Raw genomic sequence first — 144,179 nt, forward strand, 5'->3', positions numbered from 1 at the left:
TAAAGGATATATATATATCTATTAACCGTCATTAATTTTTTCCATATGCTTGGGCTATTCCAGTTAAAGATCAAGTATGTAACTATGTAGATGATACTTCTGAAAGAATATTTAGAAAGCAATCACCAAGAAAAAAATGATATAGAAGTTCATAATAAAGAATTTCAAGAATTAATGAAAAAATATAATATTAATCATTATTCTACATTTTGTGAATTACAAGCATCTGTTGTTGAAAGATTTAATAGAATATTCTAAGGAAAGAACATAAAAAACATTACTTACATGAAATTGTAAATGGGTTGATTTAGTTAAAACTCTTCTTGACAATTACAATAACGCAAAACATTCAACAATAAAAAAAGGAATCATCAGATCTAAGGAAAGAAAATGTAAAATCTGAGTTAAGATTGTTTATGTAACAAATTTGTTTGATACTGATGCTACATATAAAATAGGTGATAAAGTAAGAATCAATAAATTAAACAGAATTTTCGAAAAAGAATGTACAGCAGATTGGTGGGAATTGGTGGGAATTGAAGATGTTGTTCACTCAAATCCAATTACATGTAAAATAAAGGATTTAACTGATGAAGAAATAAAAGAAATTTTTCATGAACAAGAATTACTGAAAACGAATTATTCCTGATATTTATTTTCTTCAAAATGTTTTTAATAAGAAAGGAGCTAATGTATACATTAAATTGTAACTTTTGATAATTCACATAACAGTAGGAAAAATAAAGATAATATTGATTTATAAATACTAAATAAAATTTTTTATATATAAATATTTCAAATAGTACAAAGGAGACAATTAGCCCTTCCATATTTTCTATCTGTATGTTATCCTGCTGATGGAAATGTATCTACATTAACGGATCAAATATTTGATGAAAATGTAAATTATTTAAACAATCTCAATGGAGAAAAATTCGTATTGTTCATGAATACTCTAAAAAGAGATTTGGAGTGAATTATAATTTTTAATCATTTAATTAATGTCCCTTTACTCCATCTACTTTTCCAGGTAAAATCTTTTGATTTCCTTAAGTGATATTAACTGGGGTTATCATAATTTTTTAAATTTTTGTTTATAAATATTTTTACATAAATGGAGTTAATTATTGAAATTTAATCATGTTTGGTATTGAATGCAAAATTCATTACATTCATTGTTTTATTAAAGAAGGTTTAGTATGTTTTGATATTAAAATAAAATTTAATTAAGGTGACCTTATGTCAAAATTATTTTAGAATTTTAAATTCTGTTAAATAACTTTATTGAATTAGGTAAATAATAAATACTCTACAATTCATCAGAATCTGGATGTCTATCTCTTTTAACATTTCTTTGGGAAGATTTTTGAATTGATTTCAAATAACATAGTAATCATTCATGTAATCATTTAATTTCAAAATATCAAAACAATGTTTTATATTTTCATCAGTTAATTAAGGAAGGACATCTGGTAATAAACTAGTTAATTGGTCATTTCTTGCTCATAAGATTTCTATAATTCTGTCACATATTCCATTTGAACTTTTCATATAATTGTGCTTAATTTTATTTTTTAATTCTATCTTTTAAATAATGTGTTTGACCTTCATAGAGGTTTTCTTACATTAAGTATTAATGTATAATCACTGTGTTTACAAATAGATGGTGAAACTCTTTCATAAACAAAATATTGAAAATTTTGTGCAAAAGGCATTTTGGATTTCGTAAGTAAATAACATAATCCTGCTTTGTTTATAAAATTTATATCTGAATGCAAGGGTAACTGCTGGTTAGATTTAATTCTTTACATTTTTTTCATTTTGTCATTATCATCTAAAGCTTTTGTAGAATTCAATTATTCCAAAATATCACAAATATCTTTTGTATTGAAGCATGGATTATTTTTTCATCAGTGATCATTAACAATTTTGTCGTTATATATGTTTGTTAGTTTGGTATCTAAAAATGAATACATTTATATTTAATAAAATTCATTAAATATTAATTTCTTAACTTATTAAATTTTTTCTTTGTAAATGGGAAGTGAAAATAAAGGAATTTGTCCATAGTGTATTCAAGAAAAGGAAATTCATAAAGAAATAGATATTATTATAAAGAATTCACCCTCAAAAATGCATTGTGATGATTGTATAAAAAATAATATTTGAAATAAAATGTAAATATCGTTTGTAGGTATACACAAAACCGATCTTGGAGAACGTATTTATAAAGAAAAAATTGATTAGATTTTATATTTTTTTAGATGGATATTTCTTTCATAGGTGTGGATAAATTTTTAACAGGTGTATGCATCAAAGCTAAAATCTTGTTTTCTATCAGGAAATTTTTATAAAATATGCTCTTTGCCTCAGGACTCTCATACATGTCCTACTCATGTGGACTTGCGTATTAGAGTCAGCAAGCACAGGATACAATCATATGATGAAGTGAAGGATCTGCACCCATTACTCCTGGTTTTTTAAAGAGGAGTTTGCTGTCCAGGATGAACCCCAAGTATTTGATATGGTCAGTTCATTCCAGTTCTCTGCAGTGAAGGGTGAGTCTGTCACTCAGGTCATGGCGCCAATGTGTAAACATTACTGTGTGGGTCTTGGCAGTGCTGAGGTGTTGGCATTGGTTGCAGCCAACCATTCGGTGGCAATGAGGATTTACTGAAGGTGCCTAATAGCGACAGTCATTTGATGACTTCTCATCAGCAACATAGTAAAATATTGAATTGGGCCAATACCAACCATGGCAGAGTTAAGAAGTCATTGACATACATGGCTAATAGAAAGGTTGTCAGTACTGATTCCTGGAGGATACCATCCATTAGGTATTTCAAGTTGGAGTGATGGCCTTTGATCTTAATTAAGAGTTGTCTATGCTGGAGGAATCTAACAATGAGACAGAGGCAGTAGGGTGGAAATGTTCCAAAGTTATGAATTCTGACCAGTCCTCCATACACGATCATAATCCTTTTCCACATCAAGAAAAACAGCAGGTGTGTGGTTTGATACATTAAGGCTGTAGGTGATGTATTCTGTCACTCGTAGAAGCAATAATTTGGTGGACAGTTTCAGCTGGCAGACATACTGTTCGGGTCTGATGATGCCGTTGTCGAGAACTGGTTGGTTCAGTCAGACAAATATGAGCTTTTAGATAAGTTTTGATAATTTGAATAGCAAGCTGAATAGTCTGTAGTTGTTCAGTTATATAAGACATCCATTAGACTTTGGTAGCAGGACTGCATGGGCAATCCTCCAAAGAGATGGGAAATATCCCAGTAGCAGGCACAGGTTGGAGATCTGGGTGAGAAATACAAATGGCTTTCTTGGCAGGTGTTTCGTTTGCATGTCATTCACCCCATCTGGGCCGGGGCCTGAATGTTTTCCCACCCTACAGATGACAGATTTGATTTTAGCAGGGGTTGTCAGCTCTGGAAGAATTGGAAGAACTGTGTCACTGACCTCCTGTGCCGGTTGTGCTCGTGCCACGTCTTCATCGCCACAATTACGATCTATTGTGTTTTAGGCTTCAAATGTTGTGGTAAAGGTTTCAGCTTTGGTTTGAGAATTGTAAATCTGGTTTGCTGGGCCATGGGTGGCCAGTTTCAGAGGTCATGGGTGTCGTAGGGATCATATGAGGCCCCACTCACTCATAGATCGCAGGGTGAGACGGGCTATCTTGTCCTCCCATACTTCTATCTGGTGTTCAGTGGCTCAGAAATGAAGCTGCCATTGTCGTCTCTTTATCTCCCTATGGTCAGCAGGGTTTCGAACTGTTGCCATCGATATCAGGCCCAGCTCTTGAGCGTCTCGAGGTCTTGCAGTAAGGGAGAGAAAGTTTCAAGGTGCATAGGTTAGTATGTGGTGGGAACTGACACTTGTCAAAAGGCTTGTTTGATTTTCCCTGTTAGAGCTGAGATGATCTCATCAGTCCTCACAGTTGTGGAGACGTCTGCCATTGAGTGGACGTTGTTGTTGAGCCATACGGCACACTGATCCCAGTTTGTGAACATGCATGTGGCAGTCACATTTGGCCCAGGGGTTTCCTGACTGTACCAGTTACCAGGTAGTGGTTTGAGGCGAGGTCCTATGGCCGTGAGTTGGAGGCCGAGGTGGAGGTTCTTTAGCATCACCACATCGAGAACATCAGGACTGTGGGTCCTTTTGTGTGGAACATATGTCGTATCGTCAGGGCTGATAGTTATTGCCCACAGCCGTTCTTGAGGGGCGTGGAGTTGTTCTCCCCTTGGGTTGTTGTGCAGAGAGTTTCACCCATAATGCTTCACATTTATTTGGCTGCATAGAAGGAACTGATGGCAGTGATCAAAAATTGTTGTGAAGTCTCGTTAGTCGAATTATCTCTGAGGACTCAGGTAGGCTGCTATCATTGTCACAACGCCATGGACCGTGTTGATGGTGATAGCCATCGCCTCCAAGGTGGTAAGTTGAGGAAGGCTAACTCGTGTATGCTTGACGGCTTTGTTAATGACTGTCGCCATGCCACCATGGCCTCCAGCATGATCAGTATGGTAATCAGTCATATTCCCGAACTTGAAGGAGTGTGTGGGCTGGTCAAATTCAGAACATCGACATTGCGTCAGAGGATGAAGCCTTTTGTTCAATTTTTTTGTGAAGTACTCCACTGGCATTGTAGATACAAATTAGAAGTTTTGCGTTCTTCGAGGTCTACAAGCCATTGTTGGGACAAAGATCTTCACAGTACCAACGAAGAAGATGAGAAGTTTTGATACTGTCTATGGTGCACCGCTGGACTTTTCAAAAGTTTTCTTTAGGACTAAGGAGATGTTCTCCTGGTGGGGTGTGGACACAAATTCAGAGAAGCTGGATAACATGTCACAGTTATTCTGAAGTCTGTTCCAGCTGTTGCATGGACAGCCTGTGAAAGTTGATGGCGCCGCCTTTGGTTGCAGTGATGGTAGATCCTTTTGTGTGTCCATTGGTGGAGCCAGTGGGGTTGAGGTTCCCTGGTGCTGGCAGGCTAGTGCTGCTAGGCCCTGGGCCATTTTCAGTGTCTGCTGAAACGTTGGACATCACCTCCAGGTAGTAGGATGCTCGTCTGAACAGTTGACACACTTTGATTTCTTGGCAGCAGTCTTGGTATCTTCCTTGGATGGGTGATTGCCAGTGCACTTGACACAACGAGATGGTAGTGAGCGATAGTTTGCCATGTGGAGAACCTCTGACAGCGTTCGCACTGTGGTGGTCCGTCCTTTTGGTGGTAAGTCTCAGTTCGTGCCTTGGTGTTCAATACCAGTCACACATCATAGACTGACCGTATTGCAGGACCTGCTGGTAGTGTAACATAGTAGACTGGTTGAGGCACGATTTTATTCGTCTCTTTAAATTTGAGATGATGAACCTAGGCCTGTAGAAATTCCAGGAATTGAAGTCCTTTTTCAACAGCTTATGCAATGTTCTCTGCGATCGATTCGAAATGATATTTGATGGTGTCATATTTGTCGATGGCTTTTATTGTCCAAGGACGTTTTTCTTCAGTTCTGCGTTTAGAGAGAGGAACTGCCCTGTATAACCAATTATGATAGTTGGAATTTTTGTCATTGGCGTGGGAGCTTGAGCAGACGGTCCCACAGTAGGTTGAATAGTTGTTCCTAAAGTCGTCAAATGTGCTGTGACATCCATATCTTCCGCCTCCGTCTGAAGAGGCTTCAATTTGTTTGACATCGTAACAGGTAAGTTCAAATATGGTTCAAATGGCTCTGAGCACTATGGAACTTAACTTCTGAGGTCATCAATCCCCTAGAACTTAGAACTACTAACCTAAGGACATCACACACATCCATGCCCGAGGCAGGATTCGAACCTGCGACCGGAGCGACTGTAGCGCCCAGAACCGCTCGGCCACCCCGGCCGGCGAACAGGTAAGTAACGTTTGTAGATGTCGTCGATGTTTCTCCTTTTGCGTCCAGTCTTCTTCAGCCTCAAAACTCGGAAATTGCCATCAGCATCGATGTCAACCATGATTAGGCCGTCGGTGTCGATATCGGGCGCGGGCTGATGTGTGTGGTCTTCGTCGCACTGTGTATACATGTCATCATTTGATGTTAACTGGCTTGTTGGTCTCTTCTTTTCCGGTCTTCTTTAGTGATCGATTGGCTTGTGTCTTCAGGTTGCGACCCTATAGGAATTGTAATGGGATCGTAGGTTTCCAGAGCAACAATCCTGCCCGTGGAGCTATGTCTGGTGCCAGAACGCCAACTTCGTCGTGGAAGACGCGGGCTGACCGGCCGTGGCCGGGGCCTGGACCCACCGTTGTTGTCGTCCGTAGTTCCGCCATAGCGTATCGTTTCCGAAGCCGAAGTCATAAACCATTTTCCGTCCGCCGTAGCCTGCGGCATCGTAAGCGGGGCGGCCGATGGACCCGGCGGCGGCGCAAGCACCGTCGAACGGGGATCGGCCGGTCCCTGCGAGGCAGAGGCGGCTGCCTCGGTAACGCGCTCGAATCGATCCGCTCGCTTTTGCATCGCGTGCTCGACTGCTGCTGGTATTTATACCTACGTTCTTCCCTCTACATTGTCGGTTGCGGGCTTTCTGTCTGCAGTCCACTCCCGCTAGCAACGTTCTTTGGCGTTCCCTATGTGTTCCAGAGCGCCTGTCTGTGGGCTGACGTTCCGTTTTCGGTCCATCCGGTTTCAGGAGTTACGTCTGCGGCCCACTGCCACTAGAAACATTCAAAGGCGCTCTCTCTTCTCTCCGCTGGCCAGTCCGAACGCTGTTGTTTCGTGTTCGGACCCTTGCGCCTATCTGCGCACGGGTGTTCCGTTTTCGGTCCACAGCGATTCCTGGCGTTCCCTTGCCGTCCACTCCTGCCGGAAGCGCCCTACGACGTTCCATCATCAATCCAGTGCACCTTGTGCTCTGTCTGATTTTCGTTTCAGATGTCCACACCCTCTGTTTTTCCTTTTGTTGACCTCTTCTGCTGACCCCGAAACGTTTTCCAGGCTCTAGTGAGTTGGTACCCAGCGTCACGATCCATCAAGTTATTCGTGAGCTTTATCTCTCTAGACTCTCTTATAACACTGTTTCTGTATCTGGGGCTCTGCGACAGAACCCTTGTTTCATCATAGTTCATTGAATGATTGAGTTCTAAGCAGTTCCCGGCAATGGCTGATTAGTTGCCTGTCTTAGTCTGGTGTGCTTCTGATTTTCTTTGCATCTGATGTCCACTGTTCTAGGTGCCACATTAGCAAGGTATTATTTCCTGGTTTTCGTTGTCTAAGGTCACCTTTCATGCTTCCCAGTAGCCGTATTACTTTGGTTGGTGAACAGAACCCGAACTTGATGCTGGTCTTCATGAGAATCCTGTTGATTTTGGCAGAAATAAATCCAGCATAGAGCTAGTACACCGCAGTTTTTGTCTCATCTTGCTCTTGTTCTAAATAATGCAGTGGAGTGGCTGGTTGAAGTACCTTATGAGTCTTTGGCTGTGTATCCATTCTCGCAGTACACTGATTTATTTATTTATTTGTTTATTTATTTATTTACACGTCAAGTTTCGTAGGACTAAATTGAGGAGAAAATCTCCAAGGTGTTGGAACGTGTCAGTACATGAAATTACAACATAAAAGTAATAACAGATAAAAATAAATGTTTATGAACTCGAAAAATATCAGTCCATGAGCTTAAGTAAACGCAATTAACAATACAACAAGAATGAGTTTAATATTTCAAGAAACTCCTCGACAGAATAGAAGGAGTGACCCATGAGGAAACTCTTAAATTTCGATTTTAAAGCCCGTGGATTACTGCTAAAAGTTTTGAATTCGAGCGGTAGCTTATCGAAAACGGATACAGCAGTATACTGCACACCTTTCTGCATAAGAGTTAAGGAAGTCCCGTCCAAATTCAGGTTCGATTTCCGTCGAGTATGAACTGAGTGAGAACTGCTTATTCTTGTGAATAAGCTAATATTTTTTACAAGAAATTACAGTAAGGAATATATATACTGAGAGGCCAGTGTCAAAATATCCAGACTCGTGAACAAGGGTCGACAAGAGGTTCGCGAACTTACACCACTTATTGCCCGAACCGCACGTTTCTGAGCCAAAAATATCCTCTTAGAATGGGAAGAGTTACCCCAAAATATAATACCATACGATATAAGCGGATGAAAATAAGCAAAGTAGAGTCTTTGAATAAGATCCTGAACGCGGGCTTTCCACGACAGCTTACTATCTATCTGAACACCTAGAAATTTGAACTGTTCAGTTTCACTAATCATATGCCCATTCGATGAAATTCAAGCGTCAGGTATTGCAGAATTGTGTGTTGGAAACTGTAAAAACTGAGTCTTACTGTGATTTAGCGTAGGTGGTGTATTTCTACTGCCAGACTATAAGGGCCTGACAGGCGGCGTGCTCTATGAACCAGTGTCTTGAGAGTACAGTTCTGCGCTGGGTTGCAACAGCTGTTGGACTGCAGATATAAATTAGTGTGTGTAGGTTTGCGGTACACAGCGTGGTGAAACGAGCCATCTGCTCTCCTTTTGAAAAGTACATCGAGAAATGGCAACTGGTCATCTTATTTCTATTGCATGATAAATGTAATGTTTGTGTGGCATGAGTTCAGAAGCTCCAGAAAGTCATTGAGCTTTCGAAGGTATTCTGCAAGAGCCTCAGCTTTGTTACAGCTTCTTAAAATGTGCCGCATTTCAAGTTTAATGTGTTCAGTGGAACAAATAGCAAACACACTTCCACCAAATGTAGCAGAGGAAAAGAGCCATGAAACGTTCAGGGCGCTCACCAGGACAACGTCTCCAAACTCAAACATCCTGTAAGAGGCTACTGGAAGATAGCAGCATTGTGGTGCTGCCAGTAGACAAAGGAAACTTTATAGTCATATTACAGCAGGTTGATAATGAAGAGGAAGTGCGTCAGCTTCTAGAGTACCCTGCACACCGACGTTTGGAATGTGACCCTGTGGACAACGTGGGCAACAATCGTGGAGCTCTCTTGAAAGGTATCAGTATGCCTGACAGGGTCACTAAACAACTGCAAACGAGAGTGACGGTTCCACCCAAACTACATGGCTGCCGAAAGTACGAAAACAAAGTATGCTATAGCACCTAATTTGCAGCAGCATTGGTACATCAACTTACCCAACAGCGAAGTATATAAAGAGATATCTGTTCTCAATTGTGGCGAAGTGTATTTACAACATCCACAACTCGGGGAACTTCTTGCAATGTCTAAAGCAAATACATCAATTTGATATACGGGACAGTTTTGATGTGGTGTCCCTGTTTATCAGGATGCCACTGAGAATGATCTACATCTACGTTGCTACTCTGCAATTCACACTTAAGTGTCTCGCACAGGGTTCATCGAACCATTTTAATACTACTTCTCTACCATTCCACTCTTGAATGGCAGGTGGGAAATAGCAACACCTAAATCTTTCCGTTCGAGCTCTGATTTCTCTTAATTTAATATGATGATCATTTGCCCCTACATAGGTGGGTGTCAACAAAATATTTTCGCATTCGGAAGAGAAAGTTGGTGATTGAAATTTCGTAAATAGATCTCGCCGCAAAGAAAACCTCCTTTGTTTCAGTGTCTGCCACCGCAACTTGCGTATCATATCAGCGACACTCTCACCATATTGCGAGGTAACACGAAACGAGCTGCCCTTCTTTGCACTTTTTCGATATCCTCCGTCAATCCTACCTGGTAAGGATCCCATACCGCGCAGCAATATTCCAGCAGAGGACGGACAAGTGTAATGTAGGCTGTCTCTTTAGTGGGTCTGTCGCATCTTCTAAGTGTTCAGCCAACAGAGCGCAGTCTTTGTTTATCCTTCCCACAATATTATCTATGTGGTCTTTCCAATTTAAGTTGCTCGTAAATGTAATTCCCAGGTAATTAGTCGAATTGACATCCCTTAGATTTGTGCGATTTATCGTATAGCCTAAATTTATCGGGTTTTTTTTAGTACTCATGTGGATGACCTCGCACTTTTCTTTGTTCAGTGCCAATTGCCACTTTTCGCACCATACAAAAATTATCTCTAGATCATTCTGTAACTGAAATTGATCGTCTGATGAATTTACTAGACGGTAAATTACAGCGTGAACTGCAAATAATCTAAGGGGGCTGCTCAGATTATTATGTAGATCATTTATGGCTCTGAGCACTATGGGACTCAACTGCTGAGGTCATTAGTCCCCTAGAACTTAGAACTAGTTAAACCTAACTAACCTAAGGACATCCCAAACATCCACGCCCGAGGCCGGATTCGAACCTGCGACCGTAGCGGTCTTGCGGTTCCAGACTGCAGCGCCTTTAACCGTAGATCATTTATGTAAATCAGGAACAACAGAGGGCCTATGACACTATCTTGCGGAACGCCAGATATCACTTTTGTTCTACACGATGATTTACCGTCAATTACTACGAACTGTGAGGAAACTGAGAGGAAATCACGAATCCAGTCGCACAACTAAGACTATAATCCATATGAAAGCAATTTGATTAATAGTCGCTTGTGAGGAACGGTATCAAAAGCCTTCTGGAAATCTAGGAATATGGAATCGATCTGAGATCCCTTGTCGACAGCACTCATTACTTCATGGGAATAAAGAGCTAGCTTTGTTGCACAAGAACGATATTTTCTGAATCGGTGTTGGTTATGTATCAATAAGTCATTTTCTTCAAGGTGATTCATAATGTTCAAGTACAGTATATGCTCCAAAATCCTACTGCAAATCGAGGTCAGTGATATCTGTCTGTAATTCAGTCAGTTACTCCTATTTTCTTTCTTGAATATTGGTGTGACCTGTGCACCTTTCCAGTCTTTAGGAACAGACCTTTCGTCAAGTGAGCGGTTGTATATGATTGCTAAAAAAGGCGCTATTGTGTCTGCATACCCTGAAAGGAGCCTGATTGGTATACCATCTGGACCAGAAGACTTGCCTTTCTTAAGTGATTTGAGCTGTTTCGCAACAACGAAGATATTTACTATTATGTCCCTCATGCTAACAGCTGTTCTGGTTTCGAATTCTGGAATATGTACTTCGTCTTCTTTCGTGAAGGAATTACGGAAAACTGTATTTAGTAATTCCGCTTTAGTGTCACCATCATCGGTAACGTTTCCATCGCTATCATGCAGTGACGGTATTAACGTTTTTTTATTTTTATTTTTTTTTTATTTTTTTGCTACTGGTGCACTTTACATACGACCAGAATCTCTTTGGGTTTTCTACCATTTCTTGAGACAATGTTTCATGGTGGAAACTATTAAAAGCATCTCTTATTGACGTCCGCACTAAATTTCGAGCTTCCGTGAGACTTAGACAGTCTTGGGGATTTTGCGTTCTTCTGAATTTGGCATGCTTTTATCGTTGCTTCTGCAACAGTCTTCTCACGTGTTTTGTGTCCTATGGTTGATCAGTTCCGTCTCTTATTAATTTATGCGGTATGAATCTATCTATTGCTGCCGATACTGCATCTTTGAATTTGAGCCATATCTGGTCTACACTTACATAATTAGCTTGGAAGTAATGGAGTCCCTCTCTTAGGAAGGCATCGAGGGAATTTTTATCTGCTGTTTTAAATAGATATATTTTGCGTTTATTTTTGGGGTTTTGTTTGATATGGTTTTAAGCCTCGCTACAGTGACCTTGTGTTCACTAATACCTGCATCCGTCATGACGCATTCTATTAGATCTGGATTATTTGTGGCTAAGATGTCAAGTGTGTTTTCGCAACCATTTACAATTCGTGTCGGCTCATGAACTAATTGTTCAAAGTAATTCTCAGAGAAAGCATTTAGTACAATTTCGAAAGATGTCTTCTGTCTTCCACCGGCTTTCAACATGTATTTTCGCCAACAAACCGATGGTAGATTGAAGTCTCCACCAATTATAACTGTATCTATGGGGTACTTATTTGTAATGAGATTCAAGTTTTCTTTGAACCGTTCAGCCATTATATCATCTGAGTCGGGGGGGCTTTAGAAGGACCCAATAATTATTTTGGTACAGCTGTTGAGTATAACCTCTACCCATAGTAATTCGCAGGAAGTATCTATTACAATTTCACTACAAGATAAACTACTACCAACAGACATAAACACACCACCATCTACTTTATTTAACCTATCCTTTCTGAACACGGTTTGCGCCTCTGTAAAAATTTCTTCAGAATTTATCTCCAGCTGTAGCCAGCTTTCTGCTCCTATAACGATTTCATCTTCAGTGCTTTCTATCAGCGCTTGAAGCTCTACTACTTTTCCAACGCAGCTGCGACAATTTACAAGTGCAATACCAACTGTTGCATGGTCGATTCTCGCCGTTTCTTTGCCCTGTACCCTTTGAGACTGGAACCCTTTTTGATCTTTCCCGAGACTGTCTAACCTACCAATCTCGTTGGAACTGATAATTTAGAGAGATCCACTGCTGTTGTGCTAATAATTTATTCGGATCAAATTTCGAAATTTTAAAATCCCATCTTCAGGTGTATGAAATTTTAACATACAAATGAGAACAGGGAAGAAATGTAATGCAACGAATGTGCAAAATCCAAAGGAGCAGACTACTGAAGGCCGGCCGCGGTGGACGAGTGGTTCTAGGGGCTTCAGTGCGGAACCGCGAGACTGCTGCGGTCGCAGGTTCGAATCCTGCCTCGGGCATGGATGTGTGTGATGTCCTTAGGTTAGTTAGGTTTAAGTAGTTCTAAGTTCTAGGGGACTCATGACCGCAGATGTTAAGTCCCATAGAGCTCAGAGCCATTTGATTTAGACCACCGAAACAAGGCGACTTACTTATTTTATTTGGTTATACACAACATGCGGTCGGACCAGACAGTGCAAGAGCTCCAGTCACTGCATACTGGTAGAACTGAAAAAAAAGGGGAGGGCCTAACAATCAAACTAACCTAAAAACGTAGCGTCCAGGCGAGAGGACGAGTGGGATGAAGGAAACAGAAACCGAGAACAAAGCCGGCGCGGTGGTCTAGCGGTTCTAGGCGCTCAGTGCGGAACCGCGAGACTGCTACGGTCGCAGGTTCGAATCCTGCCTCGGGCATGGATGTGTGTGATGTCCTTAGGTTAGTTAGGTTTAAGTTGTTCTAAGTTCTATGGGACTGATGACCACAGATGTTAAGTCCCATAGTGCTCAGAGCCATTTGAACCGAGAACAAACATTTTACACACTCTGTCCGCGTCAAGCAGCCGCATTGTAGAAGTGCCAACCACGCCGGAGGTCTGGAAGCGTGGTGCGATGGAGGCACTAATAGTGTAACAATAAGTAAATTGATATTATCAGCGAAGATACCGAAAATCTGGACTGATTAATCAGAGCGCTTACAGTATTTCTTTTAAGAACACAATAGACTATGAACGAGCCGTGGTATACCGACACGCTACATAACTCTTAAAAAAGTGACAGTATGCGATTTTTTTATGCAACAAAGCAGTAGTACATAGGTAAATTGAATGAACAAGGGATATGAACCATAACGACAGTGATGAAAATTAGTGGCACTCGAACCAGTAACGGAATACTTGCGACGACGAATTTCTTAGCATGGTCTATACCACGCTAAGAAATTTGTCGTCACAAGTATTCCGTTACTGGTTCGAGTGACGAAAAATGAAAGACATTAAAACCATCACAAATCTAAAATGTGGGTGTAGTAATGTAAGCAGCGGAGTAACGAACATAAGTGAACACGTTTGCTTTGTTGCCTGTTACGACACATATTTCTACTACCCTGTGAGGTTCAGGCTAATTTTTTTTCTCCCATTCGCTTAGTTGCTTCCCCTCTTGGCCATCTTCCCATGTCATGATTGCTTTGTATAATATATTGCGTCCACCCTGTTCATTTTTTTTTCTTATTCTGATGCTTGCACTACCACACCTACATTTTAGATTTGTGATGGTTTTCATTCATTATATTCTTCGTCACTCGAGCCCATAAATGTGACGATTTGCTTAGCATGGTTCATATTACCATTAGTTTTTGTCATTGTAACGGTATTTATCCCTTGTTCATTCATTCCATCTATGTAACATTGCCTTGTTGTCTAAAAACGTCACATATTGTCGCTTACCTGAGAGTTATTTAGCCTCTTGCTATACAACAGCTTTTTCAGTTCCATAATGTTCTTAAATGAAGTACTGCAAGCACTCGGAATGGTCACTCCAGATTTTCTGTATCTCTGCTGATAACGTCAGTTTACTTGCTTGTACCGGGTGATCAAAAGTCAATATAAATTTGAAAACTTAATAAACCACGGAATAATGTAGATAGAGAGGTAAAAATTGACACAGATGCTTGGAATGACATGGGGTTTTATTAGAACCAAAAAAAATAAAACAAAGTATTGCTAGACGCGTGAAAGGTCTCTTCCACGCGTCGTTTGGTGATGATCATGTGCTCAGCCGCCACTTCCGTCATGCTTGACCTCAGTCCGTGCGATTATTGGCTTTGTGGTTACCTGACGTCGCAATTGTATCGTGATCGACCGACATCTCTAGGGATGCTGAAAGACAACATCCGACGCCAATGCCTCACCATAACTCCGGACATGCTTTACAGTGCTGTTCGCAACATTATTCCTCGGCTACAGCTATTGTTGAGGAATGGTGGTCTACATATTGAGCATTTCCTGCAAAGAACATCATCTTTCCTTTGTCTTACATTGTTATGCTAATTATTCCTATTCTGATCAGATGAGGCGCCATCTGTCGGACATTTTTTTAACGTTTCTATTTTTTTGGTTCTAATAAAGCCCCATGTCATTCCAAGCATGTGTGTCAATTTGTACGTCTCTATTTACACTATTCCGTGATTTATTCAGTTTTCAAATTTATACTGACTTTTTGATCACCCGGTACATCGTTGACGCCAGCGGTGCACCACTCAATCAGACTTCCGTGATGGCATTCCTATCGTGTGGTTACCCGATGGCGGACAGTGTGAGTAAAATGCTTGTTCTCGGTGACTGTTTCCTTTGTCCCATGCGCCCAGACGTTACATTTTTAGCTCGGTTTGATTACTAGGCCCTCTCCTTTTATCTATTTCCGCCAACGTGCAGTGAATGGGACTCTTGCGCTGACTGGCCTGACAGCGTGTTTCGTGTTATCAAAGATAATAAGTAAGTCTTCTTTTTCGGCAGTCTGCTCTTTTTGTTTTTACCCTTATGTGGTATTATTATACAGTTTTAAACTCCTGAAAACGGAATTTTAAAATCCCGAAACCGGTCGTGGTTAGAATAAATAATTAGTACAACTGACACAGATGTCTCTAAATCAATTATTATGTCTCACCGTTGTTGGTGTACTATATACAAAAGCATTGGAACTGATTGTAGAGAAATTTGTCGATGCTCTGCTGGACTTGTACCTCAACTTCTGTATGGGGGCCAATATTATGAACAGACGGAAGGTCTAGACATAGCAGTCCTCTGTCCCCAGTGGTTTCCAGCATATTCATGGAGTGATCTGAAGACAAGGCATTAGAGACAGCTAGATACAAACCCAGATGGTTCTTCAGATATGTGGATGACTCCTTTGCGATCTGTCGTCATGGTAGGGATAGGCTCAATGAGTTTCTGGAACATCTGAACCCATGTCACCAAAAAAGTTGAGTTCGCCCTGGAACTGGTACAGGATAGTAAGTTGACATTTACAGATGTACTTGTCAAAAGGACAGCAGGTGACTCGTGTCGCCACAGTGAGTATCGCAAATCTACATACACTTATTTATACCTGCAATTCAATAGCTGTCACCACTCAGTGCAGAAGAACTGAATTCTGAAGGCATTGGTCCGTAGAGCACACACCTTTTCAGACCCACATAGTTTGGCGGTAGAAATAAAGCATCTACGATCAGTATCCAGCAAGAATGGATACACGGTCAAACAAATTTAGATGGCCCTTCAACCCGCCACTCCACTGCATTAACTAGAAGAAGAGCAAGATGTAGCAAAGACTGTGGTGTACTTCCACTATAGAGGTTTTATTTCTGACAAAATCGACAGGATTCTGAGAAATAAAAACATCAAGTTCGGGTTCTGTCCACCGACCATAATAAGACGGCTACTGGGAAATATGATAGACAACCTGAGACTGCGAAAACAAGGAAATTATAATACATCTTGCCAAGGTGGCATGTCATACATTGGTCAGACAACTAGGCTAGTGGATATCAGATGCAAAGAACATCAGAAGCACACCTGACTGAGACAGACAACTAAATCAGCCATTGCCGAATACTGCCGAGGACTCAATCATTCAATGAACTATGATAAAACCAGGGTTCTGGCGCAGATACACAGAAACAGTGTTAGAGGCTATGAAGACAAAGGTGACAAATAACCTGCTGGATCTTGAAACTGGGTACTAACTCAGTGCAGCCTAGAATGCTGCACTGGAGTTGCTGAAAACGTAATGGGAGCAGCAGCAAAACTCCACAAAAGGAGAAACTAAGGGCTTAGACTTTGTAACCCCTCCTTTGAATGACGAAACATTCCTTGGCTCGAGGTGCTTGCAGATCACGATCATTAGGAATGACTCCTGCTGGTTCTTCTGTTGGTCAGAATTTGATGACCTACCGTTGATGAACTGCTGTGATGTTTTCCTGAAACGAAAAGAAAATGACATGCTAATCCAGCTAACGATGGTAAGAATGATGTAATGCATATGATGATGGATGAGAGTGTCTTATTTTTGTTTACTGAAGACAAATCTATTCTCGCAGTAGATCAGACCAGCTTATCGTCAGCCAGTGGTGGTGTTGCTGGCCCATGGCCTGGATGAGCCGATTTCGGATTTGTCTCGACTTCGCGTACAGATCATGTGAAATTTGCCAGAATCTGTCCCCCAAAAGCGAGATACCCATGACTTCAGGCAACAAAGGAGTTGGATACAGACCTGGGAAGCGCAGAGTGAGTATAAGAGCTCGGTTCTGCATCCGATGTGTGAGTCAAATGCATATCCCCAAACCACGGCTGCGTACTCCAGCACTAGTCGGATCAGAGAAAGATACAGCGATATGTCAAGTTTTGGAAACAGCAACGACTGTGGATTCAGTCAGGTATATAGGGTTCGAAGTCGCCCTATTGCCCCACATTTGACGTGACGTGACGAACATATGTTTTCCAAGCGAGTCGATGGTCAATGCTAAACCCTTGGCGCTTCTCCGTCGTTTTCCATGGGATGGGGCGACGTTGACTTGCGGCTGGTCTGGCGGCAGCCACCTTCGGGTGAAGATTATTGCCTGGCTCTTTTCTGTGTTGAGCTTCAATCTACATCTACATCTACATCTACATCTACATCTACATCCATACTCCGCAAGCCACCTCACCGTGTGTGGCGGAAGGTACCTTGAATACCTCTATCGGTTCTCCCTTCTATTCCAGTCTACTATTGTTTGTGGAAAGAAAGATTGTCGGTATGCCTCTGTGTGGGCTCTAATCTCTCTGACTTTATCCTCATGGTCTCTTCGCGAGATATATTTAGGAGGGAGCAATATACTGCTTGACTCCTCGGTGAAGGTATGTTCTCGAAACTTCAACAAAATCCCGTACCGAGCTACTGAGCGTCTCTCCTGCAGAGTCTTCCACTGGAGTTTATCTATCATCTCCGTAACGCTTTCGTGATTACTAAATGATCCTGTAACGAAGCGCGGTGCTCTCCGTTGTATCTGCTCTATCTCTTCTATCACCCCTATCTGGTACGGATCCCACACTGGTGAGCAATATTCAAGCAGTGGGCGAACAAGTGTACTGTAACCTACTTCCTTTGTTTTCGGATTGCATTTTCTTAGGATACTTCCAATGAATCTCAGTCTGGCATCTGCTTTACCGACGATCAACTTTATACACTCCTGGAAATAGAAAAAAGAACACATTGACACCGGTGTGTCAGAACCACCATACTTGCTCCGGACACTGCGAGAGGGCTGTACAAGCAATGATCACACGCACGGCACAGCGGACACACCAGGAACCGCGGTGTTGGCCGTCGAATGGCGCTAGCTGCGCAGCATTTGTGCACCGCCGCCGTCAGTGTCAGCCAGTTTGCCGTGGCATACGGAGCTCCATCGCAGTCTTTAACACTGGTAGCATGCCGCGACAGCGTGGACGTGAACCGTATGTGCAGTTGACGGACTTTGAGCGAGGGCGTATAGTGGGCATGCGGGAGGCCGGGTGGACGTACCGCCGAATTGCTCAACACGTGGGGCGTGAGGTCTCCACAGTACATCGATGTTGTCGCCAGTGGTCGGCGGAAGGTGCACGTGCCCGTCGACCTGGGACCGGACCGCAGCGACGCACGGATGCACGCCAAGACCGTAGGATCCTACGCAGTGCCGTAGGGGACCGCACCGCCACTTCCCAGCAAATTAGGGACACTGTTGCTCCTGGGGTATCGGCGAGGACCATTCGCAACCGTCTCCATGAAGCTGGGCTACGGTCCCGCACACCGTTAGGCCGTCTTCCGCTCACGCCCCAACATCGTGCAGCCCGCCTCCAGTGTGTCGCGACAGGCGTGAATGGAGGGACGAATGGAGACGTGTCGTCTTCAGCGATGAGAGTCGCTTCTGCCTTGGTGCCAGTGATGGTCGTATGCGTGTTTGGCGCCGTGCAGGTGAGCGCCACAATCAGGACTGCATACGACCGAGGCACACAGGGCCAACACCCGGCATCATGGTGTGGGGAGCGATCTGCTACACTGGCCGTACACCACTGGTGATCGTCGAGGGGACACTGAATAGTGCACGGTACATCCAAACCGTCATCGAACCCATCGTTCTACCATTCCTAGACCGGCAAGGGAACTTGCTGTTCCAACAGGACAATGCACGTCCGCATGTATCCCGTGCCACCCAACGTGCTCTAGAAGGTGTCAGTCAACTACCCTGGCCAGCAAGATCTCCGGATCTGTCCCCCATTGAGCATGTTTGGGACTGGATGAAGCGTCGTCTCACGCGGTCTGCACGTCCAGCACGAACGCTGGTCCAACTGAGGCGCCAGGTGGAAATGGCAGGGCAAGCCGTTCCACAGGACTACATCCAGCATCTCTACGATCGTCTCCATGGGAGAATAGCAGCCTGGATTGCTGCGAAAGGTGGATACACACTGTACTAGTGCCGACATTGTGCATGCTCTGTTGCCTGTGTCTATGTGCCTGTGGTTCTGTCAGTGTGATCATGTGATGTATCTGACCCCAGGAATGTGTCAATAAAGTTTCCCCTTCCTGGGACAATGAATTCACGGTGTTCTTATTTCAATTTCCAGGAGTGTATAATCATTCCAATTTAAATGACTCCTAATGCCTACTCGCAGATAATTTATGGAATTAACTACTTCCAGTTGTTGACCTGCTATATTGTAGATAAATGGTAAAGGATCTTTCTTTCTATGTATTCTCAGCGCATTACACTTGTCTACATTGAGATTAAATTGCCATTCGCTGCACCATGCGTCAATTCGTTGCAGATCCTCCTGCACTTCAGTACAATTTTCCGTTGTTACAACCACTCGATATACTACGGCATCATCCGCAAAAAGCCTCAGTGAACTTCCGATATTATCCACAAGGTCATTTATGTATATTGTGAATAGCAACGGTCCTACGACACTCCCCTGCGGCACACCTGAAATCACTCTTACTTCGGAAGACTTCTCTCCATTGAGAATGACATGCTGCGTTCTGTTATCTAGGAACTCTTCAATCCAATCACGCAATTGGTCTGATAGTCCATATGCTCTTACTTTGTTCATTAAACGACTGTGGGGAACTGTATCAAACGCCTTGCGAAACTCAAGAAACACGGCATCTATCTGGGACCCCGTGTCGATGGCCCTCTGAGTCTCGTGGACGAATAGCGCGAGCTGGGTTTCACACGATAGTCTTTTTCGAAACCCATGCTGATTCTTACAATCGCCACTTCGTCGACCATGCTCCCAGTGCGTTGCACGTGAGCTGGAGAAAGCTTCTTATAGCATCAGCATGCATTCTACAGGTGAACAGTGCTGCATCGTCGGCATGAAGCGCTAGCTCTATATTCCCCACCCGTGGAGCATCGGCTGTGTACAAGTACAGCAATGGGCTGAGTATGCCCCGTGCAGCACCCCTGCGCATATTTGCCGATCTGTGGACGTTCCGTCGCCTGCCCTGACTTGGAAGGTGTGGAAGGTCCTCCCTTCTAGGTAAGACCGCAGAAGGACTACGTGTGACGATGGTATCCAACGCTCAAGGAGCTTGTGCACAAGGCCCTCGTACCACACGAATTCTAACGCCTTAGACACGTCGAAAAACAACACCCCAAGGTGTTATCTTGTTTTCAGTGCTCTCAGGGCCCGTCCCACCACCATCAGCAGCTGGTGAGTAGGGAGTGTCCACCCTGGAATCCAGACTGCTGGTTTCGTATGACGTTCTCCTTGGTGATATGTGGTTTCAGCCTTTTCGCATACAACCTTTAGAAGACTACCGACAGGGACGGGGCTATGCATATGGGCCGGTAGCCTGCCTCCTGTCTAGAGACCTTGTTGGCCTTCCGAATGGTCACCACCTCCATGTGTTTCCACTCAGTGGGGTAGATCCATAAGAGCAGAATCTGATTAAAGATATCAGCGAATTGCCGGTGGACCGATGGTGGCAGGTTTTTCAGCAGTTGGTTATTGATGCTGTCACTGCCTCCTGCCCGTTTGCAGTCCAGGTACCAGAGCTGTGCTGTGACTTCTTCCTTAGTAACCTATTGAATGATGTCCTCATCTGATCTCGCTGCCAGGAAGATGGTCAGCTGCTCTTCGACCTGATGAACGTGGTCTTCGTCCACCACGCCGGTCACAGGCGCAAAATCTGCTGCAAAGGTAGCAGCAACTATTCATTCCTTAGCATCCGCCGTCCTGCAGCAGCGAGGTGCCTTGTCAGTGATGGAGGAGGTTCTTGAAAACTCTCCAGATACTGATGTCATCCGAGTTTAATGAGTTCACTAGAGCCGGCCGTTGTGGCCGAGCGGTTCTAGGCGCTTCAGTCGGGAAATGCGCTGCTGCTACTGTCGCAGGTTCGAATCTTGCCTCGGGCTGGATATGTGTGATGTTCTTAGGTTAGTTAGGTTTTAGTAGTTCTAAGTCTAGGGGACTGATGACCTCAGATGTTAAGTCCCATAGTGCTCAGAGCCATTTGAACCATTTAAGTTCACCAGATTGCCCCATTATTGCGTGGTCCATGTGCTCCTCGACGACTGCCTTGACGTCTCTGCTCATGCAGTGACATGCGGTGAACATGGTAAACGAACACCAAATAGAACATCAGGCGCACTGGGCCGCAGATGGAACGTCGCAGGACCCTTCTAGCGAGAGCGGACCGCAAAGGAAACCCTGGAATCGCACCGGAAATAACACGTAACTCCAGCATGCAGACAAATGCATGGACAAAACAGCAGATCGCTAATTGGCGCAGCGGACGAAGAGGGAGCGCCGAATAATGCTTCTTGCTGGAGTTCGTGCTCGTGCTTTTCTCAAGAATTCTGACCTCGGTTTGATGTAGTGGGAGAGGATCGCAGAGAGAACGCCTAGGGCAGCAGCGGACCGAAAACGGAACGCCAGCCCACAGCCAAGCGCTCTGGACTAGAGAGGTACCGCCTAAGAACACTATCAGCGGCAGCAAACCTCAGACGGAACACCTGGAACCGGCGATGGAGGGGAAGAGTGTGGGTATAAGTGCTGGACGTGCTCCACTCGACGACCTGTCTCAGGCAGCACGTGATGAAGATAACGAGTCACGTTGACGAAGTATCGTGCAAGAACCACACTTATATATGGCAGAACACCTGAAAAGTCAAGATGTCTACACATCACCGAAAAAGTCCTTATGTTCTCGTTCATTTTAATCCTACTTAACCTGTTGTCTTTGGTGTAGGTACATCTTCTTATGGTATTGTAGTTATGTTCTCCCATAGAAATGGTTCCTCAAATCGGCCCACTGTTTTTGCCTAAAAAACCGACGAAGTGCCGTGCAATTATAGTCAACTTCAATAAGAGTTGCTCGTCATTATATATGGTATGGTGAAGTTCCACCAGTATTTGTATGCCCGTAAATTAGATTGCAGATCATGGGCCTTCAACTGCTTTGTTCAATTCTTCCAAGCTTATCCCTAGATGGTCAGCACAAAAAATGTAACGTTGGTCTCTATTGTTGTCTAATTATCAACAAAAGTTGTTGTACAGGTCCTCTGCACAAAATTCGAACAGTGACTGGTTGTATTGGTTAATAGTTAGTACTGACACAGCATTTGATTTGTCTGAGGAATGATATTATCAAACAGATACTCATGATATTGACATTCTACAGAATTTTCCTCTCAGTTTTCGGTGTATTGCTGCAGCAAAAGATTCTGACCCACTTCTTTGGAAAATTTAGCAATACGTGCGCCACAAATGGCCATGTAGTTTGAAGGAAATTCCCCACCCTACGGTGAGTTGCTTCTTCTCGGATTATTATACGCCATACATGCAGTCAGGTGTTCTGCTCATGCACACACTGCATGTTTCTTCACTTCCTCCAGCCGGAAGTCTTGCCATTGCTGCGTCTAGGTCACTGAGATGTAGTTGTCACAAAGCAACTAGCCATACGTCATTTTACTTGGCAGGGCATGGGAAATCAGTTTCAGCAAATGAGCTTTGATGGTACCGTTTCTGCAGAGCATCAATCTGCGCTGCCACAACAATTGTTTCAGTGTGAAACGTTGCAATGTGCTATGTACGAATGACCACGCTTCAGATAAGCAATACCTTTAAGAACTTCATGTGATACCCAAGAATATGAGGTGGTTTCAGAAAGCAACCCGGTTGTTGTATGGGCAATGAAACTAAAGTTCTAGCCTTTTTAATAAAGTGAGCGCCGATGAGAATGCAGCGGGATGGCAGGCAGATGGACAGCCAGAGCGGAGGTAACGTACCGAAGGGTTACGCTAAGAGCAGAGTCGGGCGCGGTAGGCCAGCACGGTGACTTGCAAGAACGCGAAGGCGGAAGGAAACAAAAAAGCCAGGGGTAGCTTCTAAATACGACGCAGCAACCCCTTTGGGGATGGAGAAGGTGGACTGGTCCGACCAGAGGCTGCCGAAGGGTAAAAAAGGTGTTCGTTTGAAAAAACTTTAAATTAGAGCAGAGGGACAGAGTAAAATTTGCAGAAGAGTATAAATCAGAAGTGTATTTTCGCATATTCAGAAGGATGTAGGTTGCAGTAGGTACTGGGAGATGAAGAAGCTTGCACAGGATAGAGTAGCATGGAGAGCTGCATCAAACCAGTCTCAGGACTGAAGACCACAACAACAACATTTTCGCATAAAGCAACAGGGAAAGTATAAGGTAAAATTTGTCTGTTTTGAGGGCAGAGATGGTGGCTGACGTCACAAGCGGTTTATGGTGGAGAAGGAACGCGCAGCTCGCCATCGTTGAGGACTAGCGGTTAGACCGGAGAGCTGTACGGATGGCCGGCAGTTGCGCTCCCGCAAGATTACCAACTAATTACTTAGCTACGCTTTTTGGCTAAATCTGCATTACACCGTGACTGAGTAACGTTCGCGTAGGTGGTGAAGTTATTTTGACTGTGAATGAATGTATAGCTTAATATGTAACAATTACTGAGGTATAGACGCAAATAGTTAATTGAGCAAAGCTTAGTGCATGCAACAACATAACAGTCATTGAACACGGTAAGTCAGCTGCTGTGCTCGCTCCTGCTGTTCCGATTCTGTTTTTTGTTTTCTGCCAATGATCATTATGACCAATTGATTATGAGCGTGCTTATTTTTACGTGGGGTATCAAGTGTAAGTAAAGACTGAGTTCTGTGGCATCCGGTAATACAAGATCTTGGCCTCGTGCACTAAAAGACCCTGGGCCATCGTAATCTGCCCTCGGTCAAACTCAGATAGATTCCCAATTCTACACCCGGAGAGCACGCTCACTGATACCACAAACACCATGCGAGTGTCTGACTAGCAGTCATTCCTCGCCAAGTGACGCATCTATCGCCTGGGCGTGTTTATATCGACATTGTTGATAATGTTCTGGCTGATCAGTGTATAACTGCTCTAGACTGAGGAGCGAGATATTTTACCACTGGCAGTCCACCCTCTGCTCATAAGGGCGAGAGGGATGATAAAACAATAAAGAAAAAAACCGGATTTTTTAAGTTTACGTTGTAATGTGGGTGCCTACCAATCACACTTCTGTTTCGTTTTTTTTACGAATAAAAACTCCTGGAGAACGGTCCAATCTTTCCGATTAAATCAGACTGGCTATAAAACTGAAGACAGCGTGGTCTCAAGAACCCAATAAAGAGCGCGAGGCGAGACTTCGTGCAGCTCGAGAACATCAGGCGTTCACTTGCTCTTTGGTAACTCCTACCGAAAGCGAGGGGAACATGCGTTATCTCCCTACACGAAGCCCTTCAATGACAGAGGCTTAAGGTTCCTTCTCTCCAACGTAACATCATAGAAGCGGTAATTTTGACGAGAAGTGGCGCAGGAGAGCGAGTTTTTATACCCCAAATCCCGCTTATTCCTAGCACCTTACAATTTATCTTTCACGTGCACAATTCCCGTTGAGCCTATGTTAATGCTATGACCATAAACAAAGCACAAGGTCAGACGCTATGTATAGCGGATGTGGACCGTAGTGCCAGTTGCTTATCGCATGGCCAGCTCTAAGTGGCTCTTACCCGTATTAGTGAAGCAAACAATATCTTCATTCATGTCCCCAAACACACTAATTCAAACGTTGTATAGAAAGAAGCATAATAAGTGAAAAGGAAATTCCATGCGTATGAAGTCTCAGGCACAGCTATAAATAAATATCCGAATAAGTACTGTCGATTTGAAGAAGGTCATCCTGTGACTTGGTGTGGGCAAAAGTTGCAATAGGTACATAGAGCTGCTCGTTGTTCTGAGGGATGCGTCGAACAAGATGAAGTAAGAGATGCAGGTGATTGGTGATAGAAAAGCTACCGCAGCATTGCACTGTCGCTTCTAATAATTATTTATGAAATATATGTCTTACAATTACTAGGTTTGGTAATTGCTGCGTCTGTGTGATTATGAATGACGAGTAAGTGTCCTGCTTCATTGTTATCATCATTACTATTTCGTGTAACTGGTTCCCAAATCGATATGATTTTTTAAGCTTTGTTGCGATAAGCGACGTTGTAACAAGTGTTGACATTAACATTAAATGTGTTGTGCACCCTTGCACTTGAAAATTGTAGTTGAACTACCCTTAGTGTTTCGGTATACTTTTGTGGGGGATCTAAGTTTACACACACACAGATTAAGTCACTTAACATTGGTTGCAGCGTATTCGATTAATCCTAAATGTGTGTGTGAAATATTATGGTACTGAACTGCTAAGCTCATCAGTCCCTAAGCTTACACACTACTTAGCCTAACTTATCCTAAGGACAAACACACACACTCATGCCCGAGGGAGGACTCGAACCTCCGCTGGGACCAGCCGCACAGTCCATGACTGCAGCGCCATAGACCGCTCGGCTAATCCCGCGTGGCGATTAATCCTACATAAGACCGGTCCAACAGTCCATCATCAAATATTTTAGGTCTTTTAGTGATAGGACTAATATATTATTTGGAGATGCTCCTCATGGGCCTATTGTAGTACTATTTCACGTCATAATTTTACAATTGCTTTTCATATTACGTGTACTGTGAATATGCTATAACTGACAGATGACATTAAGACTTGTGAATTCAGTTACGTGCCTCGCGAAGAAAAAGCCGTTCCATGGCGCCCTTGGCGTTCAAATACTGGTGATAGAAATTTCTTCCACCGTTAGGGTTAGAACCCGGTAGCTCTGAGTCAAGAGTGCGTTGGTTACCTCAGCTGAGGAAGCGAAATGGTCTTTCCATCTCTTTATGGATAAATAAGAACCTCGAACTCACGTCCCTTCGCATACTATCAACTGTCAGGTGGGACACTATGCATATTGCCCTAAAGAATAGGGAGTAGTCCCACGAACCGTGAGGCTCGGCACCCAGTAGCCGCTGCCGCCTCATTTGCAGCTCTTTTGTTGCAGCGCCAGCACTGATCTCCACAACTGCCGACGTTTGTTTCCTATTAAAACTGGAAATATTTCCCGGTTGTGCAATAAGGAAGTAATTTTCCTCATCGCCGGGCCCTTGATGCTCTTTAATTACCGCGCCCAGATACGCTTTCATAATCGCCGCTGTAGTGACAAAGCGTTGTTTTCACGAGAAGTAGTCGCAGTCTAGTTAATTAAAAGACCGTGCTCTGTGCGCTTCCAGCCGCCTCCCCAGCTGCCTGCTGTCGCCTTTCTCTTACCGCGCACTTCTGTCTCTTTCTGTTCATTTACACCGGCCTTCGGACCCACCGCCAGCGCAGTGGATAGCAGCCTGGCTGCACAACAAGCAAATGAACACGCACCTGGCAGCTGCCACGGTTTCAGTCAGATTCACGGTGTGAAGCTAATGTCGAGTCTCAGAGAGTGGGAATGAAGTCTGGTAACGCTGACGGGCAGGACTGAAGCGTAACATTACAAAAACGAACTTAAATATACGGTATGGACATGAAATCCTCCGACGAAATTTCTGAGGGTGTTCGGAGACATTTTGTGAGTGTTGAAGCGTAAGGGACTCGTGAATTACGGTGGCTCTTCACAGAGTAATAACGTAATTATGGTTTATTCGGTTTGTTATCTCCATTTCTCTGAAAATACCTTCACAAAAGTGAAAAAACCGATAATATGCTATCACTAAAACGAACAGCACTGGTAGAATGTAAACCAGAAACGTCACAGTTAATAAAATGTTCATGGCTATTATGCCGTGGTAAAATGGATTTCACATTTAAACCCAGCGTTTCGTCCCCATCTGCGGAAGACATTTTCAAGCATCATAGTAACTTCTTTGAGCGTCGATTCACTCCCTGTTTCTCTGATGAGTGCTGCAAACTTCCGTTTACGCGTGCGTCCGCGCAGTGACGACACATGTATTGAATACCGAGCGTAATTGGCCGTTGACGATTGCCGTCGTACGGTACTGCTATCGCCCAATGGTGCAAGATTGGTACACATCTTCTTCAACACCGGGATCTAAATTTCATTCAAACTGTGTGGAGGAGGATGGTGGCAGAAGATAATTTTTTTTGATGTGTTGGTTTTCAAGAAAGAAGATAGTAGCTTAGGCTACACAGTTTACCGAAAATCCAAGCACACAGACCGTAATCTACACCGGATTATTCGTACTACCACCCAGAACAAAAGGAAGGCATCATGAAAACTTTGTCGAATAGAGCAGGAAATATCTGCGAATCAAAGTTTCTTTACGTCGAATTAAAACAGCTAACCACTGCATTGCTCAAGAATGGTTATGCATTCGCTGAAGTAAAAAGAGCGTTAATATCACCGTGCAGAAGTCATAGCGATTCACAAGCGCCAGTAAAATCTGAAGTTTTCCTCCCTTTCACTAAGAAAGCTACTGAAAAAAGTCTTGAAAAAAATGGAACATCGCGATAATCTACAAACCCACGGGGAAGATATAAGATCACCTAAAATTGGCCAAGGACGATCGCAAACCCTTGGCAAAAGCAGAAATTTATAGGATTCTGTGTAGTTAAGGAGAAAGGAGTGAACATCCACCACGGGATGATAGCGACAGTAGACGAAGGCAATCGACAACGGCAAATTGTACTGGGACATTCAAAACATGTGAGGTCACGCCACTACGTGGAAGTACTTGTAAACGGAGCTTTGCTGCAGTCAGGATCGAGCACGAGTATGAATAGGACACTCAAGGAAGTTAGATCCCCCTAGGAAATGTCCTCTGCAGATATGGAAGAAAAGATGGGTTTAAATGGAAATCCATTCAGCCACGGCATAATAGCCCTTAACATTTTATTAATTGTGGCTGGTCTATCTACAGGTGCAAAAGTGCTTTAATGTGGTTGCTGTCGCTACAGCTCAGCATAGCATAGCATAGCTGTGCCGCTATTCCATTGCGTCGAGTGAGTCAATTCACGAGATGCATATCGGACAACTCTCCACCTGTAATTTCATCCATATTGCTATGTATTACTGTTAAAATGTAAGTAACGTTGACGGTAAAACAAAGGCTAGAGGAGTGATGAATGCAAGCTAGAGGACGAAGAGTGTTTTGAGAAGAGTGAAATGGGTACTACTGTTGTCAACATCAAGTACTATGACAGAATGGAACAAGTTTGTTTCCAAACAAGACACAACGTATACTGTCAACATCAGCACTGTTGTACGGGTATTTTCAGTGCAGTAGAGATACAAAGATAAATGGAGTAAGAAATCAAACGGTATACAATCAGTCTGTAACCAATGATAATAAAGTGCTCAGAAAATATCTCTAAATATCCTCCGAGATTTTGTCGCATGAGTTTAATTATATTGGGTGAGTCACTAACTATTGCAACCAAGAATAACTCCGAAATTACGATATGTTTCCGAAGCGTTAAAGATCCAGTTGTTCTCAGTTTATCATGCACATATTTTAATGTAACACATCTAGGGTGGGTACGTTGAGGATATTTTTCAGCGTATAAGTCTCTAACTCTCACTGCATTTCTTTGGCATTCTCCGTAAATAAGAAGAATATCGACTCGTTCTTAAAAGGAATATATCATTCACATTCGCTTGATTCTACGATACTAGTCTTACCGTTCCTATTAGTGTTGTATTGCGAAACCGTCGAATGGTGTTTACATATCAATGGCACGTTAGATAAATACTCCGTTAGCTGGACGTTGTGGCCGAGCTGTTCTAGGTGCTTCAGTCTGGAACCACGCTGCTGCTACGGTCGCAGGTTCGAATCCTGCCTCAGGCATGGATGTGTGTGCTGTCCTTAGGTTAGTTAGGTTTAAGTACTTCTAAGTCTAGGGGACTGATGACCTCAGATGTTAAGTCCCATAGTGCTTAGAGCCATTTGAACCATTTGATACGCCGTATTCGGCGAATATTTACTGTTTGCACGATATACGAGAGAGAATTGTCAGAGAATGTTCTTCAATAAGTACCGATGTGATAGGGAATACCACTCAATCCATGATAAGAAGACCGCAGAATTATACTGATACCAATGGTCATCACTTCGAACATCTTCTGTGATGGACGTTCATGCCATTTTTGTAAACTTCGTTTACCTCCAAAGACCTCACTGCTACGCATTATTGGATCCATCTCGATAGCCGCTATCAGAAAATAAGAACCAAACAATAGCATCTCATTTAAAAAAACGAAGTTGACAATATCTCTGACGCGACCCCACCTAGCAACAAAATATCAACGTCATATTATAGCCCCCCCTTGTCCCACATATCATACTTTCGGAGTTATTCTAGGTGGCAATAGTTAGTGACTCACCATATATATTTCTTTGTGTATGTGTGTCGGTGAGAGGGCGGGGGAGTAGGGGAGTGTGGGCAGAATAGTTCTTCTGTCATCAGTACGCAGCAGACACACGGAGAAAGTCAAAGGAAACACCAAATGGGCTAACTGGGCGTCTTTCAAACCCTGAAGGAGGTGATCAGATGATTAACTTTCCGTCCGTATGTGCTTTAGATGGAGAGAAACTGGATCTTTTACCATCCAAGAAACGTCAAACGAAGAGACGGATTGTGTTGGGGCAGTGTCTGTTCGTGGTATGGTTGGAGTTACGGACCTCCCCGCTATGCAAAGTAGAAATGTGATTCACCTGGCCAGTTGTACATCGATTTGACTGCCCGATTGGTGACCATTTGATCTAAAGGTGTCATTTCATATACGCACAGTATACGACTTTGTGTATTTCTGAACTGCAAATACACTACTGGCCATTAAAATTGCTACACCACGAAGATGGCGTGCTACTGACACGAAATTTAACCGACAGGAAGAAGGTGCTGTGATACGCAAATGATTAGCTTTTCAGAGCATCCACACAAGGCTGGCACCGGTGGCGACACCTACAACGTGCTGACATGAGGAAAGTTTCCAACTGATTTCTCATACACAATATCAGCAGTTGACTGGCGTTGCCTGGAGAAACATTGTTGTGATGGCTCGTGTAAGGAGGAGAAATGCGTACCATCACGTTTCCGACTTTGACAAAGGTCGGATTGTAGCCTATCGCGATTGCGGTTCATCGTAGCGCGACAGTGCTGCTCGCGTTGGTCGAGATCCAATGACTGTTAGCAGAATATGGAATCAGTGGGTTCAGGAGGGTAATACGGAATGCCGTGCTGGATCCCAACGGCCTCGTATCACTAGCAGTCGAGATGACAGGCATCTTATTCGCATGGCTGTAACGGATCGTGCTGCCACGTCTCGATCCCTGAGTCAACAGATGGGGACGTTTGCAAGACAACAACCATCTGCACGAACAGTTCGACGACGTTTGCAGCAGCATGTACTATGAGCTCGGAGACCGTGGCTGCGCTTACCCTTGACGCTGCATCGCAGACAGGAGCGCCTGTGATGGTGTACTCAACGACGAACCTGGGTGCACGAATGGCAAAACGTCGTTTTTTCGGATGAATCCAGGTTTTGTTTACAGCATCATTATGGTCGCATCCGTGTTTGGCGACATCGCGGTGAACGCACATTGGAAGTGTGTATTCGTCATCGCCATAGTGTCGTATCACCCGGCGTGATGGTATGGGGTGCCATTGGTTACACGTCTCGGTCACCCCTTGTTCGCATTGACGGCACTTTTGAACAGTGGACGTTACATTTCAGATGTGTTACGACCCGTGGCTCTACCCTTCATTCGATCCTTGCGAAATCCTACATTTCAGCAGGATAATGCACGACCGCATGTTACAGGGCCTTTCTGGATACAGAAAAGGTTCGACTGCTGCCCTGGCCGGCACATTCTCCGGATCTCTCACCAACTGAAAACGTCTGGTCAATGGCGGCCGAGCAACTGGCTCGTCACAATACGCCAGTCATTACTCTTGATGAACTGTGGTATCGTGTTGAAGCTGCATGGGCAGCTGTACCTGTACACGCCATCCAAGCTCAGTTTGACTCAATGCCCAGGCGTATCAAGGCCGTTATTAAGGCCATAGGTGGTTGTTCTGGGTACTGATTTCTCAGGATCTATGCATCCAAATTGCTTGAAAATGTAATCACATGTCAGTTCTAGTATAATATATTTGTCCAATGAATAGCCGTTTATCATCTGCATTTCTTTTTGGTGTAGCAATTTTAATGGCCAGTAGTGTATATAAATAGAGGGCTGCTTCTTTGTTTGTGAATTTCTCATTCAAGCGTTACCTGCGAAATTCGTGGCAGCTTCTCAATATAATTTTCGTATTTCGCTTGCAGCTGCCAGTTTCCATCTACACATACCAGTAATGTATTTGTGACGTGACAAATTCTGAAAAAGTCTATAAACTCGTCATTGTTTAAAAGACTTGAAAACGTGTCTGTTTACAAGAAGATTTTTAGAATTTCATTACAAGAAATAAAGTGACAATGACAGTCTTGATATATCAACCGCCACGCTGAGTGGCCGCGCGGTTAGAGGCGCCTCCCGCTGGAGGTTCGAGTCCTCCCTCGGGCATGGGTGTGAGTGTTGTCCTTAGCGTTAAGTTAGTTTAAGTAGTGTGTAAGTCCAGGGACCGATAACCCAGCAGTTTGGTCCCTTAGGAATTCACACACATTTGAATATTTTAAACATTTGATATTTCAACCAATATTTAGACAGAATAGTGGTGACATTCAGGTGCTATTCCGGTGAGCGTAACTACGAAACGTAATTATTTACCCGTGGTCGTCAAGTTTAGAGATTACAAAACTTTGATTGCCTCCCACTCCACAAATGGAACAAATACTGCGGATTCATTGTGAGTGAAGATTCAAAATCATGCTATGACTTGATGTGAGTACGAGAGATTGAGTTGAGCCACTGCAAAATTTATATGAAATATAAAAAAATTTAGAATAATTCTACGCTTAAACTACGCTCGTGTGCTTTGAGAGGTAATACTTATGCAAGTAGATAGAAATCGAGGGTAGCTTTGTAGATGAGTGATGTCTGCGAAAAGAAGACATATTTGAGGAACTCGAAGGTAATGGAGTAGTGACAGCCTTAAACAATTGATTTGAACAACACATCATTAGAATAATTCGGGTCAAACGAAGCGTACGGTACCAGTTCTTGGCTTTGACTCGTGTAACGCTGTTGTGTTATGTGCCGTCACGACTGGACGGCATGTTTGAAGAGGGCGTTTGGTAATGGTGGTGGTGCTCACTAGTGTTGAATGTCGTTATTTCGAAATTTGTTCGTCGTGTTGTTATTACTGAGTAGTTCTAATCAAAGGTAGACAGCGACGAATGCTTTGCTTTTTAAGGTTTCGAATTGTTAGTAGGTTTTGTGAATATGTCAGAGAAATTAAACGATTGTTCGTTGAATGTCGCTGTGGTCGATTATATGACCATTAAGTTTTTGTAGTGTATGGCTTGCTGTCCGAATTTTTAGGGCGCACACGTCTGGTAAATACATGAAATTGATTAAAGTTACTTCTTCATTTTGTTTTATTATTGTTTATTTCGAAGGAGTGTATGATTTAATTTGTGGCAATTCGATTTTCATTTCTATTTTGTGTTGTGACTGGCGTTAGTTCCTAGGTATTGTATTGTATTGTATGTTAACCGGGGAACTAGAAACGACGGAGAGGCTCCGTCCCCGCCGCAGCCGCAGTGGTCCACAATCCTAGGACGACTACCGCAGTCCACTTCACCCCTCCGACGCCCCACACCGAACCCAGGGTTATTGCGTGGTTCGGCCCCCGCTGGACCCCCCAGGGAACGTCTCACACGAGACGAGTGTAACCCCTATGTTTGTGTGTTAGAGTAATGGTGATGTACGTGTGCGTGGAGAACTTGTTTGCGCAGCAATCGCCGACATAGTGTAACTGAGGCGGAATAAGGGAAACCAGCCCGCATTCGCCGAGGCAGATGGAAAACCTCCTAAAAACCATCCACAGACTGGCCGGTCACCGGACCGCGCCACAAATCCGCCGGGCCGATTCGTGCCGGGGACCGGCGTTCATTCCCGCTCGGAAAGCCGTGCGTTAGACCGCACGGCCAGCCGGACGGGCCTAGTTCCTAGGTTGTTCGTGGTTTAAGGGCGATATTTTTTTTGTTTTCGATGACTTGTTTGTTGATGAATGGTGATTTTTTTGCCTAAACTTAAGTATTAGTCTGGACCAAATGAACGCTAGCAACGCTAACTGGGAACTCTAATAACATCTCTTGCGAATTACGTACGAACTAATGTCACAAACTGAAATAGTGCCTCTTTCGGTAAATGTACGAACTAGCACAGAATAATAGAGGAACTTCTGACGAAATGATCTATGTCGAAGCCCGATATCTGAGTTAGGTTAGAATATTTACAGGTTGGTTACGAGTTAGCGAAGTCAAAGAACGTGAATGTAAGGAAACTGGCTGTGGTTACTCACGGACCTGTAGCTTAGTCTGGAGTCTAGGTTGGTAGTATGTAGTAGTAGGGACAGAGAATCATGTGAAATTGTTTTAAGTGTCTTACACGAAAAGTACCTTGAGCAGTTAATCAGAGGACCGACTCGTGATGGTACGTTTTAGACATGCTAGTGACAAACAGAACCGCACTTTTCGACTTGGGATTACATTGTAAATGACAAACAGAAAACATAGAAAGTAAGCCGTGTGGTGTATCTCCACGCATTTTATTAACATTACATTAGTGTACATTGGTGTGAAATAGTAATAAGTTTTTTCTAGCCTCATGTAACTTGCGGAAGAACATTATATTGTACCCGGGAAAGGTAGATATTTCAAAATGTGTGCACAGAAGACGAACAGGGAATCTAAAGAAATATGAGAGACTAGCCATTTTCAAGGAGTCAAGCAAAGTTTGCAACATGCTACTTATTCCGTAACTCTGTTTGTTCATTAAGTATACCACCAGGAAATCTCATCATATAAGCAATTATTTTAGTTTATTCTAGAATATTTAAGAACGTACCTTTATCGTAACCTATAAGACTGATATACATGTGGACAAATCTGAAGTACGTACTTTCTGTTTAAGATGTCACTGAAGATTCAGGAAATGAAAGATAAATAAAAGATAAATAACATAAAACTAATATGAGGAGCTTTTGTCTACACTTGCGTGTCAAAAATTACCTTCATTCTTTACATCAAAATTGCACAGCATTCCAAACTGTTCTAGGATGAAGGTCGATAATCCCATAAACAATTCGCATATCTTCTATGAGATACTGTTAAGTCATGATATTTGTACTTTGGTCCTAGAACCTCCCGTTCTTCACACTTCAGGAGAGCACATCACTTGTACAGTTGGCAGTTGCACAATACTGAAACCATTTATCTAACTCATTCCTTCACAGTCTGAGAAACCTGCCAAATTACAGTTATTTGTTTCACAGTTCGCTTCAGAAAGACTGTGCGAGATATCACAGGTAATTATATGCCTGGATGCGTAGAGTGTAGACTACACAGGTAACAATTTTTTTCAGAATAAAATAACAGTCCCGATTATGTAATTATTTTATGTCAACGACGCGTTTCACCATTTTAGGGCATCAGATTGTCTATAAAATGAATAGCCCAATCAGTTAGTAACAAACAGAAGAATGGGCATGGTCTTATCTTGCACGATAACGCAGGTGAAACAAACTAAAAATAATAGAAACTTACGTAAAAGTAGCAGGATATCAAACCCATATGTCATATAGCAATATAAATTGGAAAATAGACCCAACAGCAACTGCATATGCTATCTATCCTTCATAAAAGCATATAAAATACAAGGAGGTCCTAATTAAAATAAAACCAATAGGACATCAAGAATAAGGTACAGAAAGGTGGGGGAAGAATTTCAACAACTATCGCATGTTACCTTGAACACACCAGGTGACACCGCCAAGTAGTACAAAATAGACGCGGAATGAGTCGCATGCAGCAGAGTGTCCCTTTGGTGTGTGCACAAATGCTACTGTGACACATCAAGATGCAAACGCAGCATTTAGTGCGGCAAAAAGTGCCCAGGTGGCGCGCATGTCCGACGTAAGGCACATTAACGAAGTGTAAAACTACCTAAACCTAATGGGTTGGGTTGATTTGGGGGAGGAGACCAAAACGCGGGGTCATCGGTCTCATGTCCAAGTAATTAAGCGTCCTATCATGGCCTACCTTCTTCCCGTGCAAAGCATTAAATTCCTATGAGGAATTTTACATGCATAATCGTGGGAGATAAGACCATGCCCGTTCTTCTATTTATCCTTAATTGATTGGTTTCTTGTTCTTATAGACAATCTGATGATGCTCCAAAAAGATGAAACGCGTCATTGTCATTAACTCGAAACTGGTTGCAGTAGCACTTTGCCACAATTGAATGGAGTAATTTCAAAAGCCTTTCCGTGTCAGACGAAAAGCATGCGCTTTCCACGCCTCATAAAAACGACTTAAAATACAGCAGTGTGTCTGTTCCCTGGGTGCTGATGCCCGGAACACTCTTAGGTCGTGCATACGTAATGTTGAGTATGGCCCGCCTCAACCCATCGACTTCAAATTTCGTATGAGCGTCGTGGGATCCAGCCCAACAACAGTATCAAAATCATGGAACGATAATCCTCTGTCTCGGCAGGATATGGTCCTGCAGCTCTCAAATTGTGCACACAGGCTGGTAGTAATTTCCCCTTTTCGCACGAAGCATAGCACCATCTTCTCACAGACATACAAAACTGAAATATCATTTCTGCCGTGTAATCATTCCATATATACAAAACATAGATGACGCTACCCCTAGCTAAGTTGTGTGGTTGTGCAGAAATGCTATGGATTTCCATATCCAAGCATGTAGTATACATCATGCCGATTCGACATTTATTGCGTGCATCCATCATTGTGTTGTAATTTTAACGGCAGACGGTGTAGATACTCAACATATTAATACTAGCAGTAAACGAGAAATCGCATAGCAGTTTAGGCCAGGCTAACACGAATCCAGTAGTGCATGTTACTGTCTAATTCAACAGCAGAAAGTTTCCAGGCTACGTGGCAACTTAATGTTCTGAAGACGTGAGCTGCAGCCCAGCGGACGCTGGGGAAATCCAGTTTCCCTCAGGCGCCATCCTACCACCGGAGAGTTCCTTTCGTTAGTAACCGACCATTGATTTCCCTGGTCGCTATGTTCTCCACGGCTGTGTAACATTTATACCCACTTCACTACTTCGTAACCGTAGAAGACTATATTTTTTACTTTTGTCCTCCAAATCACGTTTACATTTCTCAGCTCTTCCAGCTCTCCTTACCAATCCATTCACGGGTGGTGCACTGCAACAAATGGTTCTATGTCACGCTTGAACGTATATTCTAATTTCTCTTTCTTTCTTGGCATAGTCCATACATGAGATATATTTTCCTTTACTAGACTCCCAGAACATATTTAGCAAAACATATGAATTTTCCTAGTATTGATCTAAAGGTTCCTAAAGAAACTTTAAAACAAACTCGTAGTTCCCTGTCCTACAATTTTTAACTGAAATTCTGATTTGCCAAGGATCTACATCTACATTGATACTCCGCAAGCCACCCAACGGTGTGTGGCGGAGGGCACTGTACGTGCCACTGTCATTACCTCCCTTTCCTGTTCCAGTCGCGTATGGTTCGCGGGAAGAACGACTGTCTGAAAGCCTCCGTGCGCGCTCTAATCTCTCTAATTTTACATTCGTGATCTCCTCGGGAAGTATGAGTAGGGGGAAGCAATATATTCGATACCTCATCCAGAAACGCACCCTCTCGAAACCTGGCGAGCAAGCTACACCGCGATGCAGAGCGCCTCTCTTGCAGAGTCTGCCACTTGAGTTTATTAAACATCTCCGTAACGCTATCACGGTTACCAAATAACCCAGTGACGAAACGCGCCGCTCTTCTTTGGATCTTCTCTATCTCCTCCGTCAACCCGACCTGGTACGGATCCCACACTGATGAGCAATACTCAAGTATAGGTCGAACGAGTGTTTTGTAAGCCACCTCCTTTGTTGATGGACTACATTTTCTAAGCACTCTCCCAATGAATCTCAACCTGGTACCCGCCTTACCAACAATTAGTTTTATATGATCATTCCACTTCAAATCGTTCCGTACGCATACTCCCAGATATTTTACAGAAGTAACTGCTAACAGTGTTTGTATCTAAATTTTACTCAGAATTTTATAGGTGACCTATTCGGCAGATAAGTTTCGATTCTCTTAGAATTCTTCCAATAAACAGTAAGGTGGCACTTTTGTCCTCTTCTTTAAGATTCTGTCTTTCGCGTCATCTAATATTTAATAATGATTCAGTCAAGCAACGCCTGTTCTGCTTGCATAGTATAGGTTTCATTGCGAGTCACTGAAAGAAGGGTTCATATTTCATGCCTGTTCCCGAAGTTCTCAGTCATTCCTTCCAGATGTCATTTATGGGAAATAATTCTTACATAATTCATTATGTTATAGATGCATAATATGAAAAATAATGAGTCATTTACTTTCTTACATCTCAGAGTTACCCCTTCTATTAACTCTGTTTTCGACGTTTGTCTTTGCATTTAAAACTACTTACTGAGTTCAACTCTTATATGAATCCTCATTCCTTACACATATCTGGTCGATTCTTCCGTAATCATGTATTATTTTAAAAAAACCTACTGAGTCAGAAACCGTTCCAATGTTTTTCGGAAGTTAACAATCAGGGGATCAACATATAGATCACTTATCTACTTTCTTCTGAGCGTCGTTATGGGGGAAAGCAAATTACATTTCAGATGTTCGCCGTTTACAAATTTGTAGCTTATTTGTATGGAAAGTTATCCAAGCTCTGCAGGAGTCATCGTATTCCACTACGAAATTTATCTATGGTTCTATATTAAACTGAGACGTCTTTTTAATTTTCTGCTCTTCTGCCAGGTTCCCCGAAGCCATATGGCATTTCCAACTAAGTGTTAAGAAGCTGGAGAAATTTGTGACCAAAACAGGTGATAAATTGTCTACTGGAAATTCCATGTGTGTTCTTTTTAACCGTTCAAGTCGTGTTTTCAATGTCCCAGGAATTAAAGTGGCATACACCAAATTTTAAAAATTCGGAAAGATTCCAGGGCATCAATGTGTTACACCATCAAAGACCAGTCCATTTTTATGAAAAATTGTGGATATGTTCGTTGCGTGATAGGTATTAAATTATAAAATTTTCATTCCAGTCAAAACTGATGTCCATCATCAACATCTGTGTTAGTTTTGGCACGCACAAGCATGAATACACTCATATGCTAGTTGTGACACAAAATCAAACAGTCTCCGAATGCCATCTTGAAAAATTTCTTGCTATGCATATAAAAATGCTGTGGGAGTTCATGAAGATTATGTCCTGAAGACTGGTATGAAATTATATGTTTTCCCACCATCTATAAAACATCCTTTGTGGGGTGACAAATAAGTGGTCCGGACTCTCCAGTGAAGGATCCTTACATTCCTTAAGGGGTTTATGGTGTACAATGCCATGTGTGATCTTTCATCATCTTAACAGAAAAGGCCGTTTGATACCATTGTCATGAAGGTCATAACAACAGAGTTTACCATTCTTGCCACATACTGATCAGTCGTTCATGGTGTAGCGCTTTTCATTTCCGTCAGCTGCACTATCTGAAAGCACAGGCTCACAAAGCGATCAATATTTTAAAATCTATAAGCCAGAAGACACGGTGCTTTGATGGAATACATTTGCTTTATTTTTATAGAGTCTTTGTACGAATCCAACTCGATCGGTTTTGTACTGTGAAAGGACCTACTCGACTGTCGGTCTTAGATCCTCGCAGCGGTTTACCAGTTCACCACAGTGCCACAGGCTAGAGAAAGCGTATTAGAACTTAAAGTGGGATGCAAGTCAGTCTGTAATTTCCGTGTGGTTAGGAGCAAATGCGGCAAGAAAAACTTCCAGTGATGGCAGGTGACAGCTTCTACATCTACATCTACATCTACATCCATACTCCGCAAGCCACCTGACGGTGTGTGGCGGAGGGTACCTTGAGTACCTCTATCGGTTCTCCCTTCTATTCCATTCTCGTATTGTTCGTGGAAACAAGGATTGTCGGTATGCCTCTGTGTGGGCTCTAATCTCTCTGATTTTATCCTCATGGTCTCTTCGCGAGGTATACGTAGGAGGGAGCAATATACTGCTTGACTCTTCGGTGAAGGTATGTTCTCGAAACTTTGACAAAAGCCCGTACCGAGCTACTGAGCGTCTCTCCTGCAGAGTCTTCCACTGGAGTTTATCTATCATCTCCGTAACGCTTTCGCGATTACTAAATGATCCTGTAACGAAGCGCGCTGCTCTCCGTTGGATCTTCTCTATATCTTCTATCAACCCTATCTGGTACGGATCCCACACTGCTGAGCAGTATTCAAGCAGTGGGCGAACAAGCGTACTGTAACCTACTTCCGTTGTTTTCGGATTGCATTTCCTTAGGATTCTTCCAATGAATCTCAGTCTGGCATCTGCTTTACCGACGATCAACATTATATGATCATTCCATTTTAAATCACTCCTAATGCGTACTCCCACATAATTTATGGTATTAACTGCTTCCAGTTGCTGACCTGCTATTTTGTAGCTAAATGATAAAGGATCTATCTTTCTGTGTATTCGCAGCACATTACACTTGTCTACATTGAGATTCAATTGCCATTCCCTGCACCATGCGTCAATTCGCTGCAGATCCTCCTGCATTTCAGTACAATTTTCCATTGTTACAACCTCTCGATACACCACAGCATCATCCGCAAAAAGCCTCAGTGAACTTCCGATGTCATCCACAAGGTCATTTATGTATATTGTGAATAGCAACGGTCCTATGACACTCCCCTGCGGCACACCTGAAATCACTCTTACTTCGGAAGACTTGTCTCCATTGAGAATGACAAGCTGCGTCCTGTTATCTAGGAACTCCTCAATCCAATCACACAATTGGTCTGATAGTCCATATGCTCTTACTTTGTTCATTAAACGACTGTGGGGAACTGTATCGAACGCCTTGCGGAAGTCAAGAAACACGGCATCTACCTGTGAACCCGTATCTATGGCCCTCTGAGTCTCGTGGACGAATAGCGCGAGCTGGGTTTCACATGACCGTCTTTTTCGAAACCCATGCTGATTCCTACAGAGTAGATTTCTAGTCTCCAGAAAAGTCATTATACTCGAACACAATACGTGTTCCAAAATTCTACAACTGATCGACGTTAGAGATATAGATCTATAGTTCTGCACATCTGCTCGACGTCCCTTCTTGAAAACGGGGATGACCTGTGCCCTTTTCCAATCGTTTGGAACGCTACGCTCTTCTAGAAACCTACGGTACACCGCTGCAAGAAGGGGGGCAAGTTCCTTCGCGTACTCTGTGTAAAATTGAACTGGTATCCCATCAGGTCCAGAGGCCTTTCCTCTTTTGAGCGATTTTAATTGTTTCTCTATCCCTCTGTCGTCTATTTCGATATCTACCATTTTTTCATCTGTGCGACAATCTGGAGAAGGAACTACAGTGCAATCTTCCTCTGTGAAACAACTTTGGAAAAAGACATTTAGCATTTCGGCCTTTAGTCTGTCATCCTCTGTTTCAGTACCATTTTGGTCACAGAGTGTCTGGACATTTTGTTTTGATCCACCTACCGCTTTGACATAAGACCAAAATTTCTTAGGATTTTCTGCCAAGTCAGTACATAGAACTTTACTTTCGATTTCATTGAACGCCTCTCGCATAGCCCTCCTCACACTACATTTCGCTTCGCGTAATTTTTTTTTGTCTGCAAGGCTTTGGCTATGTTTATGTTTGCTGTGAAGTTCCCTTTGCTTCCACAGCAGTTTTCTAACTCGGTTGTTGTACCACGGTGGCTCTTTTCCATCTCTTACGATCTTGCTTGGCACATACTCATCTAACGCATATTGTACGATTGCTCTGAACTTTGTCCACTGATCCTCAACACTATCTGTACTTGAGACAAAACTTTTGTGTTGAGCCTACAGGTACTCTGAAATCTGATTTTTGTCACTTTTTCTAAACAGAAAAATCTTCCTACCCTTTTTAATATTCCTATTTACGGCTGAAATCATCGATGCCGTAACCGCTTTATGATCGCTGATTCCCTGTTCTGCGTTAACTTTTTCAAATAGTTCGGGTCTGTTTGTCACCAGAAGGTCTAATATGTTATCGCCACGAGTCGGTTCTCTGTTTAACTGCTCAAGGTAGTTTTCAGATAAAGCACTTAAAAAAATTTCACTGGATTCTTTGTCCCTGCCACCCGTTATGAACGTTTTAGTCTCCCAGTCTATATCCGGCAAATTAAAATCTCCACCCAGAACTATAACATGGTGGGGAAATCTACTCGAAATATTTTCCAAATTATCCTTCAGGTGCTCAGCCACAACAGCTGCTGAGCCAGGGGGCCTATAGAGACATCCAATTACCATGTCCGAGCCTGCTTTAACCGTGACCTTCACCCAAATCATTTCACATTTCGGATCTCCGTCAATTTCCTTCGATACTATTGCACTTCTTATCGCTATAAACACGCCTCCCCCTTCACTGTCCAGCCTGTCTCTGCGGTATACATTCCAATCTGAGTTTAGGATTTCATTACTATTTACATCTGGTTTCAGCCAATTTTCTGTCCCTAGTACTATATGGGCGTTGTGACCGTTTATTAATGAGAGCAGTTCTGGGCCTTTCTGTAGACGCTCCTGCAGTTTACTATTAGCACATTAATATTGTTATTCCCTGTTGCATTTTACCTAATCCTACCTTGCTGCGTCTCAGGAGGCGTCTTGTCGGGCCTAGGGAGGGGATTCTCTAACCTAGAAAACCCCCATCTGCACTCCACACGTACTCCGCTACCCTTGTAGCCGCTTCCGGCGTGTAGTGCACGCCTGACCTACTCAGGGGGACCCTACATTTCTCCACCCGATAGCGCAGGTCGAGAAATTTGCACCCCAGATCTCCGCAGAATCGTTTGAGCCTCTGGTTTAACCTTCCACTCGGCTCCAAACCAGAGGACCGCGATCGGTTCTGGGAACGATACTACAAATAGTTAGCTCTGATTTCACCCCGCGAACGAGGCTTTCCGCCTTCACCAATTCCGCCAACCGCCTGTACGAACTGAGGATGACCTCTGAACCCAGACGGCAGGAGTCATTGGTGCCGACATGAGCAACAATTTGCAGTCGGGTGCACCCAGTGCTCTCTATCGCCGCCGGCAGAGCCTCCTCCACATTTCGGATGAGACCCCCTGGCAGCTTGGTTCAGAGTCAAACAATGTCACAGAGCGCCAACGAGAGGTTCGGATTTAGAGTCTCGAAAAGAATGCTTGTAGGAGACTCAAGAAATTCAAGGGTCTGAATAATATATAAGACGTTTATGAGTATTGTATGGCTCTGAGCACTATGGGACTCAACTGCTGAGGTCATTAGTCCCCTAGAACTTAGAACTAGTTAAACCTAACTAACCTAAGGACATCACAAACATCCATGCCCGAGGCAGGATTCGAACCCGCGACCGTAGCGGTCTTGCGGTTCCAGACTGCAGCGCTTTTAACCGCACGGCCACTTCGGCCGGCCGTGTATTGTATCCTCGGCTGAGGGTCGCCTTTGGTACCTGTCAGGATTATTGTGGACATTTGGTCAATAAGTTACAGAAATACGCGTACTACGAGTTTTGCCCGTCCTACCACGAACAAATACGAATTTGTCAATATACCACTGTGAGTCGAAAAAGACATAATTTCGCATCGGAAACACGGGCGTTGGAAACAGTTCTTCCCGTGTAGGTGGCCTCCGACGCAATGTGACTGCTGTGTGTGAGGCGCTCTGCGGCCGGCCTATACTGACACCGCAGTTCGTCAGTATTACATTATAACGCCAGCTCTCACTCGTACCCGCACGTGGCGTCTGTGTCCAGGCCTGTGACCTTTACAGCCCCCGTCCACCTCAAAGGAGATAAGCTACCGAATGTGGCTCAAGATGATCCCCTGTGCGTCATGAACCTGTTTCGCCAGTTACTGCATCAGAAGGCATTGCAACGCTTATCTCAGTTGCAGACGCAGTGACGACTGGTACTGAAGAGCGGGCTTTCAAAGTCACTACTTGGTACATGACATACGTTGTGGACACACCTACGAGGGTTGGAACTTTAATACTGGCAACTACTTATTTACAGCTCGTACAAAATAGATACGTGTTTCAAAGTTTTACTGACCTTCAAAGTAGTCATCAGCATTGTGTATAACCCGTTGCCAGCGATGTGGAAGTCGTAGGATACTCTTAGCAGTGCCAGTTGTGTTGACAGTTCGAGCGGCGCGGTCTATTGCCCGACGAATTTGTAGCAGTTCTGAAGCGAATGCCGTGAAGTGTTTCCTTAAGTTTAGAAATCGAGTTGAACCTACGAGGGCTTAAGTCAGGGGAGTGCAGTAGGTGGTATAGCACTTAGCAGCCCCATCAGTCAAACATATCAGTAACAGCTTGCACTGTACGTTCTTGAGCATTGTCCTGCAAAATTATGGTCATGTCCGCAGAAAGTATCATCACTTCTGTCTCTATGCTGTTCATTTTTGGAACACAACCTACGACTAGCTTAGAGACAGAAGTGATGACACTGTCTGCAGGACCTGACCAACATTTTGCAGGACAATGCTCAAGAACATTATCCTTGGGAAAACTGGACAGGTAATGATTTGTATATGATAGTATGTATGATACGTTATAATTCTAATTAATGGGAACTTTCCAGCTGCATTGAAAGTAATCAGCAATACAGAAGGCTTATCAAACAGATCACCTGTCTTACCATTCCTAGTAGTGTTGTATTGTGAAACCGTCGAATGATGTTTACATGTCTATGTCACGTTAGATGGATACGCCTTATTCGGCGGATATGCACTATTTGCACGATATACGAGAAACAATTGTCAGGACATGTTCTTCGATAAGTGCGATGTAATACGGAATACCATTCAACCCATGATAAGAAGATTACAGCACTGTACTGATATCAATGGTCATCACTTGGAACACCTTCAGTAAATGGACGTTCGTGTCACCTTTTTGATCTTCGTTGCCCTTCAAAGACCTTACTGTTACGCGTCATTGGATTCGTCTCGATAGCCGCTATCAGAAAATAAATATCAAACTATAGCACCACATTTAAAAAACCAAAGTTGACCTTCATATCTCCGACGAGACCCCACCTAGCAACAAAAAGCCAACGTCATATTATGTGTTCCGGCCGGCCGGTGTGGCCGTGCGGTTAAAGGCGCTTCAGTCTGGCACCGCGTGACCGCTACGGTCGCAGGTTCGAATCCTGCCTCGGGCATGGCTGTGTGTGATGTCCTTAGGTTAGTTAGGTTTAAGTAGTTCTAAGTTCTAGGGGACTTATGAGCACAGATGTTGAGTCCCATACTGCTCAGAGCCATATTATGTGTTCCGTTGTCCCATGCAACAACTGTCCCACAATCTTTTCGTCTACTAACTAGGCAGCAATGATTAGAAACTCACCCTGCAGTCTCTAGTAACCACATAAAATATTTTACTGTGTTTTAAGAGTATGTTAATATTTAAAGGACATTTTCGCCTTTGGCCTCTACTTAAAAATCACATTAAATATTTACATTTCCATACATGCTGTATGACAATTATATTTGCAAGTTTGTTCAAATAAAAGAAGAGCTTGTGTGGTGTCAGGTTTTAATGCAATTTTCTCCTGTGTGTAACGAACTTGCTTAGCTTTAAACAGAGCTATAGCTTGTTGTTGTGGCGAGTTTGTAGTTTCTGGAGGATTGCTTGCACTGAAGCACGATGTATCACGAGTATCTCGAGTACAATTACGCGAGTATGTTTTTCTCAGCCCTCGACATAACACCATTGTTTACAACTACATCTTAACTGTATTTTCCATGCTATTAGCTTCAAAAATATTTACTGATGCACCTCTTTATACGTCAGGATTTTAAATCACTGATCTGTCTCCCAGCTGTTATAGGTATCAGAATGTTACAAGCCGCGGCTCTGAAATCAGCGTTCACCGAGGTGGCGACCACGGTTGCTGCCGCGATGACAAGGACGCAAATCCAGGCTGATTACCAGCATGCTGTACGCACAAATGCGGCTCCGCTGAGATCACAGGAGAATGACGTGGCTGTGTCTGTGCAGCGCGCTGACTTGCGGCCTTCAATTAGCCCTGCCCGCGGTAGGCATTACGGGCTGGTGACGTTCGCTGCAAGACCGCAGTGGTCAGACAGGCGAGCCGTTGGCTTACGCCAGGCCCACACATGACAACAACGTAACAACGTGAACCCACGGGTCCCTATCGTGAGCCGGTTCTTACTCTCAGTGAATAAATCTGAGATATCGTCGGTAACTAATTTCGGACTGCTATTTCGTTTTCGGAAACAGTCGCTTCAGTTTTTCTCGTAAACGATATACACACTACTGGCCATTAAAATTGTTACACCAAGAATAAATGCACATGATAAACGGGTATTCATTGGACAAATATATTATACTAGAACTGACATGTGATTACATTTTCATGCAATTTGGGTGCATAGATCCTGAGAAATTAGTACCCAGAACAGCCACCTATGGCCTTAATAACGGCCTTGATACGCCTGGGCATTGAGTCAAACTGAGCTTGGATGGCGTGTACAGGTACAGCTGCCCATGCAGCTTCAACACGATACCACAGTACATCAAGAGTAATGACTGGCGTATTGTGACGAGCCAGTTGCTCGGCCGCCATTGGCCAGACGTTTTCAGTTGGTGAGAGATCCGGAGAATGTGCCGGCCAGGGCAGCAGTCGAACCTTTTCTGTATCCAGAAAGGCCCTGTAACATGCGGTCGTGCATTATCCTGCTGAAATGTAGGATTTCGCAAGGATCGAATGAAGGGTAGAGCCACGGATCGTAAGACATCTGAAATGTAACGTCCACTGTTCAAAGTGCCGTCAATACGAACAAGAAGTGACCGAGACGTGTAACCAATGGCACCCCATACCATCACGCCGGGTGATACGACAGTATGGCAATGACGAATACACACTTCCAATGTGCGTTCACCGCGATGTCGCTGAACACGGATGCGACTATCATGATGCTGTAAACAGAACCTGGATTCATCCGAAAAAATGACGTTTTGCCATTCGTGCACCGAGGTTCGTCGTTGAGTACACCATCGCAGGCCCTCCTGTCTGTGATGCAGCGTCAAGGGTAACCGTAGTCATGGTCTCCGAGCTGATAGTCCATGCTGCTGCAAACGTCGTCGAACTGTTCGTGCAGATGGTTTTTGTCTTGCAAACGTCCCCATCTGTTGACTCAGGGATCGAGACGTGGCTGCACGATCCGTTACAGCCATGCGGATAAGATGCCTGTCATCTCGACTGCTAGTGATACTAGGCCGTTGGGATCCAGCACGGCGTTCCGTATTACCCTCCTGAACCCACCGATTCCATATTCTGCTAACAGTCATTGGATCTCGACCAACGATAGCAGCAATGTCGCGATACGATAAACCTCAATCGCGATAGGCTACAATCCGACCTGTATCTAATTGTAAGTCGGAAACGTGATGGTACGCATTTCTCCTCCTTACACGAGTCATCACAACAACGTTTCACCAGGCAACGCCGGTCAACTGCTGTTTGTGTATGAGAAATCGGTTGGAAACTTTCCTCATGTCAGCACGTTGTAGGTGTCGCCACCGGCGCGAACCTTGTGTGTATGCTCTGAAAAGATAATCATTTTCATATCACAGCATATTCTCCTGTCGGTAAAATTTCGTGTCTGTAGCACGTCATCTTCGTGGTGTAGCAATGTTAATGTCCAGTAGTGTAGTTGCCACCTGCTAACTCCAACTCCACAAATTGAATTTTCGATAAATGGAACTTGTTTGCAGGTCCGTGGGAAAAACGGTGTTAAATTAAAAAAATGCTATATGCGTTGGTACACTCGATGAATCGAAGTGATTTTCGTGTCAAACTGTCCCGCAGACATTCCATAATTCGATATCAGCAGCTATCATTCTCATCCTTTAGTCAGTTGTTCGGATAACTGTTCCGTCACTCAGTTCTTTCTGGCACTTCTTTGTTCATTCAACAGTGCATCCGTTATTAGAGTAAATAAATGCGCTGTAAAAGTACTTCAAAGAACTACAGTGTATCACAAAAGCAATCGACCACGCTCAATGTTGCTGAAATGTGAAGTTCTCTTCGATCATTGAAGCCCACGAGAAGCAATTGCCGGTCCATTCTGTATTGTGAATATTGTCTGACAATGTACCACAAGCAGGTCGCTGTACGTGCATTGTATATGGGCATTATAAGACACCACAACATGCAGTCACTTTATTATTCGGTTACATATCGTTTAGGTGGCGATGATGCTAGCTGTAGCTCGAGCAGGCTCATTCTGTGCTGCGTTTCCGTGTTGTTAACACGCATGGCGCACAGTAAGATGCGGTGGAAAGGAAACAAAACGTCATTTGAAAAGAGGCAACTTATTATTTTCCATCACGCTAAAAGACTTTCCGAAAGACAGATTTCCGCATTGTTACAAATGAGTAAAAGAACCGTAGGTGACATTATACGAAGATTCAACAGAGAAGATTAGAACTGAAGATAAACCAAAAATTGGGTGACCAAAGAAGCTGAGTAGATGAGAGGAAACCGGAGTAATAAGAAAAATTAAAACAAATCCAAGGTTATCGGCAACGAAAATTGCTGCCGCAGTGCAGTAGGAATATGGGAAAGACGAATTATCAGACGAGAGGGGTATAATGGTCGAGTAAGCTGGAAGAAGCCAATGATAAATGAGAGGAATAGAAAGAGCGACTGGACTTCGAGAGGCACCACGTAAATGAAAGTGTCAGTTCGTGGGACGAAGTAATTTTTGTCGATGAACGTCAAGTGCAGATGTTCTCCTCAAACGGAAGACCTATGACTTGCGGAAAACCACGAGAAGAATTTTAATCGAAGCATCTGCAACCCACAGTTAAACACGGTGGTGGACGTTTCATGATTTGTGGTTCCATGACGTCATCAGGGGTAGGTGAATTAGCATTCATTTAAGATACAATGGACAAGCATAAGTATCCGAACATCCTAAAAGAGAACTTACCGCAAAGTGCTACAAGTTTCGGGCTTTCGAGGACGTTCAAATTGTATCAAAACAATGATCCGAAGCATAAAGCGGATATTGTGAGACTATGGACGCTGTGTAATTGCCCTAAGGTTTTGGATACCCCTACTCAGAGTCCAGACTTCAAACCAATAGAAAATCTTTGAGTGAATTGAAGCGAAAAGTACGAAAAACGCCTGTGACATTAAAACAAGCTTTAAAGGAACGAATACTGGAAGAATGGCGACAAATAAGTGCTGATTATACGCGAAAGCTCGTTCACAGCATGCCTAAACGCTTGGGACAAGTGATTAAGCAAAAAGGACTGAATACAAGGTATTAAAATGTACAAGGTTGTGATTGTCGCAGGCCGGGGTGGCCGAGCGGCTCTAGGCTGGAACCATGAGGCCCCTACGATCGCAGGTTCGAATCCTGCTTCGGGTATGGATGTGTCTGATGTCCTTAGGTTGGTTAGGTTTAAGTAGATTTAAGTTCTAGGGGACTGATGACCTTAGAAGTTAAGTCCCATAGTGCTCAGAGCCATTTAAAACATTTTTTTGTGATTGTCATACTCACCGTCCGAAAACTTTTGTGGCTGTGATAGTGGGCATGTTTCTTTGTGGATTATTGTTTATGTTGTTTGAGTTAAGTTTAGAAATAAGAAAATGCTGCTCTGTTATTTATTACATAGTCCTATACCATTTTGTGCCGAGACTACTCCTGTAATATATATATGGAGATACCATCTCCATATATAGTTAAGGCTAACCGGCCATCGACCTTCTTCTTCTGTGCGGATGCACACGCATTGCCCGAACTCTCACGGGACTCGCTAAGATTGTCTGCCGCGAGTAATGAGTGTATTGGGCAGGGGCATTACGAATGTAGTGTGTGGACATGAAGTTGGAAATGTGGGTCTCAAGGGGGGTGAGCAAGGGATAAACTCCTGCAGTCGCACTGTCGTCCGTGCCCTCGGTGGCACAGACGGATAGAGCGTCTGCTATGTAAGCAGCAGATTCTAGGTTCGAGTACTGATCGGGGCACACATTTTCAACTGTCCCTGTTGATGTATATCAACGCCTGTAGACAACTTAGGGTATTGATTTAATTATCATTTCACTCCTTTAATATGTGATGCCTGTATATAATGAAGTAAAAATGAAACATAACAGTGGTGGCCGAATACCTATGTAAGTCACTGTACAAGTGTTTGACCTTTGCAAAAAAACTGGGCCATACAATGTGTATTAAAAAAAAGTATGTAGTGAAAAATTTCTGGATTCTGACATCTACACTGTTGACAATTCTGGACCTGAAACATGGGATTCATGGAAACGTATCATGCAGAGGAAGGAAGCGGACCGAGAAAGGTAAGATCCCATGCCTTGAAGAATGCTGGCTCAAGTGCCTTATTCAGTGACAAGAAAAAACATGGCTGTTCGGAGGTTACATTCTTTAAAAAAAAAAGTCTAAACTGTTCACTGCTAGTCTCGATACTGAAAGTTTCACTGCTGATGAGGGGTAGCTCACTAACCTTGGAACACATGACTGATTTTAAGATGATCCTTGGAGAAAATACGGGCGTTGATAACACAGTTTGTTCAGACGGGAACACGAATAAAACTCAAGTTTTTTATGTGTTTTAGTAGATTTGTAAATACTTTTCGTTTGTAAAAAGTGAAATAAATAAGTATGTAGAAACCAATCTTGTTTTCAATTTTAATTGTTATTTTCAGCTTCCTTTTTTAAATAAACACCAATTTAACTGAAACTACACTACTATTATTTAATTAATACTGTTTGTTTGACTTTTCCTGAGTACATCTTGACGAGTCAACCTTTTGTTAAATCGAACGAGTTTTTCGTTAGGTTCCTTAAACTTTGTAATGTCCTTTGAAGTGTCCTTAAACACGTGAATAAACGTATTCCATTCTTCGACAAATTTTCAACCTATATGAGATTTGATAGTTTTATGCAAAAGCAAGCAAAGCTCTGCGTTCTGGCACTGATGGTTAGGGACCGACTTACTACCGTGCCCCATCTGCCAACGACATCATTAGATTCGACACGGAGGGGCACGGAGTCAGCACACAGCTCTCCCAGCCATTGTCTGCTTTTTTGACCTTGGAGCCTCCGCTTCTCACTCAAATAGCTCCTCAATTGGCGTCACGAAACTGGGTGCACGCCGTTCGAGTATTCTCACCAAGATAGAATCCTTGTGCGTACCCAGAATCGAATCCATAGCCTTCGCATAGCAGCCAGATAAGCAGACCACTGAGCTATGGAGGTAGGCTTAAATAATATGAAGTATTTAAAAATTATCTATTTTTTCCTTGGATAGCGCTGGTTAAAACCAGAAAAAAAGATCCTGTATCATTCAGCCAGATGTTTTAGAGGTCCATTCCAATGGCAAAAACCGACTCTCGAATGACATCCCTCATTGTAGCAAAGAACTGAATAACGCTTTGAGCTTTAAAAGACGGTTGTTGAAATATCTACTTAAGCAACAAAATTGTCTACCTATGTCCCTGTACGCATTCGTGACCCCCATCATATACTCCTTTCCCACCTGATGTTCCTCATTTCCTGGGGCCCCTAGCTGGTTCAGTCTACCTAAATTTCTGCCTCTCCGAACTCGCTATAACAGATAATATCTCAGTTTGATTATTATTATTATTATTGTTATTATCGTTAATTTCCCATTTAGGAGAGCGTTAAAACACAATCAATATTCATGGCACGTTTCTGTCTCTTCCTTTTCTCTTCCCAAAAACCTCTCATATAATCTCCTTCCTCTCTTCTGTCCATTTCTTTCCTGGTTTCTTCTCTTTTGGTGTTTCCTCAAAATTCTTCTTCCTCACTTCTCTCCATTTCTTTCCTGGTTTCTTCTCTTTTGATGTTTCCTCGAAATTCTGTTTCCTGATTTTTTTCTTTGTATTTTTCTCTGTTTGTTATTTCATCTGTGGAGATATTTAGTTTCTTGAGGTCTTCCATGGTTTCTTTTGACCAGTTACTTTTCATCGTAATACTCACCACTATGTTAAAAATCTTCTTGAACAGTCTATTTTCGTTCATCCTGTAAGCGTGTGCACAGAATTTAGCACTTCTTTTTCTGATGTTGTCTGTAATTGTCTCTGTCTGTCTGTACAGTTCTTTTCATGGTCTTTTTATCCAGATCCCTTGTCTCTGAACTGGCCAATACATCTTTATCAGAACTATCCTCTTTTGCTTTTCCATTTTCTTGATTTTCTTTTTTCCCCTGATTACTGTCGTTTCTCAGACATACAAGGATTCTGGTAAGACTACTGTTTTGTAATATCTTAATTTGGCATTAACGGAAATACTTCTTTTGTTGTAATGGTTGCATGTAAGTCTGTAAGCTTTTTGTAGCTTTGCAACTCTTTCTTCGTTGGTTGTCGGATTTAGTCCTGTTTTCTGTATAGTCTCTCCCAGGTATTTGAAACTTTCTACTTGTGCTATCTTTCCATACTATGTTACCAATGGGTTTCTGCCTGTAGATTTTGTGGCCATGTATTGTTTTATTGTTTTTTTTTCATACGAAATTGTTCTGGCTGCGATTTCATGTAGTGTCTCTAGGGCTTCTTTTCTGTTATTTGTTATGATGGCTATATCGTCGGCATAGGCCATACATTTTATGTTGATGGTTCTATTTTTGTGTCTCCCCATCTTTACCCCATTGACTCCTTTGTCCCATGTCCTTATTACTTTCTCTAAAACTGCTTTAAATAAAATTGGTGACTGGCCATCTCTCCGTCTCGCTCCTGTCTTGATTTCGAACGGTTCCGAGATCTCTGCCATTAAGTTCACTTTGGATTTTGTATTTGTTAATGTTTTCTGGATTAGTTTTCTGGTCTTGTTGTCTAACTTCATTTCTTCCAGTGTACTGAAAAGGGTTTCTCTGTCTATGGAATCATATGCCTTCTTGAAGTCAACAAATCTTATTGTGGTGTTTCTGGACTTTCTCGTTGTTAATTTTATTCTCAGACACCAGATTTGTTCACTGCACTATCTTCCCTTCCTGAACCCTGCTTGGTACTCACCGATATGTGGATTTATCTGAGGTTCTAGGCGATTTAACAGAGTTTTGGATAGAATTTTGTATGTCACAGGCAGTCATAAAATTCCTCTGTAGTTATTAGGGTCCATTTTGTCTCCTTTCCTGTGGAAAGGGTGTATTAGAGTTGACGTCCATTCTTCTGGCACCTTTTCTGTTTCCCAGATGTTGTTGATCATTCTGTGTATTTTGGGGGTAGTGTTTTCATGGTCTAATTTACATATTTCTGCAATCAGTCCATCGTCTGCTGGCGCTCTGTTATTTTTCAATGATTTTATTATTTTCACCATTTCTTCGTCTGTTGGGGGTTCGGAGTCCTGGTTAGGTTCTGGTTTTGTAAACTGCAATCTTTGTTTTGGTTCATCGCATTTGAGTAATGTGTCAAAGTATCGAGCTAACATTGCACAGTTTTTCTTCGGATTTCTCTCCAGTGTTCCATCTTGTCTTTTGAAATATAAGTTTGGAGGTTCAACCTGTCATATTTTCTCGGAATATTCTGTAAAAATTCCGTGTGTTGTTTATGGTGAAGTCCTCTTCTATCTCCTTCAACCTGCTATTTTCGTAACCTCTTTTTTCTGTGCGGATTATTTTTGAAGTGTTTTTCTGTATCCTGTTGAATTCTTCCCATTTTTCTTGTGTTCTATGGCTGTTAAATTTTTCGAGGCTTGTATTCTGTCTTCTTTGGTCTCTCGCATGTCATGTTCCACCATCGATGTTTCCTCTTTCTCTGTTTTTATCAGTTCTCTCATTTTTTTCTGACAGTTCTGTCCAGTTATTGCTGTTGATTTTTATCAGCAAAACAAAACGCAATTTGTGGATCTGAGAGTGTACCTTATAGGGTAGGTAGGTCAGAAAATTTAAAAAGCGAGATAGACAGTGGTGATTAGTAAACCTCGGTGCCAGGAGGAACAGGACTTTTGTTCTTGCGAATACGGCTTTTTTTCTTTGGGCAAACGGTTGGGAGGGGTCATCAGTCTTCTGACTGATTTGATGCGGACCGATTTCCTTTCCTGTGCCAGCCTCTTTATCTCAGATGAGCACTTGCAACCTACGTCTTCAATTATTTGCTGGATGTATTCTCTTCCCTATCTTCCTCTACAGTTTTTGCCCTCTCCAGCTCCCCCTAGTACCTTGGAAGTAATTTACTGATGTCTTAATAGATGTCCTATCATCCTGTCCCTTCTCCTTTTCAGTGTTTTCCACATACATATTCCTTTCCTCTCTGATTCTGCGCAGGACTACCTCATTCCTTACCTTATCAGTCCACCTAATTTTCAACATTCGCCTGTAGCACAGCCTCTCAAATGCTTCGGTTCTCTCCTGTTCTGGTTTTTCCACAGTCCGTATTACACTACCATGCCATGCTATGCTCCAGACGTACATTCTCAGAAATTTCTTCCTCATATTAAGGCCCATATTTGATACTAGTACACTTCTCTTGGGCAGCAATGCCCTTGTTGCCAGTGCTAGTCTACTTTTGATGTCCTCCTTGCTCTATCCGTCATTAGTTATTTTGCTGCTAGGTACCAGAATTCCTCAACTTCATCAATTTCGTGACCATCAATCCTGATGTTAACTTCCTCGCTGTTCTTATTTCTGTTACTTCTCATTATTTTCGTCTTTCGGGGATGTACACTCAATTCATATCCTGCACTCATCACGTTAATCATTCCATTCAGCATATCATGTAATTCTTCTTTACTTCCACTCAGGATAATAATGGCGTAAGCGAATTGTATCATTGATATCGTTTCACTTTGCATTTTAATTCCACTCCAGGACCTTTCTTTTATTTCCATCATTGCTTCTTCGATGTACAAATTGAGCAGTAGGGGCGAAATACTAAACCCCTGTCCTGAAATTTCTTTTCAATTCTTCTGTATATTATTCTTGTCAGCAAGTTGGATGTATGAGCTACGGTCGCAGGTTCGAATCCTGCCTCGGGCATGGGTGTGTGTGATGTCCTTAGGTTAGTTAGGTTTAAGTAGTTCTAAGTTCTAGGGGACTTATGACCTAAGATGTTGAGTCCCATAGTGCTCAGAGCCATTTGAACCATTTTTTTGGATGTATGAGCTGTTAAATTGATTGTGCGATAATTCTCACACTTGAGAGCTCTTGCAGTTTTCGGAATTGTATGGATGATATTTTTCCGAAAGTTAGATAATATGTCGCCAGACTCACATATTCTACACACCAACGTGAATGGTCGTTATAAATACAAAATCAGATATGGCTAATGCAGGAGTAGATCTAATAATGGATAAGAAAATACGTGTGCGGGTAAGCTACTGCTAAAAGCATAGTAAACGCATTATTGCAGCCCAGATAGATACGAATACAACACTTACAACAATATTAAGTAGTACTAGCTCAGCATTTGATCAAGAAATTGAAAAAGTGTATGATGAGGTAAAAATAAGTCACTCCGATAATTTAGGGAGAAAAAATTTAACTGTCGTGTTCAAAGTGTTCAAATGTGTGTGAATTCCTAAGGGGCCAAACTGTCTAGATTATCGATCCCTAGAATTACCCACTACTTCAACTAACTGAAATTAACTTATGCTAAGGACAAAACACACACCTTGTCCGAGGGTGGACTCGAAACTCCAGCGGGACGGTCCGCGCGATCCGTGACGTGGCCGCTTTTTTATTTTTATTTTTTTAAAAGACCAGTGCTTTGCCCCCCTTTTTTATTGTTTTTTTTTAAGAGTAGAGTGGTCAGTTACGAGCAGGTGGAGACAAGGCAGGCAGGGGTCGAAACCCGAGGCATGGCTGCGATGCCTCCCGTCTCCCATCCCTGAATCACTCCCTCAAAGTGGCTTTGTGATTTTTTTTATTATTTTATTTTATTTTATTTATTTTTTTACCAGGAACAGGGCAAATGAGCAAAGCATCATTATTGGTGCAGGCTTAAATACTACAGAAATGCCATCCTTCCTGCCGAAATAACACGAGACATTACACATGAACAAGGCGAGCAATTTTTATTAACAAGTTGCAGGAAAAAAATAATAATAACACTGATGTAAGCTAAGATGTGTGAAGGAATAGACAGTAGAGTGGGGAGAATAACTAGCGTGTTCTGCTATAGTGCATAAAAGAAAGGAGGCGCGTGTCCATACGCCTACTCCACTGTGCGTTACGATAATGAAAATAGCGCGGAGGGTCTCAAATGTCAGCAGGGGGACAGGAGTGTTGTCAGCGTGTGGCACCATCCAACTGAGCGGGGTTCACGTAAGGATCGCGTATAGGTAATTGGCGAAGAAGGCGCGATATTGTGGTTTGTAAGTACTGCCAGAAATCAAGGCGTGATTTGTCACCATCATTATACATGTGGGTGATTGTTCATTCCTTGACCCATACAATCGCATGATTTTTGGTGGCGAGGAAATAAGTATCCTCAGGATGGATAAAAGTCCATGGGTCAATCGAATCCGGCGGAACGTGGAGGTAACAGGCCAAGAACTGTCGGCCAAGTTTCCATACAGCACAAGCCAGTTGGTGGACATCGTCATTCATGAGGTGGCAAACGGCACAAAGTGGAGAGTCCGTTAGTCCGATGGTGTGAAGACGTTGATTTGTGGCGAATTTTCAACTTGCGACGTGGTACCATGTTTCCCGGACGTTGGAGGGAAGAAAAGGATGGTGAATATGACGCCAAACCGTGGGCCACCGCTTGGAAAGATGTCTGAGTTCGATATCGTTGCTGGATATGTAACGAAGCAGTGGGGTGTAAAAATCTTTAGGTCGAGGAGAACGCGTGATCCGTAAGTGTGTGTGAGCATAACTGAAGTCGATGATGAAATCAGAAATATGCGTCAGATGGTGCTTGATGTGTCCTACTGGCACTGGTGGCGTTATGGTCGCGGACACAAGAATTTCCAGTAAGCTGCGTGCAAGGGAGGTGCCCCCGTGCCACTGCTTGTGCATGGTGGACATGTACAAGGACGCCGCTCGGAGTCGCACATTGAAAAGGCCGAGGCCTCCCGCTCGCGGGGGAAGGTTGAGCGTTTCGTAGCGGACCTTAAAGAGCGTGGCGGCCATAAGAAAGTATCCGAAAGCAGGCAGGAGCCTGCGTCCAAGAGTTGATGGCAGCGAGAGGACCTGTGCGATGTGGACCATTCTGGACGCGACATGTTGATTGAGGTATAGGACACGCTGTAAAGAATCGAGTCGGCGGAGGAGATTTTGTCGCACCGCCATGCGGATAATTTGGAGTGCACGCCGAAAATTGATGGCAGGGGAGCGGCGCACGGTGGAGGTGAAAATGATACCAAGGTGTCGTAGTTTTTTTAAGCACGGGAGAGGTGCTAAGTCGTCGTGTGAGAGGCCGCGTCCAATGGACATCGCCGTCGATTTAGCCACATTCATGTTACTGCCCACGGCAGTTCCGTCCGTTGATATCAAATCAAGCAACGTTTGTGTTTCATTCCGTGAGCGGACCAAGAGGAGGAGCACGTCCGCATACGCACTACATCGAAAACTGTGCTGTCGCAAAGTGAGACCACAACGGCGGCTCGTCAGACTCCCGATAAGTGGCTCCAGGTTTATGGCATAGAGTATGGTCGAAAGTGGACAACCTTGCCTTGCGGAATGCCGGATCGTCACTGGTACCGCCACACGGCCATTAACCTGAATCGGCGATTCGGCGGTGCCGTACAGGCGCCGGATGACATCGATAAAGGCTGGTGGAAAACCCATTCGGCTCGTCACTGAGAACAGAAAACGAAGCTGCACCTTGACGAACGCGCCGTCAAAATCAATGGCAACCACCGCGGCGCGGAATCTGCACGCCGCTGCCAGTGCAATTAAATCACGACATTCTCCTGTGGCCGTTTGTATATTAACTGAGCCCCCGGAATTGTCTGTTCCTGGGATAGAATGCTGGGCAGGACCTTGAGGCATCGCGTCACCGCCAGTAGGCGTGTAAAAATTTTACAGTCCGCGTTAAGCTGAGTCAGGGGTCGGTAACGTGCTGTCGGCACACCCGGTGGCGTTTTGTGGATGGGTATAATAATCCCCGTGAGAAAGGACGGCGGTACAGCGCTCCCCACCGTCATCAGTTCATGAAACACCGTCATCCACCGTGACGCCATTGGTGCGAGGAAAGCGCGATAAAATTTTATCAGCAATCCGTCGACACCATGTGACTTATTCAGAGCACCTTTGTTGATTGCATCGTGGACTTCGCCACGCGTAACTGGCTCCATCAGCTCGTCCGCTTCGTCGCTGGCGAGGGTGAGAGTTACGTGTGGTAACACAGACTCTTCAGCTTGGTTGTAGGTAGTCTCCTCCTGGTACATTGTACGGTAGTCGTCTACGAAGGCACTGACGATTTCGGCCTGGTAAGTGACTTGCTGGGCGCGACAGGTGTCGATCTCGGTGATGAGTCGTTTCCGTCTATGTTTCCTATCGGAGGTGGTATGATGCATGGTGGGATGTTCTTGCTCCGCCGAATCTTGACATCGGGCTCGCACCATCGCCCCCTGCAGTCTACGGCGTGTCAACGTTACAATTTGCGATTTTATCCTGCTGCGTTCCTTCTGGGTGTCAGGGGTGGGCGGCTGGGCGTCCTGGTCGCGGAGAGCGGCATAGAAATAGTCGGTAGTGTGCCGGCGCCACGTAGCTACTTCCTTGCCATACTGAATCAAGGTACGTCGAATGGCAGGTTTGGCACAAACCAGCCACCAGATCAAGGCTGTGCCAAAGTTCTGCACCTTGGACTGCAGGTGTGAGTTCCCGAGAGACGTAAATCCTATCAAGGTGGCTCGCGGAGTGACTCGTCTAGTAAGTATGTCCAGGCGCATCGCCGTGCCGAACTTACGAAGTGTCGCGGAGCAACAGATGTCGGACAACAAGACGCAGTTCTTGACAGGTGTTGTAGTGGGGCACTTGATCCTTAGGGTGCAGGACACAATTATAATCACCCCCAATGGTTGCAGCACCCAAGAAACAAAGAGGCGATTTCTTGTGAGTAGGAAAGTGCCCTGTAGCGTCTGCGGGTGGAGCCTGACGGAGCGTAAATGTTGGCAATACGCGTTCCCATAGCGGTGACGGACATACCACTGGCGGATGGAAAGCATGTGATATCGGCCACTGGAATGCCTTGTCTGGCATAGATGGCTACGCCGCGTCCCAGGTGGTCACCAGTAAAAAGATAAGTGTTATATCCTGCGACGTCTGTGAGTGTGGCCAAGTGTACTTCGTGTAGTAGTGCGATGTCGATGTCCAATGTCCATATCATCTCTCGCAGCAGTTGAAGTTTCACGGGTGAGCTAATGGTGTTAGTGTTGATCGTCGCTACTCCGTAGGTTTGGAGCCGTACCCCGCCGTGGAGGGGAACTCCACCAGCGGAGGATGACGAGGAGCGAGGCAACGGCGAGTCGTGCCGTATGTCACCTGACGGCGTTATCAGTGGTATAACGAGGCTTACGTCTGGGGTAACTCTGTCCCCAGCGTGCGGCCCGGGCCTTCGTGGATGTCCTCACTCCACGCCATTGAAGGGGCTGTCGTTGTGGTGGTCGTACGTTCCACTTCGGTCGTAGGGGCGGATGACGTCTCGGCGGCAGTCGCAACGGTGGAGTCCATTGGTTCAGGAGCGCCTGGGCGAGCCAGCATCCACTTGAACAGACAAGATACTTTGAAATTCTCGTTTGATCGTAATTACGCCCGACCTAAACTACATGAAATCGAAGATTGGTTGGAATATGAAGTGAAAGTTGATTCAGAGGATGTCATTGGAATGCATCTTTCGATAGTGAGCAGCGTTGTATTTGTGAAATTGAGGAATGCTAACTTATGTGACAAAGTAGTTGAGTCTTGCGGAGGAATTATGAAGTTTAAACATTGTGATGGAAACGTAGGCGAAGTCACCGTAACACATGCAGGGTTTGCAATATGAACGACCAGGATAATCGAACTACCATTCGAAGTACCAGCGGAACAAATAAACGCAGTGATAGCGCCGTACGGTGAAGTTCTCAGCAATGTTGCCGATCGGTGGTCCCACGCACGCAAATTCCAAGTTTCAACGGAGTGAGACAATTAAAGGTCGATTTGCACAAGCATGTACCGTCATACATCAGCGTATGTGGATACGGAGGCATCGTTATATACGACGGCCAGCCGAGGACGTGCGCGGCGTGCAACTCTCCTGGCCACGTCCGCGCTGAGTGTTTACAGCGGCGAGTGGCGCAGCTGCCCGCTGACGAGACGCCGCGACCGCCGGCTATGACTGCACTGCCAGCGACTTAGGCTACGGCTGCCCGCGGCCGAGACCTGACCCCAAGCTCTAATGTGAACACGGAGAACCATCCAACCCGAGAAGAAGCCCAGATTGCCACCACTGACACAACAAAGGCTAGACCACCCGAACCTAAGGAAATCGCCGGCCGGAGTGGCCGTGGGGTTCTGGGCGCTACAGTCTGGAGCCGAGCGACCGCTACGGTCGCAGGTTCGAATCCTGCCTCGGGCATGGATGTGTGTGATGTCCTTAGGTTAGTAAGGTTTAATTAGTTCTAAGTTCTAGGCGACTGATGACCTCATAAGTTAAGTCGCATAGTGCTCAGAGCCATTTGAACCGTTTGAACCTAAGGAAATCGTGACAGCTGTAACGGTTTCAGCACAACAGACACCGAAAGTTATTGGGAGCCACAGCAAAATCTCTGAATCCTCCGCCGTTGAGAATGACATGCAAGAACCATCCTGGAATGAGCAACCTCATAGTGAATCGATTTCTCTATTGACACCATCATCCACCAAGAGCACGGTCGACAATTTGGCTCGAAACACCACCCGCTTAGAAGATTTGAAGAATGCTGAGGAAGACAACATCAGACATCAGCCGGTGAAACCTAAACGGCAAACACGAAAACATAGCCCTGAAGAGATTCAAGAACTGGAGATAAAACTCTCCCGTACCAAAAAAATTCTTAAAACAGATCGAAGCGGAAAGCAAGGCGTGGTAGACATCGGAAAACCAGACATCCCCAACCCGAATGAGGACGTACAGATGAACCTCGCCCCTCCAACTGAAGAACCAATGGACACTGGTGAACGCTGTGGACCTGATCGGGGACAGCATGGTGTGACGACACTGAATGCGCTTAGTTGGACTTCCGAATGACGCAGGCATATAAAATCGCCACGCTCAATGTAAACAGAATTGTTTCGGAAGTAAAGTTACAATCTGTGAAGGACTACTTATATGCCGCCGACATTGACATAGCGATGTTACAAGAGGTAGTTACGACCAAAATAGCGGATGTGTATGGATATGAGGCGATCTTAAACAAAGGCAATGAATGTGGAACGGAAATATTGTTTAAACACAGCATACCATGTACAGCAAAAGCAATACTTGAATCTGGACGAGGCATAACTGCACAAATATATGATCTACTTCAAGTTAATATGTATGCTCCCTCTGGATCCAGCGGAAAACGAGCAAGGGGCAACCTGTTCCGGGACGAAATTGTCCCATTAATAACGGATCCTCGACTGCACATAATTTTGAGTGGAGATTTTAACTGCGTATTGCGTCCAGAAGATCAAGTCCCGAACTTCAACTTTTGTGAGGAGCTGTTGATGTTAATTAACGGACTAGACATGATAGATGCTTGGTGCCATCTTCGCCCGCACACCCGAGGATACATGTACGTATCCAGTACTTCGGCAAGCAGACTAGACAGGCTGTATGTAACGAAAGGTTTTATCCATAATGTAACTGACTGCGAAATTTGGCCTCTTAACTTCTCGGATCACTGCGCATTTCATATAACCGCGCAGCACAATAAACAAAAAACATTCCTGGGAAGAGACGTATGGCAGCTAAACGCGTCACTTTTGGAGGACGCAGTGCTGAAACAGGAGATCTATGATACATGGCAGCGTTGTCTTCGGACGCAATCCAGATATCCAACACGCATCATGTGGTGGCTACAGTCTGCGAAACCACAGATAAAAAAATGCATCGCACGATATGGCCGCATGAAAGCGTACTGGCGAAAACGCACCTTGCAGTATCACTTTCTTTGCCTCCACGAACTATATGATGACCCCATGGGATTATTAGCAAACAGCTCTAGAATAAAACGCACTGAAGCAAGAATAACGGCGTTGGTACGACAATCAGTAGAGGGGAAAAATTTCGATCGCGTCCTCCTATTGAACTGACGCAGGAGAATACGTCCGTATATTACGTGATACGGGAAGCCAAGAGAGCTAAACAAAAGTTAATCCACACTCTCAGAGATGAACAGGGGAACGAATACGATCGACAAGTCACAGTAAAAAACTACGTGGTGCAACATCATACAGATTTTTACGCCGCGTCGGCGACTGATGCGACGGCAAGTGAGCCGCTTTTATCCAACATTCAATCCACGGTGCATCCGACTGACAACGCCGACCTTGTAGCCCACATAACTGAGGAAGAAGTATGTGCCATAATCAAAGATTCGCCTACAAAGAAATCTGCTGGTTTAGATGGCCTACCCATAGAATTGTATGCTTGTTTTTGGCACATCATAGGACCATAATTCACCAAAATATGCAATGAGTTACTGGGAGACGTGCAGATGCCATCTCAGGTTACCGAAGGACTGATTGTCCTGATCCCCAAAAAAGCACGTAGCACTACGCTGAAGGATTTTCGACCACTAACACTGCTCAATTCCGACTATAAAATCTTCACACGACTCATCAACTGTAGACTGAAGACGGTACTGCCGAAAGTACTTGGCCCTTATCAAATGAGTGCTGTCCCAGGGAGGTCAATGTCTAATGCATTACGTGAATATAGGGACATAATATATTTGTCGTGGCTATGTAAATGCAATGTTGCTCTCATGTTTTTAGACTTCGATAAGGCTTTTGACCGCATCAACCACCACTTTCTACTAACTGTAATGCAACGGATGGGATTCAGTGCTAATTTTATTCAGATCATACGCAAATGTATAGTCGGAACTTCTTCTCGAATCAAAATTAATGGTCAGCTAAGTTCACCAGTCCCGATCAAGCAATCAGTGAGACAAGGCTGCCCTGTTTCTATGGCACTATACGCAATCGCCGTAGGACCGTTACTGCTAAACCTGCATGACGGGCTACAAAGTCTACAGGTGTTGGGTACAAAAACCGTGTGTCACGCTTATGCAGATGACATCAGTGTAGTAGTTAACACCCACTCAGAAATGGAAGTCGTTCAACAAATAATCCACGCTTACGCCACTTCTTCCGGAGCCAAACTCAATGAACACAAATCGAAAATTTTACCTGTCGGACACCATATAGAGACCATTCAAAGAACATGGCTACAAAGGACAGAGAAGACGAAACACTTAGGTATTATTCTAATGGCCAACCCAAGAGAGATGACAAGGGCCAACTGGTGGTGGTGGTGGTGGTGGTCAGTGTTTAACGTCCCGTCGACAACTAGGTCATTAGAGACGGAGCGCTAGCTCGGGTTAGGGAAAGATTGAGAGGGAAATTGGCCGTGTCCTTTCGAAGGAACCATCCCGACATTTGCCTGAAACGATTTAGGGAAATCACGGAAAACCTAAATCAGGATGGCTGGAGACGGGATCGAACCGTCGTCCTCCCGAATGCGAGTCCAGTGTGCTAACCACTGCGCCACCTCGCTCGGTGAAGAGCCAACTCTGACCATAAACTAAATATATTCAGGGCTACTCTCTGTGACCACAAAACCAGAACGCTCGATCGTATACAGAGAGCTCTCTTGATTAACAGCTATGCGCTAAGCAAAATATATCACATCGCAGCAGTGTTACCAGTACCTAAGGATACAGCACAAAAGCTTTTAGCTCCAGCGTATTGGTTCATATGGAGCGGAAACATCTTTAAAGTCACCATGCCAACCATAGTGTTAACCCGCGCCGCTGGTAGTTTGGGCGTCAAAGACATCAAGAACCAATGCACTGCCATATACAGGGTGTTACAAAAAGGTACGGCCAAACTTTCAGGAAACATTCCTCACACACAAAGAAAGAAAATATGTTATGTGGACATGTGTCCGGAAACGCTTACTTTCCATGTTAGAGCTCATTTTATTACTTCTCTTCAAATCACATTAATCATGGAATGGAAACACACAGCAACAGAATACCAGCGTGACTTCAAACGCTTTGTTACAGGAAATGTTCAAAATGTCCTCCGTTAGCGAGGATACGCGCATCCACCCTCCGTCGCATGGAATCCCTGAAGCGCTGATGCAGCCCTGGAGAATGGCGTATTGTATCACAGCCGTCCACAATACGAGCACGAAGAGTCTCTACATTTGGTACCGGGGTTGCGTAGAGAAGAGCTATCAAATGTCCCCATAAATGAAAGTCGAGAGGGTTGAGGTCAGGAGAGCGTGGCGGCCATGGAATTGGTCCGCCTCTACCAATCCATCAGTCACCGAATCTGTTGTTGAGAAGCGTACGAACACTTCGACTGAAATGTGCAGGAGCTCCATCGAGCGTGAACCACATGTTGTGTCGTACTTGTAAAGGCACATGTTCTAGCAGCACAGGTAGAGTATCCCGTATGAAATCATGATAACGTGCTCCATTGAGCGTACATACTGACGAAACTAAAATGAGCTCTAACATGGAAATTAAGCGTTTCCGGACACATGTCCACATAACATCTTTTCTTTATTTGTGCGCGAGGAATGTTTCCTGAAAGTTTGGCCGTACCTTTTTGTAACACCCTGTATATGGACCGAATCCGTAAAATACTGCAGACACCCCATCCGACAATTACGAAAACGTTATTCAACAGGTTAGCCCCAACGAGCAAAAAGGCCCCAGTCGATGTTGGTCGCATCAGCGGTCAACTCGATCACGTCCGGACTTACTACCTGGAAATGAGTTATATTCAAGATACTTCCCACCTGCTTAACACCAGAAGGACCTATTACCACCTCACGAGACACCATAGGCAAAACCCAATGGAAGCTAAATATCCAGCGGTCAACTGGACTAACGTCTGGAAAAACATTAATAATCCCATCTTCCACTCCAAAGTAGTGTCCACATGGTATGACATTGTAAACGAGAATGTCCCCACAGGTGAAAAGCTGCACAATATCAAAATGAAGCAGAGTCCGTACTGCGATCATTGCCATACTGTAGATACCTTGGCACACATTCTCATCTGTCGAGACCAATACCACATATGGAACTGGACTAGAAAAAAACTCGCAATTATTACTAGAACTACAGACTCTGCTATAACACTTAAAGATGTACTTCAACCAGACTGGCATTTCTTTCCTGCAACAAAGCAAAATAGCTACACTTGGATTATCGGCCAGTTTGCATATTTTGCAGTTACGAATACACATGCGAGTATAGACGAGTACATACAGTATATAATGGAAGAGAACCACAACCTTATAACGAGTCGGAAATACAAATTTTAGTTTCAAAATTTCTTACTTCACACTTTGCCATAATGAAGCGGTAATTTTTGGTTGGTGCACAACACTACAGCGAGTCGATACTAATTTTGCTTCATAATCATTAAGTCGGCATTTATTTATTTTTATAGTACGGCAAGTCAAAGTGCCTCAGGAAAACTAATTTTGCCAGAAGCTGTAACATAAAACAAATCGGAAGTGCTTGATTGATTTCGTGTTCTTCTGTTTTACGGGTATTGGAGAGTTTGTCACGGAAAGAAGATTTATTCAGTTTCTTTATATATTATTTGAAAAAAATAAAATATGTAAAAAGAAAGTAGGTTAAGTTAGGGTGAAAGTGGCGGTGGCAACACATTGTTTTTTCTTTTCTTTTTTTCTTTTTTTTAGCTTAGATAGGGTTTTGGGGTTGGTATGGGTGATAGGGGCTAACGCCTGAAGTGGAAGAGGTCTAGGGAAAAAAAAGAGCAACCAGGGAAAAAGCGTCTAAAAAATGAAAACAAACAAAAAAAATGGTGTAACGGACGAAAAAAAAAGGGGGACTGATGACCTCAGATGTTGAGTCCCATTGTGCTCAGAGCCACTTGAACCATTTTTGAACAGAAAAATTTAATTGTCGTGTTCAAAGTGTTCAAATGTGTGTGAATTCCTAAGGGACCAAACTGTTGAGATTATCGGTCCCTAGACTTAACCCCTACTTTAACTAACTTAAATTAACTTATGCTAAGAACAAAACACACACCCATGCCCGAGGGTAGACTTGAACCTCCAGCGGGACGTGGCCGCTTTATTAGCGTGGCCACTCGGTGCGGCTGATTGTCGTGATGGACTAGAATTGTACAGTAGGAAAATGACGAGAAGGAAAAATAGTAAGGTGTATGGATTTGGGGAAAGTAATGTAAGAGTAATGCACCTGGTAGAATTTTGCACAGAGCATAATTTAATTATCGTTATACGCGGTAAGAAACATCAAATAAAGTTTTATACGTGAAAGAGACCTGGAAGCATCGGAAGGTTTCAGATTGCATGCATAACGGTAAGATAGAGATTTTACAACTATATTTTAAGTTTAAGATGTTTCCAGGAGCAGACGTAGACTTTGGCCCTAATTTATTGTTTAGGAGGTGTAGATGAAAACAGAAGAATTGCAAGAAAGTATGAAATTATGGAAATGGGGCCTGAGTAAATTGAAGGAGCCAGAGCTCCCATAGATGAAATAGTGAAAGCAACAAGGGATCACATAGAAAAAAGACTAGTCCCAGCAGAAACACAGGAGATACTGAATTTAGCTTAAGAAAGGAGAAAATGTACAAATGGAGCAGGAGAAAAGGAATACAGATGTATAAAAATGAGACTGAAGGGAAGTTCAAAACGGCTAAGGAGGAATGACTGGAGGACAAATATATATGGATATAGATACATACATAACTAGGGAAATGATAAATAAAGCCAACCGGAAAATTAAAAAGACGTTTGCAGAAAAGAAAAGCAGATGTATCAATACCAACAGCTCAGATGGAAAACCAGTATTAAGCAAAGGAGGGAAAACTGAAATGTGGAAGGAGTATGTAGAGGGTCTATACAAGGGAAATGAACTTGAAGACAATATTATACAAAGGGTAGAGGACGCAGATGAAGATGAGATAGGAGATATGATAATGGGGGAAGATTTCGACACACCATTGAAATACCTAAGTCAGAACAAGGTACCTGGAATAGATGCATACCTTAAGAACTACTCATAAATGAGTCCATGCCGGGGGAATTAGGTTAGGAAACGAGACGCTAAAAGTAGTAGATGGGTTCTGCTATTTGGGCAGTAAAATAACTCATGATCACCAAAATGGAGATGATATTAAACGTAAACTACCAATGGTAAGGAAAGTATTTCCGTGGAAGAAAAATTTGTTAACATCAAACGTAGATTTAAGTGTTAGGACGTCTTTCCCGAATGTGCTTGTCTGGAGGTGAAACTTGGAAGAGTAACAACAAGAGAATGGAATGTAGTGTTACAGAAGAATGCTAAGTGTTAGATGGGTAGAACACGAAACCAGTGAGGACGTACTGAATAGAATTGGGGAGAGAAGTAATTTGTGGCATAACTTACCTAAAAGTAGAGATCTTCTGATAAGACACATTTTGAGATGAAGGTGAGGTGGGCAAAATTTTTGGACGGAGAACAAGAGATGAATACAGAAAGCAGGCTCAAAAGGATGTACGTTGCAGTAGTTGTTCGGAGATGAAGAGGCTTGCACAGGACAGAGTAGCGTAGAAAACTGCATCAAACCAGTCTTTGGAGTGAAGACCACAATAACATTTCTGTGTTTGTGCAACAAAAAGGTCCATTCCGCTCATTTGTGTCAAATGGGAAATCTCTCAAGTGACAATCGTCCCACCATTGATCTAAAAACTTCATTCACATTTATCTTCACAGTCACTGGTTCATACCGGTCATCACCCATTTTCATTTTTAATGCAGGAAGTAAGGGACAGCCATTATTATCTGTATTATACGTCTGGTACTCTGGCACCAACCAATTTTCCTTTCCCCAAATACTTAACGATCACACAGGATATGGTGTCTCCAGTCACACACCTGTTGGCCCAGTACTATGATCATGATGATTTCCCATCGATAATTTTGCTGAAGTTACACCCAGCTCATAGTAGAGCTTTGTGCAGTGTGGAATGAAATCGCAAGAAACAACGAAACTACTACGAGGACCACAACTTATGAACAGCATTTTCCTTTGGAACAATCTGATCTTATGTATGTCCAAAATTGTCGAACGTGATCGTTGGATGCATTATGAAGGTATATTTCGGTATGTGCACATACATCAACGGCCATGCAGCAGTTGCCAACCACACTAGTGGAGGAATCGGACGCCCTACCACAAGAACTTGCCAGCGTTTTAGTCAGCATTGGAGCAGGTTATAGAGAATGCATTACCGTCCATGGCAATCTCTCACCGTATTAAGAATCATGTCCTTCTGTTTGTAATGCAAATACACAGTCATAAATCACAGTGATTTCAGTGTAACTATTGTCTTCGAACAAAAATGTCACTTCTGTTCGTACTATTGCGTATTACTATCAGTTTCTTCCTGTACTGTACTATAATGTAGCAGTTATTTTTGCGTATTTCTCTCAGTTTCTTCCTGTACTGTACTGTAATGTAGCAGTTATTCTCATGCATGGTCCAAGGCTCATCTAACTAAGTTACTTCGCAGTAACACGTCCTGCCAAAGGTACTTTCTTCCTTAAGTTTCCCACCTTAGTGTGTAAAAGACTTGACAGAACAGTGAGAAGGTAGACCGGACTTCTGACGCTTTATTGTTATAAAATTCAAGAGTCTATACTGGCACTTCTACCTATAACATTTTTAAATATGCTCTCAGATTATATACAATTTTAAGAGAATAGGGAAACAGTTTTGCAGAAACTGAAACCATTGGCTGTGGAGAGACAAAATAAGCATCTAGAATCTGAGTAGTTTTCAAAAGGGAGAGAAATATCAAATCGATGTAGTGCGTCAAATAGCAACGTCTTTTAGCTCAGTAATGGTGGATGGTCAGACAAGCATGACAGTGTACATACCGTCGAGTTTCACCTCCATCAAAGAATGTGACTCTAAGTACTTGAACAATGAAGAAGTTAGCATGACATAGTGTGGGCAGGTCAGTGGTTTGGACATCATCAGATCTGAGTCAAAGTTATTATTCAGAACATTTTCAAAGGCAGAATAAATTGTAAATGAGACTGTATTTCTTAAAAAAGCTATTCTTCCTTTGTTTCACCAACTTTATATGTAAATATTTCTTTTTTCAAATAACAGAAGTAAGTATCTTATACACTGATCAGCCAGAACATTATGACTACCTACCTAATAGCCGGTACGTCCACCTTTGGCACGTATATCAGCAGCGAAGCATCACAGCACGGGAGTAGTGGGGCCTTGGTGGGTCGCTGGAGGGGGTTGGCACCACATCTGCACACACAAGTCACTTAATTCCCGTAAATTTCGGAAAAAGCAGGGGCGGGGCGATGAGCTCTGACGCCACGTTCAATCACATCCCAGACGTGTTCGACCGGATTCAGATCTGGCGAGTTGCGGAGAGGGGAGGAGAGCAAATGAAATGGAACTCACCACTGTGTTCGTCGAACAGCTCCATCACACTCCTGGAATTGTGACATGCCGTATTATGATTTGAAAAATGCCACTGCCGCTGGAAAACATGATCGTAGCTCTGGTTCAAATGGCTCTGAGCACTATGCACATGATCGTCATGAAGTGGTGTATGTGGTATGCAACCAGTGTACGATACTCCCTGTCGGTCATAGTGCCTTTTACGAGATCCTTTGGACCCATGGATGCCCAGTTGCATGTTCCACAGAGCATAATGGAGCCGCCGTGAGCTTATGTCCGTCCCGTAGTACAGGTGTCAAGGAGCCGTTCACCTGAAAGACGACGGATTCGCGCCCTCCTATCGGTATAATACAAAGGTACCGATATTCATCAGACCATGCAACGCTCTGCCTCTGCACCGTCGTCCAGTGCCGACGATCATGTGCCAATTTCAGTTGTAGTTACCGATGTCGTGGTGCTAACACTGACACATGAATATGTCGTCTGCTGAGGTGGTCCTTCGTTAGGAGTGTTCGGTGCACTACGTGTTCAGACACATTTGCACTCTGCTCAGCATTAAAGCCTGACGTTAGTTCTGCCGTAGTTCGAGACCTATCATGTTTCATCACCCTTCCCAACCTACGACGTCCAACATCTGTAATAAGGGGCGGCCGCCCAACCCCATGACATCTGGACGCCGTTTCACCTTGGTTTCGCCACTTGTTGTAGACTCTCACCACAGCACTCCTCGCACACCCGGCAAGTCGTGCAGTATCAGTATTGGTCGTTCCGAGCCTCCGGCCATCACAATCTGCCCTCAGTCAAACCCAGACAGATGGTGAGGCTCTCCCATTCTACACATGGACAGTGCGTCTGTCTAACAAGCAGTCATTCCTCGCCAGGTGACGCTGCTATCGCCTGAACGGGCTTATTTCGATAGTAGATCGGTGGTCATAATGTTCTAGCTGATCAGCGTATGTGAGTGCACCTGGCTATCCACTTGTTTGAAGGTGTCATTTCTGTAGCAGAATCATGAATAACCAAACAATATGCTATGGTACATCTTGGGAACAGCGTTTTTGTTTCCTTTTCAGTTATCATGTCAATAAAAGGCAATACCTTTTTTTTCTGTAAAAAATCAGTGAAATATTTAGCGGACTAGTGGAGATTTGTGGATTTCTCCTTATTTCATCATTTAGTCTTCTCTCTTCGTAACGCAGGGACTGAGAATTGCAGTAATTTTCATACACCTGTGGAGTATTCTAAGTGCTGAAATCGCCTGAATAGTCCGGGATGTTTACAAGAATTCACATATTCCTTCTACTCTGTCGTTTTTATTGCAGCGAACATGCTACAGTCATTGGAAATTGAATTCCAGCTTCATTCAAAAGCTAAAAATACGTACCTTGGTATTTCGAGAGCTGTAATAAACTTAATTTGCCACGTCCACGTGCTAATCATTGGCGCAAAACTTTCAGTTAAATCCCAATGACGGAATGCCTGACTTACGCTTAGATCATTTGTTCAAAAAAAAAATTGCTCTGAGCACTATGGGACTTAACATCTATGGTCATCAGTCCCCTAGAACTTAGAACTACTTAAACCTAACTAACCTAAGGACAGCACACAACACCCAGCCATCACGAGGCAGAGAAAATCCCTGACCCCGCCGGGAATCGAACCCGGGAACCCTGGCGTGGGAAGCGAGAACGCTACCGCACGACCACGAGATGCGGGCGATCATTTGTTAACATGTTCCATAATGATATATGCCCTTTCTTGGACACCCCAATTTCTTGCATTTCCCCGTACATCTTTTCTAGCAAAATTTTGACTACTTGATATCTGCTTTATCTGAAATAATACATTTACTGTCCTGTCTACTACGAATTATTTCAAGTTCATGGCGGGCGTTACAATAATTTTCTTGTAATCCTCTGCTAAGCCAACTATCATACTGCGTCGGATGCAAATGGTGAAATGTCAATAATCATTAACAAATTCCTTTAGTTAATGTATCGTTCCCCAACTGGCACTCTGCAATGTGATTACATAGCTTGATATTAAAAACGCATATCCCTTCATTAGCATTGCAATTGCCAGATTATGCACATTATGAATAACTGTACTATTTAAATGACTCTGAACTACTGAAAACGTCTGAAGTGAACATTTTTTAAAGTCAGTTTCAACAGATTTCAGCACTTCTGCTTCGATGAGACATCGTCCTTCGGGTAACACGTCCTGCCAAAGCTTCGTCCAGTGCTTCTTAGAAGCTATCTGAATGCTCTATTTTCAAGAAAAGGGAGAGACGTGAGGCGGAGAGGGTGGGGGGAATAGAAGGAGAGGTGGCTCTTGATCAAGATCAAGGTCAAAGGTCAAATTTGGCCCATAACTGGCACTGCAGTCATCTCATGATCCAAAGCCGCCATTGCATTCCTACTCACATAATAGGAAGTATCAAATGAAAGCTGAGGACGTCAGCAGACATTGAAACAGACTATATTTCAAGTACAGCATGTACATCAAAAGTAGCAGAAGATTTTATTAAGTATAGATGAACAAATACAGCACAGCCACAAATTCTCCACAAGCTCTGGTAGTATGAAGGCAGCATGAGTTACTCAATTCCTCACTCAGTTATCCAAGATAATGACCTCTACAGTTAACTGTTTGACGAACTTCAAATAAATACGTAAATCATCATTAATAAGAGTTATATTAAATCGATATGACAAATATTAAAATTTAAAACAGAAGAAGAAGGGAAAATGTACCTTTAGTGCCTAAGGACGTTCTTTCTTCTAGTTGGCCACATGTATTTTTATGTAACACTTTCACGTTGTAAAACTGGATATAACCATGTTCATGAATTATGCTAGTAACTTATGGATTACAGAAAAATTTTAGTAATGAAAAATCGCAAAATGCCCAAAATAGTTATCAATTTTTTCTAATACATCTACAAGTAGCCTTAGTTTTGGGTGGTGGTCATTGTTTCAGTATTTAACATAGATTCACTCGTGTGAGATATACGGAAGACATTTAGGGGCTAGCAGCATAAAACACGCGGTATTTTGTCTTGGGTCTTTTGTTGTCACTCTCTCATTCATGGAGGCTTTCGTTTTTGCGAGCAGTATTGTATCAGTGGCAGCAATAAATGTAGTCCAGGTGGCGAGACAACCACAGTAGAAAAACACTTTAACTTTGTTCGCGTGTTTGTCGTTGACGTTAGTATTATATTGCTAAGCAGAGGCTTATACTTCAATTTCTCATTAGATTTAGAATAATTTTGAGTGGTCGCGGGCTCATAATTTAACTTTTCACTAGGCTTAGAAAATTTCAAGGTGGTTTCGGTGATTGAGTTTGAGCGCCCTTAACTTTATTTATGCGTCTTGGAGCAGCTAAGAACTTCATCTATTTAGCTGCAGTTAATATTGAGACTCGCCTGTGATTTGCTTATTTCCTTGTTTTCGAAGTGATTTTTTAGGATAATGACTTTTTTGTCTCCATTAATACTGAGCAACTTGTGCTGTCGGACTTCGAGTGTTTGCTTCCGAATGTCGTGACTAATTAGCTTTACCCCACGAGTTCCATTTCGTTTGTTTTTCAGCACTAGATTAATCATCATTTATCTTTGTCGTCATTTCAATCCGCTATTGTGTAAGGCCACCAATGACAGATGTGTGAACTATTTGTAACAGACGTTTATTCGATTTAAACAGAAATTGCTCTGTTTCGACAACATTAATAATCTCGCTGGATTTATCTACGAAGTTTGTTTATTTACAGTGTATTTCGCTAGTCTGCCTACTACATTATAGAGATCTAAGGGTTTGTTCTTTAGTAACTACATGAACTTCAGAACGCTGTGTACAATCGACCCCTACGACACTGAAGCGAACCAAGCTAACACTCTAGTTCGTGCATTTCCCAGATCAATATCAGCTTACAAAATGGGCGACGCAGTCGTACACTGTTCCTCTACCTGTCTGTGCCTGCTACGACAGTAATCTCCAGCCGTTCTCATCTCTTCATTATAATGATTCTCCTTTACTTGAAACTTATTATTTAATAACAATTCTAGTTTCTTTACCTTTTCTTTTCTTCGTATCTGGCTTATTACACCAAGGATTAACGGTTTTATTAACATCGTCAGTCACGGAAGATATTTTTTGATCAACGCGTATTTTAAGATCTGTAAATCTCTTGTCAAAACTTTTAAAAAAAGAAAAGAAAACAGTTCCAAACCTGAAGACTTCTGGTTTCAAACATTAACGTCTCAGTCGTTCTTAATGATAGCAAACTTTTCTAGCTTCTAAAACTGACTGTAAATCTATGTCTTCGTTGGTCGTTCTTACATTGCCTATACATGCTGCCCTGTATCAATTACTATATCTGCTTCAGTTTTAAGGTCCAAGACTCTTTCTCCAAATGCAATAAACGTAAATGAATGTCATTTCAGTTATTTTAAGCGATAATAGTTTACGGAACACAAGAACAAAAAATATAACGAACCTCCGACTAGTACATCCATAGACTTACAAATCATAAAAACAACAGATTTTATCTTATAAGGTGTAAATGCTAATTCAGTATCAGGGAGCGGATCTGATTAGTGAATTTAACGTAACGTATACTAGAAAAAATTGTTATTCATGTTATCAAAAATTAAGAAAGCCAGCCATGAATACACTTCAGGAAATGGTTCAATACATCGAGGCGGCCAGAATGGTGCGTTTCAGTTTCTCTGCTACAATTTAGTTCTTGTTGCGTATCTTTGCGTGAGGAAGAACTCTTCAACATAAAAACGACCATATTGCTGACACCAATAGTTAGAGAACCAGACTACTTGGAACATGGCTTATTTTTCTCGGTTGTGAAATTCAGAATGATTGAATATTATATTCTGGGGATCTTCGACAAAGTTAAATAACAATTCGCGAACTAAAACATTTTCACTTCCTAATTCAGCATGTTTCTTCTTCCTTACCCACAAAGGAATAGATTCAGAAGTTTAAATAATGTTTTTACCTTTTACCTTAGTCCTTGTTTCATGGCCCGTTGTTAATTCTTCGTTTTCCAACCCAAGAACTGTTTTTTTGTCTTTATGTACGGCTGCTATGCTATATTCTCTGGCCACAGTCCTTTGCTTTTGTTCTGTACCTGCTAGTCATGTAAACGGCACTGCGCTTCTCTAAAAAACTTGCACACAAGGGTATTAATAACACGCGTGTAAAAATAGGCCAATACTCTCAAATTTCGTTCAAACGAAAGTCTATATTCCTGCCTTTTGTAAGCCACATGCACGAAAATTGCAACATTTCAGCTAAAATGTCTGTTGATGTATCTCCAAATATATTTTCTTTGACACACAGACGTAAAAAGCGAAATAAAACAAATCCTTGCCGAAACGGTGGCAGTTAGTATCGGTTGGGGATAGAATGCTCCACTTTTATAATTATTTAACGCATTTGACTGTGCTTTATCAACAACGTTATTTTTGTTATTCCAGGTAGATCACACTTTTAAAACTAACAGAATCTGTGTTTACTTTCGTCTTCACAAGACTCTTCCTCCAAATGCAATAAACGTAAATGAATGTCATTTCAGTTACTTTAGGCGATAATAGTTTACGGAACATAAGAACAAAAAATAAAACGAACTTCCGACTAGTACACCCACAGAATTACAAATCATAAAAACAACAGATTTTGCCTTACAAGGTGTAAATGCTTATATCAGTATCAGAGAGCGGATCTGATTAGTGAATTTAACGTAACGTATACTAGAAAAAGTTGTTATTCATGTTATCAAAAATTAAGAAAGCCAGCCATGAATACACTTCAGGAAATGGTTCAATACATCGAGGCGGCCAGAATGGTGCGTTTCAGTTTCTCTGCTACAATTCAATTCTTGGTGCGTATCTTTGCGTGAGGAAGAACTCTTCAACACAAAAACGACCTTATTGCTGACACCAATAGTTAGCCAACCAGACCACTTGGAACATGGCTTATTTTTCTCGGTTGTGAAATTAATATGGTTTAACAACCTGATGCTAAATCGAATAAAACATGCCATACCCAAACCGGCACAGTCAAATTATTCCCGCATTGTATGAAAATCGGTTTAAACAAGGGGAAAGAGCCAGCTAAATACTCATTTCTGCAGAGTAACGTAGAACAACCAGCATGCCACAGAAAGCGTAGGAGTAACTGAAATACACACTGAAGAGCTTAAGAAACTAGTACACCAGGCTAATATCGTGTAGTGCCCTCGCAAGCACGCAGAAGTGACGCAGCACGATGTGGCATGGACTCGACTAATGTCTGAACTAGTGCTGGAAGGAACTGACACCATGAATCCTGCAGGGCTGTCCATAAATCCGGAAGAGTACGAGGGGGTGAAGCTCTCTTCTGTTCAGCACGTTGCAAGGCATCTCAGATATGCTCAATAATGTTCATTTCTGGGGAGTTTGGCGGCCAGCGGAAGTGTTTAAACTCAGAAGCATGTTTATGGAGCCTCTCTGTAGCAATTCTGGACGTTTGGGGTGTCACATTGTCCTGCTGGAATTTCCCAAGCCCGTCGGAGTGCACAATGGACACGAATAGATGCAGGTGATCAGACAGGATGCTTACATATGTGCCACCTGTTACAGTCGTATCTAGACGTATCAGGGGTCCCATACCACTACAACTGCACACACTCCACTCCATTACAGAGCCTTCACGAGCTTGAACAGTCCCATGTAGATATGCATGGTTCATGGATTCATGAGGTTGTCTCCATACCTGTACACGTCCATCCGCTCGATTCAATTTGAAACGAGACTCATCCGACCAGCCAACATGTTTCCAGTCATCAACAGTCAAATGTCGGTGTTGGCGGGCACAGGCGAGGCGTAAAGCTATCTGTCTTGCAGTCATCAAGGGTACACCAGTGGGCTTTCGGGTCCCAAAGCCCATATCGATAATGTTTCGTTGAATGGCTCGCACTCTTACACTTGTTGATGGTCCAGCACTGAAATCTGCAGCAATTTGAGAAAGGTAGCATTTCTGTCATGTTGAACGATTCTCATCAATCGTCCTTGGTCCCATTCTTGCAAGATCTTTTTCCGGCCGTAGCGATGTCGGAGATTTGATGCTTTATCGAATTCCTAATATTTACGGTACACTCGTGAAATGGTCGCACAGGAAAGTCCCCACTTTACCGCTACCTCGGAGATGCTGTGTCTCATCGCTCCTGCGCCAACCGTAACACCACGTTCAAACTTACTTAAATCTTGATGACCTGGCATTGTAGCAGAAGTAACTGATCTAACGACTGTGCCATACACGTATTGACTTATATAGGTGTTGCCGACTGCAGCGCCGTATTTTGCCTGTTTACGTATCTCTGTATTTGAGTACGCATACCAATACCGGTTTCTTTGGCGCTTCAGTGTAATATAGATATACCATTTGAAGTCCAGCCGCACACAGGGCCCTAGTCGACCTGTCAACCTGCTTCCCCCTATCTGCGATGCTATTATTCTTAGGCTGCGCTTCCATGTGGGAAACCTGATTGAACTAGTGATGAATAAAACGCTCCGTAAGGATTGGGAGCACTATCAAAAATAAAGAATAAAGTAATTTGAGAGATGTAATATACACTCCTGGAAATGGAAAAAAGAACACATTGACACCGGTGTGTCAGACCCACCATACTTGCTCCGGACACTGCGAGAGGGCTGTACAAGCAATGATCACACACACGGCACAGCGGACACACCAGGAACCGCGGTGTTGGCCGTCGAATGGCGCTAGCTGCGCAGCATTTGTGCACCGCCGCCGTCAGTGTCAGCCAGTTTGCCATGGCATACGGAGCTCCATCGCAGTCTTTAACACTGGTAGCATGCCGCGACAGCGTGGACGTGAACCGTATGTGCAGTTGACGGACTTTGAGCGAGGGCATATAGTGGGCATGCGGGAGGCCGGGTGGACGTACCGCCGAATTGCTCAACACGTGGGGCGTGAGGTCTCCACAGTACATCGATGTTGTCGCCAGTGGTCGGCGGAAGGTGCACGTGCCCGTCGACCTGGGACCGGACCGCAGCGATGCACGGATGCACGCCAAGACCGTAGGATCCTACGCAGTGCCGTAGGGGACCGCACCGCCACTTCCCAGCAAATTAGGGACACTGTTGCTCCTGGGGTATCGGCGAGGACCATTCGCAACCGTCTCCATGAAGCTGGGCTACGGTCCCGTACACCGTTAGGCCGTCTTCTGCTCGCGCCCCAACATCGTGCAGCCCGCCTCCAGTGGTGTCGCGACAGGCGTGAATGGAGGGACGAATGGAGACGTGTCGTCTTCAGCGATGAGAGTCGCTTCTGCCTTGGTGCCAATGATGGTCGTATGCATGTTTGGCGCCGTGCAGGTGAGCGCCACAATCAGGTCTGCATATGACCGAGGCACACAGGGCCAACACCCGGCATCATGGTGTGGGGAGCGATCTGCTACACTGGCCGTACACCACTGGTGATCGTCGAGGGGACACTGAATAGTGCACGGTACATCCAAACCGTCATCAAACCCATCGTTCTACCATTCCTAGACCGGCAAGGGAACTTGCTGTTCCAACAGGACAATGCACGTCCGCATGTATCCCGTGCCACCCAACGTGCTCTAGAAGGTGTAAGTCAACTACCCTGTCCAGCAAGATCTCCGGATCTGTCCTCCATTGAGCATGTTTGGGACTGGATGAAGCGTCATCTCACGCAGTCTGCACGTCCAGCACGAATGCTGGTCCAACTGAGGCGCCAGGTGGAAATGGCATGGCAAGCCGTTCCACAGGACTACATCCAGCATCTCTACGATCGTCTCCATGGGAGAATAGCAGCCTGCATTGCTGCGAAAGGTGGATATACACTGTACTAGTGCCGACATTGTGCATGCTCTGTTGCCTGTGTCTATGTGCCTTTGGTTCTGTCAGTGTGATCATGTGATGTATCTGACCCCAGGAATGTGTCAATAAAGTTTCCCCTTCCTGGGACAATGAATTCACGGTGTTCTTATTTCAATTTCCAGGAGTGTAGTACAGAGGTCCTTTGTCTCCATTTAGGTTGGTGTACATACGTTACATTATTCATGCAGAGTTGGCAGTAGCACTCATCAGAAGTCAATGAACTGGCGAGACTGAAACAAATTGAAATTGACAACCCAATTACGCCCAACTAAATTAGTTGCTCGCATATACCCTTACAATCACTATGCTGCTCAGCCACACGTGACTTACAAGAGGACCGTGCCTCCCGATCGTCACCGATTTCTTCCAAATTTATGATACACTAAGTGATAAAAAGTATCCGGTCACATGGCTGAAAATGACTTACAAGTTCGTGCCGCCCTTCATCGATAATGCTAGAATTCAATATGGTGTTGGCCCACCCTTAGCCTTCAGGATAGCTTCCACTCTCGCAGGTACTGCAAGGTTTCTTGGGGAATGGCAGCCCATTCTTCACGTAGTGCTGTTCTGAGGAGAGGTATCAATGTCGGTCGGACAGTTCTGTCATGAAGTCGGCGCTCCAAAACATCCCAAAGGTGTTATGCAGGATTCAGGTCTCGACCATACCATAACACCACCGCCTCCGAATTTTACTGTTGGCACTACACGCGCAGGCAGATGATGTTCACCGGGCATTCGCCATACCCACACCCTACCATCGGATCGCCACATTTTGTGTACCGTGATTAGTCACTCCACACAACGTTTTTCCGCTGTTCAGTTGTCCAATGTTTACGCTCCTTACATCAAGCGAGGCGTCGTTTGGTATTTACTGGCTTGATGTGATGCTTAGGAGCAGCCACTCGACCATGAAATCCAAGTTTTCTCACATCCGCCTAACTGTCATAGTACTTGCAGTGGATCCTCATGCAGTTTGGAATTCCTGTGTGACGGTCTGGATAGATGTCTGCCCATTACACATTACGTCCCTCTTCAACTGTCGGCGGTCTTGGTCAATCAACAGACGAGTTCGGCCTGTACGCTTTAGTGCTGTACGTAACGCTTCACTATCACATCAGAAACAGTGACCTAGGGACGTATAGGAGTGGAAATCTCACGTACAGACGTATGAAACTGGTAACACCCACTCACCTGACCATGTCCCAAGTCCTTTAGATCCGCGGGGCGCCCCTTTCTGCTCTCTCACGATGTCTAATGACTACTGAGGTCGCCGATATGGAGTACCTGGCAGTAGGTGGCAGCACAATGCACCTTATATAGGGATTATCTGGATACTTTTGATCACAAAGTGTACATGCAGGGCTTGGCCAGAAATGAAAGTGACAGATGTCGGAGCTCCAGATTGCCAAGCGTTTATATATACAGGGTGTTACAAAAAGGTACGCCCAAACTTTAAGGAAACATTCCTCACACACAAAGAAAGAAAATATGTTATGTGGACACGTGTCCGGAAACGCTTGCTTTCCATGTTAGAGCTCATTTTATTACTTCTCTTCAAATCACATTAATCATGGAATGGAAACACACAGCAACAGAACGTACCAGCGTGACTTCAAACGCTTTGTTACAGGAAATGTTCAAAATGTCCTCCGTTAGCGAGGATACATGCATCCACCCTCCGTTGCATGGATTCCCTGGTGCGCTGATGCAGCCCTGGAGAATGGCGTATTGTATCACAGCCGTCCACAATACGAGCACGAATAGTCTCTATATTTGGTACCGGGGTTGCGTAGACAAAAGCTTTCAAATGCCCCCATAAATGAAAGTCGAGAGGGTGGAGGTCAGGAGAGCGTGGTGGCCATGGAATTGGTCCGCCTCTACCAATCCATCGGTCACCGAATCTGTTGTTGAGAAGCGTACGAACACTTCGACTGAAATGTGCAGGAGCTCCATCGAGCATGAACCACATGTTGTGTCGTACTTGTAAAGGCACATGTTCTAGCAGCACAGGTAGAGTATCCCGTATGAAATCATGATAACGTGCTCCATTGAGCGTAGGTGGAAGAACATGGGGCCCAATCAAGACATCACCAACAATGTCTGCCCAAACGTTCACAGAAAATCTGTGTTGATGACGTGATTGCACAATTGCGTGCGGATTCTCGTCAGCCCACACATGTGGATTGTGAAAATTGACAATTTGATCACGTTGGAATAAAGTCTCATTTGCACTGAAATGAGGATTGACACATTGTTGGATGAACCATTCGCAGAAGTGTACCCGTGGAGGCCAATCAGCTGCTGATAGTGCCTGCACACGCTATACATGGTACGAAAACAACTGGTTCTCCCGTAGCACTCTCCATACAGTGACGTGGTCGACGATACCTTGTACAGCAGCAACTTCTCTGACGCTGACAGTAGGGTTATCGTCAACTGCAAGAAAAATTGCCTCGTCCATTGCAGGTGTCCTCGTCGTTCTAGGTCTTCCCCAGTCGCGAGTCATAGGCTGGAATGTTCCGTGCTCCCTAAGAGGCCGATCAATTGCTTCGAACGTCTTCCTGTCGGGACACCATCGTTCTGGAAATCGGTCTCGATACAAACGTACCGCGCCACGGCTATTGCCGCGTGCTGATCCATGCATCAAATGGGCATCTGCCAACTCCGCATTTGTAAACATTGCACTGACTGCAAAACCACGTTCGTGATCAACACTAACCTGTTGATGCTACGTGCTGTACTGAAGAGCAATGAGTCGCATGTCAACACAAGCACCGAAGTCAACATTGCCTTCCTTCAATTGGGCCAACTGGCGGTGAATCGATGAACTACAGTACATACTGACGAAACTAAAATGAGCTCTAACATGGAAATTAAGTGTTTCCGGACACATGTCCACATAACATCTTTTCTTTATTTGTGTGTGAGGAATGGAAAGTTTGGCCGTACCTTTTTGTAACACCCTGTATATAAAAAAAAGCATTTCTTTCGTGGCTCGGATGATCCACTATGGTTAGCATAGTTTCAGGCAGTGGTCTGCACAGCAGAAAGTGTACAGAACACTACTCAAGGGACGTGGGATCGAGTCCCTATGCAGACACTCTTTTTCCATTTTCAAGTTTTACGTTACTTACACTGCAAGTATACAGGGTGAAAAGTATTTAAACCGACAAACTCTGGGAGGTTGTAGGGGACATCCAAACAAATATTTTTCCCTAACGTCATATTTTCCTGTGAGGAGTATTTAAACCGGTAGAGGAAGATTTCTCTGGCGGCAAATTAATTAAACCAACAAACACTTCTCCATTTTTATATGACCAAGAGACAACAACTAGGTAGCAGTCTCCAACAACACCGACCCACACATTAACGAAGAACCGCACTTGATGAGCGCTAGTAACTGTGGCGTGTGGGTTATCCTCACTCCAGACATGCGAATTGTTCATGTTGAAGACTCCATCACGCCCGAACGTTGCTACATCGGTAAACAACACAGAGGATGCAAATGTAGGATGCATTTCACACTGTTCCAGGTACCACTGCGAAAACTGTGCTCTGGGTGGATAATCAACTGGTTGCAGGTTGTGGACACACTGTAAGTGAAATGGACGAAACAATTGCTCTCGAAGGACTGTTCTTACATTCGTCTGATTCGTCCCCATGTGACGTGCAATTGCACGAGTGCTTATTGAAGGATCCCGCTCAACATGCTGCAAAACAGCTTCCTCAAATTGCAGCGTTCTTATCGTGCGACGGCATCCCTGTCCAGGTAATCTGCTAAATGACCTGGTCTCACGCAGACGTTGGTACACACCATCAAAGGTCGTATGATGCGGGATACTGCGATTAGGACATTGTTGTTGATAAACCCGCTGTAAAGCTCGTCCGTTGTGGTGCGCTATGCAGTACGCACCAACCATATCAGTGTACTCACTCCAGGTGTAGCGCTCCATTAGTAGACAGAGACAATGCACTACTACACTGGTGGACAGCAGTTGCCTACAAAAAATATTTGTTTTGATGTCCCCTACAACCTCCCAGAGTTTGTCGGTTTAAATACTTTTCACCCTGTATTGTACTTATTAAAATTTTAATTAAAGGAATGAACATAAAAGGCAAGGGAAAATATGATATGTAAAATAAATGTCGAAGAACGTATTGTAAGGCGTATAGGAGAACATTGTGTGTAAAAATAGATACTTTTATTAATTTTCAGTTGATGATTTACCTGTGTTGAGGGGATATTAATCCCAGATACTGCACAATCAGTAATTTTCTCGGCGTCTCTCACACATCATAAACACCACATTTTCAGTTACGTAGTTGCTTTGAAGCTTTTGTAGAAAGACAATCGTGATTTACGTTCACAGAAGGTTCCCTCTCATTGCATAGTTTGGCGGCAAACCACGCAAAACGTATCATTTCGCCAAATATTGGCGAGGATGGTTGTAACGTAGACTGGGTTGCGTTTTGATGCGATCTTCTCGAGATGTGATTTATTTTTCTCTTTCGAGGACATGAGATTTTTGAGTAAATTATTTAGCCGACGATAAAATTCGAGATCGCAGTATTGCATTATCGTTGTTGTTTGGTGGGGGGGGGGGGGGGGCTCAAGGGGGCAAATCACTTTAATACTGCAATTGTTCTTCGTCTTGGAATATCTAATCGTGTAACTGTGAATTTGTTTGTACTAGTCAATAACAGAAGAAATTTGTTCTGCAAGTAGGATTTCTTCACTTCAAATAAATATGTTGAGTTTCATCTCGGTTTTTTGGAGTGTAATAGTGTAAAAAATGAACGTAAATAGGTTTTGCGTAGATAATCGATCCCACGACTCTTCCCACTGCTACAATTGCTTCCGGGAAATTACGCACACACAAAGGTTCATGCCTCGCCATAGCCACGACAAAAATGCTATTTTTCTTAACGCTTGGCCATTTGGAGCTCGTGTTTCTGTCACTTTTATTTCTGGCCAAATACTGCATATACCATAAATATGGACGAAATCGATATTGACGAATAGGCACGGTCCCTTTGTTAGAGAAGCCCACGATGGCTGCTCACGAGCAATAAAGTTTACTTGTCCAATCGGTCACCGGGAAAACTAGCTAAGGCCACGGAGCCCATTTGTTTTCTAGCTGTCAACCGAGTAACTTGAAGTTGTCGAGAATATTGTGAGAAACCAGTGATAATACAGTAAAAATCATCGAGTCGTCCGAAAATGTCTGACAGCACAAGTGATAATATTGATGTGTCCAGAACATTGGCAAAAGTAGAACAGGAGCCACACATCAATAGAATCCACAACGAAGCTTCGCACCAACGATTGAAAATGGCGCTAGAATATTATTTATAAATTCGGCCCAAAACTATCTGATCATACCAGAAAGTTCCACGCTAGAAACCGAAGAACGCATTCAAATTGAACATAAAATACGCGAGAAAATACAGGAAGTTTTATTGGAGGATACGGTTGTTTCCAACGATGAGTTGTTTTCGTGAAAGAGGTCGGTGAACGAGGGGAATATGAAGAAGTTGAGGTTGACTCCTATGGTGCATTTGTGATGCAACCTCGCTTTTCCACGGCATGGCATGGTGTGATGGATCAGGCACGCTGCGTCTTACGGGTCTATTTAGTGTCAACCCTAAAATGTCGTACTCCCTACGTCGTCAAAGCCGATGGATTTATTTCACATGGGAATACGCGTCGCAGTCTTCCAACCCATATCTATCTTATTAAATCAAGACTTAATTTCCGTCACTCTTTCTTTCCTCCCTTAGCCCATCTTTTCAATCCCAAGACTGAATGATCAGTTCACGGTTAACAGTTGAGGAAAAAGCAGTCATGTCCCATGAAATTTTAATGTCGCTGGTGCAGCAGAAGCTTGCGGGTTGCTTGACGAATCTATCGTTCGGAGGTTTTGGTTTCATTCTTTTCATGATGATTGCTAAAGGGAAGGAAATTTAAAAAAATTCTTCGAAGACATACGAAATTATGACGACAAGTTTTTTACGTGGTTTTTTATGCCATTACGATCTTTTGACGAGCTACTTGAGAAACTGTGTCCTCACATCACAAACAAGCAGACGCGTTGGAGGAATCCTGTAAGTGCTGAAGAAAGGCCAACAATAACACTGAGTTTAGTGTCAAATTTCATAAAAATGAAATATTTAATCTCTGAAATAGTAACATAAAGTAAGGAGAAGAGGTAACACGTAGACAAATATCATCAAGACAGCTTTTGTAGAAAACGATACTTAAAACTTCACAAAGAATCAAAGGTTCGTAGTTACTCGTAAATTGCAAGTACATATTATAGAATTTGTGCATCATAGAAAATCATCGCGTACATATTCTAAGTATATGTTGGTACGTACCTACATAGAATTATATATTAGTAGATATTAAAATTATAGCTTGTCAATGTATTCGTCCTTATCAATACAAAAACTGAAATTAGAAGAATCCAGTATGTTTACTACAGTACAGAAATTGAAATTATAACATGCCACTACAGTTAAGTACTACTGGGTTTCAGTCATTCAGTAGAAAAATTACACTCGAAACATGGCAATATGCATATCAGTGCAGAAATTAAACTTAGGAGATGTCAATTGCTTATTAGTCAGTATATGCACTTATCACTAGATACATTATCGTAATGAAATCTGTATAAGAATGCGTGTTGGGAAGGCGAAACTATGGGAGAAAATCACCCTGTAGAAGATAAGTTGCACCTGGTAGCTCGTGGAAGAGTAGAAACTCGTAACCAGTAGTCGGATCATCAGGTGGGTTTGGTGAAGTAAAGTTTCGTAATTAGTTTGAGCTGGTGGGTTGGGGAGCATATGGTTTCATAGTTACTTGGAACTGGTGGGTAGAGCGTGGTACGGTAGCATGAGAGAGGAGGTATGTAGTGGCTTTGGTAAAGTGGAGACAAAGTCTGAGAACATGGTACAGGTAGGTGTGAACAATAACTCGGGTTTTGAGGGAGAGTGTCAGAGGGTGGAATCTGTACGCCTCGTTTTGTTAAGTAGTTAGTGTTTAACGTCCCGTCGACAGCGAGGTCATTAGAGTGCCTCGTTTTGTAAGTCTGCTTCGTCTAAAGAAATTGAGGACATACTGTTGAAAGTCTAATTTTTCTTCCAAGTCCAGTTCTTTCATATGCGGAAGGACTGATACCAAGAAAGAACGATCAGTGTTTTCTTGCTTTTCTCAACTGTCATCAAGGACGTCTAGGAATAGTTTCTTAATTGTAGCGATTTTGCCCGTTGCTGGATGCTTATCGGAAGTTGATGGGAGACTGGTGGGTGATGAGAATACGCTTCTTGTTGATCCTCTTCGTGAAGATAACACAGGCGAGATGCGAGGGACTTCGTCGGCGTTGACATCAGGGTCCCCACTGCCCTCTAATACAGCTGGTGATAGTGAGAGTGTATCATCACCTTATTCCTCGTCTTCGTCGTCAGTCATGCCCGATGCGCTATGAAATGGAATGAACATTAATCTTATTAGACTATGTCGAAATAGATTAATATTATAGGAATCTACTTAGGCACGCACAACCAAAAATTTATGGAAAACTGGAAACCTAAGTATTATTATTAAAGATGCTCGTTAATGAAGACCCAACACAACTGGGCTTATTTATATTCTTTTTTCTGCAGCATTCTGTAGAGAGTCTAGTGCATCCCACCACACGCACCTCCTTCTCTTTTTTGCAGCATCCGCAGCTTTTCCTTCTCTCAGTATTCTGACAAACTGGTCTCGCGCGTGCTTCCACTTGGGCTTCACACTCTTTACTGTAATACACGTAGGGAAACGAAGTAATTACGGATTACTCACACATAGGTACGATTCAAACTAATTTATATCTACACACTAGCAATAAATGAGAACAGAAAAAGGAAATATGTAAATGGGAAACGGTTAAGTACAAGTCAATATAAAAGGGAAACAGCTGAATGTTGGAATTTCAATCAAGTTTTTAATGTTCATGGTCTGCACAAAAAAGAAGAAAATGAATTACAAAAAAAAGGTACATACTCGTACTTACTTCGGGTAAGAGACAAAAAAAAAGCTAAAGAGGATGGTACAGAAAAACTTGGTAATCTTCTTGCTAATCTTTTTCGTGTTTTTGCACTTGTAGCTATTACGACTGCTGCATGGTAATATATGTGTTTTCCGTTGCAAGTACCTCTCCTCTGGACTAAGCTGCTCCATTACAGTACGAATTCGATATTTCTGACACATCTGTAGCAGATATTGTGAATGGAGTATGGAAAGCCATTAATGTAGTTATGAAATCCTTGGAAATACCTAGGCAGTAGTGGTATTCACTAGCTGAAACGTTTTACAATAAGACTAACTTCCCTAACTGCTTGGGAACGATTGATGGAAAGCATGTGAGATGTGTTAAGCCCAAAAAGTCACGCTCCTGATTTTTCAATTACAAAAACCATTTCTCGTCAGTTTTAATGTTCCTATCTGACGCTGAACCTAACTTCATCGTAATAGATGTTCGAGCTCAAGATGAGGACGTGGACTCGACTATTTTCAGAGACTGCCCCTCAGGGAACAACTATACTCAGGACAGATCGATATCCCCCCTGCTCGGGTTTTGTCGAACTCAGATTCACATCCACAGCCTTTTCTATCTGTAGGAGGGCATTTAAGCTTAATACTATCATGCTGTGGTCGTCCTCATCTCGCATCTTGGACGGTCGAAAGCACGTTTTTAACTACAGACTGTCACTGTGCAGACGAAAAGTTGGATGTTCTTTTGGAGTGATTTGCAATAAATGGCGTGTGCTGCATACTCCAATGCATGTTCGTCCAGATAAACCTGATGAAACCGTGAAAGTGTGCTGTATTTTACATAATTTTTTAAGGATACGGGATGGAGTGAACTTTGAAAAGCGGTGGATAGTAATTACACATTTCGAGACAATCTGGATGTTGGTTCAGGTGTACGAGCTGAAGGGTAGATGTGAGTGATGCTCTTGCGGACTACTTTATTGGCACTGGAGCTGTTTCTTTTCAGCAGCGTTACGTGTTTTGAAGCGCGATCGTTACATACCTACAATTTTTTTCATCTTTTCGTGTTTTTTACCTAATAGTTATAGATAAGTGCACTGCTACTATAATTATTATTTTTGTGTGCATTTATAAATAAAATATTCATGTTGATCTATGTTCATTATTTCCTTACCAGTATGTTGAGTTCAGAGCAACAGCATTTTCTTCTAAGCACTGCAGGACTTGAAAAACCAAAAAAATGTTTTAAGTACGTTAAAAAAACTGCATAGTTACCGACACGCATCGAAAACTGAAGTGCCTAACCTATTGCACATTTTTCCATCTAGATAATTACAAAAAATAGTAAAAAACGTAATAGGTAGTCTGACAACCCTACCACAACAAAGGTCAAAATTTAATAATGATTGTGGTGTTGCTCACGCTGCTAAATACTGCATTTTCGGGCAACAACAAAGTTATTATGTGGCAGGTGTCACTAGGGCACAGTTAATAAAGTCATTTCATGTAATAATAAATAAACTAGGCACTCATCTTTTCGTGCTTCCCACGCTGGTCTCGTTGTAAAATCATGGCTCAATCGTCGAAAATCTAGGTGGTGATGATTTCAAGTTCGGATGCAAAGAGGCCTAGGCTCTCTCAAATGGCTCTGAGTACTATCGGACTTAACATCTCAGGTCATCAGTCCCCTAGAACCTAGAACTACTTAAACCTAACTTACCTAAGGACATCACACACATCCATGCCCGAGGCAGGATTCGAACCTGCGACCGTAGCGGTGGCGCAGTTCCAGACTGCAGTGCCTAGAACCGCTCGACCACTGCGGCCGGCCACAAAAAAGGCCTAGGTTTTATTCTGCTATATTCAAAAGTTTTATAGATGTGTTTCACAAATCATTCTTGAAGATTAAACCTTTCAAAGTTAGCACAATGGTGATGTAAAAATGTAATCAGCACTCCGAATTTAAGTTACACTTCTTTTTAATTGCTTTTGTTGCAGTATCACGTAACACACAAAACATCACTTCACAATACAAAACATATTTGAAAACATTTTCCTCACTGTTAAAGTTCACATTTTATAAGCTGACTACAATATGCGTCTTTCCAACATGACGTCCAAGACTTGACTTTCTCTAGATCCGACCCTCTAACTCTCTAACTAATAATCGCTTACGCACCCAAAAATCAGAGTTACAAGAATGTCAAAGATCATAGAGACAGAAGAAAGAATACACATAAGAATAATATCATTGCAATACAAACATATCGATGTATCAATGTACCTCTACATTAATCAAATCAAATCTGAATGTTGTCTCAGAAATATGTTAAGTATTCTACAGAAACAAAGTAGAATATTGTTGGTATCGAGAGGTTTAGTTGAGGTGCCGTAATGGTTACGTAATTCAAGTACCATTACAGGTAAGTAGTAGGTTTGTCTTCATCAAAATTCTGTAACCAATAGGTATTGCGTTTTCTTTTTTTCTTTTTATCGGTAACAGAGACGAGTCAAATTACTAAGTCGAAAATTTTTTAAAAATGGTTCAACATATGTAGGTACCATTCTTTAAAACTTTTTGTGATTCCGAAAATTATTCCTGACTTTCTTTGCCAGTATTTTACGTGAAGAGTAAGATACTATGCAGCTACCTAAAGGAGATGATGAAATGTCGAACTAAAAACTAATCAGATTAAGTATATACGTAAATCAAAAGTAAATAACATACGTAGGTAAATACATGAAACATAACTTATCTAAATCATCATTGTGATTCTTGGAGCATTCCTAAAAAGGAAGTTCTCTTCTGTCAGCATCCCTTCGGCTACTACAGGTTCTTTATATGACCCCGTCCCCATATCACCGCGTGGGGTAGCCGCGCAGTCTAGGGCGCCTTGTCATGGTCTGTACCGCTCCCCCCCGTCGGAGGTTCGAGTCCCCCCTCGGGCATGGGTGTGTGTGTTGTCCATAGCGTAAGTTAGTTTAAGTTAGATTTAGTAGTGTGTAGGCTTAGGGACCGATGCCTCAGCAGTTTGGTGCCATAAGATCTTACCACAAATTTCCAAGATTTCCGTCCCCTTATGCCATAGAGCAAGGTGGCCGTGATTTAATTGAATTAATTTATCAATATCTACGCTGCACAATTTGGCAACATCACATGAGCACGGTTTCGATTCCGTCAGCGCACGCGGCGTGCTGTGTGGCTCTCCCCATGCCTTTCTTTGTGTTGTCCCCTCTACAAGCGGGAAATACCGGCGACGTATTACACAGTTTGCAGACTGTATGCTGCCGACAATTTTCCTTTGCTGACCGTAGAACCTTGCTCGTTTCTACATTTACGCCGATCTACGAACCGATGTCAGGGTGTGGGTATGGTGAATGCCCGGTGAACATCATCTGCCTGCGTGTGTAGTGCCGACAGTAAAATTCGGAGACGGTGGTGTTATGGTGTGGTCGTGTTTTTCGTTGAGGTTGCATGCACCCCTTGTTGTTTTGCGTGCCACTATCACAGCACAGGATTACATTGAAGTTTTAAGCACCTTCTTGTTTTCCACTGTTGCAAATCAATTCTTGTATGGCGATTTTTCGACACGATCGAGCACCTGTTCATAATGCACGGCCTGTGGCGGAGTGGTTACACGACAATAACATCCCCGCAATAGACTGACCTGCACAGAGTCACGACCTGAATCCTGTAGAACCCCTTTGGGATGTTTTTGAATGTCGACTTCGTGGCAGGCTTCACCGACCGACAACGATACCTCTCGTCAGTGCAACACTCCGTGAAGAATGGGCTGCCACTCCCCAAAAAAGCTTCCGGCGCCTGATTGAACGTATGCCAGCGAGAGTGGAAGCTGTCATCAAGGCTAAGGGTGGGCCAGCACCATATTGAATTGCAGCATTGCCGATGGAGGGCTCCGCGAACTTGTAAGTCATTTTCAGTCATGTGCCCGGATACTTTTGATCACATTGTCTATCAAGTCATCGACTCTATATACAAATAAAAAATACACTTATACATGCATAAGGCTATCATAATTAGTCTCAGAATTAAATTAAGATCATTTCCCATCTCCTGGTTCTGACCAATGTTGGAAAGGTTTATTTTGGGGTTTTCAGTCTCTGTAATTGCCTGACAGTCTTCCTGAATATTCCTCAATGGGACTCCCTCTGCCCAGCTACGTGCTCACCTGAATCTGGCTGGAGACACACAGAGTTCCCGATGGGCAAGAACTCTAGCAGCTCTCTCCACTTCTAGAGGTATCGAATGAAAACTTCATAGAAAGATGCATTATAATAACTATATAATTTAAGATATGTGTGTGACACATGGCAGTACACAAAAAACAGAGTGCATTAACACTTAAATAATTATCTATGGTTAGATACAAGGCTCCTTAACGCAACTGTCAGAGATTTGCTCACATATAATCTCCTGCAGTTAATTTAGAGACAGGACAAAATGTCCTGCAACAACAGCTTACACTGGCAAATTATTTTTAAAAGCCTTGCATCTTTCACTGACAATTTAAATGTTTTTCGTGCATTATATGTAAGGGATGTCCTCAAACTCTTTGGCACACAGTATCTCAACTGTAACTAAATCGACTTATTCATTTTATTTTTGTAATAAATATGAACTAACAATCGGTTTTGTGATGTTCTTTCCTTTTGCGATTTTTGTCCGCGGGTGTGAAAAACTCGAAATCCTGCTATACTGTTTAAGATGATGGTCCTTGAGACTTTTTTTAACTTAGAAAGCTATTTCGCGCATTGTCTGTGTTTACTAGCGGGTGTTTCTGTGCTTGTTCAGCTTGCTTACACTGATCAAATACTGTGCAAAGGTAATTCACTACAAATACCAGCGAATGTGGAAAAGCAAGTGCGAACTAATTACGTCCAGAATGACCACGCTGTGATTTTGGCGCCGTAACGTTCTTCATAATCTTGTTGTTTGTTGCCTGTCAACATTTACTGAAGTTCCAATATACGCACACGTGTGACACGTGTGCCCAAACGACTATCGGACGAATCTTTGATGCTTACAGTGGAACACAAGCAAAATAGATGCATTCATTATCGTCTCATTCTCTCTCTTTATCCCTGTCTCTCTTTCGCACACACACACACACACACACACACACACACATTTGAAAACGATCTACGGTTAACAATGAATGTTGAATGGTCGACAGTTAACGGTGAACGGTGAAAAGCGGACAGCAAAGAGTTCAGTGATAAAGCGCTATTCGTGTACCATCTAGTAAAGTTATCATTACAAATTACAGAAGGTACTAGCTAGTAATTTCATATGTTTCATACCACCTATCACTGACATAATAAGCTGTTAATATATATAATGTGGTATGTGGCGCGCTCAACTGCGCGGTCATCAGCGACCGTACAAGGTCCCAATTTTTACACTGTACAATCTAGCCACTGTCCCGAATGATGATGATGACGATGAAATGATGAGGATAACACAAACACCCAGTCCCCGGGCAGAGAAAGTCCCCACCCGGCCGTTAATCGAACCCGGGACCCCATGATGCAGCGGCAGCAACGCTAGCCACTAGACCACGAGCTGCGGACGCTATTAACATCGCACACAATATTGCACTATTCCACTTTTTACATCAAGTCCAGTTCATTGTGCAAGATGGAAGCAGACAATATGCAGATACAGCCTGATAAACATTTTAAAGAAATTAACACGACTTTCGGAAATCTAGGAGAACGGAGGTTACCTATTTTCAAGATATCCCAAGAGAAAAACGTAATCTGTTGTGTTCCCTTCATAATTTTGGAACTAAAAGCGACGTTACCTCATCGTTATTCTACTGAGTAGTTGCTCTCTAACCTAAATTCCAGAAGAGCAAACGTATTACCAATTTACTTGATATTGCTCGTACCTTAGGTAACTGGGCTATGCACGGTTCTGTTTAAAAAGTCTGCTTTCAAGTCCAGCAACCAACTCGCTGCAAATAATAAACTGCAGCTGTGATCCCGCAGGCAAATTGTCTATTGCTATAATTGTGAATTAAAACAGACATACTAAATAATGATAAATGAATAGCTAATAAAAAGAGCTCTATTCTAACTCTGTAATTGATGTAGACGACCGATAATTATAATGAATGACGTTTATTCAAGAAAGTAAAACCCAAATAAACGGAAAATTGTCTTACGGTAGCAGTAAAATTGCGTTGAGAGCGTTAAGAGAATGGTAGCAGAATCACCAAGCTAAATAGTCATCCAAGACTTGAGAAAACTAAGACCATTTTGTGATCACCATACACGAAATATTCACCAGACCACATGATCCAGAATTAAGCATTACGATTTACAAAACACACGAAACACGAAGAGTAGCAAAAATCAAGTAAAAACCGTCTCGACCGAGTTTTCAGGTTTTGCTTCGTTAGCATCCGGTGTCTGCTCTTCCTCCATACTGTCTTCAGGCTTTTCCACGCTGCAATTGATTAATAATACATATTCAGTAGAGAGGGATGAAAATATGGCTAAACAACGTCTGAAATATAAGCTACAATAGTTAAAAAGTACGATGTTTTACCGATTATGCGTGCTGGTGGCGGCAGACGAAGAGAGAGCCGTAGAAATAATGGTGTCACTGCTGAATAAGGCAGCCGCCAAAGTCATCCTCCTCCTTTTGTGTCGTTTTGGCGGCCTCAGTCGACGAAGATGTGGTTACGAGTCAGACGACGAGATCGAGTTGCGACGTATAGGAATGAAGGCAGCTATGGGCAAAATCATGACACTGATATCAATGTCATCTTCACATCTGCCAACATTTTCAACCGACACCAAGATGTACAGGCGAGGGGCCACTCGATGTTGTAGACCGTCGGCCTCGTCTCATTACGTCTGTGCATGTTGTGAAAACCATTTTGGTATTTGCTGTACAGACGTGTGGAGGGGACTGAGTCTCTGTGCCCAACATAGGCGTCGGAACCGGAATGGTGGAACTGCCGTTGGTCCGAAGCCATGTAATCTTGCACTGAAAGCACCTGTGTCGCACGTGTCCTTCTTTACCGCATCCATAACAGGTCTTCGGCTACCTGTCGCATATGAGTATATGCCAGCAACCACCAATGAAGAGGCATGACGGGACATGTTTCTTTAGCTCAATGTGCATTTCCCACATGCTGCTAAACCTGGGTATGTAATGAAATGTGCCCATTTCTTTGCTACATGACCGTGTACTGTTTCGTAAGGGCGCCAAAGGAATAAAAGAAAGCCATGAAAATACACATAATGAATAATAATAACAAACATTGGGAGAGAGAGAGAGGGACAGACAGATGATTGGGTTAGTACGTACATCTAATTGTGCAAGTCAGTTTTTCCTGCCAGGAGGTGGTAGATCTCTCATAATGCTTCATGATAACGATCAGTCTTTCACTAAGGTGACCAGAGCATACGTAGCAGGTCCACTTGATGGCTCGTAAATCTGGCTGGTCAGAATGAGTGCTGGGGGTGGGGGTGGGGCCGTTAGGGGGGTGGGGGTGTTGAAACTGCTGCACCATGGAAACTGAAATAACTATTTGGACTGACAATGCCTGTACCCTAGGTCCACCATCTTGAAATGCCATCTTGGATGATAATAGCGTCATGAATCCCATCTTCCATCTTGAATTCTAGACATAGAACTGTGTCAGTACCCTAAGGCTATCCATCTTGGATTACTCTTCAGGCAGATTGCTCTAAGGTCAGTCAGCTTGTTTACAGTTTTCGGGCTAATTTGTTACACTTCTGAGGTACTTTGTTAAAATTTGGGGACAGGTTGTTACAGTTTGAGGGAAATCTGTTACAGTTTCACTATAACATAGGGGCATCTTGTTAAAACTTTCTGAAATATAGGATGTTCGGCTATGACATTCGGCTTCGAGTCTATTTATGATATTTGACTGCATAGAGCTATACTACACCATTTCAGTGACATAGTCACAGTAATAAAATTCGCTTTATATGAAGGGCTTATTTCAATAGTGGTGCGAGTCCATTACCTCCACTTTTCTGTCTATAATGCTTGTGAAATTAATGATCCAAACAAACAGAAAGAAAGGTTCATTTCTAGCAAGAAGCCATATGCTTGACTATTTCTGGTGTCTCAACTGCAGATTTTTCAGCGCTAATTTAACTTTAGGACTCTGTATCTCAAAATGTACAAAAATGGACTTGTACCACTTTTGAAATAGGCCCTTCATATATTCATTATACTTCTAGTAAGACGTATGTCTGTGATAAATGATTTGAATTGTGGTACATTGGTCTGATGGTATATACAATTCAAAGTAATTATGTTTCTATTTTTGTCCACCCAGATATCAAGATTGTATCCACCGCAGTCACAGAGGAAAACAACACTGAAATCCTCACTATAGTAACAGTTAACTGCACCACTTCAGCGCTTTATAAACCACCCGAATCTGAATTCACTGTTAACAAACCATCCAATTTTCAAACCAACACTGTGCAGATAGTGACTGGCGATTTCAGCAATCGCAGTACTGTTTGGGGCTATCATCATGAAGATAAGAATGGGACAGCACTACAAAAATGGGCAGAAACAAGCCACCTGACCTTAATCTATGGCGCAAAGCTTCCTGGACCTGTTAACACAAGCAGCTGGAGGCGAGCTTGCAATGCTGACCTCATCAGCCTTATCAGCCAGCAATGTGTAAGATCTGTATGTTCCTCAGTACCGAGCTAATAGAATAGACCAATAATTTGACAGTTATTTTCTACCTTAATACATCAGAAAACATCACATTGAAGGCAGTTCATTGTTAAGAACGCTGACTGAAAATTTGCAGAACTATTGGACGACGAATTATGCTCTATAGAATCCGTACCCAGATGCTATGACACCTTTACCAAGGTTCAAATGGCTCTGAGCAGTATGGGACGTAACTGCTGAGGTCATCAGTCCCCTAGAACTTAGAACTATTTAAACCTAACTAACCTAAGAAGATCACACACATCCATGACCAAGGCAGAATTCGAACCTGCGACCTTAGCGGTCGCGCGGTTCCAGACTGTAGTGCTTAGAACCGCTCGGCCACTTCGGCCGGCCTTTACCAAGGCTGTGAAGAAATGATCAAGAATGTATAACCCTCGCTTCAAGGCGCCCTACTCGCATTATATGGCAACTTATTTTAAGAATATCCTTTTACCGAATCAACTGTGGAAGCAGAGAACAACCTCATTTCCTCTTTAAGGAAGAGACAAAGGGATAAGTGGATGAAAACTACAGAAAATTTGGATCTAAAAAGATGCAGCCATAAAACTTGGAGACTTCTGAGACCCCTAAACAATGAACCGACTAAGACCACTGCACATCATAGTACTACTGCCAGTCAAATAGCAAAGCAGTTACAGTTGAAAGAGAAGGCTACCCACAAATAAAAAAAAAACTGAAACTGCAAAGAGAAGAGAAAGGAGAGAGCAATGTCTTCAAAACGTCATTCAGCATGGAAGAATTAGAGAAGGCTATCAAACATTAAAAAATAGAAAATCAGTTGGCTTGGATGATATACGAAGCTTAACAACAAAGACAATAATTCTCCAGCTTCCCAACAACTGTGTGAGCAGAAACCAAATACCAAAGGCATGGAAGAAGAGCCGAGTGATTGCTTTGCAGAAACCAGGCAAAAAAGGATAAACTCCAAATAATTTTAGAGCAGTCGTTCTACCATCTCACCTTAACAAATTGCTTGAAAGATTAATTTTTAAACCATGTGTCACCTGTGAATTACCTCTTCTTTGTGCCTCAGCAATCTACATTTCGACCTGTCAAAAGCTCCACCGGACAGCTGCTAAATCTCACACAGTTTATATAAGATGAGTATGAAGCTCGTAAGGTGACAGGAGTATTTGTTGTCTTAACCGTATCGTAAGATACTGTCAGTCAACAGCTATTACTACTCCTGGAATACAATTTGATCATTGATTGTTGCCTAACTGCGCTCATTGGCACTCTTCTACAGAACCGCACGTTCCTCATCGACTTCCAAGATCAGCATAGCCGATGGAGAGTACAGAAAAACGACCTGCAGCAAGGAAGCGTTCTGGCACGAAATCTGTTCCCTGTGTACACAAATTCCCAACCCTATTTACACAAATGAACAACCCATAGCAGCTTCTTGTATGCTGAGGTCCCTGCTCTAGCCACTTAGAACACTGATTTTGAATCAGTGGAGAATACCCTCACAAATTACCTCAAACAATTTTCCAGATACAACAACACAAATCAACTTAAACCAAATCCTACAAAACCACAAGTATGTGCTTTTCATTTGAGAAACAGGAAATCTAGTCACAGATTACCGATAATATGGTGAGGTGATGAAATGGAATATTGATAGATTTCTTACTTTGAAGAAACACTGAATGAACTGCCAGTTAGAAGTTTCCATCAGGAACAATATTCTACGGAAACTGACCAAATCACAGTTGGGTAGTCAACCTGAAAATCTACGAACCTCTGTAATGACACTATGCCATTCTGCGGCAGAATATGCATGTACAATTTAGCACATGCCAAACAGGTGAACATAGCTCTCAATGACACCTGTAGGATGATAAAAGTTTGCTCGAAATTAACTCCAGTCGAAAGGCTTTCCCTCCTCACAGGAATAGCAGAACCCCTATTCAAAGAGAAACAGCCACGAATGAGGAAAGGAAAGGTGATAACGTATCCACTGTATGGGCATGAACCGCACCTCCAACGACTGACGTGAATGAGGAGTTTCCTTAAAACATCGACTGCACTTGGAGTTACTGCTGAAAAAGCCACGTTGCAACCATGGAGGACCACAGCCTACTTTTGCCCTGGCTGGAATAGAGTTTCAGAAACTCTGCCTCCTGGCTGTGACGAGAGATGGACGACTTGGAAATCCCTGAACAGACTGAGATCTGGAGTTAGCAGATCAAAGGTTAATTTGGCAAGATGTTGTTACACTGATCAAGATGATATTCAGTGAGACTGTGGAGAAGGCGAGACTGTTCATCATATGGTTCAATGCCAGCTGTGTCCACCCTCCTACCCAAAAGATGAGCTTCATCAGGAAGCAGAAAATGAATTGGAAGTGGCTAAGTCTTAGACAAAAGTAACATAGTCATAACTTCGTATATAATATGTATGTTTCCTATACGAAAATAAATAAACTGTCATGATAATCTACCACATGCAGTCTCAACACTCCTGCTACCTATTGTGTTAACTGTGTGCTGTTGTACGTTGGGGGGTATAGTTAAGTATAAATGGATGAAATGTGGGGAATGCGCTACCGCAAAAATCTCCATCAAACACCTAAAAGAATAGACTCCGCTGCATGAGGTACACTTACATGTAGCTTGGACATAAACCGAGCAATTCATTTTCATAGCTTTAGCAATTCTAAGTCAGTGACCGGAATTCGTGAGATTCTATCATCACTATGCGTACATTCCTGACATCTACCAAAAAAGTGTGATATCTTTGTGTTATAGATAGTTCAGAACCCGTTTTATAGGTTCACTATTACTACTACTATTATTAAAGCTAGTTGGGAACCTGTTTGAACCTGTAGTATGAATCTAATGCTATACCTTACTGAATTGCCAGAAGAGCAGCTGTTTGATGCATGGAATGAATGTACCACTAGTACTCTACTAAATGTGTCACACTGATAACATGTTTTTACGAACATTTACAGCGTATTTACCTGCACAAGCACAATTATAATGGACAGTGGCTTGAGTAAAACTCACTTTCATTTCTTAGTCAACAAATGTCCCTGATGCGAATGCATCTGGAACACTACTGGAAGTCAGCTCTATGCCTGTAATTTACAGGAGGTGTATGTCAACATAGGATGCTGGATACCTGAACAGGAAACCACTGAAGAACTTGGTTCGTCTGCATACTCAATCCGCCAGAAATCATGAGCCTGCATGTCGAATCGTAACAACAGACCTCTCAATCATGGCCATACACATCCTTCCCCAGCGAAAGGCTTCCAACACAAATTTATTGTTGAAGGAATTACTCTCATGTTTATCAGAAATGATTTAGAAATTCTGTGGAAATGTGTGAGGTCTATGTATGTCGTTTATGTATACTGAAATATTAGACAGTCGTAGTTCATTATAAAGAACTGTGTTCCATTTTCCAGTAGGATAGATATCTGTGATACAAGGGTTGAATTGTGCTGCATTTGTTTGAGGGCTTCTTTAACCATGGGCTCGACAGTTAAATGGGAAAAAGAGTGGGCCGAGCTAGTGTTCTATTCAGTTCACGATACTAGTACAATATCAGCAGTAGATCTTTAAAGCCAAACTTCAAATGCTGCTCACGTTGATATTTTAGCTATGAAATTCATCTGATTTGAACACATCTGGGTACGCTATTGGATGCCATCCCTCTATCTTCAGTTTACGAAAAATGTGTAACCAAGTGACGTCAAATTCCTGATGAAACATATGAGAATTCGTGGTACCATGATTGATCCGTCGACAATCCTGAACATCCAAATAGAGTGAAGTATAATATGTAACAACAGTAGGTTAAGACAATGATTGGGTTTCTTTCCACACGAATGAATTTTTTTTTCTTTGAGTGTGTACGTAACTCCTGCAGGTAATCACTTTTACGATGACTATTGATAACGGTATCTAGAAAGAACAAGAAGTAAACTTTTCATTGGTGGTAAATTATTGTAGCCATAACATTCAGAATATTTACACTGCCAAGCACGGGTATTTTTATATGCAGTTACACTGAGTGTTCTCTGCCACGTAGCTCTGTCTATGTTTTCTCGAAAACATCAGTAGGTTGTATAGCACTTAAGGGCGTGTCTCCTGCAGGCCAATGCAGTACTTCTCTGTTAATTTTACTTTAAAGTATGGACCTAAGCTTATTGGATGGCGTTAAATTATCATCAATACGTCCGAAGTGTGTGCGAGAGAGATGGTGGTGAGGTAGAGTTCTGCTCTGTTCTGTTCGTGATGTAAGTACAGTGCCAGTATCACACTTGTTAACTTCAAACCTCTAACGCTGCTGCCACGCACACACCCATTTCATCCAAGAAGTTCGCGTTCATTACATTGATAAGTGCGATGCGTATTGAAATAATAGTTTATTTTTTTCTAAGTGCAACCAATTACGAACCGTGACAAGTAACCAGATGACAGCCTACAATAGGCATTGGTTAAAAAGAAAATAATGTTTGAAACACGTGAAAGCTGTGCACAGTATCATTCTCCAGTCTTCCACATACTGGAACCGTATATCACCAGCTAAATACGTAAAGACAGTGTACTTGAGAGATATATTACCGCTAAATATGTGAAACTGCGTGAACCGTATCAAATCTTTAAGACTATGATCATGAAATCCCTTCACGAATACAGTGGAATCGTTCTTTGAGTTCGTAAAGTACACGATAACAAGATGGAAAACTTACATCTGTTTCAAATTTTGTCGGAAATGTCATGTACTGTAAAGAAAAATGGCGTAGGAAACCCCACTATGTCCCATTCTAGAGGTTAGTTTGGAGTGCATGACTACAGATATCGAACGAAATCAGAGAAACCTTGCTAGGGTCGTAACAGTTATGCACAGCCCAGACGGAAGTGTAATGGTATGGGCCATGTATGACTTGAAATTCGCTTCTTTTGGTGCAAACTTAATATTCATTGAGTAAGGCATAATACTGCCGTGAAAATTCAGTGATGAACTGTATGCACTACAGTGTATACGTCCAGCCTTGGCTTAAAAACAGAAATATCACTCGCCGCTGATTGGTAACTGTCACGAAACTTTTCCGGAAACTGGCCGGCAGAGTGAGTGTGGTCGTTGGGAGGTAGTTGGCTGTCGGCTGCAGTGGCGGCTGGCCCCGTGGACTGTCGGCCTGTGGCGGGCGTCGGTTGAGTGGAGGCTTCCCGTGAACCCGAATGCCTTTACTAACAAGTTGAGCTGTGTTGTACGTCACTAGACCTCTCTTTTCTGCTTTCAAGTGCTAGATGCTGCTCCACAGTGTCACTGATGATGGTTGCAGTTGGGACTGTGCTCTGTTGCTGATGGTAGCTACAGTTTTTGGTCATGAAATATCTCAGGAAAAGTTGTTACAGACCTCTACTCTCATAAACTAAGTAGTACCTTCCCGTCATTTGTATTTACCGCATATTTGATGGTTACTATTTACCTTGTAACTACATATAAACGTGGTTTGCTCTCAAATTTTGTTCCCAAATGCCAGGTGCATATAATGCAGCACGTCTGATATATCTGTGACGGCTGGCTAGGTCATTGTCGGTGTAATAAATGTCATCCAATTCACACTTAAATATTTATGGAAAATTCTACAAGCATAGTACCTAAACGTGTTGGAGCAGCTGCACAAGTCTTCACCTCCAGAACGATGTATGTGTATATGTCGACTTTTAGCATTTCCCTGCAGAACATGCGTGTAGGTTATCGGTCCCTTTTTAACTTATAGGAGTTTTTCAGCGTGGGTTACATTATGTGTGCTTCTGTATTTGCAAGTTTCCCTGCTAGTTAAACTTAGGTGAAGTGAGTTGTAACTGCAGCACCATCATATTCATGGCGAAAATCAGGACTGCTATTCTGCAACTCATATTCGACAACTGAATCGGCGGTGTGGTTGGCTGGTTGATTCAGGGGAGGGGACCAAACAGTGAGGTCATACATCCCATCGGATTAGGGAAGGATGTGGAAGGAAGTCGCATGTGTCCTATCACAGGAACCATCTCGGCATTTACCTCAAATTCTTTAGAGAGATGACGGAAAACCTAAACCCAAATCAGGATGGCCGGACGCGGGTTTGAACCGTCGTCCTCCCAAATACGAGTCCAGTATGCTAATTACTGCCCCGCCTCGCTCGGTGAAGTGGTGGTATATATGCAGTGTCTTTGTACATAGAACTGTCACTGGCAGACGGTGGCACGGCTCCAACATGATTGTTGGCTTATGGTGCATAAGGTTCAGAACCTCTGGCGGCAATGGCTGCCTGGTACCATGCAGCTGACACTGGCGGAGTGGCACCTGAGGCTCGAAAAGGCACAACCTGGAAACGACCTCCCTTGGACTGTGTTTATTTAAATACAGATATAAACTTCCCTATCCTTTCCTAGCATAGCACTAGTGGACAGATCCAAACAAAGGATGACGTCAGTTGGGAGTTGGACTTTGGCTTCATATAAGCAGTACATATGTTGTCAGGGAAAAGGCCAGTGCCCATCTTGAAATCTATAAGTGACCTGATGCTACAAATAACCATACATGTCTGAGTGAGTTATTGCTAGGAGTAAATATGTTAAGAGGGTATTCTTCTCACTGAAAGTAGGTCAGCAGACAATTTCAGACCAGTTACAACCTACAGGGTGAGAAACATGTTTACACATCTTAGAAACAGCCAACAGGCTCATACTGACAGGTGGGAAATTACCCATTGTCTAAGAGACAAGTCTGGACCTGCAGGAGAAACTGACTGACTATGGATAACAACCTATGCACGTTCAGACTGACGGGAGCAAAACATCTTTTATCCAATAGGCAGGCTTGGACCTGTAGGGGAAACAAGTATAGTTTTTACCTTTTTTCCTGGTTGTGAAAAGCAGCCCATGCAGGCTCAAACTGGTCAGAGGGCTGGGGCAAATCTAGAAAATATGGCAACAATGCAGACAATATCAGTAACCAGGTCTCCCATCTTGGATTCTAACATCATATAGCCTGTGCCAGTATCTCATTACAGCTATCTCGGATTCTGACATCATACAGGCTGTCTGGTACCAGAGGGTTGGTTCAAATGGCTCTGAGCACTATGGGACTTAATATCTGAGGTCATCAGTCCCCTGGAACTTAGAACTACGCAAACCTAACTAACCTAAGGACATCACACACAACCATGCCAAAGGCAGGCTTCGAACCTGCGACCGTAGCAGTCTCGCGGTTCCGGACTGAAGCGCCTAGAACCGCACGGTCACTGCGGCCGGCCGTACCAGAGGGGAGCTACCTTGGACCACCATCTTGAATTTTTGAATTCACACCAAAATAACACTGCACCATTTTGGGTTGTTTTATTTTCTCACCAATTTATGCTTTGGACACTAGCTCTATTTCCGCAGTGATGTCATAGGAGTGAGGGAAAAACCTGTAGCGCTATTAGGCTATGCTGATTTGCCCACATTTTTCGAACTTACAACCAATTTTAGGAATTTCCTGTCATATGATACGTAGGGCACTTAGCCTTTGTCAGAATGGTAAGAAAAATCTGGCAACAATGCATGACATCATCACTGTCATTGTAGGGAGTTAGGAATCTGGCAACAATGCAGACTGCTCAAGAACCAACACTGCTTACCTGCCACCATTTTCGTTTAAAATTCGTTTACTTTTGTTAACTTCTGGTTTGGGTGCGGTTGGTATCTTATTTTCTGTTTCCTGTATGTTACACTATAGAGACATACGAGTCGACAGCGTATAGGTAACAATGCATCTCCTTTATTTTATGCAGTACAACAGACAGTAAAGTTTATGGTTCAGTGTAATGAAAAGGCGAGGGATCTCGTGAGTTGTGTCACCGAGTTTACCTTAGAAAGACCTCATTCGACTAATACTGAAGTATTGTTCGTCAGTCTGAGCCACTTACCAGATAGTACTGATAGAGGAATTACGGAAGCTATTACAGTACCGCATTTCTTCACAGGTTCGTTTAGTAAGTTCAATAGAGTCATGAAGATGCTCAAAAATGGTTCAAATGGCTCTAAGCACTATGGGACTTAACATCTGGAGTCATCAGTCCCCTAGACTTAGAACTACTTAAACCTAACTAACCTAAAGACATCACACACATCCATGCCCGAGGCAGGATTCGAACCTGCAACCGTAGCAGGCAAGCGGTTTCGGACTGAAGCGTCTAGAACCGCTCGGCCACAGCGGCCGGCGAAGAAGATGCTCACACAACTCAGCTGGCAGATGATATAAGAAATGCGTTGCGCAGTACGGAGTGTTGCCCGTTAGAATTTCGAGAACATACGGTCCCAGAAGATTCAAACAATGTATTGCTTCCTTCTACGTATATCCTGCGAAATGACCATGAAGTCAAAATTAGTTAGAGTCGAGCTTACACTGGGGCTTGCCAAAGTCGTTCTTCCCACGCAACATACATCACTGGTGCAGGAAAGGGCAAGTGAAAACAGTGCACAGAGAGACCTACACAACAAACGATAAGGTGGCTTGCAAAGTAAAAATCAAGAGGTAGGTAAATAATATTAGATAATATGAACCGCAGATGCTATATTTATTCACACAGACCACACTAAATGAACAGAGATTTCATCGAACCGTTGGCGCTATAGGTCGAGGTACACTTTTGTTGCACCGTAAGCATCGCCTGATGTACTGTAACTCACGTTCAGAGGCAGATTCGTAGGCTTTCTGTCACACATTAAAAGGTATATAGAGCTCACGCGGAGTATCGGCCCAATACAGTGACCGATGTTAATGTGGTTGTGGTGGGAGCTACGAGAACTACAGAGGACCTGCTGGCGAGATGTCGCCCCCAAGAACCAGAAGAATCCTCTGACCACCATGCGTCCACAGCCTTGTTCTGCAGTACTGCTCTCTTTGTGACTTGAGCTGACGACTGGATCATACTGTATTGCTTCGAGTGTTCCTCCGAATAGCGTAAATGTTTGACTTTGGCTTTGGTTGTTTGTTCTGAAATTCTGTATGTGCAGGTATCATTGACGGTTCTCGGATTTACGCTATGGACTAACACAGGTCTTCCTGCCTGATTATGTTGATAACCACCAACACAGTCAGACAAGGAGAGCTGTGTGAGATTTTTCATCAGTCTCGTAAGTAGTTTCGTGTGGCCCGGCACGACTTCCCCTGTTGTGCTAAGCTTTCTCATCTGAGAGTAGTTCTTGCACCCAACACAATTATTTGTTAGATATATTCCAGTCTCCGTCTTCCCCTGCAGTTTTATTCCTTCACGGCTCCCTCTAATACCATGAAAGTTATTCCGTGACTTTTAACACATGTCCCATTATCCTGCTCTTTCATCTAGTAAGTGTTTTCTACGTTCCTTTTCTCACTGATTCTACGCAGAACTTCCTCGTATCGTATCAGTTTACTTTCTTTCTTCTTTTGCGGTTTTCCAGAGTGCACGACTTACTTCCACACAATAGTGGGCTACAAACGTACGTTTTAAGAACTTTCTTCCTCAGAGTAAGGCCTGCATTTGATACTTGTCGGCTCCTTTTAGCGAGGAATGCAGTCTTCGCTTGTGCTACTCTGGTTCTAACATCCCCCTTGTCTTGGTAATCATGAGTAATTTAGCTTTCAAGGTAGCAGTATTCCACTTCTTCCACTTAGTGGTCCTCAATTTTGAAGTGAAGTTTATCGCTAATCTCGTTTCTGGTACTCTTCGTAATTTTCGTCTTTCTTCAGTTCATTGTGAATCTGAAACCAGTGTTCATTCGATTGGTCATTCCATTCACCAGATCTTGTAGTTCTTTCTCACTTCCATTTAGGATATCAATGTCAGCTGCGAATCTCGTCATAGACATCCATTCACCCTGAGTTAAACTTATACTTCTTTTAATTCGATCACTTCTCTCTTGATCTTTCATTTTTGTTGTTCCCTCTTGGTTCTTGTACATATTGCATACTATCCGCCTTCCCATATAGGTTTCACCTGTTTCCCTGATGATATCAATTTTACGTTACTGAACGCTTTTTCTAGGTCAATAGGCGACAGAAATGTGTCGTGATTCAAAACACGCGGTCACAGTAGAGCCTCACGGCTGGCGCCTTGTGCCCACAGGTCTGATGGTGAATGATCCATCACTATAAGTTTGGCAATCAATGTGTTAATTTAGTCTCACTTCTTTTATGAATTACAACTTCAGAACTGCCACTGTAGTTTCTTTACTTTTCCTAAAGCAAAAATGATCGTCATCTAATAGGTCCTCAATTTTCTTTTATCATTCCACTATGCAGGGTGTTCGGAAATGTCCATTACAAACTTCTTGCACTTGTAGAGGGAAGTGAGTTGATAATACTTTCAACTGGAACTTCATTTGAAAACATTTTGATAACGCGACCACTTTCACAGGAAATTCATCAGACGTCACCCATTACATCACTGGTTTTACAGTTCCACTCATTAACAGCCAAGAAAATTGCTCGTGTATTCGTTGATGGGTTCTCTTCAATGTCTTGCAGTATGGCCTCTTCCAGTTCGGTTGTGCGGCGTCTCCTTGAAGCACCGCAGTCACGCCAGCTGAAGGTGAATGTACCCTTTCTAGAAGCCGCTGCTTAATTGTGGCGAAAAGGGCATGCGATGGAGTCAGACGTTGTGGAGAACGATCTTGATAAAGGTGACGAGCAGCTCTTCCATTACTCTACAAACGTGTACTAAACCACGTTCTCTAACATTCACAGACACGTGAATGAGGCTTCAACCAGTTCAGAGAGGTTGGATAGACCTCAAACGACATGACGGCTACCCGTTGGATACCTACCTAGCAAATATATTTTCAAACAGCTGAGCGGACATGGGTTCCTATTCAAAGTATTATGTATTTACTCCCCTCCACAAGTCCTAGACGTTTGTAAGACGAATTTCCGAAGACACAGTATATTTTTCTTGTCAGCAAACTTCGATGCAGAAGCTCTTAAGCTCATTGTTTTACAGTTTTCGCATTTGTCTGCATTCCTTATCTTCGGGATTGTGTGTACGATACTTTTGGAAAGGCCAATAGTATGTTTCCATTCTCACGTATATTACACAGTAATTTAGTTTGAGTAGTAGTTTGGTTGTCCTTTCCCCCAACGATTTTAGTAACTCCAAAGCTCTGACAGACTCTGACTCCAATATTGGATCCCATATGTCTTCCAAATCGACGCGTATTTCTCCTTCGATCACATCAGTGCACAGTTTCTTCTCCCCCTTGTGAAGGATCTCAATGTACTCTTTCCACCTATTCTCTGCGCTTAGTAGTGGAATTTCTTTTGCGCTCTTAATGTTGTTTCTTAGTCGGTGTTCCTTTACTGCACGGTATGAAACATAGTACATCTTCTTCTCTTTTTCATGGCCTTATTCCCTAAATTCGCGAGGTTGGTATGTTAATCTGGATTTGCCAGTGTTATTGGCTGAGAGGGAACAGATCCCTTTCCTGTCGAAACGTCTCCTTCCCCCTCCCCCGCCCTCCATGGGACGGAATTTGCGTACCCCATCTGTCAGCTTCTAGTGTTCTCTTACGTGAAAAAGTGAGAAAGTTTTTGAAATCGACTTCCACAAGTACGAGAATCTGGCGCCGAGACATTTCCTGGCGCCGTCAGACTTGTCTCTTCCTAGTAACTCTGCATCCACATGTACAGCTACATGATTATTCTGCAAATTTACAATTAAGTACCTGGCAGTAGGCTCATTCAAACACCTTTAAGTTTCTTCTCTACCGTTCCGCTCTCGAACAGCGAGCGGAAAAAACAAACAGCTAAATCTTTGCGTGCGAGCCATGATTTCACTTTTTTATTGTGACGATCATTTCTCCCTATGTACGTGGGCACCAAAAAAATATTTTCACACTCTGAGGAGAAAGTTGGTGATTGAAATTTCATGAGAAGGTCCCATCCCAGCGAAAAACGCCTATTTTTTAATGATTGCCACCCAGATTCGTGTATCACATGCGTGGCACTCTCTCCCCTATTTCGTGATAATAAAATACGCGCTGCCCTTATTTGAACGTTTTCCACCTCCTCCGTCAAACTTACCTAATGCGGATCCCATTCCGTGCAGCAGTACTCCAGGGGAGTACGAACAAGCGTGCTGTGAGCAGTCTCTTTAGTAGATCTGTTACATTTTCGAAGTTATCCGCCAATAAACCGCAATCTTTGGATTGCTTTCACCATAACATCGTCTATTTGATGGTGCCAGTTTAATTTGTTCGTAACTCTAATCCCTAAGAATTTAGTCAAGTTTACAGTCTTCAGATTTGTGTGATTTATCGTGTAACTGAAATTTAGGAGATTCATTTTAGCGCTGATGTAGATAGCTTTACACTTTTCATGATTTAGTGTCAATTGCCACTTTTTGCGCCATACTGATATCGTCTCTAAATCATCTGCAATTCTTTTTCTACATGTGATTACTTTGCATTACGGTAAATGAAAGCATCATCTGCAAACACTCTATGAGAACTGCTCAGATGGTCTCCTAAATTCCTTATATACATCAGGAACAACAGAGGGCCTGTAACACTGTCTTGGGGAACGCCATATATTAATTCCGGTTTAGTCGATGACTTTCCGTCAGTCATTATGAACTGTGACCTTTCTGGCAAGAAATCATGAATCCAGCCACATAGCTGAAACGGTAATCCATAGCACACACTTTAATTACAAGTCGATTGTGAGGAAAGGGGCCAAAAGGCTTATGGAAATCTAAAAATGTAGAGTAAATTTTACGTCCCCTTTCGAGAGCACTCATTACTTCGTGAGAATTAACAACGATATTGACATCTTGGGTTGTCGGGTGTTCTGCCGGATATCAGCGTCGTACTTGCACGATATTTCGGTCACGTAGCTCGAGACCTTCATCAGGTGCGACCTGAACCTGCTCCTCGAGTGGACCTGGTCCAGTATTTATGCCTATGGCCTTCCCCCTCCACCAACGGCTGCAGGCGCTTTCTCTGAGGTCCGCGCCCATTCCCTGTGACCTGCTGGAGCGTTGCTGCTCCGTTTTCCGTCCGCTGCGGTTCTAGGTGTTCCCTCTGCGGTCTGCGCCCACCAAACCCGCTCCTGGGGGTTTCATCTACGGTCTGGGGTACCAGGCGTTCCCCCTGCGGTCCGCGCCCGCTCACCACGACCTGTTGGAGCGTTGCCGCTCCGTTTTTCGTCTGCTGCGGCTCTGGATGTTCCCTCTGCGGTCCGCGCCCACCAGTCCCACTTCTGGGTGTTCCATCTTCGGTCTGGTGCTCCTGGCAGTCCGTCAGAGGCTCGTTTACCATCTCCATGTCTCTGGTTCTTCTGTTTGTGTAGTGTTGCAGCTGGCCCCGTTGCTCCTTTAACAGTTCCAGAGCCGGATCCCAGGCTCTGCTTAGCTGGTACCCTGTGTCACGATTCATAAGATCGTCAGCCATTTTAATCTCAATCGATTCTCTTATAACACTGTCCCAAAATCTGGGTGTTTGTGCTAGAATCTTGGTATCCTCATACTTCATGGCATGATCTAGTTCTAGACAGTGTTCAGCAATGGCTGACTTAGTCACCTGTCTTAATCTAGTATGCCTCTGATGTTCTTTGCACCTGATCTCCACAGTTCTTGTCTTCTGGCCAATGTAGGACATGCCACATTGACAAGGTATATTGTAAATCCCTGGTTTTCGTAACCCCAGGTCGTCTTTGACACTTCCCAGCAGTCCCCCGATCTTGTTGGATGGACAGAAAACACACTTGATATTGTGTTTACGTAGGATCCTACTGATTCTGGCAGAAATAGAGCCAGCATAGGGCAGATGTGCCACCTCCCTTGCTTCATCTTGGTCTTCTTCAGGAACCTGTGGTATAGTGGCTGGTCGGAGTGCCCTCTCAATTTGTCTGTCCATGTATCCATTCTTGGAGAAAACTGTTTTGAGACGTTCTATCTCTATGGGTAGATTCTCTTGGTCTGATAGGGCACGTGCTCTGTGGACTAAAGTCTTCTGAACCCCATTCTTCTGTGCAGGGTGGTGACAACTGCTGGCCTGCAGATATAAATCAGTGTGTGTAGGTTTTCGGTACGTGACCGAAATATCGTGCAAGTACGACGCTGATATCCGGCAGAACACCCGACAACCCAAGATGTCATTAGATCGCCAGGAAAGCCTGAAGAGTTACATCAAAAGTCTCTACGGAGAGGAGATGTATCAGAATATCATGAAGCTGGACAAGCTACGGCAGAAGAAAGGGAAGATGCTGAGTTCTCTCAGTTTTTTGCTGAGGTGTCGAGATGGAGAAGTGGTACCAGTATTTGCCAGAATTAAACATCACATCAACTCCAGAGCGGCGAACAAGATAAAACGCAGAGCTAGCATGGCACTGGTGAGAGAGAGGATTAGAGATATGCGCCACAGGTTAGATGTGGCAGGGAGGTGTTACACATTCATCTGTACATGGCAGCCTCCTTAACAAGAGAAGATTGGGATTGGGTAGACCGTGCCTCCTGGTCTTTAGCTGAGTGTGCTAGAAGGAATGCCTCATCTTGCCAATCTGCAAAGTTTGACCGCATGAGCAAGAAAGCACAGCAGATGGAAGAGACACGCACGGTGACGAATCTGAGTGGCATACAGTTTGATGATACAACCTTAAAGGTACTCAGCAGGGGTCTCAACTTTGCTACGACCCCTAGAAACGTACCCATTTCAGGTTTCGTCAGTGCAGTAGAGCAAGTTGCAGCCACACTTCCACCTAATGTGGCAGAGGAAGTCCGCCGAGAGACCTGCAGGGCCCTCACCAAGGCCAGGCCGCCGAAATCGAACATCACATCCGAGGAGAGGCTTGCACTCAAGAAACTACGAGAAGACAACAGCATTGTGGTACTGCCAGCAGACAAAGGGAACTCCACTGTCATCTTGCAGCGAATGGATTATCATGAGAAAGTACGCCAACTTCTGGAGGACCCTGCATACAGAATTCTGGAGTGTGACCCCACGGACAAGGTGGCCAAGAAGACTAGTGCTCTCTTGAAGGACACAGGGTTGCCCGATAAGATCATCAGACAACTACGGGAAAAAGCGCCAGTGCCACCTAGACTGTATGGTCTGCCTAAAATACACAAGGAGGGTGTGCCCCTACGTCCTATTGTCAGTAATATTGGGGCACCTACGTACACAACAGCCAAGTATCTGAAAGGTCTCCTGGCTCCATATGTGGGGAAATGTATTCACCACATCCGCAACTCAGAAGATTTCCTGCAACGCCTCAAGCAACTGCACATCACAGATTCGGACATCATGGTTAGTTTTGATGTGGTATCGCTGTTCACCAGGGTCCCACTGAAGGACTCACTAGAACTGATTGCAGAGAAATTTGATGGTGCTCTGTTGGACCTGTTCAGTCATACACTGACATCCACGTATTTCCTGTACAGAAACCAATACTACGAGCAAACTGAAGGTGTAGCTATGGGCAGCCCACTGTCCCCTGTGGTTGCCAACATGTTTATGGAGAGTTTTGAAGAGAGATCATTGGAAACAGCCACATTTAAACCCACATGCTTCTTTAGGTATGTGGATGACACCTTCGTGATCTGGCCACATGGGATGGACAGGCTCAATGAGTTTCTTGAACATCTTAACTCATGCCACCCTAATATCAAGTTCACCATGGAACTGGAGAAGAATGGCCAGCTGTCATTTCTGGATGTACTAGTCCAGAGGAAAGCAGATGGATCAATTGGCCACAGTGTGTACCGAAAACCTACACACACTGATTTATATCTGCAGGCCAGCAGTTGTCACCACCCTGCACAGAAGAATGGGGTTCAGAAGACTTTAGTCCACAGAGCACGTGCCCTATCAGACCAAGAGAATCTACCCATAGAGATAGAACGTCTCAAAACAGTTTTCTCCAAGAATGGATACATGGACAGACAAATTGAGAGGGCACTCCGACCAGCCACTATACCACAGGTTCCTGAAGAAGACCAAGATGAAGCAAGGGAGGTGGCACATCTGCCCTATGCTGGCTCTATTTCTGCCAGAATCAGTAGGATCCTACGTAAACACAATATCAAGTGTGTTTTCTGTCCATCCAACAAGATCGGGGGACTGCTGGGAAGTGTCAAAGACGACCTGGGGTTACGAAAACCAGGGATTTACAATATACCTTGTCAATGTGGCATGTCCTACATTGGCCAGAAGACAAGAACTGTGGAGATCAGGTGCAAAGAACATCAGAGGCATACTAGATTAAGACAGGTGACTAAGTCAGCCATTGCTGAACACTGTCTAGAACTAGATCATGCCATGAAGTATGAGGATACCAAGATTCTAGCACAAACACCCAGATTTTGGGACAGTGTTATAAGAGAATCGATTGAGATTAAAATGGCTGACGATCTTATGAATCGTGACACAGGGTACCAGCTAAGCAGAGCCTGGGATCCGGCTCTGGAACTGTTAAAGGAGCAACGGGGCCAGCTGCAACACTACACAAACAGAAGAACCAGAGACATGGAGATGGTAAACGAGCCTCTGACGGACTGCCAGGAGCACCAGACCGAAGATGGAACACCCAGAAGTGGGACTGGTGGGCGCGGACCGCAGAGGGAACATCCAGAGCCGCAGCAGACGAAAAACGGAGCGGCAACGCTCCAACAGGTCGTGGTGAGCGGGCGCGGACCGCAGGGGGAACGCCTGGTACCCCAGACCGTAGATGAAACCCCCAGGAGCTGGTTTGGTGGGCGCGGACCGCAGAGGGAACACCTAGAACCGCAGCGGATGGAAAACGGAGCAGCCCATCCGCCAGTCGTTATGTCCCAAGAAGAGGAGAGCAACACAGGATTTACCTGAAGGCATTGCCTGCATTCGTCAGAGGAGAAAGGGTGTGTTGAACTTCTTTATTTGTTGTATGGCATAGGGGTATGCGGGATCATAAAAAGAAAACATAGGGACGGAGCTGCAAGCAGCGTCCGCTTGGTGCACTCCCGAGTCTCAGCGGTCGAGGAGTGCAACAGGCCGCTGATAGCGGTCACGAACATCTTGAGGTGCGCCAACGTCTCGAATGAGGGGATTGGCAGAGGCGCGCGACCGTCGGTAAAAACGGCCGGCATTCTGCTGGATGCGGGGCATCACTTCCAGTTCATCAGCTGCATGGTGGAGGTATTGATGCGGAAACTGCGGGTGTACATGGAAGACCCGCCGGAGGATCTTATTCTGTTGCGCCTGAAGACGCTGAATATGCGTGGGAGCCGCATTGCCCCAGGCCTCACCCGCATAGTCCACAATTGGTCGTATAAATAAGCGGAAGATGAGGAGGCCATTCCGGATGGAGAGGTCAGACCCTTCATTAAGGAACGGGTACAGCGCACCCATCCGCTGGTGGACTTTGGCACAGACGGCGTCGAGGTGTGGCTTCCACAGTAGGCGATCGTCCATGATAACGCCCAGGTACCGGACGGTCTTCTGCCAGGGGAGGGCGGTCCCATAGAGTCGAAGTGGCGGGGCCGGCATCGTCGTCTTCCTCGTAAAGACGATGGCCTGCGTCTTCAGGGGGTTGAACCGGATGCGCCAGCGAGCTGCCCAGATCTCGAGGTCGTCGCATGCCTGCTGCAACCGGGAATGCATGGCGGCATGCCACCGGCTCCTGGTGTAGAGCATCGTATCGTCGGCGTAGACGGCTTTCTCCACTCGGGGCGACGTCGGAAGGTCCGAGGTAAATATAGTATAAAGGACGGGGCCCAGGACGGAGCCCTGCGGCACCCCGGCGACGATAGGTCTGGCAGTGGAGAGAGCCGCGTCAACGCGGACAGCGAAAGTACGGTGCTGCAGGTACGACGCAATGAGGCGCACGTATGCTCGGGGAATGCCAAGGTGGTCCATCTTCCAGAGAAGTCCAGCATGCCAAACACTGTCAAAGGCCTTCGTGACATCTAGAAGAACCGCTCCACAGTACTCCCGGTTGTTGAAGGCGCGAGTGATGTACTCCACAACACGTACAATCTGCTGGGTCGTGGAGTGGCCGCTGCGGAATCCAAACTGTTCCGGGAGGAGGATTTCCCGAATATCCAGGATGGTCCGGAGTCGCTGAAGAAGAAGCCGCTCAAACAGCTTGCTGATGTGCGGAAGCAAACTGATAGGCCGGTAGGATTTTGGGTCCTTCCGATCCTTGCCCGGCTTAGGAACAGCAATAACGATGGAGTGCTTCCACGCTGCAGGGTAGGTGCGAGTCCGCAGAACCCAATTGAAGATGGCAGTGAGATGAACCACAGCCAGGAGCGGCAGGTTCTTCAGGACCCGGCCGGTAACGTCGTCAACACCTGGAGCCTTGGACGCCGGGAGAGCCTTGATGCTTGCACGGACTTCGGCCACTGAAATAGGTGGTATGTCGTCACGGTCCTCCTCCCCGTCCCCGTGGAGGATGGTCTGCACCGCTGCGTCAACCTGGTCGACGTGGAGCTGGTCCACATCTTCTTGAAGGGGGGTAAAATTCTCCTGAAAGATGTCCGCAAGGAGATTCGCCTTATCCTCATGTAGATAGGCCGTCCCAGTCGGTGTTGCAAGAGGGGGCATCCGTGTCCTGCGCTTCGTAAAAAAGCGGACCGCATTCCAGTGCATGGGGTCAGGGGTGAACGCCTGCAGTTTCTCAGCCCAGCGTCGATTCTTATGCTGGACAATTGCGGCCTTGATGTCACGGCGCAGGCTGTTGATGTGGCGCTTCAGCTGTGGGTCCCTGGTCACACGCCATTCCTTGCAGAGGCGATTACGTGTGCGGATGTCCTGGAGGATTTCCGCTGGGAGAGCGGAAGATGCGACTGTGCTGGTGCGCGGGCGGGGCGTCGCTCCCACCAGAGCTGCTGTGAGTGTATCAGCAAACTGGGCTGCAGAGGCCTCGTGAACGCCGACGCCATCCACCTGTCGCTGCAGGGCTGCAGTAACTCGACACTGAAAGCACGGCCAGTCCGTGCGGTTGAGATTGAGGCGGCCTGTAATCTGCACCGGGGCGACGTCCAGTTGAAAGAGAACTGGCAGGTGGTCGGAGTTCAGGGCGTGGAGAACGTCAGCAGTCAGGAACTGATTAAGTCCCCGAGTAATAGCGATGTCAAGTACGTCAGGCCTCCCTCTGCTTGGATAACACGTTGGCTCCACGGGACCACAGACATACGCGTTCACCTCTTCAGTGGCCTGGAGTAGAAGGCGCCCATTACGATTGGTGACCAATGAATTCCAGGCCGCATGTTTGCAATTGAGGTCACCTGCGATGAAATATTTGCCTGGAGTCCGTAGAAGGAGACGGGCATCATCGATGAGGAGCTGGCGGCGAGGGCTCCGGTAGACAGCCATAAACGTGACCGGTCCAGTGGCTGTGTCAACCTGGACAGCAGTGACTTCTATAGACCCGATGGCAGGCGGTTGAATTTCACAATGCGGGATGGAGGAGCGGATGAAGATCGCCGTGCCACCCCCCTGCGTCGGTCTGTCGGTCCGAAAGCATCGATAATTTGCGATGTTGGAGCGGATGCCTGGTTTGAGAAACGTCTCATTCACCAGGCATATGTCCACGTCATGTTCAAACAAGAACTGCCGGAGCTCCTCAAGGTCGTAGGTGAGGTTGGCGGCGTTATAAGCCACGATGCGGAAATCATCCAAGCGGCGGCGTCTAGGCATGCTGGGCTATGGAAGTGTCTGCAGTAGGAGCCTGAAGGCTGCGTGAGATCGTCGCCTCCACCGTGGCGGCGATGGTTGCAGGCAGGTTGACGATGGCATGGGTCAACTCGGTCACCATCGTGGTCAGATGCTGCAGCAGCTGGAAAACGTCGTGGAGCCCAACAGTAGGCACCGCAGTGGGTGAAGGAGAAGCTGGCTGGCGGTCCTGGCGCGGAAGAGGCGGCGGGACGCTTGGCACCTCGGCAGCTGCAGTAGCCCGCGGGTGGGAGACGCCCTTCAGTGCACTGAGACACCGGGCTGGATCCTCGCGGACCGGCGTTCCATGAAGGAGGGCCACGTACGGTTGTCATTGGCCGGCCGTGTGGGCGGCGGTTGGCGCCGCCGGCAGGTATCAGCACGTCGGGGAGGCGGGACGGGAGGAAGACCCCGCTGCCGACGGCTAGCCTCCTTATGCTTCGCGCAGGAACGAAAATTGGCAGGATGACTGCCTCCACACAGGCCACAGACGGGCGGCTCATCCTTGCTTCGTGGACAAAGGCGGCTGTCGTGGCCAGCACCACACTTGACGCACATAGGCGGCATAGTGCAGTGACGGGCCACGTGGTTGAACCCTTGGCACCGGAAGCATTGGACCGGGCAACGGGACTTCCGCAGACGTTCCACGGTGACGGAGAGATCGTAAATCCTGGTTAGCTGGAATATTTCCCGATGCCGAGGAGTGTCCTGCAGGACGACGACGCGGTGGCCAGTAAGCTGATTGGTCCCGGGCATACGATGGTAATCCACCACCGTCGCGACGAAGCCGAGGTCCTCCAGTTCTTCCTTCAGGTCGTCATGGGTGAGAGACGCCGGAATGTGCTTCAACAGCGCCTTCAGAGTCGGCGGACGGACCGCTGGATAGGTATACATGGGGATACCCTCTCGCCCAACCATATCCATTACAGTCACATAATCCTCAGTACAGGAGAGACTGAGTTTGAGGGTATCACCCCCCGTCTGCTTGGCAGTAAATGACTGCTTACAATGTTCCTTTAACCACGTGTGTAGTTGCTTGTAGGAATTCTTAAACTGCAACACAATGGGCGGCACCTTCCGCTGCAGCTGAGGCTGGGACGGTTGCTGCTGCGCTCCCTGCTGTTGCTGTTGCTGCTGGGGCGGTGGAACGCCGTCCGCGCCGTCTTGGATGACGTCGTAGCGGTTAGACGTTGGCACCGCGTCCGTGTCAGGCCGCCGCTGCGGCTGCTTCGAGACCTTCTTCTTTGGTGGCTTCCGGAAACGGTCATCTGCTTCGGTGGCGGCGTCGCCGGTGCGCTTACGACTATGCTGCTGGTGGCCGTCGTCATCTTCGCCTGAAGAATCAGAAGTGCAATCCATACCGATATCCAAAGTCCTTGCACAGGTCGTCAACAGATCGTTCTCACGGAGGCGTTGCCTGGTCATCATAGGTGGGGGGCCGGATGAGGCCGCCGACGAAGTATTCTCCGCCGGACGGCGATCCGCCACACCCTCAGCCGGAGTAGCGTCCGTAGACATAACGAGCTCTCGCGCGACACGTCCGCTCTCGTCGGAAGACTAACTCCGAATGAAAACGGAGCAGCAACGCTCCAGCAGGTCACAGGGAATGGGTGCGGACCTCAGAGGAAGCGCCTGCAGCCGTTGGTGGAGGGGGAAGGCCATAGGCATAAATACTGGACCAGGTCCACTCGAGGAGCAGTCTCAGGTCGCACCTGATGAAGGTCTCGAGCTACGTGACCGAAATATTGTGCAAGTACGACGCTGATATCCGGCAGAACACCCGACAACCCAAGATGTCATTAGATCGCCGGGAAAGCCTGAAGAGTTACAACAACGATATTATCTGAATCCGTGTTGGGTAGTTGTCATATAGATGATTCATGTTGTTCGAGCCCAGTATATGTTCCAAAATCTCCCTGCAAATCGCCGTTAGTGATATGGGTCTGTAATTCAGCATATGACTCCTAATTCCTTTTTTGGGTATTGGTGTGACTTCCTCGGCTTTCCAGGCTTCGAGTACAGACAATTCTACGAGCGAGCGGTTGTATATGATTTCTATGTGTGGAGCTATTTTATCAGCATCCTCTGAAAGAAACCTGACTGGCATACAATATGGACCGGAAGTCTTGCCTTTGTTAACTTTTGTATGCTGCTTCCCTACATCGAGGATATCTACTTCAAAGCAACTGAATTGTGATGGTGACACAATTCCCTGGGTAGCCCACAATGTGGCAGTCAGTCGGACTTCGTTTACATTACAGACCATACTGGAAATAAGTACTTTGCAGGGTTGATTGGAAAAAGTTGTAGCACTGAACGTAAAACACGATCTGTATCAATGTATCACATTACAGAATACGCCTACGATCAGAGCAGAGGAAATTAAGCAACAAACGCATCAATTTGAAATTACCCACGAAAGTCATGAGGCGTGGAGAAGGTCTGCAGTGAACTGTAACATCATCAAAACGTCAAAAAAATTGAAACACTCCTGACAGAGCATAACAATGAATCAAAATTCCTAACTACTGACAAAAAGATTAAGCAAAATACATGTGATACTACTAAGTCTCAAGTGTATATACACTGAAGCGCCAAAGAAACTGGTATAGCCATGCGTATTGAAATACAGAGATATGTAAAGAGGCAGAATACTGCGCTGCAGTACGCTGTGCCAAAACTATGTGATCAAAAGTATCCGGACACCCCCAAAAACATATGTTTCTCATATTAGGTGCATTGTGCGGCCACCTACTGCCAGGTACTACATATCAACGATCTCAGTAGTCATTAGACATCGTGAGAGTGCAGAATGGTGGCATGCTCCGCGGAACTCAGGGACTTCGAACGTGTTCAGGTGATTGGGTGTCACCTGTGTCATACGTCTGTACGCGAGATTTCCACACTCCTAAACATCCCTAGGTCCACTGTTGCCGATGTACTAGTGAAGTGGAAACGTGAAGGGACACGTACAGCACAAAACCGTACAGGTCAACCTCGTCTGTTGACTGACAGAGACCGCCGACAGTTGAAGAGGGGCGTAATGTGTAAATGGCAGACATCTATCCAGATCATCACCCAGGAATTTCAGATTTCATCAGGATCCACTGCAAGTACTATGACGGTTAGGCGGGAGGTGAGAAAACTAGGATTTCATGGTCGAGCGGCTGCTCATAAGCCACACATCACGCCTGTAAATGCCAAACGACGCCTCGCTTTGTGTAAGGACCGTAAACATTGGACGACTGAACAGTGGAAAAATGTTGTTGGAGTGACGAATCACGGTACACAATGCGGCGATCCGATGGTTGGGTTTGGGTACGGCAGATGTCGGTGAGCGTCATCTGCCAGCGTGTGTAGTGCCAACAGTAAAATTCGGAGGCGGTTGTGTTACGGTGTGGTCGTGTTTTCCATGGAGGTGACTTGCACCCCTTGTTGTTTTTGGGTGGCACTATCACAGCACAAGCCTACATTGATGTTTTAAGCACCTTCTTGCTTCCCATTTTTTAAGAGCAGTTAGGGGATGGCGATTGCATGTTTCAACACGAACGAGCACCTCTTCATAATGCACAGACTGTAGCATAGTGGTTACACAATAACATCCCTGTAATGGACTGGCCTGCACAGAGGCATCACCTGAGTTCTATAGAACACCTTTGGGATCCTTTGAAACGCCGACTTGGTGCCAGGACTCGCCGACCGACGTCTATACATCACCTCAGTGCAGCACTCTGTGAAGAATGGGCTGACATTTCCCAAGAAACCTTCCAGCACCTGATTGAACGTATGCCTGCGACAGTGGAACCTGTCATCAAGGCTAAGGGTGGGCCAACACCATACTGTATTCCATCATTACCGTTGGAGGGCGCCACGAACTTGTAAGTCATTTTCAGCCAGATGTCCGAATACTTTTGATCACATAGTGTATATAAGACAACAAGTGTGTGGCGCAGTTGTTAGATCGGTTACTGCTGCTACAATGACAGGTTATCAAGATTTAAGTGAGTCTGAACGTGGTGTTATAGTCGGCGCACGAGCGAATGGACACAGTATCTTCGAGGTAGTGATGAAGTAGGGATTTTTCCGTGCGATCATTTCACGAGTGTACCGTGAATATCAAGAGTCCTGGAAAACATCGACTCTCTGACATCGCTGCGGCCGGAAATAGATCCTGAAAGAACGGGACCAACGACGACTGAAGAGAATCGTTCAACGTGGCAGCAGTGCAACACTGCAGCAAACTGCTGCAGAATTCAATGCTGGGCCATCAAAAAATGTCAGCGTGCGAACCATTCAGCGAAACCATCGATTGGGACTTTCGGAGTCAAAAGCCTACTCGTGCACCCTTGATGCCTGCACGACACAGAGCTTTACGCCTCTCCTGGGTCCGTCAGCATCGACATTGGGCTCTTTATGACTGAAAACATGTTGTCTGTTCGGACTATGAACGCGAACGGGTATGGAGACAACATCATGAATCCATTGATCCTGAATGTCAGCAGGGGACTATTCAGTCTGGTGGAGGTTCTGTAATGGTGTGGCGCAGGTGCAGTTGGAGTGATATGGGATCCCTGACACGTCTAGATACGGTTCTGACGGGTGGCACGTGCATAAGCATCCTGTCTAATCACCTGCATCCATTCATGTGCCTTGTGCATTCCGACGGACTTGAGTAGTTCTAGCAGTACAATGCGACGCCCCACACGTCCAGAATTGCTACAGAGTGACTCCAGGAACGCTCTTCTAAGTTTAAACACTTCCAAATGGTTCAAATGGCTCTGAGCACTATGGAACTCAACTGCTGAGGTCATTAGTCCCCTAGAACTTAGAACTAGTTAAACCTAACTAACCTAAGGACATCACAAACATCCATGCCCGAGGCAGGATTCGAATCTGCGACCGTAGCGGTCTTGCGGTTCCAGACTGCAGCGCCTTTAACCGCACGGCCACTTCGGCCGGCTTAACACTTCCGCAGACCACCTAACTCCCCAGACGTGAACATTATTCAGTTTATCTGGGATGCCTTACAACGTCCTGTTCAGAAGAGATCTCTACCCTATCGTACTCCTACGGGTTTATGGACAGCCCCGCAGGATTCATGATGTCGATTCCCTCCAGTACTACTTCTGACATTAGTCGAGGCCATGCCAGGTCGCGTTGCGGCACTTCGGCGCGTGGGCCCTGCATTATATTAAGCAGGTGTACCAGTTTCTTTGGCTCTTCAGTTTATAACTACCGATATGTTTTGTTAAAATACGAACTAATAAGTCAATGTCGTAATTAGGTCTGCTTATTTCTGAAAAGCTTTTTTACAGAATTATGCGGTGGTTCACAGTTCATTGCGAGTGTTACAAAAATCTACTACTCAGAAAAGAGAGGGTAGACATTTCAATCTGCTTATCGTTGGTGTGGAAGGTTGTAAGGTACTCTCTTTATTTCATCATCTTTGGAATAGCTATGACATCATAATCCAAGATGGCCAACTCAGATTACCGGCGCAGTCTAACTCTCCTCCTCCTACTGGAAGGAAACTCAAAAGTAGGGAAAAATTCGAAAATCAGTGGGAAAATTCCAATTTTTTTCTTCTGGCTATGAAGCATCAGAGTTTGGGAGGGGTAGTTGTCATTGAATGAGCACTAGAGAGTAGCTCCAGCCAGATTTGTCAATGATCACTGGATGTAGAGAGGATATTTTCGCTATTGGTTCAGCCCCATGTGGGAAGGACAACAAACTATCACTGAAGAACAGGGGAGTGGTCTTCTGCCAATCTACAAGTGAATATCTGCTGGGAGGGACGTAAGGATTGGTAATAATATTAGGACCTCGATCCACTGTCCCACTGTTGATATTTTTTTTCTTTATTGGTCAGGGGATGGGCTGTCGGTGGTACAGGCAACCTGCTCTTCAGCAAATTGACCGTGAGAAGTTAAATGTGATAATAAACAAGAACCACACAGTGGGGATAGTTACAGAGAAATAAGAGCACTTTTAAAATATGTTATAAAAACAACGATATTTAAAAGTTGTACTTTCCACTCACTATAAACTCGAAGGAGTCAGTTGTTGAAGGAGAAAAGGTTCACCTGTTAATAGGGTAAGGCTATGGGGGCATAAGGATGGAGGACTGGTGCATAGCAGTGATGAAATACGTGTGGCTATTAGGACACAAGAAGGCGTGGAATAGAGGAGGGAACTGGTGGCAGTAATATTTATTGGGAAAAGGGTAGTTTGGAAAGAAAGTCAGAAGGGAAAAAAAGGTAAGGATATATAGGGAGGGGAGAGGGAGGAAGTACTGATAATGTAGGTGGGGTGGTCATATAGTTGGTAGGAAATGTTAATATTGGGAAGGTGCTCATGATGTGAGAAGGGGAGATGATTAAAGTTTTTCTGGGAAAGCATGTGAAGGGTGTGTAAGTGAAGGGTTGGTGGAATGTGTTGGTAAAGATATGGTAGAGTGTGAGGATTGGAAAGTAGAGGAGAAACGATAGAATTATTGTTGCCGAGTTTTCAGTTGGTGAAGATTCTTTGGAGGTTTTCAATGTGAGTGAAGAGAGGCAGGACTGTTATGAGCTGGTAAAGGATCCTTCTGGGGGAAGGTAAATGGATGCAGAAAGTGAGGCAGACTGCATGGTGTTTGAGGATCTGGAGAGACTTACAGAACTTGGGAGGGATGGATATCCATGCAACACTTGTATAGCAAAGAATGGGGCAGATTAGGAATTTGTGCATGTGGAGGACAGTGAAATGGTATAGTCAGCATGTTCAGGCAGTGAGCAGTTTTAGTAGTTTTAGTCGCTGGTTGAAGGTTATTCCAAGATATTTTAGTGTGTTAGCGGGATGGTGAGACAGAAGACATGAAGACAGAGATGTGGGTAGTGCGTCATATAATTCCTGCCTGGTTTTGGAGGGTTTAATCTCAAGGAACCGTTGGCTACACCAGGAGGTAAACTGATTGACGTGGATTTCGAGTGATTGTGGGAATTTCTGGAGCATAGACTAGAGGGTGAGGAAAGCAGTGTCATCAGCATACTGAAGGAGGTGGTTGGAAGGAGGCGGTTTGGGCGCATCAGCGGTGTATGAGAGATGAAGGAGGGGGAGAGAATGGGACCTTGGGCTACTCCTGCAGTGGGGTGTAAGGTATGGGAATTGGCGTTGTTAGCAAGGACGTAGGATGGGAGATTAGAGATCGAGGATACGATAATGTTAACATAGTTGATAAGAAGTGCATAACTCTGAAATCTGAAAACGAGACCAGAATTCCATATGTGGTCATACACGTTTTCTAGGTCGAGGGGAACAGAGATGGCGAATTTATGGTTTTTGGGCTGTTGGGATAGGAGATGGGTGGGTACAGAAATTGATTATCAGTAGAGAAGGAAGGACGGAAGGCACACTGTTTAAGGTGTCAGGCAAATCCAACACCTTCCATGAAAACCCTGACATGATGAGTAAATCCAGTAGTATGTCACATAGCTCCGAATAAATAGTGACATTAAATTAACCAAAGTAATACCAGTAACGAGTGAGCAAATGGAATACCACAGACTAACACATGAATCCCTAAATGCATGTCATACCTCCCACCGTGAGACAGACGCAGTTCCGAGGGGAGGAACGAGAACAGAAGCCGAGAGCAGAACCGTGTTAAGCTAGAAGGCCCCACGATAAGGGACGGACACCCACGTCGCCAGCTAACCGACAGGACCACCCCCCAGCCCATGTTAAAAGCTAGAGCCCTCCAGAAGAACAGTATAGGTCTTACGATAACACTAAAAGGGCCACACCGGCTGCAAGTTTTAGCGTGAGACTTTTTCGCGTCTCTGTTACGTTGCAAACTTTAAAAACATTGCCCCACCACGAAAAGTATAACGTTTCTCATTGGATAGACAGAATTTTTGTAGGCGGAGCTTAAGGTTAACATTGAGACCCTGATTGGTGAGATGAAAACACAGACAGACCGTTTCTTTTAAACCAACTTCGGTTAGAATGAGATGCTTCCGAGACGGCGAGATGTGAGGAGCTGCGCCGCCCTGACGCTGCCTAAACACCGACAAGGTAATGAACGCACGCGATGCCGCATAACAGCGCATAAACCTTCACTCAGAACTGCAGATGTCTCATCTGTTACATCCCCTTTTTACGTAATACTAGTGTCAATCGTCAATTAAAGCTCATGGTATTCACATTTGCTACGTAAGTTAAAATCTGAAACGCGATGATTTTTCTGTTATACAATTATTGAGAAGCCACATGAGCCACTGTAATTTACGACAAGTTAGATAAGTAATTAAAGATAATTCAGGGTCACTGTATACCATTTTGATAGTTTTCTCTTTTGTGAAACTTAATTTAAACCTAGATTATTCACTCCTGGAAATGGAAAAAAGAACACATTGACACCGGTGTGTCAGAACCACCATACTTGCTCCGGACACTGCGAGTGGGCTGTACAAGCAATGATCACACGCACGGCACAGCGGACACACCAGGAACCGCGGTGTTGGCCGTCGAATGGCGCTAGCTGCGCAGCATTTGTGCACCGCCGCCGTCAGTGTCAGCCAGTTTGCCGTGGCATACTGAGCTCCATCGCAGTCTTTAACACTGGTAGCATGCCGCGACAGCGTGGACGTGAACCGTATGTGCAGTTGACGGACTTTGAGCGAGGGCGTATAGTGGGCATGCGGGAGGCCGGGTGGACGTACCGCCGAATTGCTCAACACGTGGGGCGTGAGGTCTCCACAGTACATCGATGTTGTCGCCAGTGGTCGGCGGAAGGTGCACGTGCCCGTCGACCTGGGACCGGACCGCAGCGACGCACGGATGCACGCCAAGACCGTAGAATCCTACGCAGTGCCGTAGGGGACCGCACCGCCACTTCCCAGCAAATTAGGGACACTGTTGCTCCTGGGGTATCGGCGAGGACCATTCGCAACCGTCTCCATGAAGCTCGGCTACGGTCCCGCACACCGTTAGGCCGTCTTCCGCTCACGCCCCAACATCGTGCAGCCCGCCTCCAGTGGTGTCGCGACAGGCGTGAATGGAGGGACGAATGGAGACGTGTCGTCTTCAGCGATGAGAGTCGCTTCTGCCTTGGTGCCAATGATGGTCGTATGCGTGTTTGGCGCCGTGCAGGTGACGCCACAATCAGGACTGCATACGACCGAGGCACACAGGGCCAACACCCGGCATCATGGTGTGGGGAGCGATCTCCTACACTGGCCGTACACCACTGGTGATCGTCAAGGGGACACTGAATAGTGCACGGTACATCCAAACCGTCATCGAACCCATCGTTCTACCATTCCTAGACCGGCAAGGGAACTTGCTGTTCCAACAGGACAATGCACGTCCGCATGTATCCCGTGCCACCCAACGTGCTCTAGAAGGTGTCAGTCAACTACCCTGGCCAGTAAGATCTCCGGAATTGTCCCCCATTGAGCATGTTTGGGACTGGATGAAGCGTCGTCTCACGCGGTCTGCACGTCCAGCACGAACGCTGGTCCAACTGAGGCGCCAGGTGGAAATGGCATGGCAAGCCGTTCCACAGGACTACATCCAGCATCTCTACGATCGTCTCCATGGGAGAATAGCAGCCTGCATTGCTGCGAAAGGTGGATATACACTGTACTAGTGCCGACATTGTGCATGCTCTGTTGCCTGTGTCTATGTGCCTGTGGTTCTGTCAGTGTGATCATGTGATGTATCTGACCCCAGGAATGTGTCAATAAAGTTTCCCCTTCCTGGGACAATGAATTCACGGTGTTCTTATTTCAATTTCCAGGAGTGTAGAAGTGATATGGCACAGGTCATCCTTCGATCCACTTTAGAACTTGGAAACCCATTCAGGGAATATTCGTTCACATTTTTGTTGAACGCAGTTGGTTTTTATCATCCTGTATTAAAACATTTCCTTTTATCAATAGTGCAATTTATAAGCAATGTTTTGTGAGTAGAATAAAATTTCCAATGGTAAACTTAACTGCTTTTTCGACGTTATTGTACCATCTAACTAAAAATAGGAAAGCCTTGAACCCCTTTCACTAAATTTAGTTAGTATTAAGATTCTTTTACAGGGAGTGCAGTGGAGCTGACGCTGAAATCATTAAGTATTTGGTTATATCATCGCTAGTCTCACTGAACTCTTCTGAACCCTACTGTCATGTGTGGTCTGGCGTCTCCTTACCAGCAACAGGTCCCAGGTTCAAACTAGTCAATTCCCTGAAAAACACGCTCAGGGCGTCGTTGCGCGAAAGTGGTAGGGAGACACGACTTAGAACAACAGATACCACGCAGAATGTTAGAACTGGTCAATGATGTAGGTGCAGATGGCAGTGGTTGCGATGGGAGAGGATGGATTCAAAGACGTTGCTAGACACTGAGGACTTGAGAATGGGGCATTATGAGGAGTAATGGAGGGGGGGGGGGTTTGTTTGAGATAAAGCATGTTTTTGGACGTTTTTCACAAGTCAGGACAGTAGAACGTGGAAAGGATAGTGTTATAGAGTGTTCCAGGGGTGATGAGAAAGGAGATAGGGAATTCTTTGAGGTGTTGATGGGCGATACGGTGATGACCAGGTGATGTGTTGCATTTTCTGTGAAGTATTTGTTTTATGTCTAGTGCTGTGATTGGTGTGTTCAATTCTGTGTCTTGTATGTTGCTCAAGTACTCTACGCTTAGAGCCAGGGGTGGGACTGTGATATCTGTGCGTTCATGGACAGTAGAGCGTTGGGAGTAGTCAAAGTGAGGGTCGTCAGAAATGGAGAAGATGTTGGAGAGATAGCAGGCAAAGTGACTGGCCTTGCTCAGGTTGTGAAGTAAGTGAAGGTTGGTCTAAAGGATCGTGTAGTGAGGAACGGAATAGGTGCCAGTAAGTCGATGGAATGCTTTCTGGTACTTGTAAGAGTTAACTGGGAGCGTAGCATTGTGGTCCGAGCGCGGGGCTCACAACCCGAACCACACGCCACTGTTAAGCACTAATGAAGGACTGGGTCCATTACTGCGATTGCACATAATTCATTAAGGTCAATCCAACAGATTTATTTCAAATAACACAAATAAATTTACATTTGAATCTGTCTGACATTAAACAGGAATAAAAAAAAAACAATTTCAAAAAAAATGGTTCTGAGCACTATGGGACTCAACATCTTAGGTCATAAGTCCCCTAGAACTCAGAACTACTTAAACTTAACTAACCTAAGGACATCACACACACCCATGCCCGAGGCAGGATTCGAACCTGCGACCGTAGCAGTCCCGCGGTTCCGGACTGCAGCGCCAGAACCGCACGGCCACCGCGGCCGGCAACAATTTCAATATCAGCTGATTTAGTGCGTGAAGCGCGATTTAAGCCAATAACCAGGTAAACTAAACAATTCACCGTGATTCAAAGAAAGAAAAAAACAAAATTGAATCAATACACCCCACTGACAAATATCCAAAAAAACTTTACAATACTACTCAAAAGAATACACTGAAGTGGGGAGCAGTCATTCACCCCACAGAGCACTTCAAAATGAGTTCAATAACACAGCTGCGTGCCCCAGAAAACAGTAAGACATTAAATACACTTTATTTGACAAATGCTCATTAACATTAGGCCACCCCTGTTTGAACTGCAGCGTCCCAAGGAAACAGGCGCTTATTCTGAAACAATAATTTTTTTATCTGTTTAAATTACAGCATTAAGGAATTCCTAATCCTTCCCCTTTCTAGGCGTAGGCTGAGCCAGCAACACAGAATGCCACAAAAACACAGTTTTGCGGTGAAATCTTACAGGACACCCGGAAGCAGTAACAGACAAGGGGTCGGCACCCACAAATAACACAGGCTAAGAGTCAGGCTGGGAGCACGTCCTAAGAGAACTTGTTCACACTATGCTCACCACAAACTATAGACATTCCGGCCGAATATCCGCTTGCGGTGGCTGCCTGTAGGACGAAGCAATCAACAGGCCCACGCCGTGCTTCTCACACAGGCACCTCAATTTGTACAAACATCTAGGCCAACACCAATTTCGGACTCCCCTCTCACTGCTAGGCTTGGCATAGTTTATATGAAATGCCTTCCAGGCAACCAGTAACCGCCGCAGGAGTTTCACGATTAACAAACAGCCCCAGTGTAACAGACATCACACATGTGCTTACGCCCGAGCCACAAAACGACTGCCCCAAACCGACTGCCTCTCGCCGTCCCGCGCGCCCCAGCCGAAAACGCATGTCCAGGGACGCTCCAAAGATAACAAGCCGATCGCTGAACGGGGTGGACGACTGCATCCGGCTCAGAGACATCGTCAGCCACAGATAACGCCCGAAACCTGCTCGTCAAACGAACTGGTGGGGGGGGGGGGGGGAGGTGCCTACGATCGGCCCCACGGAAAGTTTTTCGCTCCCTGACAGACTTTGGAATGATCTCCCACTCGACCACAGGTGAGGGGCCAACCTCAGCGCAGGCAGTACCCGGGGAGGTCACAGCAGTGGACCGGTCGGAGGACACGTGGGACGTGCTCGACGTCCCTCGCATCCCCTCGTCCGATCCCCCACAGTGACGCCCCTTGGCAGCAGCCTCAAGCTGTGTGACGGAAGCCAACGCAGCCTGAAGCTGTGAGCGAAGGGTTGCCAGATCAGCTCGCATCTGTACACAACAATCACAGTTCCTATCCATTACCGCACTCCTCCTGTTTGAAGCTCGTAAAAATATGTAAAAAGCGAACAGTGTACTTGCTTTCATAGTAGCAGAAACTAGCGATGCGCTCTCTCTGACGGCTAACTGACACTGAGCTGCTCTAACCAAACTAACAAAAGCCTGCACGATAGGAGAGTCGATATGAAGGTCGATAGCAACGGCGCTACTGTACACTACACTGTTATTGAAATAAAGGGTTGTGCCTAGTAAGCACTCGAACACGCAAGAAATTCGAAAAATAAACTAGTAACTACACAGATAACTGAAAATAAGTCGCTCCTGTTTGAAGCTCGTAAAAATATGTAAAAAGCGAACGGTGTACTCGCCTTAGTAGTAGCAGGAACTAGCGATGCGCTGTCTCTGACGGTCTAACTAACATGAAAGTGGGGCCCCTTCAAATAGGGTGGGGGAAGCCATCCGCCAAACTGACATTTATATCGAGGAGAAGTTGACGGCTAAATACGACGCATTCCGTCTCAACATTCCAATGTTCACCGGCCGGAGTGGAGGAGCGGTTCTAAGCGCTACAGTCTGGAACCGCGCGACCGCTACGGTCACAGGTTCTAGTCCTGCATTGGGCATGGATGTGTGTGATGTCCTTAGGTTAGTTAGGTTTAAGTAGTTCTAAGTTCTAGCGGACTGATGACCTCAGAAGTTAATGCCCATAGTGCTCAAAGCCATTTGAACCAATTGAAGCATTCCAATCCTCCCATCAGCAGTATGAGTGCGTCAACACTCACTCTGTTTGGTATTGCTACGTTACAATTAACAGCTCAAGAGTTACCACAAGACGTATTTCTAAAACAACAATGTGTTGTGAACACACATGGTCTGCAGTATTTGGTTTGTCCTGCAGTGGAGCGAGAGTAGATCTATGGTCTTGTTTTGCTTAAGATTGTGGGAACATTGAGATGGAGATGTGCTCTTTGTGATTTCGGCCACTTAATCAATCTAAGATCAACGGAAGTTCATTGTAAGATGTTATACCTACTCCAACAAGTTTTGCATTCATTAACGAGCAGTTCAAAGCATACAAAGAACAGTTACTTACGAAATACTGCCACACAGTTCCCAAACGTCAGCCAGTGCTACTTAAGTACAGTGATACTGTGTGTATTATTTCCTCTCACCATTAACCAATGTTCCATTAAATTTAGAGACTTCCATACCATATTAGTGCATACAGACTCCGTCCTGATTTCGAAATGTAATCTGGTTACGATAAAAATATGGTCCATTTAGCGAATCTATGGAATCGGGTGTCTGAAACACCTTTACTTAAGTAATGTGATGCTTTGTGGTGCTTCCTCCATTCATTAATAAATTTATCATTAAAACTACAGTCTTCCATGCCATATATCTGGATTCAGGTCCCCTCATGATTTCGAAATATAATTTGCTTAGGAAGAAGAGAAAAAAATGAATACACACAGTAATCCAGTGGTGCAACGGATATGTGTAACTTAATCTCCAAACGTCTGTCAGGGCTATTGATGTATAGAGATCCTATGTGTGGTACTCCCGTCCATCATTAACATATGTTCCATTAAAGCTACAGTATTCTGCACCATATACATCCCATACTGATCTTTGAAATGTAATTCCATATCGCCAGCATTCAGAGAGGATCAAATTCGAACAGTCCATTTCCACAGTTATAAACCACATCTTAAAAACCAGGTTCCTTGTAGCGGAGAAAGATGTAAATGTTTCTCCCAAACTATATGTACTTGCACATATCTATTCTGATTAACCGTAACCATAAGGTAGTAGTCATCTGTAGAAAGTCATTGCAGTAGTACAGGCTAATGGTCCATTTCAGCATAAATCAGTTCTGAATTAGTATCATATTTTTTTGTACCCCCGTTGTATCCATAGTAATTTCTCCTAATGCTTCGGACAATCTAATATGATACACTGTCTCTACAGTGCACACACTCCTCTACTAAAGTACTGACACATGACACCATTAAGAAAGAAAGCAGCTTCAACCACCAATTCCAACTACAGCCGCCGTGTAATGCTTTATACGAAACTAATATGATGCTGGACATAGTTTACATTCAGAATCTCTGTTTCACCGTGCAATACACTCCAATACAGAATCTAGCCGCTACTAGCTTATTAGGATTACATGTCGCAAGGCACTTGCTACCAAATCACATTGAACTCTGTATCACAGATCTTATCAATATTGCTCTGCTGAGGGGGAGGCAGGGGGCAGGGGTGAAATAATTTTCTAACCCCATGTGCGACTGCATACGTCGTCATAATTGCGATATTGTGTATCAATACCACGCTTAGTTACTAAAGAATCATGATTATTCGGTACAGCCGGCCGGTGTGGCCGTGCGGTTCTAGGCGCTTCAGTCTGGAACCGCGTGACCGCTACGGTCGCAGGTTCGAATCCTGCCTCGGGCATGGATGTGTGTGATGTCCTTAGGTTAGTCAGGTTTACCTGTAACACAGGTAATCATTTTGAGAAACTCTCATAGTAACGCAGTGTTCTGGTACCGTTTACAGAAGATTTGATAGAGGTATAATATTAGCTGCAACCTTTGCAGTAATTTTTGCATCTTTTTCCTGACAATTATTATCCACTAAATCCTCATCCCTCGCAAGAAGCAAAAACAGGCACTCGGAAAACCACACAGCACGTTCAACCCATGGGTTATTCGTTTCATCCCAATATTTCAACCCTCCACCGTAATTTAAACACAATGTTTCATCTCCATTACTGGTATAAAAGATCCAGCTTCACAGAGTTTGTCAGAACGTTGCTTAATAGCTTAAGACCAACCATTTAAAGATGTATTTCTATATTTAAGGTGAGCTAACCTAATCTCCCACGCTCCACGCCTTGAACTACATAACGATGGTGATTCAGGAGATGAATGTGGGAGTATCTTCATTCTGCAGTATTTATAAATATCATACAAAATAAACAGATCGACCCACCAATATACCTCACGAACACCCCTAGACATCCATTATGTTACAGAGCAACTTTTCCTTGAAATAAGATGCCAACACTTCTGTTCACATGATCATGACATCTCTTCGGGCCATGTATTGTAAATTTCTTTGTAAACGTAGTACAAATGTAAACACTGAACGCAACTGCGCTATTTTGCTGCATGCGTGCGTAAAATACCTGGACACGAGCATCCACATGGTGGTAAATTTCTCCCTGAAAGTTAGTGTGCTATTTTTTCTCGTGATAGCTCTCGGCGTAGCCAGTGATGGGCAGAGAACTAAATAGCATTCTAGCCACTGCAACAGAGCTGTCGCAACGTGATGGGATTTCGAAAGAGTTAGAAGGGCCTGTGACTTCGGAGGGGAAATCTCTGACTCGTAAAACTCAGGTGGATTCAAATGTTGTATATGAAAGACTGGAAGATTCTTGAGAATATGAGGGGTGGGGGGGGGGGGGGGGGTGCGGTTGAGCCAAACTCTGACAAAAGGGGAGTTAAGAGGTGAACTCTATACCGTTTCTTCTAAGTGTTGCGGACAAACATATTACAGCTTCTCACAGACAGCTCCCGAAGTGACTGATGTGAGAAAATTAGGGGCTAAGCCAAAGGTTATTACAGAAATACAATCAGCAGTAAAGCTCCTTCTTTTGCTTCCTCGAAAAATGAGAGACAACATTCTTACGTGAATTTTGATTGCCTGTAAATGGATAGACTGACATCTTAGTAAACTAGATTAAATTTTAGTCTACATCATTGTACGGTGTGTGGTGGAAGGTACTCTGTACCACTTCTAGTCGTTTCCTTTCCTATTCCAGTTCCAAGCAGGGCGAGGAAAGAAAAAGACTACCAATATGCCTCCATATGAAGACAAATTTCTGGAATCTTATCTTCGGAAATGTACACTGATGACAATAGAATCCTTCTGCAGTCAGCTTCAGAGGTCAGTCCTCCAAAGTTTCTCAAACGTTCAATGTGTCTTTTCTCCAGGGACTCCAATTTGTATTACCTGGTGAGTGTAACCTAACTGCAGATAAAAATTGCTCACCATGCAAAGGCACTCTCATGATCAATATAATTAATAAGTCAATCAATTTGATATCAGTGAGGTGCTGCCGGGCGGGTGGAAGCAAGGGTGAGTGCGCCACGGATTTGTTTACCGAGCTGGTCCGATAGTCGAGAGTTTTTTCGTTGCTGTGAGATCTTTTAAAGAAATTTGAAATTCCCATCAGCACAGGGAGAAATGGCCATCGTAATAAAATGACCTGTATTACCGGATATGTAAGAGGATAAATAGTATTAACCTGATATTTACAACTCTTCTGTGTGACTATCTGGCTACCTTAATAGACGTAGTAGGTGACAAGGTATTTGACTAGCTTAAGAGAGTTAGAAACTGAGGAGGCATCCTGTGATACAAATACAGCATGTTTTCAGCACTCTGTCATGAGCCAAAAAAGAGTTTAATGTTCTAATCCTGTGATGCAAAGTGTACAGACGCTAAGCTGAAGTCAACAAATTTTTTTACCAGAAGAGAGAAAACTTAGAGCAAATATAGCTTATTCCATGCTGTTGTACAGGATTTTCACACTAAGAGCGATACTTTAGCAATGTGAAAACGCGTATATGCTCTAATGTCTTCTGTCTTCGAAAGTAACTCGTATAAAATGGAGGAATCTACATTTGCGGGAAAGAAATTTGAGGAGTGTGGACAACAACATCTCTGCTGTGGTTTGGGTAAAGTGGATTGCTTAAACTGAGGAATCTAAGTCGAGGGTGGAATGGCAGTTAGTATTCAACGTCCTAGCCACACCTGCTTGTCTTGTAGTGTCAGCAGCCTGTTGCAGGTGCTGTTACGAGGGTTCGGGAGACCATACGCCGTGGCTTAACCTCTCATGACAGGCGGCTGCAAAGGAAGATTCTGGCTGGTTGGCTCTTACAATACACTGGGTAGATGCTGCTGGACTAGACTGGAGATGACAGTATTGAAACAACGTGGATTCTGGCACGCTCTGCATTATTGCCAAATGTATCCAAGATGGCGGCGATGACGTCATCCAAGATGGCGGTATATAGACTTGGCAACAGCGCATGATGTCATCCAAGATGGCGGCCATGAAGTCATTCAAGACGGCAGCTTTTGGTAGGAAGTTTGAATTTTACATGGGAAGAAGGTCAATTGGGCTACCTCCACTAATCTGATCCCCGTCCCCCAGGAAAAAATGGCGGGAAGTTCAAATTCCAGCAGGATAATGCATCACATGTAAGAAAATGGTGGGCATGAAAGGTCACACTACCACTACCTATTCCTAGAAACTGGCGCCAAGTTTGAATTTTGGAAGTAAATAAAGGTCAATTCGCTTATCTCTACTAAGCTAAGAAAATGGTTTGGAAGAAAGAACACTTGGACTTTCCTCAGTCACCCGACTGTCACTTCCTCCTAAGGATTAACGGGAAAAGGACTCTTGTGGTGGCGCTATCGCCTAAGATGGTGGCTGTGAAGTCAAGTAATGATGCAAGTACATTTATCCAAGATGACGTCAAATAGTGTGTTCACCACAAGGTCTGGACCTAGTACTCAGTACCACCACCGGAGAGCACTGTTGTCCATTCCGTGACGTAATACAAGATGGTGGGGGGAAATGGCGGTAAAATGACTATGCCTATGATGGACATATGTTTTCATTTTGCAGGCGGTGTCTCCATCACGAGATCTAGACTCCAGCTGACCTTGTACACAATACTGCCACCAGAGTGTGCTGTCATCCCTCATGTGACGTATTCCAAGATGGTGGTCTGGAGGGGCAAAATGGCATGAAAATGACTCAGCCTGCGCTGGGCTGCTGGGGAGAGTAATGAAGGAGTGTACTCTATTTATTTTTGAACATTTTATTTAGGGATTGAGTATATTTATCACACTGGAGCAAAACACTCGCCTTGATGTGCTTGGGGTCACAATACACAGTCTGCAGACCCATAAACTACTTCTACATAACGCTCTCCAGACATGCAAACAACTCCTAATTTTCCGAAATAATTTTAGTACAGACCTGCAATCTGCCCCTAAATAATGCAGTACACAGATGTGCAGACACGAAATCAATTTGTAAACTGTCCAAATAGCGCATGGCACAGTCTACAGGCCCACTCACAAAATAATGCAATCAACACGCACAGACATCATCAGCCACCCCCTGTCCAGTAGAGCGTACAGTGGATTTGCGGCAACTCCCACGATGTGACATGGCCGTCACCTGTCAAGCTACACACATGTGTCCGCAAGCATTAAGCGATGACATCTCTTTCATACTTGACAGCAGAGAAATTCCTATCAAAAGACGTGTTCACCTATACACATGTGCTGACGTGATTGGACAGGAACGCAGCCGAGAGCCGCCGCCAGACGCAGGTAAAAGTTGCCTCTATTTCCGAGTATACAGTCTCTGTTATACCGAATTCACAGAACTCCAAGACCCAGCGCCCATATGCGAGACACCTCCAGACAACACTTGTCTTTACCGTTGATGACAGAATAGCACAGGTTGCTTTCCCCCTAACGGAACATATAAGTTGTGTTCAGCCGTGCGTACCCACCCCAGTGTGACTGACAACTCGCCACGAAACGTCCGTGTGGCGATTGGCCATTTAAAGGTTCTCAATTTTATTCTTATGTCACATGGCTTTGTAAAAAATAACAGCCAAGTTGACGTCTCAGGAGTTGTGCAGTGTCCCAAAAACAGTTGACGCTCGCTTTCTTGATTTCTCAGCTTGTATGCACGGATATTCTTGCCCTAACAGAACCTGTATATGAAATTAGCGCAGAATAACATCGAATGCACTCTTCCCATCGCTCCCAACGTGATAGCCTTCCTGCTCTCAACAAACGCAAATGTTCTCACTGCTGTGTAGAGGCTCCTACATACCAGCACAAAGCGTGTGAATGAATCGAGCATTACGATTGGCTCTTATCGAATTTACCCGCCGCGTTACTGATGCCACCGGTATTGATGCACCGTCAGCTTTTTTTTTTTCCTTCTGCAGACGAGACTTTCAGCGGTTATTTTACACTGATCACGATATTGCACCGACAACTAAACCTGACAAAGTGCCATACATATCGTCAAATACAGAAACACTCTTATTCAATTACACTGCTCTCACACTGAGGACAGGAGCTTGAATATTGAACTACAATGGCTACACGATAGAATGAACTGTAAGTTGTATATTTCAAGGGAAGAGTGTCACATATATAAATGTGTACTAACGTGCACTAACGTACACTAGCGTGCACTAACGTGTACCAATGTGTACTAACATGTACTAACATGCACTCGTTTCCCCTCAGTACAAACACGTTTCCGTTTCTGCTCCGAACCTGCTTCCTTGTTTGCTCGCTTTTCTATGCACATCGCCAGACTCGGAGATTACAAGAACACATGTATTTTCACATAGTTCACCATAATATTACACCATTTTCGCGGTACTTTTCGATATCAAGCACTAGGCAGTATCCTACTGATCGCTACCACAACATAATTCCCAAGATATCGATTGGAAATTATTTCTCTACAAACGCCAAACTTTATCGAGGTGCAACATGCTCTAAACCACTGAGTAACTAGAAACAAATAGAGGAAACTGATATTTCCACTCTCGAGTACTGAAGTCCACGATCTAACAGATTCCAACACGAGGATGGGGGATGAGCAGCTCCTGTTCAATGGTATATACGGCATATACGGATATACAAATTGACATCAACTGTGCGTCTCTTACGTTTTTGGAGAGTAAATGCTTCATGATGAATATCTCAGCAGTTTGCGAATGCGTATGAATATGTGCTGGCTACAAGATGCATCCTGGCGCCATCCCTCTGCACTGTTGCATTGTTGCTGAACAGAATTCTAGTACTTATTGCTACTACACTCCTACATTATCACACTCTTCCATACCTCATGTAGTGAACTGCGGCAACAGACCTCCCTCGAATGTCTACATGTAATGCAGCCATTGAAAGCTGCTCTATCCATAACATTCATCTCCATGATCGAACACATGACAATGGTTTCACAACGACAGCTCATAAAAGACTGAATGTGCCCCAACAATTCCGGTCATCTGAGTGGAGAAAAAAAATGCCGCCATCTTGGGTAATGGTACTTGTGTCATCAGCTGACGTCACGACAGCGCCCTCTGGTGGTGGCAATATGTACTAGGCTGCGTGGTGAACGCAATGTGTGACGCCATCTTGGATTATGTCACAGATGAAAGAGCCCTCTGGTGGTGGTGATATGTACTAAGTCAGTTGGAGTCTGGACCTCATGGTGAACACACCGGATGGCGTACTGCATGAAATTGTTTAAATAAAGGCATATGTCCGTGTCCTTTTCCCACGAATCCTTAGGAGGAGTTGGTGGTTGGGTGACTTAGGTTAGCCCAAGTGACCTTTCTTTCCCACCATTTTTCTATGTGTGATGCATTATCCTGTTTGAATTTGAACTTCCCGCCATTTTTTCTGGAAGAGGGGTGGGGGTTAGGTTAGTGGAGGTAACTCAATTGACTTTCTTCTTGCCAAAATTCAAGCTTCCCGCCAAAAGCTGCCATCTTGAATGACGTCATAGCCGCCATTTTGGATGACGTCATGCGCTGTTGCCAAGTCTACATGCCACCATATTGGATGACGTCATCACCGCCTCCTTGGATACATCTGTCAACAATGCAGAGTGTGCCAGAAATCGCCTTGTTTCAATACCGATGTCTGTCCAGTTGTTTCGTCTTAAAAAGTCGTGCTGAAGTAAGATAATGATCACTAGACTTGTAAAATGATCATACTGTATATATCCCATGTTTCTGTGAGTTAGGAAGCGACTTGCAACTCATAAATAGTTATAAGAGTGTTTTATTCCCCAATGCTGTTGGTACAGGACTCTTGTATATACACTCCTGGAAATGGAAAAAAGAACACATTGACACCGGTGTGTCAGACCCACCATACTAGCTCCTGACACTGCGAGAGGGCTGTACAAGCAATGATCACACGCACGGCACAGCGGACACACCTGGAACCGCGGTGTTGGCCGTCGAATGGCGCTAGCTGCGCAGCATTTGTGCACCGCCGCCGTCAGTGTCAGCCAGTTTGCCGTGGCATACGGAGCTCCATCGCAGTCTTTAACACTGGTAGCATGCCGCGACAGCGTGGACGTGAACCGTATGTGCAGTTGACGGACTTTGAACGAGGGCGTATAGTGGCCATGTGGGAGGCCGGGTGGACGTACCGCCGAATTGCTCAACACGTGGGGCGTGAGGTCTCCACAGTACATCGATGTTGTCGCCAGTGGTCGGCGGAAGGTGCACGTGCCCGTCGACCTGGGACCGGACCGCAGCGACGCACGGATGCACGCCAAGACCGTAGGATCCTACGCAGTGCCGTAGGGGACCGCACCGCCACTTCCCAGCAAATTAGGGACACTGTTGCTCCTGGGGTATCGGCGAGGACCATTCGCAACCGTCTCCATGAAGCTGGGCTACGGTCCCGCACACCGTTAGGCCGTCTTCCGCTCACGCCCCAACATCGTGCAGCCCGCCTCCAGTGGTGTCGCGACAGGCGTGAATGGAGGGACGAATGGAGACGTGTCGTCTTCAGTGATGAGAGTCGCTTCTGCGTTGGTGCCAATGATGGTCGTATGCGTGTTTGGCGCCGTGCAGGTGAGCGCCACAATCAGGACTGCATACGACCGAGGCACACAGGGCCAACACCCGGCATCATGGTGTGGGGAGCGATCTCCTACACTGGCCGTACACTACTGGTGATCGTCGAGGGGACACTGAATAGTGCACGGTACATCCAAACCGTCATCGAACCCATTGTTCTACCATTCCTAGACCGGCAAGGGAACTTGCTGTTCCAACAGGACAATGCACGTCCGCATGTATCCCGTGCCACCCAACGTGCTCTAGAAGGTGTAAGTCAACTACCCTGGCCAGCAAGATCTCCGGATCTGTCCCCCATTGAGTCCATTTGGGACTGGATGAAGCGTCGTCTCGCGCGGTCTGCACGTCCAGCACGAACGCTGGTCCAACTGAGGCGCCAGGTGGAAATGGCATGGCAAGCCGTTCCACAGGACTACATCCAGCATCTCTACGATCGTCTCCATGGGAGAACAGCAGCCTGCATTGCTGAGAAAGGTGGATATACACTGTAGTAGTGCCGACATTGTGCACGCTCTGTTGCCTGTGTCTATGTGCCTGTGGTTCTGTCAGTGTGATCATGTGATGTATCTGACCCCAGGAATGTGTCAATAAAGTTTCCCCTTCCTGGGACAATGAATTCACGGTGTTCTTATTTCAATTTCCAGGAGTGTAAGGGCAGGGATATATAGCAGCACGCTGCATCTCAATCTACTCCTGATCATCCATCTCCTGTGACGAATACCAATGCCCACCAAACAGAAAGATTGACTGCAGCCTCCTCATGCCCACCTGTTGAAGTGCTCCAGCCCTCCATTATGGCACCTTCTCCACCACTCACCACACCCATCCCTTCCCGCTGAAGAGTCCAGCAGCCCACCCAGGATATTCTCCCAGTAGTGGAGACAGATACTTCTTTCTGGGATGACATGAAAGAGATCCTCCAGGTCACCCCTCCGGTCACACAGGCACATATCAGGTCTGTCATTCGTGAAACAGCTGAAAAAATCCGTCAGACAGAGGATGGACTCACGAAAGTCTTCGCCCTTGTTGATGGGTACGGCCAGATTCTGCAATAATGGCTAATCGCGATCCACACCCTCAGGATATAGTTGTTTGTATCTTTAGTGCTAATGCCGCAAAACGTATGAACATCTTCCTCTGCGACCACCATGTGGACACTTTACATGTCCCAGGAACCCACTTCAAACCTGCAGGCATCTGGCATTGACTGACTACATTGACAACGTGTGGGCATGGCACTGTTCCTACATAAGACACTCGTCCACCATCACGAGGCTCTCCAACCACTAGAACATATAGAGGCCAGGGCAGTCACTGTTTCTACCTGCCTTGATGCTATTACTTTTGTTGCGAGGTATTTGCGTCCTAACCCATCACTTCTTGATGTGGACCTCTGTAAATTTACCTTGTTTGACAAACTCATAGTTGGGGCAGATCTGAATGCCAAGCATCTGGCTTGGCATTATCGTGTTGCTAATAACAAGGGCAGACTCCTCCTTGAATGGAAGATCCTCTGCCACTGTCGGTCTGTGGCCTTGACATTCCCACAAATACACCAATTTTCCCTGATTGCCTGCCAGACGTTCTGGATGTGGCCCCTTTCAAGAACACTATGGTGTAGATTTTGTTAGAAACACTCCATGAACTGCCCTCTGACCATGACCCACTGCTCCTGCGCCTTATCGATGTCACTCTCTCTTTAGAAGTCCATTGTACCTTAACCATAATGGATTGGAACAAATTTTCCAGGATCCTCAACAACACCCGGCAAAACCTCCACCTGACAACGTCGGCCAATCTGATTAGCACTGTTGATTACATAATCACGAAAATCCAGAAGGCAGTGAATATCTCGACTTCCATTGTCCCAAGGGCTTTAACCCCACTGGATGACTTGCCTCCCCTATTCTGCTAACTAAAAATCCAGAAGAACCGCTAGTGCAGGCAGTGGATGCAATTTCATGATCCTCAGGATAAGCATCGCATGAGGCGTCTCCAACGTGAATTCTGCTACCACCTCGTTGACTGGAAAATGGAACAATGGGAGGACGAGATGTCCACCTTTCTCCACAAAAATAAATCAGAAGGTGCTGTTGTTTGAACACTTTGGCGCTCTGCAGTGAGGACCAACCATTCCATTCATACAGTGGATAGCTTAACTTATGATGTCCTCCATGTGGTAGAAACTCTGGCCAATGAATTTGAGGCCCAGAACAAATTGCTCATCGAGGACCTTACATCTGATGAAATCCAGGATGAACATGATATTCTGATGGCCATTACCACTTTCAGACAAAGAATACCTCTTACTATCCCTCACCTTACGTCCCCAGCAGAATTTCAGCAGATCATCTGGCGGAAGCGTGGGCAGTCGGCTCCATGTTTGGATGGCATCTAATATGAACACCTACATCGGCTCCCGCGGAAAACGCTGGTGTTATTTACCATCGTCCTGAACTGCTGCCTTACAATCAGCCTTTCCCTGCCACAGTGGAAGCAGGCCAAACTGATCGCCATCCCTGATCCCCGAGCCTATGCTCATTACTAACAACAGGCTCATTAGCTTTTTGAATACCTAGAATCTTTGATCCTCCACAGCATTTCCCAGAATCTTGTGGCAGCTGCAACAATCTGTCTGGAATAATTCGGATTCGCTTCCCACCTGTTGGCCAAGCACCAAATTCCTAGGATTACAGAACATGTCAATAAGGGTTTTAACTGCACCATGTCGATGCTAGCTGTTTTCTTGTACCTGCAAAATGCGTATGACAAGATTTGCCAGGACAATCTTGTGTACAAAATGCTGACACTGACGATCTTCCCAGACATCTATATCAAGATGGTGGATGATGTCCTCCACAACAGATCCTTCTTGGTTACTCAGCAAGGAAAACGTTTGAGTTTACATCACATGTCGATGGATACCCCTCAAGGCTCCGTGTCATCTGCCATCCCCTCTAACAAGTATGTTAGTGATATGCCAGTCATCTCACACTGCCTCCTGGCGCAATACGCCGAAGATATGGCGCTCTATACGATCAGCCGCAACACGGACCCGCTCATTGCTCGTTTCCAGAGGTAGGTGGATGCAACAATCACCTGGTGACATTGAAACAAGATTGCCCTCAGTGCCGCCAAAACTTCAGCGGTCTACTTCACCGAAATTGCGCTCAATCCTCCACCACAACTATTAAAGGCATCCTGGTACCATGGTTCATGGATACCAAATATCTAGGTGTTTGAATGGATAAAAAAAACTGCTCTTTCATTGACATGCAGAATATATTACCCAAAGAGGGCAGGACCTGATCAAAGCGTTCTACACACTCTTCAACTGTAGGAAACTGGACTTAGTCACCAAGTTCTGATAGTACCAGATAGTTGTTGTTACCCTCCATGAGGAGACAAACAAAAAATGATTGCCGGCCGTGGTGGTCTCGCGATTCTAGGTGCGCAGTCCGAAACCGTGCGACTGCTGCGGTCGCAGGTTAGAATCCTGCCTCGGGCATGGATGTGTGTGCTGTCCTTAGGTTAGTTAGGTTTAAGTAGTTCTAAGTTCTAGGGGACTGATGAGCACAGCAGTTGAGTCCCATAGTGCTCAGAGCCAACCAAAAAATGATGCAAATGGCTCTAATCACTATGGGACTTAACATCTGAAATCATCAGTCCCCTCGACTTAGAGCTGCTTAAGCCTAACTAACCTAAGGACATCACATACATCCATGCCCAAGGCAGGATTCGAACCTGCGACTGTAGTAGCCTCGTGGTTCTGGACTGAAGCGTGTAGAACCGCTCGGCCACAGTGGTCAGCTAGGAGCCAAACCAGGTACCTCTAAAGACGTCCATCCAAGAGAAAACAAGTCGTCTCTATGACAAAGTGGATGCCCTGTGTGGCACAGTCACTGGCTTACACCAGATTGGCACACCTACTCCCTGGCACTGGCATCACCACCCTGTTCCTCTTGTTATCCTCGAGGAAACCAAGGCCACTAATAATGTGTCTGTCTTTCTAGGGCTGCTCAGTATGTGGCGTCCATAGTATGAGCACTAGTATCAATACCTATGCAGTTGTGTGCCCTCTTGGCCACTACCAGGAACTACCGGCATTGGAGAGTGGTACGGGGCTTCAAGTCCCACTGTCACACCTTCAAAGTGCACTGCAATGATATCATTGTACAATAGCAAAAATTTAACCTTACATCAAGATAGTAACACCGCCATCCACTGGTGACGCTGTACCCCAACATACCACATGAAAGCAGCACTGGGACAGTGGGTCGATGTCCTAATGTTATTATCCATCCTCATGCCCCTCCTAGCAACTAATCACTTTCAGATCAGCAGGAGGTTACTCTCCTGCTCTTCAGTGATAGTTTGATGTACTGTTATTATCACCCATCTTTCCCACAAAGGCTGGGCTGGCTGGAGAAACTTTCTAATAGCTATAGTATCCTCTCTACACCTAGCAGTCATTGACGACACTGGCTAGAGCTAGTGTCTAGTGCTCAGTCAATGACCACTACCCCGCCCCCACTCCCATGGTTCACAGCCAGAGGAAAAATTTGGATTTTCCCTCTGATTTTCGAATTTCCCTCCAGTTTTTGAATTTTCCACCAATATGAGGAGAGGAGTTGTATTGCACTAGTAATCTAGGTTGGCCATCTTGGTTTACGATGTCATAGTTAGAGTGTGGCAGTGCTCCAAAGATAATGAAAGTACCCTGCATCCTTCCACACCAACGATATGCAAATAGGAATTTCTATTAACAATGATATTATTATTATTATTATTATGTACTCTGAAAGGCAATGTAATTAGCATTTGAATTTACCGCTAAACTTCGAATTTACCATGAAAATTTGAATTTCCTGCCGATTTTAGGATTTCCTGCTACTTTTCCAAGTGGGGGAGTGGAGAGGGGAAAGGGTGGGGAGGAGTCGTATTTCCTAGAGGGGTGGGGGGAGGAGGATGGGGGAGTGGAGAGACTTAAGGGGCAGGGGGCAGGTGGCAGGGAGGCGGAAGAGGAGGGCGAAGGTCCCTCTGATAAGCTGAAAAATTCGCAGATGGGGTAATTAATTCATCAATTTAATTAATCAGTCAATTAATTCGATATCAAAACTGCCCCAGAATCAGAGAGGGGTTAGAGGGAGGAGCTGGGGATTTCCCATAATGGGAGGGAATTATTAATTGACCAGTTTAACTAATTACCCAGTTAATTTGAATCAAAAGTGTCAGAATTTGCGAGGGTGAGTGGGAAGGGCTGGGGATTCCTCCGACCGATCGGCTGGGGACTTCCCAGAGGGGGAGAGGGTAGTCAATTAATTTGTATCGAAAGTGTGCTAGAATCGTCTTGACCCTATTATTCGAATTATATTCATAACTCTGCTATTAAAGCAACTATGGCTACTTGAAACGGAATGCGCTAATCTGTTAGCTAGGTGTGGCAATGACAGTAATACTGCTACCCCTAAAGGATAGAAGTAGGAGATAGGCGCCGTCATTGCTAATGAGATGACGTAAAGCGTCAGGATTGCCTCGGCATTTACAAATTGCGTGTTACAGTTTTTCTCATCAGAGCTCGAATCGAACTATGTGGCATGGACGTCTATCTCGTGGTTAATATCTCAGCAGTCGACCTGTCCCCGGGATAGGTTACGACATTGCTCGGGACGTTCTGATGGTTTATCGACGGCGGTACCTGCAGGCGAACCGTGTCACTTTGAATAATTGCCTGCGGGCTAAATTTACTGTTAGAGGTTTTGCCCCTAAAAGTGAGTTTGCTTCCGATTCCCGCTTCACGAGTGCCAGGTACTGAAACGAAATGCACATATAGTAAAATTTTACTAACTATATAAGGAAAAAACAGCTCAACTACATCTCTTTAGCTACTGCAATATCTTATTAGTGATTGGTGGTGAGAAGGTATAAATATATAGGGTGTAAAAGAATAACTTATACAAAATTGTAGTGTGCTTAGAGGAGACGATAGCTGGGACGTGAACTGTCTTTTCTCAATTTCTCAATGACATTAAAATAACAGAACTAAAAAAAATGAAGTTCAATGGAATTAAATAACAAATAACAAATCTACAGTTTAATCTCCCAGTTAAATTATATCCCATTTAAATTTTGTTTTTTCATTTGCCTTTGCAATAAAACCGGTTCTATAATTTACAACTTCCTTAGATTGTTACTTAGTGAACTAAGGCATTACTACGTCATAAGTCGTTTAACACTGCGAACGTCAAAACCCCGGGGTTTATGTACCGACATCTGAAAGATTTTTCTTCACCATCCATTGTCCATATATAATTTGCTAAGTGTGAGTATTGTGTTTTAAATGTAATTATGACTAGTGTGTGTTCGTTGAAATGCCTTTCATCCCATAATCTTTTTTCCATAACAATTAAAAAGGAATATGCATTTTATAAACTTTTTATTTTTTGCAGAAAAAACATAGCTTTTCCAGAATCAGTCCCGATAACTTTTCGTGTATGACGCAAGTGGCTTTAGATATTCCTTGCTCTCTACATGACCTCTACTTTGAGAATTCGCTTTGTTGTGAAGCATCTACGTGCCTCTACTTGCCGTGTTGTGGAATTAGAAAGGTCCTGCGTATGTTTGTGGTGGTTGTCTCCCCGCATTGTTTGTATGCCTCGCCACAAGGCAGCTCTGGTGTTTTGTGGAGCACGATAGAACAAGTTCTCGTCAGACAGTGCCAGATATTTTATACGAATATCACGCCACATGACAATGCTGGCCAGGATAGGAGTGGCAATCACAGTAAGAGGCTTGTAGACTCATCTCCAAAAAAGGCTACGCATTGGATGCTCGGCATATGGAATGTAGAGATGCGTGTAGGAGGAATATGTTCCTAGCTTCTAAACCTCACCTGTTGTAGGGACAGCGCTTAACATGCAGGAATCCATACTATAATGTTGATTCAGATTCGCCTCAAGTCATCGTTCTTGTATTTCGTCCACTTTACACATCAACAAGAGGCCATATGACCTGGAAGTGAGTCTAAATGAGGGGCAGCTGTCATAGCTCAATAATTCGTGCTGTGCACTGGCTGCCTCTAGTTTTCTCTGTGTAGTGTTCCAGGATACTGGCCTGACTTTTCCACTAACAACTATCGTTGGTGGTAATTGATTTTGAGTTCACAGTGTATTTGTGAGTGGCTATTGCACATTTAGTGGTCCCGATTTTAACAACGCCGTAGTACTGAGCAATTCAAAATCTTTTTGCACAATCCACATGATTTGCATACTTTCTATTTACTCGGAATGTTCTGTGTCAATGTCAAAGTTTTAAGAAAATTTGCATGCTATAGCATAACAGCAAATGGTTAAAATTTTGTCTCTTTGACAGGAAACAACCGGTGTCAACAGGAAAGAGTCATGTATTGAGCTCTCAATCATCGTCCAAGTGGTCACTAATTACACTCTAAGACAAGAAAATAAAAAGTAAAAAACTACGCGCCACGAAGGAATTGTTCGAATGGGGCGGAAATCGGTAGATGTTGTCATGTAAATTTACAGACAAACAGATTG

The sequence above is a fragment of the Schistocerca americana genome, chromosome X (assembly GCF_021461395.2).
Source record: "Schistocerca americana isolate TAMUIC-IGC-003095 chromosome X, iqSchAmer2.1, whole genome shotgun sequence".
Classification (NCBI taxonomy): Eukaryota; Metazoa; Arthropoda; class Insecta; order Orthoptera; family Acrididae; genus Schistocerca; species Schistocerca americana.